Source organism: Myotis yumanensis, unplaced genomic scaffold (assembly GCF_028538775.1).
Source record: "Myotis yumanensis isolate MYYU_CA2020_CCGP unplaced genomic scaffold, mMyoYum1.0.hap1 SCAF_17, whole genome shotgun sequence".
Classification (NCBI taxonomy): Eukaryota; Metazoa; Chordata; class Mammalia; order Chiroptera; family Vespertilionidae; genus Myotis; species Myotis yumanensis.
The window spans coordinates 37,483,997-37,628,175 of NW_027223768.1; the positions used below are offsets into that span (position 1 = coordinate 37,483,997).

The window sequence follows — 144,179 nt, forward strand, 5'->3', positions numbered from 1 at the left end:
TAAAATACATTTTATTGATTTTTTACAGAGAGGAAGGGAGAGGGACAGAGAGTTAGAAACATCGATCAGCTGCCTCCTGCACACTCCCTACTGGGGATGTGCCCGCAACCAAGGTACATGCCCTTGACCGGAATCGAACCTGGGACCCTTCATTCCGCAGGCCGACGCTCTATCCACTGAGCCAAACCGGCCAGGGCATTCTCCTCTGACTCTTAAGAGTGCTTTATATTTTCCTCTTTCATGACTTCTAACACACCCTTCTTGCATGTTAGATATTTACATGTAAATAAGCATGATCTCTCTCAAGTAGAACAAAAGCTCCTCAGGAGGAATCATAAAGGATAAACAAAATAGTGTTATTGAATAGCTCCCATGTAATGGTCATGAGACTAGGCATTTTCATATGTTATTCCATCTATTTCTACCTATGGCAGAGAGATTATTATTACTGTTTTATAGGTAGAGAAATTGAGAACCAGAGGGGAAAGATAACTTGTCTAAATTCACACAGCGAGGATGCAAAACAAAAACTAGAAGTCTGGTCTGTGGGCCTTGGAAGCCCACTATTATTTTTTATATCCCAGTGGGAAATTTAGGTCACAATTTTTCAGTTATTCTGTCTGTTTCTTGCTCTAAACACCACTATATATTAGAACTATGCAGGGTATGAAATGAGAGAGCTGATATGTTTTTGTTTGTTTGGTTGTTTGTTTTTTAGGTAAAAAAATAGATGAAAATAAATGCATTGCAGACTAAGAAAATTAATTCATAGAGGATGCCCTTGGCCTTATGCCTTAAGCTTTGAGGAAGAAGGATAGGAATGATGGGCTTTGGAAGGGAATAAGCAATAATGCTTAGCAGAATGGTAGAGCCTGCATGGGGAAAGATGGGAACGATCTGAGGGTTCTCTGGCCTAAGCAGCCAGCCACTTCTTTTACTGTGTTGTCTTTCTCGGCTTAAAGTACCAGAGAATGACCATGCTAATTAGTCATTATTCAAAACAGGTCAACAAAGCAGGAGACTATGGGGGCTATGAGAAAATGCAGAAAATTTCAGTGCTAAGTGGCTCATAAAGGCCAAATAAAGTGGCTACTTTCTGGCTCTGGGTGAGGCCCTTCTTTCTCATTAGTAAGGCTGCATAATTATTCATCATTCATGTTTATTTAATTAATATTCATATGCTGATTGATCATCTGCTATGTGCCAATAACTGCCACAGGTTGAAGGGCTATATAAAATGGAATACAACATTATTCTTGCTTCTGAAAGGGCATTTTAAATTTCCTAGAAAGACAGATAATAAGCAGTGCCATGGCGCTCAGCCTACACATAGTCCTTGTATAGTAAACAGAAACTTGAATTAGATTTAGTCCTGGAACAAAAGCACTGAGTTTCCCTGTTACTCCCCAAGGAACCACAATTCTTTGAGATTCAACAAAATAGTAGTGTTGGGAAGACCTTAGATAATATCAGTATCTTTATCTGTTAGGTGAAGTATAACCTTCCTACTGTTCCTTCTTGATTTATTCATTCATATAATACAGTCCCAAAATTGTGAAGTTTGATCCCATATATTAAGAAAGTTTTACCTTGAAAGACTAGGGAAAATCTGGGCCCAGAGAGTTAGGATTTAAGGGAAGTATTGGGCAATCGTAAGGGTAAAAGGCCGGTTAGCACTCTGGATTGGATAATGCCCCTTCAATAGCCTTAGCACTTACCATGCCTGAGCCCACAAGAATCCTCCTCAGAATCTCTGCAGCAACATGCCCCCCTCTGCTAGTTGGTCAATGAGGATATAAATGCCTCTGAGGGATAGTCAGGGAATATGCAGAATGAAAGATTGTCTTTCCTGGGAGTTCCTCTTTAGATGATGCAAGATCAGAGGAAAATGGTTCATCTCTCCCCTCTAAGGGACAAATTAGGGGAAAAGTGTCTCATAGTAATTGGACATTCCCCAGGGTCCCATCTCAGAAGTTTCCAGGTAGCTCAACAACCTTGTCTCTCATAGAGAGTGTACCTGGGGGTGAAGAGGGTGGGTACCTGGCTGTAGGCATCAGAATAGACTTCAGCTGGGATCATGCTTCTCTGGAATCAGTACACATCACTTTCTTCTCAGCCTTTCACTCACTGCTTATATGCTATTCATTTCTTCTGCTGATATACTATTGTTACTACTACTAATCCTATATAATAAAGAGCTAATATGCAAATGGTCATCACACCCTCACACCATCACTCCTTAATGGCTCAACACTGGGGAGTGAGGAATGGGGACCAGCCAGGCTGCAGCCCAAGAGAGGGACAAGCCGCCCGCCCAGCGGTCTCAGGCATCAGCAGCTGTGCCTGCACCTGCGGCCCAGGAGAGGGACAAGCCACCCACCCTGCATTCCTGGGCTCCTGCAGCTGTGGCCCGGACAAAGCTGCCCACCCACAGTCCCCTGTGGCTGCGGCTGGCCCAGGCAAAGCCGGCCCGGATCCCCAGCCAGAGGGAAGGGAGCCCGGGTCCCAGGTACCTGCGACTGGCCAGAGGAGGGAATCCTGGGTCCTGGGTGCAGGGCGAGGCAGAGGCAGTTAGGGGCAATCAGGCCAGCAGGGGAGCAGTTAGGGGCGATCAGTCTGGTAAGAGAGCAGTTAGGGGTTATCAAGCAGGCAGGAAGAGGTGGTTAGGGGTGATCAGGCAGGCAGGTGAGCAGTTAGGAGCCAGTGGTCCTGGATTGCAAGAGGCAGTCGAACATCCTCTGAGGGGTCCCGGAATGGAAAGGGTGTAGGCCGGGCTGAGGAACCCCGCCCCCCCCCCCCCCCCCCCCCCCCGCCCAATGCATGAATTTCATGCACTGGGCCTCTAGTAATAATATATTTCAAAATTTAAAAATATACATGACCTCATTTGATTCTTTAAATGTCCTCTTATGACCTCTGTAAACACTGACTTTTTAGTCACTCAAATAATTTGTATGCTTAACATGGTTAAGATGCTAAATTTTATGTTACCTGCTTTATATATGTATGAAGTAGACAAGAAAAGTTATTTCTATTTTGCATATGGAGAGATCAGAGAAGCTAAAGGTTTGCCCCAGTTCACATAAGCAACACAAGACAGCGAAGAATTTGAATCTTGATCCTCTGAGCTCCAATTTAAGTAAACATTAACTTTATCTTTTAATTAAAACTCTACTGGTTACTCCCATATACATGTTCATCTTGATCTTTTACTTAACTTGCAGTACCATTTAACAGGACTTGGTTTGTCTAAGAGAGAGAAAACTGAAGATAAAGGACATTCTTGAACTTTTGCTTATATCTCTAGACCCATTTCCCACTCTACTCCTTGCCTTGCACTCTAAGTCTCAGCAACCAAACTGCTTGTAGCTGTATTCTCACAATGCTGGTTTGATCCATTGTTCTTGGTTTTGTTTTATCTCTCTTCCTGGAATTCCAACCCTGCCTGTCTTTTCCCCAAAATACATGCACATGCTTTTAAGGTTAAGCATAGTATCCCCTCTTTCAGGAAGTCTTTCCTGGTAACCAAACTGGTGTGTGAGTGTGTGTGTGTGTGTGTGTGTGTGTGCACTGCCAAAGCATCTAATGCATACATATGCTGTTGAATATATCTGTTTATATGTACAGATTATAAGAAATTTGATTATTATCATTATTTATTCATATTTGAACCAGGGGCTCACATGGAACTCAAGTAATGTATGTTTATTGAAAGAGGATAAACTAAGCTCTAGAACTAAAAATGTAAGACCATCAAGAAGTCCAGGCTGCCTGTCACTGCTTGAGCCAATTAGGCAGATACAGGGTTGAATCATATGAGAGTTTATTTCAATAATGCCAGCAGCATGGGAGAGCAGCAGGTCATCCACAAAAATCTGTTTTGTCCCCCACTATATGCCAGCTGCTTATATTGGATAGAAAGATGACGATTACGTGGGAAAGTAGATGCAAAATGGGCAGTTTATAGGTAATATGGGTTGGAGCATTGCAAAGGCCTGGGGGTATGCAGAGGGCTGGGGGTTTTCAAAGGGCTGGCACCTCTGGTTTCTGCAACAAGGTTGTACATTTTTCCATGATGATAGGCAGCTCCTGGATGTGGAGGATGGGCCGCATTTCCAGGCGAGCTCCCAGGTCCCTAGTGCAACTCCCAGCCAGGTTAGAATGTGCTTTCTTTAATCAGAACAAAACAATCACGAGTATCAGAGCATTACTAATATTTCTTACAATTATAGCTGGTCCCCAATATTCTATTTCTGACCCTAACAAAAATAAAAGAACTTTGTAGGATATTAAATATGTCTGGTTTGAATCAGAGGGCTTATAGCGTGAAGTATGGAGAAACAGCATTGAAGGGACAGGTTAGGTGAATGTGGAGGTCTTTGAATGTCAGGCATTGAGACTTTTAAAATATATTTTACAAGAAGGAAAACTTACCCTTTGTGACAACATGGATGGACCTGGAGACCATTATGCTAACTTAAATAAGCCATTCTGAGAAGGACAAGTACCATATGATTTCACTCATATGTGAAATCTAATAAACAAAATTAAATAGCAAGCAAAATAGAGACAGACTCATAGATAGAGAGCAGGCTGGCAGCTGCTGGGGAAGGAGTTGGGAGGCTAACTGGGGGTGGAGGGATTGAGCAAAAAAAGAGAGAGAATAAAACTAATGTACATGGGCAACAGTGTGGTGATTGTGGGGAGGAGGTGGGTGGGGGGAGGTGAAGAAGGGTGTAGGGGGATAAATGGTGATGGACTGAGACTTGACTTGGGGTGGTGAACATACAATACAGTGTTCAGATGATGTGTCGTGGAATTATGTACCTGAAACCAGTATAATTTCGTTAACCAGTGTCATCTCAATAATTCAATAAAAAGGAAAATATATGTATATATATGGTGCCCCCCAAAAATGTATACATGCTTTGAGTGTTAAAAAGTCAGTGTTTAAAGAGGACACAAGGAAGGCCAAGAGACATATGAAAACATGCTCAAAATCACTTAATTATCCAAGAGATGCAAATCAAAACGACAATGAGGTACCATCTCACACCTGTCAGAATAACTATCATCAACAAATCAACAAACAACAAGTGCTGGCGAGGATGCAGAAAAAAAGGAACCCTCGTGCACTGCTGGTGGGAATGCAGACTGGTGCAGCCAGTGTGGAGAACAGTATGGAATTTCCTCAAAAAACTAAAAATGGAACTCCCATTTGACCCAGTAATCCCACTTCTAGGAATATATCCCAAGAAACTAGAAACACCAATCAGAAAGGATATATGCACCCCTATGTTCATAGTAGCTTAATTTACCATAGCCAAAATTGGAAACAGCCTAAGTGCCCATCAGCAGATGAGTGGATTAGAAAACTGTGGTACATCTACACAGTGGAATACTATGCTGCTGTAAAAAGGAAGGAACTCCTACCATTTGCAACAGCATGGATGGAACTGGAGAGCATTATGCTAAGTGAAATAAGCCAGTCAGAGAAAGATAAATGTCACATGATCTCACTCATTTGTGGAATATAATGAACAACATAAACTGATGAACAAAAACAGATCCAGAGACAGAGAAGCATCAACCAGACCTTCAAACCTCAGAGAGGTAGGAGAGGGTGAGGGTAAGGGGGAGAGATCAACCAAAGGACTTGTATGCATGCATATAAGCCTAACCAATGGACACAGACACCAGGGGGATGAGGGCATGAGCAGGGCGGGGGCGGGGGGGGGGGGGTATGGGGGAATAAGGACACTTATGTAATACCTTAATCATTAAAGAAAAAAAAGTAAAAAAAAAGTCAGTGTTTATTAACATACAGTTCATTTTCAAAATTTAAAAGAATCTACAGAAATGAGTAATTTTTTTTGGTCAACACCTATTTTCAAACTGATGACTCTTCTGGTCCAGGGACTTCTGATAATGCGAAGTAATAGAATGGCAAACATCAAGAATCATTTTGTTCGGTATTTGTGTGCCCTCAATTTATCAACTATTGCTGGCTCTGTGCCGTATGCTTTATCTCTTATGTATCCTCATAGAAAAGCCTAGTGGATAAATGTTCTTTGTCCAAATCTTAATCTGGCTTCACCCATTATTTAAAATCAGTTAAACCCGGAAAGGAATGAAAAAAGCAAGTTATCAGCTGTTAAAATGTGTACACATGTATACACACTTTGAATAATTATAAAGGCAGTGTTTGTACTTCAACTGTGTTTTCAAACTTCCAGTATGTTTTAGGATGAATTTCCTTTTTTCAAAGCTTAGCCTGGCTGAAAAGAAAGAAACACCAACTGAGCTATCAGCTGTGAAAGTGTAGATACATGTTTTGGAGACACCCTGTATGTATATTGCAAGCAATCCAAAGCCATTAGATAATTTTGAGTGGGGATTAATGCACAAAATTGCACCTTAATAGTGTGTAGAAAGCATTTAAGCCAAGAAATGATGGGAATAGGAAGTATCATTAATTTATTTAACTGGCAGTTTTTGAACACTATTCAGGCATCAGACCTTTTTCTGCAATTGTCTTTTCTGTAATAATGGAGCTAAAGGATAAAGGGAATGAATGTATATATGAATAACCAAGAGGATTTGACAACTGACTACATGGAGGCCACGTTAGAAAGATCATTAAAGATGACATTTAGTTTGAGGTAGTTTGTGAGATACCACTATTGACAGATATTGGAACAACTAAATAAGAGATAGTAAAGGGGCAATTATAAAATGAGTTATAGATATGTTATTTTGAGTATGTAAGAAAACTTTTAAGTAGAAATTTCCAGTTGCCACTAAAAATGTAGAACTGGAGTTGGCCATAGATGTGTTATTTAAGTAGAAATTATAATTGAACTATAAGGAAGCACTAGGTACTTGAACAAAATGTAAAGAATAAGAAGAAACTGGAGTATCACAATTGTTGGATGGGAGAAAAAGAGGATTAATAATACATAATAACTGCCATTTACTAAGTATGTGCCAAAAATATTCTAAGGCATTAATATATTTCATCTCACTTTATCTTTTTAATATTCTCATAAGTTAGACATTGTTATATCCCACTTTAAAGATGAATAAACTAAAGTTTTAGTGACTTATGCATCTTTTTCATAGTCATGTAGCTAAGTAGGTGGCCGGGCAAAATGGAAAATGCTTTTTAATCAACCATCTAAATTGAGTCATATAACAATTCTCTGAAATAGGTCAATGATGATGAGGATTATTATTACTATTTTAAGACTCATCTGAGGAGTGAGGATATATTTTTTATTGATTTTTAGAGAGAGTGGGAAGGAAAGAGTAAGGGGAGAGAGAGAGGGAGGGAGAATAAGAGAGAGAAACATTGATGTGGAGAGAGATATCTATTGGTGGCCTCCCACGTGCAACCAGACAGGGGCCTGGGCTAACACTCCAACCACTGAGCACACCGGCCAGGGCTGGAATAGGTAGATTTGTTATTACTATTCCCAGTATATACTTAATAACATTTAAGCAAATTTCTAATGATCACTTGATTATTAAATGGTGGAATTAAGTCCTCAAATTACATGCTTTTTTTTCAAAAGCAGTATACTTTCCATTATCCCAAGCTTTCTTTATATTTTAACTAGAGGCCTAATGCACGAAATTTGTGCAAGAGGAGGTCTTCCTTCCCCCAGCTGCTGGCACTGGCTTCTCTCCGGTACCTGGGACCTGGGCTTCCCTCACAACTCTGGCTTCTTCTGATCTAATTAGCATATTATGCTTTTATTATTATAGATTACCTAATTCATTGTAAAAATATAATGGGTTTTCTTATTCATTGTAGTAATACCAAATAAATAAAACAGAAAATAATAAAATAAAAAAGGTAGAGTGAGAGAAGATAATAATATGGGGAAACAGGAGTTCTATTTTTATTATAGAATTGCAAAATTGAATAATATATGATTTTTCAAATAGAGTTAAGGGATAAATATCTTTAGAGGACCTGAAGCAATAAGAGTTGATGTGGAGACAATAAACTGCAAAAAATATTTTTATTTACTTTTCTGAATAATATTGTCTAATATTCTAATCCATTTAGGAGCCAAAAATTGGAGACATTTTTAAATGAGAACCAATTCTGAAGAAACAAAAATTATTTTAAAAACATAATAACATAATGATGACCTCTAAAAAAATAAAATTTTTTACATTAAAATTAACACATTTTTCCTGTTGATAAATAAGTTGAGAAAGTTGGCCTCCAAACAATCTACAGTAATCATATGAATTTTAGTGATGCAAGTTGAGAAGGCTTAGAAATTGTGTATATAAAGCATCTCTCGGTGTTACTGAGCCCAGGATCTGATAACTGAGCAGTGTTCAGGCAAGCTGGGCAGGGCAGATTAAACCAGTGTGTGAAGAATGTATCTGCTCAGGGCTGATAGCCATGACCAAATAAAACAGCCCTCCGAATCGCTCCCACTTTTCATTGAAGACGTCTCTTTAGGGAAACGTCCATGGTGAACTCAAGCTCCCTCTGTACCTCTCAGCACTCATGTATGCACAGTGCAACAACATGCAGTTTTAAAGATGGACATGAATCTAAACATCCACAGTATCTGTCCTGCATTCTTTACCTGAGTTTCTCTAACCAGGGTCTCTATGTCATCAGAGCCAATAGGCATTCTCAGAAAACCATAAAAGTGGCAAGAGGTCAGAGGTCCAAATGTTAAGCCACCAGGGTTGAAGATTTTCTCATTGTGTACTTCCATAAATCCCAAGGTTGCACCATGACATACTAACAATGGTGAACAATGCTCCGAGAATGGCAAAACGTTGTCAGCCTTTTGGAAGTTAGGGTGGGACTAAATTTAGAGTCAGCCGGGGCCAAACTAATAGCCAGAGGGCTGTCAGAGAAACTTTTACCATGAATTTTTAAAATTTTAATTTCACCTGTTTCTTTTTTTTATTTTTTATTTTACAGAGAGGAAGGGAGAGGGATAGAGAATTAGAAACATTGATGAGAGAGAAACATCAATCAGCTGCTTCCTGCACGCCCCCTTCTCTTGACCAGAATCGAACCTGGGACCCTTCAGTCCACAGGCCGAAGCTCTATCCACTGAGCCAAACTGGTTAGGGCCTCTTTTTTTTTTTTTTTTGTAGTGACTAAAAATTCAAAGAACAAACATTTCTTTATCAGTATGAAACCTCTTTCCTGAGTGTCTCCTGTGCATAACTACCTTGCTACACGCTTTAAAGACTATTGTTCTTATCCACATTTATTTTATTTCCTGATGGCCAAACCTGCTGATTGTTTCCCATGATTTGTTTGGTTATAGGTTATCGCATGGTTGTCATTCTTGGTGAGAAAGTCCTGGAATAGGACCTTCAACAATGTTCATGGCCTGGGAGAAGACAGACCAACACAGATGCGGAGCACCGTGGCATGATGGACATAGTCACATGGATTCGGCACTGTTTAAAAACATACAAACCAGATAACCAGGGGAGGAGCTTACCTCTCAGGGACTATCTCTGATTTCTCACATAAAAATGGGGTCTAGAATACCTGTTTTACAAAATCTTCTAAAGATGAGAAAATAATGTAAAGTAATCATATTGACATGTAAATTAAGATTTGATAAATTCTAATTGAAGGCGGTCCATCTTATCTCTTGAATAAAGATACAAAAATGTTACCTCTCCACCTCAACTGTAGTCAGAGTTTCTTTGGTGTATGTGATATAATGCATTTTTTATAAAAGATTTATGTCCCTGCCTTTAGTACTCAAATTTAATTTGAATATAATAAAAGTATATGGAAAAGTAAAGTAGTACTAGACTTTTAAGAAGAGAATTTAGGTTCGCTCTGTTTCTTTGGGTGACACGATCCAGGAACAGGGAAAACTGGAAATGTAGAACCTTGATTCAATCTAGTACAGTGGTTCTCAACCTTCCTAATACCTCGACCTCATGTTGTGGTGACCCCCAATTTCATTGTTACAAATTGAACATAATTAAAGCATAGTGATTAATCACAAAAACAATATGTAATTATATATGTGTTTTCCGATGGTCTTAGGAGACCCCTGAGAAAGGGTTGTTAGACCCCCAAAGGGGTCGCGACCCACAGGTTGAGAACCGCTGATCTAGTAGATCATGAAAGTTCGGTTATTCAAATTGGATTTATACTAGAATGAAGTTTGGCATGGATAATGCCATTGTTAACATAGGTAGCTAGATATCAATAAAGGAAAGGAGCAAAGAGAATCAGACATTATTCAGATAAGCAAACAGGAAGCATAAGCCTGCTTTCTAGGAAGTTGCAGCACTCAAAGGTACCCCAGGGGATCAGAGCATAACCCTGACAAGGGATGAGCATCCTTCAATGCTCCCACCCCTTAGGGAGGAGGGGCCTCTTTTCAATCTTCCCAGAGTAGGACCAGTCCATCCCTCCAGACTATGGGGGAAGAAATAAAAATAGCAGGAGAAATTCCTCTGCTAGGAGCATGCCCACTAGAAGCCACGATGGCCTTGGGGAAGGTGCTTCTACCATGAGGCATGCACAGTAGAAACCAAGACGGTGACTACATATGTCTGTCTGCATAGGCCGGGTGACGGATCAGATTGGACAAAGGACACAGAACTCTGGAAGATCTGGGAAATGGATTGGTTAGGGGTAGGAACCAGCAAAGCCCACAAAAGATGGGAAAGTTGATTACTTTGTTTGAAAAAGCAGCAGGCCCAGCCGGTGTGGCTCAGTTGGTTGAGCATCATCCCAGGCACCAAGAGGCTGCTGGTTCAGGCACATGCCTGGGCTGTGGGCTCGTACAGGAGGCGCCCGATCAATGTCTGTCCCATTTGTTTGCCTCAAGGTGACAGAAGTGGACTGAGCAAATGGCACAGACCCTCTGGACATCGGCCCTATTTCTGGGCTTAATAGAGACAAGGCTGGGCTTTTTCCACGGCCGAACGGATGGATGGAAACGAGACACCAGAGCTGCATCCAGGACAGTCCTTTGTGTTTGTCCCACCTTCTTCAATAAACCACATCCTCCCAGACCTGGTCTCCGAGAATGCTTTCCTTGTGACTCTGAAAGAACCCCGTTCCCACTGGCAACACCACTGCTTCATAGGAGGTTCTGAAACCATTCCACTGTCTTTCTTTTGTTTGCTTCATTTTTGTAAAGTTGCCGTAAAAAAAACAAAAACAAAAAAAACTATGCCTTTGAGAGAGAATTTCTGCTTCCTTTTCTCTCCATTAAAAATAATAAAGTAAAATGCATTTAAACTGAACATAGGATGACTTTATCTCACATTTTAGATCACTGACCCATTTTCAAATGCTTTGTGAGGCCATTCATTTGTCAAACGAGGTATCTTAAATTTTGCTTCATGAAGTACAAATAGACATACACATCTTACTTCCTTTGGAGCCAAATCAGATTTTTACAACCCAATCTGTGAGGCCAGCAATAAAATTTTCTTTCTATTTAGGCAACGGTTCTACAGCAAGAATTAGGATACCTTGCTGAATTAAAGGCTGTGAGAAGTCTGCAGTGGGCTCTGGACGAAGTCATTGAGTTGTATTTCCCAGGGACCGGTTGGAACAGGAACCTCTGTCTGCCCTGAGTTCTTGTAATTCTGCACGGAGTCTGAAGAATGGGCAACATGAAATTATTTCTTAATTTATGGTTCTCAGACCTAAACTCTGAAACTAATTAAAGAAACAAAACACAATCTTAACACAGCCTCTTTATCTTACATCTGTAACTGTGTGTTTTCCCCTAAATTTTCCTCTAAAAACCTTGCTTTTATTTTTTTATGAAGTCCTACTGAGAAACTTTAAGAGCCACTGTCCCCCCAAAAACTGCTGAGTCACTGGGCATATGTGAAAGTTTGCAGCTGCCTCAAGCTGCCTCTGTCTCCTGAGATAAGGAGGTGGTAGCTGGCGGGATTCTGAGCCTGAGTAAAAGGCTTTTTTTTTTCTTTCTCTGACACATATGTAACGTTTCTCTAGTCACTATCTGAATTAGACTAGACAATTCCATGTGAATTGTCTGTCTTTCTCTCCCTCTTTGCCTCTCCCTTTTGGATACATTTTATCTTCCCAGTTTCTAGACCTTTAGGAAAACTAGAACACCTTCCCAAGGAAACGGTGAGTAAAGAATGCTTTTCTTTTCTTTTTAAATATATTTTTATAGATTTCAGAGAAGGGAGAGGGAGAGAAAGATTGAAACATCAATGAGGAGAGAGAATGCCTCCTACACACCCCACACTGGGGATGAGCCCGCAACCCGGGCATGTGCCCTGACTGGGAATCGAACTGTGACCTCCTGGTTCATAGGTCCACGTGCAAGCACTGAGCCATGCTGACCGGGGCCAGAATTCTTCACAGTGCAGTTTGTCCCCAGTAGAATGAGAAAAACTATCTCCTTTGAACTTTCTGCGCTGTCCTTGACAGGAGGTTTAAAAATTGTCCTGACTCTTCCGAAGTAGAAAAGTTAAATTCTAATTCTCTTTTTTTTGTGTGAATGTCTCACTTTGAACAGTTACCTTGAACTTGTGGCTACAGGGCACTAAACTCCAGCATGACCTGCTTCCATGGGCTCCCAGAGAGAACGACTAAGTAACTTGGGACAAAATAACACACAATACTGATTTAGGTTTCCATAGAATGATTTGATTCTCTAGCCCGACTAGTAAAGGACGTCCACAGGGTAGTAATTATATTTAGAAAGAAAGAGACGGAAATTTGAACTTTAAATTGAATGTTCTGGCTCAGATAAACTAGGGGAGACTGTACCTTTATCCAGATGAATGAAGATGGACTCGGTGGAAACTTGTAAGATATCATCACAAATTAGTTAGATCCCACTGTAGAAAGGTAATATTTTATGTTGCTTGAGAGTACAATGTTTTATATTTTAAAAGCTAATTCCAAAGATACTAATAATTTGACATTTGTAAAAATTGGAGATAAGAAGGGCTGAACTTTTAATTTGTAGTGCTTATGAATTAAGCAAATAAAAAGAGTAAAGCATCTATGAGCTACATTTTTAAGGAAGAAGAAAACAACATTTTAAAATTTTTGTGTATATCATTAGTAAAGTTAATTGCAAGCCATTTTTAATCATTCATTACATTGAGTTCAGAATGATTGGGACTTGTCAACCTTATTAGCCTTTGAAAACAATAAAATTATATTTTTGTCCATCTGAAACAGTGATTTTGCTAGCTTAAACATAACATTTATTATTAGTCCAAATTAATTCTATTTATATAACTCAATAAATGGCACAGACTTGTGTGAAAAGTTGGCAAAGTGTTCTGGCTGATCAAGAGTTCTTAGCCTCGTCTTAGCCGTATATGGTTAAAATTATATAAAAGTACTAACAACAGGCTTTTTATAGGCTTAAAGATACATGAATGTAAGTAAATTTGAACATGAGCATATGCCTTGGGACACATAAGAGTGACAGCATACAAGGAACTTGAGAGCCAGCAATGGACAGAGCTTTCTAACTTGCAGGCTATGGAGAGCGGTGGGCCCAAGGTGCTGGAAACAGCCGAGGAGATCCAGGAGCGGCGCCAGGAGGTGTTGGCCCGGTACTCGAGGTTCAAGGACCTGGTTGCTGAGAGGGGCCAGAAGCTTGAAGAGTCCTATCACTACCAGGTTTTCAGACGGGATGCGGATGACCTGGAGAAGTGGATCTTGGAGAAACTCAAGATCGCAGAAGATAAGAGCTATGAAGACCCAACTAACATACAGGTCACTCAGTTCCATGAACTTCCCCAGAACAAACCACAAGATCTCTAGAAAAGGAGATATTCTTGTAATAAGTGTGTATTTGGTTAACTGCAGGACGAGGTTGTAATAGAAAGATTAGACTATCTATTAGGGGCAGTAATTTTGCCTGTAAGTAGCCCATGCCTTCAACTTTTTAAGCTTCAGTGCCTTCTTTACAAAGGAGTGTCATTCCAGATAACATTCTACAAATATAAACTATGGGCAAAATCGTAGATGAGAGTCTAAGCAATTTATTTGTGTGATTTTAATATTTTGTGTCGTTAAGGATGGAATTGAGTGAAGAGACGCCATTGCTTCTGAAACAACTGATTTCCACTCTCCTCAGGAAGAACAAGTTAACCAGAGTTTTCCTGGTTTTTCTACAAAATACTAGTCATGCCCCTTGTCAAGTCCAAATGAGAGGTCCCATTTCCTTTGCAGTGGTTCTCAACCTTCCTAATGCCGCGACCCTTTAATACAGATCCTCATGTTGTGCTGACCCCCAACCATAAAATTATTTTCGTTGCTACTTCAGAACTGTCATTTTGCTACTGTTATGAATCGTAATGTAAATATCTGATATGCAGGATGTATTTTCATTGTTACAAATTGAACATAATTAAAGCATAGTGATTAATCACACAAACAATATGTAATAATATATGTGTTTTCCAATGGTCTTAGGCGACCCCTGTGAAAGGGTCGTTCGACCCCAAAGGGGTCGCGACCCACAGGTTGAGAACCGCTGCTTTAGGGTGTGACTGCTCCAGCTATGGTCATAGGTTGTCACTTAATCTAGGTTGGACAACAAGTAGTTCTGACTAAAAGTAAGAAGAGGAACAGAGGGACCTCTTTGTGGTCCAGGGAGACGAGGCTTCCTTAACTATAAACTGTGATTTCTAAACTTCAGGGGAAATATCAGAAGCATGAATCCTTTGAAGCAGAGGTACAAGCAAAATCGAGGGTCATTCCTGAGCTGGAGGAAATCAGGAGAGTCCGATTTGCTGAGGGCCATTTTGCCCACGAGGACACCAAGGTAAAGATGTGGGAGGGCTCTGAAAGATAAGCTTCTAATTGTTGACTACTTTATCGGGGCTTTAATTGATTATGCCGAATATGATCTTTCATGCAGCTGGCTTGGAATTAAGGTGTCTGTTTCTTATCTTCTACTGGGGTTGGGGTAAGAAAAACGATGGTCTGTCCTTGTGTTCCCGGGGGTGGGGAGAAGAGCTATGATCCGAAAGCTGTTGTTGATGGCACCACATCCTCCTTATGCCACTGCAGAATAAATGGACTCAAGATCAAGCCACTTCAATCTGGTTCCACATTTCCCAGATGAAATGGCTTTCCCAAGTACCCCAATTATTTCTTCAGGTCTGAGAGTCCTTGTCCCTTAAACTTTTTGAACAACGGATGCTCTCCCTGAGAATCTTCTCTGAAATCTTTATCCCTTTGTCCATAATAAGTCATTCTCTTCACAGCCTACACAGTTTGATCACTACTGTAGACCTCCAAACCCTCCTGATCACTTTGAAAAAAATCCTACAAACCCCTTTTTTCAGGAAATTCTTGCACACTGAACACTGAAGATCACACCACTTTGGAACCCACTATTAATGTATTAGCTCTTTTCTAATTTAATCTATGTACTGTTCCAACGTAGATTATATAGTCCATTCAGGATCTTTTTTCTGTAAGTGGAGTTTGTACTGTTTATGTCCTTTTAAAATTGTTAATACATTTGTGTCACATATTTAAAAATTGGAGCTTGTCTTCCCATATTTAGCAAATTCGACCCCATTTTACTGTCAACAAAATATAGTCAGGTGTTACGGAATATAACTTTATTAGGAAAGAATCGGTAATAAGAATTTCAAAAGGTATTTATTGATATAAAATAGAAATCATTTTTTTATTAATCACAGTTTTGCTGCCAAGTTCCTACATTAATTAAAAAGTTTGAGAAATGTTTAAAACATCTTCGCTTCCATCAGAATCACTAGGGCTATGTCAGATTGTATCATGCTAGATTTAGAGAGAAATGTGGTCTACTACTACCTTGAACAATGGAGTAATTGTAAGATACAGGATTCTTTAAGACATGACAAAGATGATAACTTCAATTTCATAAGATATGTATTACATAATATCCAAGCTAACCTACCATCAAAGCCCTCAACCATATGTTCTCAAAATTCTATTGCTTTGGTGCCATTCATTTTATTTTTTGTAAGCTAGCAAAATTGTAGTTCTGATATTTTCTGGCAAACAGCTCATTCTAAGTTTCTTCTGTAACTTTGTCACTGCTTAGGACACCCTCTGCCTATTATCTATCTGTCAAAGTTCTGTTTCTTAAAGTCCAGTTCCGATGAGCACTCTTCCATGAATCCTTGACTCTTCCCATCTTAGTGTTTGTAATCATTTTATGATCTAAAACCCCAAAGCAAAGCATTTCTAAAAATTGTTGTCTTATGAAAGATAATACATGGCTTAGTTTAATAGCTGTTCCCACATATATCCTATCTTCCCTTTAAAATATTTGTTGAGCAATTAATGCACAAGTGAATGGGAGGAGACATTTCTATCCAGGCCCCTCTCTGCACAAGTCTCTGAGTCTGCACCTGATCCACAGCCTCTGTGCCTCAGTAGTTTTGTCTCTCTTCCCCAAAGGTCCATCTGGAGGAACTGCGCCGCCTGTGGGACCTGCTGATAGAGCTGACTCAGGAGAAGGGCGCCTTCCTTCGGCAGGCCCTGAGGCTCCAGCAGTACTTACAGGAGTGTGCCGACATCCTGGAGTGGATTGGAGACAAGGTATAAGGCTAAACAGTATGCCTGTAGGACTCACCACGCTCTATCCCCATCACCCAAAGCAGTTTCATATAGGCTCTTCATAAAAAAGGCAGGGTGTCTGTTCCTGGACTTGTTCCTTGAAAGAAGGAGACGTTTTGGCAAAGATTTAGAGATATTCTGGAGATTGTTAACACGGTAGGGGAGAGGGTAAGTCTAAATTATGACTGACTATGAAGAAGACATGACCTACACAAAAAATGTGCACTGGAAGATAATCTAGATTTGTCCCCTTCTACCTTCCATGATATTTCACTCTTTTTTCTAGAATTTCACTCTGACTCTAGGTCTAGGCTGAAAGTATTGCCAGATCTTTCCCTAGTCCCTTGTCTCTCAGTGTCTATAATTATGAAGGTCTCTTTTTTTAAATACTTAAAGATGAATGACTTTGTAGATATTAAGTATGTTCAGCTGAATAGAACAAGGATGAATTTATTTTTATGTTCCAAATTTATATTTTATGATTCAAAACATAAAGGGTGCTTCCACAGGCTCTGGCCAACAATACCCCTGATTGCTCTAAAGTATTAGCCCAAAGAGAACTGTCCCCTGGGCCAGAGTGCCACCTTAGGAAATATGCTTCTGCTTCTGGCTCTTTCTAGAAGTGGTTCTCCCAGGCTCCACCTGTATCTCCTGAGTTATCCTAGGAAGAAGGCAGAGATTTGAGGCATTTTACCTAAAGGAATTCCTAAAGATTGCTGGTGATTCAATAGACTTTTCTGTGTCTACAGGAGGCCATAGTGACATCCGTAGAGCTGGGTGAAGACTGGGAACGCACAGAGGTTCTACATAAGAAGTTTGAAGAGTTCCAAGTAGACCTGGCGGCTCGGAAGGGGAGAGTGGATGGAGTGAACGAATACGCTAATAAGTGTGCTGAGGTGAGGTAGAGAGCAAAAGGGTCAACTCAGAAATAGGGTCCTGACCTTCAAGAAGAACTTGTGGTCATTAGTAGGTGTGACATGGGGTACATAGGGCATTGTGGGAAAATAGAGATGCATGTCCCTGGAGTGAACATGCCCAAATCAGTTTCTTCCCTGTGGATCCATCCCTTGCCAGTCCATGGGAAAGGAGGTGTGAGTGAGTGAGTGAGTGCATATAGAGAAATGAAATATACAATGAGGTTGCTACTGCACTGTGCACTACACTAATTACTCATGTTTATACAGCACTCTTTCCTCATAAAGAAGAATCAATAAAATAGCAAAGAATATAAATAATGGTGGGTAATTATAATATACTAGAAGCCTGGTGCATGAAATTTGTGCATGGGAGGAGGGTCCCTCAGCCCAGCCTGCACCCTCTCCAATCTGGGAATCCTCGGGGGATGTCTGACTGCCTCTAACAAACAGGGACTGCTGGCTCCTAACCGCTCACCTACCTGCCTGACTGATCGCCCCTAATCCCTCTGCCTGCCTGCCTGATCACCCTTAACCCCTCTGCCTGCCTGCCTGATTGCCCCTAACCACCTCTTCCTACCTGCCTGATCGCCCCTACCCACCTCTTCCTACCTGCCTGATCACCCCTACTTGCTCCCCTGCTGGCCTGATTGCCCCTAACTGTCTCTGCCTCGCTCTGCACCCGGAACCTAGGATTCCCTTCTCCAGCCGGTTGCAGACACCCAAACCCAGGCTTCCCTCCCTGTGACTGGCTGCAGGCACCCAGGACCTGAGCCGGCTTCGCCCGGGCCAGCCTTGCCCAGGCCGGCCAAAGCCGCAGGGGATCATGGGTAGGCAACTTCACCTGGGCTGCAGCCGCAGGCACCCAGGACCATGGGGCAGGTGGCTTGTCCTTCTCCCGGGCCACAGCCTGGCTGGTCCCCATTCCTCTCTCGCAAGCTCATGTGTGCCTGGCTGGTACCCATTCCTCTCTCATGAGCTCATTTGTGCCTGGCTGGTCCCCAATCTTCTCTCCCCAGTGTTGAGTGTCTGAGCCATTAAGGCATGACGGCTTGAGGGCATGATGACCATTTGCATATTAGCTCTTTATTATATAGGATACTAGAGGCCCAGTGCACAAAATTTGTGCACTCAGAGTGGGGCCTCTCAGCCTGGCCCGTGCCCTCTTGCAGTCCAGGAGCCCTCAGGGGATGTCCGACTGCTGACTTAGCACTGCTGTGGAAGCAGGAGTGGCTCCCGCCACTGCCGCTGTGCTCGCCAGCCGTGAGCCCAGCTTTTGGCTACGTGGCACTCCCCCTGTGGGAGCACACTGACCACCAGGGGGCAGCTCCTGCATTGAGCGTCTCCCTCATGGTGGTCAGTGTGCATCATAGTGACTGGTTGTCCTGCTGTTTGGTTGATTTGCATATTAGCCTTTTATTATATAGGATGATATCATTCTAGATAACTTCTGTGCAGGGGCAGAGGGAAAGGAGCAGATTTAACTGTAGTTAAGAAAATGCTTAAATATGTTTTCAATATCTGAGCTAATAGAATAATATGCAAGAAAACTGGAAAGCCAGTCTGATTTTATATGTATATACAAAAGTAGAGACTCTAACAGTGGCTCTTATGCTTTTCCATTTATGGTTTTATTATCACTACAGGTTTATAATGGCAATAATTTTTTCTGAGTTAATAGAACCAAGATTTCAGGATGAATAAATAATGGAGTAGAAAAAATGAGCCACTACCTTTCCCACAGTCCCTAAATTTCCCACATTTCTCTTGTTTTAGAAACTTTTATCTGTTGCTATCACCAACTGCCACAAAATTTTAAAAAGCAAACATGATTTTGCTGAAAATTAAAATTATTTTTTCATGACATAATAAGTCAGATTCACTGATTCATGATTCAATTGTTGAACTGGGCAGTTCTGCACATCCCACCTGGCATTTCTAAGTTGCTGTAGTTATTTGGTGGTTCAGTTAAAGTGGAAGATCTAAGATGGCTTTGGCCCAGTGTCTTGGGTCTTGGCAGGATAATGAAAACTTTCTCTATATGGACTCATTTCAGTAGCCCTGTGTTTTTTTGTATCAGTCTTTCAATAGGTGAGAACAGATGCTGAAATACCTCTTGAGGCCTAAGTGCTGGAGCTCATGGAATATCATTTCTGTCACATACTGTTAGTAAGCAACTCACAGGCCAATCCATAGCCAATGAGAGAGGAAATAGAGCCTGTCTCTTGAAAGGAGGATCTCATGGCAAAATATCATGGCTACTTTTTCCAATCTACCACAATAAGGACTAATCCAATTCAGAGTTTATCCCCTGCTCTTTGGAAGTGGGGCTCACACAGCTGCAATAAAGAGGACCATACACTCAGAAAGAAGAATGTGGAAAATTCTGTCTGGAGAGCCTTTGGAATGGAAATGGAAATGGGAAGAGATAGGGACAAGAGGACTAGGGAGATGGCCATAAAGCAGCGGTTCTCAACCTGTGGGTCGCGACCCCTTTGGAGGTCGAACAACCCTTTCACAGGGGTCGCCTAAGACCATCCTGCATATCAGATATTTACATTATGATTCATGACAGTAGCAACATTACAGTTATGAAGTAGCAACAAAAATAATTTCATAGTTGTCACAACATGAGGAACTGTATTTAAAGGGCCAGAAGGTTGAGAACCACTGCCATAGAGGAACTACTCAAAATTTCCAAGTTGCTTGATTCATGTGGTATTCATAAATCTCATCACTTCAGATGATTTGCAAAAATGTATGTAAATAAATATAATAGTATGCAAGAAAACTGGGAAGCCAGTTTTAATTTTCAGCAAAATTAAATGTGTGTGAATTTGTATATAATTCTGGAGAGAGAAAGATTGTTCTCATTTGATTTTTGAAGGTGTTAGGACCCCAAAAGTTTTAAGAACTACAATGTTAAGTTTGGAAAATTAAGTCATGCTTCACAAAGGGAATTTTTTCTCCTTTTTCTTTGCATCAATGATGTTCAGGGGGTGTAGCTCTGAAAAGGTAGAGCTCTGAAATAACATCATGATTGGGCATCTGTGCTAGTAGGCTAGACCAGTGCTGTGAGAAAGATACATCTAGCATGTTAGTTTTCTAGATTTTGTAATGTAGTTCAGATTAGAGCTAGGGAGCCTGGCTCTGTAGTCGTTCTTCACTTCTGACAAAGTATGAGCCAGTGTGAAATGGAAAGTGTTTAAGTGATGGAATAATTTCCCCTTTGCATAACTCCAGCATTTGTTTCCTCTCAAAGGAGAACCACCCACAACTGCCTTTGATTAAGTCAAAGCAGGACGAGGTGAATGCTGCCTGGGAGCGTCTCCATGGTCTTGCTCTCCAGCGACGGAAAACACTGTCCAATGCTGCAGACCTCCAGCGATTCAAAAGGTATGAGTCCAGGCACTGCATTAGCACCATGTCCTGCTGTTACAATTAGTGGCCAATGCTGCAAAGAAAACCATGGATCGCCTTTAAGACATTTAGGCAGTTAAGAGAACTGTAATCCACTCTACAGCCAAGTTCGTGGTGGCTGGAGCCCAAAGCAATGAAAATAGCACCAGGAATTAGTGATGGGAGCTCTGGAAAGCAAGGAAAGCAGATTGAGAATTGGGTGGGGGAGGAAAATGGAGATTAGAAGAAGAAAGACATTCATGAAGTGATGACCATGACATGAGAATTTTCTGGAGGCTCAGTGGTCAGGTTGAGCAGGTCTCTACATCTCAAAGGAAACCATTAAAAGCAAGAACTCTTTACATTACTTTTTGCTGGAGCATAGGAAGATAGAGTAATTTATCTAGCTGGGTAAATTAGGTTGGACCTTGCTGTGGGCTCTGTTTGCTCTGGGATGCCTGCTATCTTCTTTTGTTGGAGCTCATATGGATGTCTGACAGGGATGTGACTGAAGCCATCCAGTGGATCAAGGAGAAGGAGCCCCAACTCACCTCGGAGGACTATGGCAAAGACCTCGTTAGCTCCGAGGCACTGTTTCACAGTCACAAGGGTCTTGAGCGGAACCTTGCAGTCATGGATGACAAGGTAAGCCATTATTGGAGGAGTGGCCGACCCCTGGAGCTAGAAGAGGTATTTATTGACCATCTTGCCTCCAGAGAACACAGTAAATGTACTATTTCAATAAAGTCAAAATTCTGTGCTTCCACATTTGAGTTCACAACTTGTATTTGAATATTGGATATCCTTCATTTTATATATTTTGTTTCAAGTAACTTTTAAAAAAGTTAGTTGCCTATATTTGTACATAAGGTTTTCTGGTACCAAGAATTAGCCAATGAGACACAACCCTTTTATGTGACATGACCAATAAGATACAACTCTGTTATATGACCTATATATTTATGGCTCAAGAGAGGGCAGTCACACCAGGTGGCTGTTGTTGTGTTGGCTATGGTCAATTTTCTATTTGACAATCTAAAGGAAAAGAGGTCAGGTATTTCATGTTTTAAAAATTCCTGCGATACATGGTTGAAGATCACTGCTCTAGACAATACCTGATTTTAGTTAGTTTTAATAAAGGACTAATGGTAACATGTGGAAAGTCACCCATATCCATAGTTTTGCCTGCTAACCCTGCTCCTCAGGAATTGTGCTCAAAATGAGCTGGCATTACTGGCATTTCTTGTCCTCTTAAGCAGAAATGTCTTTCTGATTCCCACACTCATATTTATGGAAACAGTATACAGGCTGGTGAAGAACAGACTTAAGTCTAAACCTTGCTTCTGTCAGTTACTAGCTGAGTGATCTTGAGCAAATAAAATACAGTATTTACCTCTCTGTTATCACATAAAGGGACTAGGAATAGTTTGTACTTTATAGTTTTATTAAATAAAAGACTATAAATCAAGAAAGCACATGTGAAGTGCTTAGCACGAGAGACAAAAATGCTTAGTAAATTATTATTGATATAGTTCATTAGCATATTAATATAAATATGTCAATAAATATGTATTAATAAACTATTATTATTTATACGATTGTTTAGTTGCATCACGCCAGTGTAAGTCTCCCAGGAGAACCCAGAGCGCTCGGGTTTCCCACTAGGTGTCTTTTTCATCCTAAAGGTGAAGGAGTTATGTGCCAAAGCAGACAAGCTGAAGCTTTCCCATCCTGCAGACGCACCTCAGATCCAGCAGATGAAAGAGGACTTGGTCTCCAACTGGGAGCACATCCGTGCCTTGGCTACCAGCAGATATGCAAAGCTGCAGGCTTCTTTTTGGTGCAGAGTTCTTCCTTTCTATTATTCTATTTGCCTCTACAGAATGCAGGCATAATACTCAAAACAGAAATAAAAGAGCGAAAGCAGTAAAACAACGAGGCACTCAAACTCCCTGCCCACTCAGTGGAGGCAGAATAAGTGTTAAGTTGCCAAGAGAAGTCTTTTGCAGGCCTATCGAATATTTAGCATGCCACCTCTGCTCACCTGCACACCTTTCCTCTGCCTCTGTTTGTTTAGTTGTAAGATGCTATGAAGTGGCCCATGAAGCTGGGAAAGCACCTAAAGAAATGTCAAAATCCTGGTTCTAACTAAGGAACTGAAAGAAATTTCCAATCTGATGAGCGCATTAATAATAAATCTAGAATTATTTCCTGAATGTGGGTTGGCTTGTCAAAAACATGGGTATCATTTCAGTAGGTAATTTTATGATGAGTCATTACATCACCAGAAAAGACTGCTTATCTTAATGTTATGATTTAAAATTAAATGGTGAGCATTTAATTTTTTTTGAACGGTATTAGTGACTGTTGTTTTTATTAATAGGGTTAAGGGTGAACTCAGATACATGAGGCTTCCTCACCCTAACTCTAGTCCCCCCTTCTCACAAGGTGCTTATTTTTGTTTCTATATTGTGTGCTGATTTATCGGCCTCATTGGGAATACTTTACTTCAAGTGCCTCTGGGGTAGGTGTGACCTTGTGATGTTCGAGATGTCATGCCTACGTGCCTCATCACATAATGACATGTCTACCCAAGAAATACACAACCTGGAGTCAAGGACTTACAACTTGAACAATTAAAGGAACAGAAAGTTCATCAGGGGAAGGGGAGGGGTAGAATTAGGGCAAGGAGTATATTGCACCTTTAGCTCAACTCAACCCTAACCCTTCGACAAAGCCCATTTACATCTGGTTTCTCCTTCTTGGCCTTGACCTTACCTCTCCCACAGGTACCAGCGCTTCTTATCTGACTATGATGAACTCTCAGGCTGGATGACAGAGAAGACTGCACTAATCAATGCTGACGAGCTGCCCACAGATGTGGCTGGTGGGGAAGCCCTCCTGGACAGGCATCAGCAGCATAAGGTAAAGAGAAAGATCCTCCTCAAGAGGAGGGAAGGAGAGGTGCTAAGACTGGCATAAAGTTCCCTGCTGCATTTTAAGCCATTGTGTCTTGTGGCCACAGCATGAGATTGACTCTTATGATGACCGATTCCAATCTGCTGATGAGACTGGTCATGCCCTGCTGGATGTCAACCATGAAGCCTCCAGTGAAATTTTAGAAAAGGTAATTTGTTTACCAGAATTTGTGAAATTTTGATGCATATTTAGCTCTCACTGAATCTCATAATAATATAATAATCTCTGAATGGGAAGAGGATAGACATCATATAAAGATATTAGTAATAATACGCCAACTTTCACACTGCTTCCTTGACATATTGCTATAGCTAAATTGGGCAATTAGAAATTCCCAGGACAAGATGTATGCTTACCACTGAATCCTTGTATCATCGACCTATTTAATTTCACCAACGTACATACAGCCTAATTTGAAGCCTCCATATCATTTTTCCTTGTCACATATAATCTGTTTTGTTACTTTCCCATGATCATCTCTAGATTATGAATTCTGTGAGGACTGCATCTTATTGATCTTTGGGTTCCCCAAGGTGCCTGGCACGTGTACTTTCTCTTTTCTCCTCAATACAATTTCAAATCAAACAGATTCTCCTTTTTCTGTGTTTTTCAAATTCATATTAACCAAAAAGCTTTGAACATTCAGAATTCCACAAAATAAAGAACTAGGTTTACCATCATCCTAACTTCCTGGATCGCAGGGGCTCATCTCAACTACCTGACCCCTCAGAGAGATTTTGTTCCAGTCACCAAGTCCCAGGAACTCTTTGGGGTAATAATTAAAATAATATCCCGTAGGTTTCTTTGCATTTCATTACATTCTAAGCACAGCCTCCAGTGCTGTGTGATGGATGATGTTGAGATAACCATAACTTGAATTTCCCCAGTAATCTATGGAAACATTATAATATGGCTTTTATTATTCACAATTTTCTATCAAAGGAATGATAGAACCGTAAGTTTTTAAAAACCCACCTATTATCCTTGGATTTTGAGAATTTGTGCTGCCCTTTTGGTGGAGTTCACAGCAGCTGTGGTTATAAACTGGAGTTTCCTGGGTAGATGCTTGGGCAAACGCGGGCTTTTTTATGGGTTTGGTAATGTCACTTTTTTCTCTTCTTGGTGGTTCTTATTTGCTTTCAGAATAGGATGCAAACGTCTCAATCTGATAACTTAAGTGCTCTATGAACTTGAAATTCATCAAATGTCCACTTTTAAAAGGCACAATATTTTCTCTGGAGCACTTTGTATCATCTAACAATTACTTGGAGTAATTACTTATTTGTGGCATTATATCCTCCCCACCCTTTAAATATCCATTTAGTAATATACTTCCCATATTTCTACTCCTTGGGTCTTCCAATCAGAATTAATCTTTTCTTGTTTATTTATGCATATTAAATGTGCTGTACCTCTTTTATGGTATTTATCCCATTTTTTTCTATGCTACATTTATTCACTTAGCTGTTGGAGCCTATAAGAAAACCTCATTTACTGTTCATTTTTGTATCCTTCAAAATATCTTGCATTTATTAGATGCTCAGTAAAGTAGACTTCCTGTTTAGTAGACTGAGATAAATTAACTAAAGACCTTCCTGATGCATTGTCTTTTCCTTTCCAAAGATGACAAAACTTGCCAACAACTGGGCTGCCCTGCTGGACCTATGGGACAAGCGTCAGCATCAGTATGAGCAGTGCTTGGACTTGCACCTATTCTACCGGGACAGTGAGCAAGTGGACAGCTGGATGAGTAGACAAGAGGTAACAGGAAGGATTCAGCAAGTATCCAGAACCAATTTTTCACCCCTTGCTTACCATGATGAGTATCTACAGTCTCACAACTATTTCCTTGGTCTTAAGCTTGTCCCGGGAACTGAAAAGTGAACCACAAAGGAAAGATTGACCACTCTCCATACAAGGCTTTTACTAGTCCCTCATGAACAAATGAATGGAAATAAATACCTAAATACATAGCAGAGAGTTTGATCTCAAATGAACATAAGGAAAAAATAATATCAAATTGTAAAGGGGTTATGATGAGTCGGGCAGGACTAACCAGAGATTTTCTGGGGGATGTGAGTGGTCCTCATGAGGCAGCTTTGAGAGCTCAGAACAGTGCCTACATTGGTTGGGAGACTTCTACGTGAACAGTCATAGAGACAAAGGTGATGAGTTCTATGAGAGGACTGGAAGAAAGTCTGAAGCTCCTGCTGTTTGAGGTTCATCTCTAACTACTAAACTTTTCGTGTTAATTCCCACCTTGCTCTCCAACTCCCTCACCTCCTTCCTTAGTCTTTGTCTCAGAGATATGCCAAAGGCATGTTTTTTACCAATGAGGTACAGCGCAGGTGTGTCTTTCTGTCTCCTATAGGCTTTCCTGGAGAATGAGGACCTGGGAAACTCTCTGGGTGCTGTAGAGACCCTTCTTCAGAAGCACGATGACTTTGAAGAAGCCTTCACTGCCCAGGAAGAAAAGATCACGGTAAGAAATGGGCCCTGGTTTGGTATTGGCTTTGTGCTTATATATATCATAACCTCCAGCACTTATCCTTAGGGAGAATCACTTTTATAACTATTAGATATAACATGGGAATTATTCTTAAGAGAAAACATCCAGAAAAATAATTATACCAATTCCTACCAATACAGTATTTGTTCCACAAAAAATAATTAGAATTTTAAAGTATTTATGACATTTATATTTTTGATCAAGTTAATGATTGTCTCTTTTTCTGCAATATAAATAAAACTATTATATCCATAGTTTGAAATGTATTATTTTACATTTTTTTCCTTTCTAGTAATAGAGAGGGGAAAAACCAATAACTAATAATGTTATTTTTCTTCATAAGTATATACTCATTTTTGTATTTCTCATTTAATGATACTACAATTTTCCTGTGAACTGTAAGTTACAATGTCTAGGAAAACTGGTCAATATATAAGCAGAGCCCAGAGAAATGTAAGAAAGTTTTTGTGGGTCCAATGTATTGTATCTTTGGCTGTCTCCTAGGATGATACTAGTTGAAAGTCACACATAGGCATACATGCCACCATCATTGCAATAACTAAAATAACAATAAAATTCTAAGTCTTCCCTGTTAATCATCAGACATATAATTCTTTGGTTTATTCTCATTGGTAAAGGCAAATGGTATAATAATTTTATTAGTTATAAAGTGTTTTGGATTATTTATTTTAGATTATTTTCCTATTATGATTTAATTAATTCATCTTTCACTCTAGTAGTTTGTGTTGTTGTTGTTTTTTGTGTTTTTTTTTTTGGGGGGGTGGTCTATGAATAAATATAAGTAAAAATTTACCTCTACAGACATATGGGCAACTGGCTGGTGGCAGCAGGCTTTGGTGCCCTGAACCTTTGGTTGACCTGCCTCAGGCTTGGTGGAAGCTGTCCTCACTTGGCAGTGTGCCCCCTCCCATAAACATTCAGGCCAAGCACAGGCAGCCTTCAACTGCAGATCACTTTGTTCTTAACAGGTAGCCCTGGGACCGTTACCGGCAGCATCTAACACTGATCTGCACTGCAGTTCCTTCAAAGAAATCACAGAAACAACACACTTGTGACCAGTTTAAAACCACCAATTAGCTCTACAAGTGGTACACTGACAGGAGGTCTTCATAGGCACCAAATTCCACAGGGGCAAATCCCGCTCCATGGGGTCAGCCCCTACACAGGAGCCATTCCTAACAGCTAGCCAGTCTAAGGGTCATTCTGAATCACTGATGTACCAATAGCAATTAAGGCTCAACTACAACAAAAGGGCACACACAACCCACACAAGGGACAACCTGGAGTACCTGGCTCAGGTGATTGAGGAGGATGTATCACTAGGCCCCAAAGAACACCAAATACACAGGCCACCCAGCAAGACTGAGGGACATAGCAGATCTACGTAATACATAGAAACAAACACACAGAGACAGATAAAATGGGGAGATAAAGAGACATATCCCAAATGAAAGAACAGAAAAAAAATCTCCAGAAAAGGAACCAAATGAAATGGATGCAAGCACTCTATCAGATACAGAATTCAAAATGCTGATTTTAAGGATGGTTAAAGAACTTAGAGGAAAAATAGGTCAATTCAGTGAGAACTTCAAAAAGAGATAGTTAGCATAAAAAAGGACATAGAAACCATAAAAAGAACTAGTCAGATACAAAGAATACAATAATTGAAATGGAGAACACACTAAAAGAAATCAACAGAAAATTAGACGAAGCAGAGCATTAAATCAATGATTTGGAAGACAAGGTAACAGAAAACACCCAATCAGAAGAACAAACAAACAAACAAAAAAATGAGGATTATTTAAGAGACCTAAAAAAAACATCAAGCACAACAGCATCCACATCACAGAGGCATTGTGAGAAAAGAAGAATCAGCAAGAGCTTAGAATCTGATTGAAAAAATAATGATTGAAAACTTTTCTAACTTGGTGAAGGAAAAAGATATTCATTTCCAGGAAGCATAGTCTGTTTCAAACAAGATAAACCTAAAGTGGCTCACACCAAAACACACCATAATTAAAATGGCAAAAGTTAAAAACTAAGAGAGAATCTTAAAAGCAGCAAGAAAAAAGCATTTAGGCCCTAACTGGTTTGGCTCAGTGGATAGAGCATTGGCCTGCAGACTGAAGGGTCCCAGGTTTGATTCCGGTCAAGGGCATGTGCCTTGGTTGCAGGCACATCCCCAGTAGTGGGTGTGCAGGAGGCAGCTGATCAATGTTTCTCTCTCATCGATGTTTCTAACTCTCTATCCCTCTCCCTTCCTCTCTGTAAAAAAATCAATAAAATATATTTTAAAAAAAGAAAAAGAAAAAAGCATTTAGTTACCTACAAGGAAGCTCCCATAAAACTTTTTGCTGATTTCTCAACGGAAACTTTTCAGGCCGGGAGGGATTATCATGAAATATATAAAATGATGAAAACCAAGAACCTACAACCAAGACTAGTCTATCTGGCAAGACTATTATTTAAAATTAAAAAAGAAATAAAGAGTTTCCCAGGAAAGAAAAGCTAAATAAGTTTATCACCACCAAACTAGTATTACAGGGAATGTTAAGGGACATCTAGAAGAGAAAAGAAGGAGAAGGAGAAGAAGAAAGAGAAAAGGAACATAAATATGAATAATAAAATGACAATAACTACATCTCTAGCAACATTCACTCCAAATGTAAATGAATTAAATGCTTGGATCAAGAAAAAATATTCATTCTCACCACTCATAATTCAAAATAATACTGAAAGTCCCAGTCAGAGCAATCAGGCAAGATAAAAAATGATAAGGCAACCAAATTGGAAATGAAGAAGTAAAATTGTCACTTTTACAGATGGCATGATTTTTTAATATAAAAACTCCAACAAAAATGCAGTAGAAACAATAAACAAATGCAGTAAAGTTGCAGGATACATAATCAATAAACAAAATGCTATTGCACTCTTATATTCTAAAAATGAAACTTCAGAAAAAGAAATTGGGAAAACAATCTCGCAATTGCAATGAAAAAAAAAAAAAAAGAAATGCTAAGAAGGAACTTACCAAAGGATATGAAGGATCTAAACACTGAAAACTACAAAGCATTGTTAAAAGAAATTGAAAAAGACTCAAAGAAATGGAAAGATATTCCATGTTCATGGATTGGAAAAATCAACATAGATAAAATGGCCATATTTCCCAAAGCCATATACATAGCTAATGCCATCCTCATCAAATCCCAATAGCACTTTTTAAAGAAATAGAGCAACAAATCAGATTTGTATGGAATCACAAAAAAACACACAAAACAAAACAAAACAAAAACACCACACACACACACACACAAAATTCAATTAAAAAATAGCAGAGGACCTGAATAGTCACTTTTCCAAGGACAATATAGAGATGTTCACCTCACTAATCATCAGAAATATGCAAATTAAAACCACATTGAGATATCACTTCACACCTATCAGATGGTTATCATCAATAAATCAACAAACAAGTGTTGGAGAGAATGTGGAGAAAAGGGAACTCTCTTGCACTGTTAGTGGGAATGCAGATTGTGTAGTCACTATGGAAAACAGCATGGAGGTTCTCAAAAAATTTTATAATAGAACTAAGGTCTACATTTTAAAATATAATTTATAACAGAAATTAGAGTTAGGACCTCTTTCCATATTACCATGATCCCTTCTTTAAATAGCTACCCAAACTGTGGCCACATACTCATGGATGGTCACTGAGTAAAAACAATCCTGTGTTCTTTTGTTTTGTTTTTCAGACATTAGACAAGACTGCAACCAAACTGATTGACAATGATCATTATGATTCAGAGAACATCGCTTCTATCCGGGATGGGGTATGTTCAAGGGCTCATATGTGCTTGTCTGTGCACCAGGTCAGGGAAAGTGTTGGGGGCATGGTGACCCATGTGAATGGTGAGTCTCCTGTGCCCACATTTGGTTGAGCTGACAATGAGTTTGCTCCTGGTTTTGCAGCTGCTGGCTCGCCGGGATGCCCTACGTGAAAGGGCTGCCACTCGGCGCAGATTGCTGGAGGACTCCCTGCTTCTGCAGCAACTGTATCAGGACTCAGATGACCTGAAGAACTGGATCAACAAGAAGAAAAAGCTGGCAGATGATGAAGATTACAAGGTAGGCAGGGTTTCCCAGCCCTGGACATATTCATCGGGATTTGTTAGTTTTGTGGAATTAGAGTCTTAAAGCTGAAAGGACTACAGGATTCAGTTAGTAAGCCTCACGTCACAGATGAGGAGACAGAGTCTCAGAGAAGGGCAATGGTTCCCCTGAGGCTATATGTATAGGGAAGAGCCAAGAATATAGTTTTTGGTTTTCATATACCCTGCTGCCCATCACCCTTTTTTTTCTGGCACAGAATTTCCAATGGGCCTTAACAGAATGGTGTAAAGGAGGGACTGCTCCTTACTGAGCTCTTTGTTGTCCCTTTATCACCTCTACTGCTCCCCTCTGCACCCTTAATGTAGAAAAACATTGTGTTTAATCCTAACGTACACTCACATTTCCTGGAAGCTACTTGGAGCTCAAAAGTAACCTAAGGGTTTGGTATAATATAGACATAGAGTTTTATAACTTGAAGGGAACAACCTCTAATTTTATAGACGAGAAAACCAATTGTGAAGTCAGTTGACCAAAGTTATCCAATTATTTAGAAGGCAATTTAAAATAAGGGGGTTAGCCCTAACCAGTTTGGCTCAGTGGATAGAGCATCGACCTGAGGACTGAAGGGTCCCAGGTTCGATTCTGGTCAAGGGCATGTACCTTGGCTGTGGGCACCTGCCCAGTAGGGGGCATGCAGTAGGCAGCTGATCGATGTTTCTCTCTCATCGATGTTTCTAACACTCTATCCCTCCCCCTTCCTCTCTGTAAAAAATCAATAAAATATATTTTTTAAATAAAAAAAATAAGGGGGTTAGAGGTATGAATTTTGGAGAAGGTGAACTTGGGCTTCTTTAGGAAATTCCTATATTATCATTTATTCTTAAACTAGAGGCCCGGTGCACAAAATTTTGTGCACTGGGTGGGGGGCGAGGAGGGGGGTCCCCCAGCCTGGCCTGTGCCCTCTCGCAGTCTGGGACCTCTCGGGAGATAACGACCTGCTGGCTTAAGCCTGCTCCCAGGTGGCAGGGGGCAGGTCCAATCCCTAAGTGCAGCCCCTGGTCAGGCTCAGAGCAGGGTCGATCAGGGGGTTGGGGAGCTACCCCCTGTCACACACAGAGTAGGGCCGATAGGGGAGTTGGGGCACCGCCCCCCTGTCACACACAGAGCAGGGCGGATCAAGGGGTTGGGGCGCCGCCACTGTCACACTCGGGGCAGGGCCAATGGAGAGGTTATGGCTCTACCCTGTCACACACAGAGCAGGGCCGATCAGGGGGTTGGTGCGCTGCACCCTGTCAAACACAGAGCCGCAGGGCAATCAGGGGATTGGGGAGCTCTCCCCTATCAGGCACAGAGCAGGGCAGATAGGGAGGTTGTGGCCCCGCCCCCTGTCACACACAGAGCTGCAGGGCGTTCAGGGGGTTTGGGTGCTGCCCCCTGTCACGCTGATCCCGGTGCCGGGAGCCTCGCTGCTCCACTGATCCCGGTGCCGGGAGGCATATTACCCTTTTACTATATAGAATAGAGGCCTGGTGCACGGGTAGGGGCCGGCTGGTTTGCCCTGAAGGGTGTCCTGGATCAGGGTGGGGGTCCCCACTGGGGTGCCTGGCCAGTCTGGGTGAGGGGCTGAGGGCTGTTTTCCGGCTGGCAGGTGACTAAAAGCTCCCAACTGCTCCTTGTTTTCTTTTTTTTTTTTTTTATTCTGGGCCAGCTTTAGCTCTGAGGTCTTGCTGCTGAAAACATCGATACAATGTTGTGGTCTGGGGCTGACTGAAAGCCGGTTTCTGGGGGTTTTGTTTAGCTTCTATATTTGCAACATAGTACATAGTTGCTTAGAGTTGCAGCTGAGAGGCCGGCAAGTTAGGTGGGGAACGTTGGAGTCCGCAGTCACTGGAGCAATCAAGCCTCCCTGCTCGCTTCAGTGCATGGCTGCTGGCCGCCATCTTGGCTGACAGTTAATTTGCATAAGGATATGCTGATTAGCCAATGGGAAGGGTGGTGGTCGTACGCTAATTACCATGTTTCTCTTTTATTAGTGTAGATGTATACCTCAGATCCTTTTGTTCATATATCTTTATAGAACTACTAGAGGCCTGGTGCATGGGATTCGTGCACTGGTGGGGGGGCATGATCTGTGGGGATCGACCTGCTGTGGGAGCACCGCTCATCCTGGTCAGCCAAGCAGCACTCCCACTGTGGGAGGGCATTGACCACCAGGGGGCAGCTCCTACATTGAGCATCTGCCTCCTGGTGGTCAGTGAGCGTCATAGTGACTGGTTGACCAGTTGTTTGTTCGTTCCACTGTTCGGTCGCTGGGCTTTTATTAAATAGGATTAGAATTACTACCTTATCTGAGCCTTTTATTCTTTCTGTAAAATTCAGCACCATCTGCTTGTGTTCTCTAGAGGAGTTATGGTTCCGGTGCATTTAGGGTAAACATCTCTTCTACATGGGGCAAAAGGATGGGTGGTAGATACACTAGGACAGAAATGGACCATAATTTTCATCCTTCATGACAGCTCTGATTGATTGTTATTTCTTGTGTGAGGTGTTGTGTTCAAAACAATTCCAGGCTCAGTAGAAATAATTTTAGGGATTGATTAGCTATGTCTGCCACATGTATAGAAGGAAAAATTAGTCACATGAGTTTCCTAAGCAGTCTCTGAGTCTGTGACTCTGTACTAGGACAAGGACAGTTCTGTCTTCTCTCTTCTCCCTAAGACATAGTGAGAAGTAACCCCTGTCCTCAAAATGTTTCCCCCTCATTTTTAAAGTAATGATTTAATTTAATTTAATTTATTATTTTATTTTATTTTATTATTTTATTTTATTTTATTTTATTTTATTTTATTTTATTTTATATTTTGTCTTGTCTCAGGATACACAGAACTTGAAGAGCCGGGTTCAAAAGCAGCAAGTCTTTGAAGAAGAATTGGCAGCTAATAAGATCCTACTCAGTAATCTAGAGAAGACTGGCCAGGAGATGATTGAGGGTGGCCACTACGCCGCTGACAGTGTGGCTGCTCGGCTGGCGGAAGTTGCCAGCCTGTGGGAGCAATTGCTGGAGTCGACAGCGCAGAAAGGTGAGAAGCAGAGGTTTCGTTGAAAGGCTAATTCTTAAATTCTGAAACCTATCACGTTCATCTTCGCCTCCTTGAATTTACGTGGTGACCTCTATGGGAAAGATGCTACCCATCTGCTTCCCTGTGTCTTCCTCCACTAGGCAAGAAGTTTTCAAAGTCCAACCGAAATTTATCACACTATACATTTACAAGTTTTATGTTTTCTTCATGCATGTAGTTTTTTACTGAAACTTGTTTTAGTCACTTTTTAAATTTTTTCTTTTCTTAAAATATATATTTTATTGATTTCAGAGAGGAAGGGAGAGGGAGAGATAGAAGCATTAATGATGAGAGAAAATCATTGATCATCTGCCTCCTGCACATTCCCATACTGGGGATGGAGCCCATAACCCGGGCATGTGCCCTTGACCGGAATCGAACCTGGACCCTTCAGTCTGCAGGCTGACAGACACTCTATCCCCTGAGCCACACCGGCTTGGGCTAAAATTGTTCTTGATAAATATTCAGCAACCATGAATTCTGTATTGTCTATGCACCTAACAGTAGTGTCCTTAAATTAAGGTTTTGGTTCCATAGACAAGATATTATAACCCAGGTAAATTAAACATTAACAGATTGTCGGTGCCAAATGTGGTATTTCTACAATATTTTATTTTTATAAAAAGGGCTTGATAACTTTGCTGTTTGTTTTTTACCTATCTTGAAGTGTCCAGGCTCCACAATGAGCTCTTTTAAAAACTCTCACATATCTACCTGAATGTTTCTACTAACATTGAATTTACCTGGTGACCTCTAGGCCAGTTTTCTCTAGGTTAATTATAATCAGTTATAATTAACACAAATAATGAGGTTCTTTTATTAATATTCTCCTTGTTCTGAACATGCTCTGTGGACACGGCTCTGTCCTGGTCAGAGAAGGGGTCACACTGATTTTGTGTGATGTCATTCTGAAAAGTAGGGGAAAAATCCAACCTGACTATGATAATAAGAAACCGCCACACAGTAGTTGCTACACAGAAATAACGTAAATAATGGCTGTCAGTTCATATAATGAAAAGTTTATCAGGGAGCAGTGCGCATAATCAAGACTATTTTTGGAAGAGAAAGTTGTGGGGCATGGTTTGTGATGAAGGACAGGCACTAAGAGGGGCCAACAAAGTTCTGAGAAAGGCATTTATTAAAAGACACTTCAAAATTGTAAACTGAGCCCTGACCGGTGTGGCTCAGTGGATAGAGCGTCGGCCTGCGGACTGAAGGGTCCCAGGTTCGATTCCGGTCAAGGGCGTGTACCTGGGTTGCAGGCACATCCCCAGTAAGGAGTGTGCAGGAGGCAGCTGGTCGATGTTTCTCTCTCATCGATGTTTCTAACTCTCTATCCCTCTCCCTTCCTCTCTATAAAAAATCAATAAAATAAAAAAAAATTGTAAACTGAGCCAACCCCAAGTGTTATACTTCTCTTGGAAAATGCAGTGTTTGGGTTTAAATCCCCTTGAAAAGGAGGTCTCAATGGAGAGCAAGAAATGACATAGGAAAACACCCCAGCTGTTTAAAATCGAACACAGCAGCCCTGTACCTCACTGGGGATTAATTTATTGTTTTTCTTTGTCTTGGGAACATTACTTTATTTGAAAACAAATACCAAGAAGTTCTACACATTTAAGGTGATTTCTTGTATAATGTTATATGAGAGGTTTTTTTTTCCATTGGATTATCAAAATATATTTCTGCTTAAGTGGGTGGAAGGTATATTATTTGTCATGAGAAGCAGGGACGGTACCTGTCTTATACTTGATGTCCTTTCCCAGGGACCCAGTTGTTTGAAGCAAACCAGCAGCTGCAATTTGAAAATAATGCCGAAGACCTGAAGCGCTGGCTGGAGGAGGTGGAATGGCAGGCCACCTCGGAGGATTATGGGAAAGGCCTGGCTGATGTACAAAATCTACTCAAGAAACACAACTTCTTGGAGTCTGGTGTGGCTGCTCGTCAGGTGTGTTGCTAGCTCTTTACCAAGTTGTAGGCCAAAGCACCTGTATATCCTCTGACCAAACTCATCACAAGTGATTATTATTAAGAGAAAGAGATCAAGAAATTAAAGGTAAAAATTCAAAGATTTTAGTTGGTAAACAGCCTCTTCCCAATATTTCCTTTTATACAGCCATTCTCCTGGTTGCCTGGTGTCTCTTGTCAGAACACCGTGGCTGATACAAGGCTTTATTGACTTTTCTTGATATAACACTGCACACTCAATCCAGAACCATGGATTATGTATATATATAGCCTGCCAATTGCTAGTTATATGATCTTTGGGGTGTCTTTTCAACTTTTCACACCTCTATGTGAAATAAGGGTTTCACCTATAAAATAAGGGTTTAGATAAAATTGCCTCTTCTTGTTTGAGCATTCTGCAATTCAAAGCTTGAACATATCTTTCATCCTACCAGTTTTGTTTGTTTGTTTGTTTTAGTTTAGAAAATGGAAACCTGTACAAGTAATGTGACTTCACAGAGAAAATTAACCCCAGGGCCAGGACTATGATACAGATGTCTAGGCTCTTAATTTCAAGTTACGCCCCCCTGGAGTTCCACCGGGCTGTTATTTAAAATACATTTACCTAGTAAGTTTCTAGACTATAGACACTGTACATATGAGTTTCCAGAAACCTTAATGGAAATTCAATTCCAGTCAACTCAATTTTTCAACCTTGGGAATCTTAGCTTGTGTTTTAAAATGACTCTGCTGTTTCCTAGAAGGTCTCACTAATCTGTCTTGTTAAAATACACTTTTATGGTATTTACTTTTTGGTCACTTTGGGTGAAATGGGAAAGAAAGAACAATCTACAGAAGACAGAGCAAACAAAACAAACGCAATCATTTATACGGCTCTAAGAATGGCTTGATGGAGCTTGAAATAAAAGGCTGGGGATAGAAAAACACAAACTGTGTGAAGATGGCTTGAAATCTAACATGGAGGGAGAGTTTGGAGCAGATTTACAAAGGATTTTATGAAAGATAAACAAAAACATACAAAGAGGAAGAACAACATGTGTAAATACATAATAAATATGTGACCCTTTGAGAAAATTTAGGGCATCTAATCACCAGGAATTGGTTCTCCTGGTTGGAAAAGAGGCTAGGATATATGCTTGCAAAAGAAATTTCAAATATGGAATATTATAGTTAGAAAGAATCTTAAATGCCCTCTAGCCCAAAGTCCTTATTATATAGAAGAGGACACTAAAATTAAAGTAGGTAAAAGAGCTTTTCCAAGATCAAATGGCAACTGACTGGCAGCCAAGAATAGAAGTCACGTCTTCTATCTTCTTAGTCTGGGCATCTTCCACAACATTAGAGGTTTTCAAATAATGCAGTAGATCCATAATGATGATGATAATTACGATGTTTCAAAATCACTCTAGTACACTATGATGTTTTCCAAAGTTAAAGTATCCTAAGAGATGAGAAGAGTTGGCTCGTGAGAGATATTAATTTTAATTCTTTAAGGAGCTTTTACTATTTTATGGATAAGTGTGTATATGTTTTAAGAAGCTATTGGTGGTTAATGGTTTGTTCCAAATTGAGACAAGATATATCAAAACCTTTATAGGTTGAGAATTGGATATCAAAATAGAATAACTAAAACCAGCACTTACTGTTCCTTTGCCTCTTGAAAAACTTTTTTGTGCACTTTTGTAATTTTTTATTTTTATGTATGTTTTAATGCATTCATTGGGATGACACTGGTTAACTAAATCATACAGATTTCAGGTGCACAATTCCACAACGCGTCATCTGTACACTGTACTGTGCATTCACCACCCCAAGCGAAGTCTCCATCAACCACCAGAAGAAGTTTCCTTTTTAAAAAAATATATATTTTATTGACTTTTTTATAGAGAGGAAGGGAGAGGGATAGAGAGTTAGAAACATCAGTGAGAGAGAAATATCCATCAGCGGCCTCCTGCACATCCACACTGGGGATGTGCCCGCAACCAAGGTACATGCCCTCGATCGTAATTAAACCCGGGACCCTTCAGTCCGCAAGCCAATGCTCTATCCACTGAGCCAAACTGGTTAGGCTAGAAGCTTCCTTATTTATCTCTTTCCCCTACTCCAGCAAAAAGGCAAAACAAGCAGACAAACAAAAATCCTATCTACTTGCTTCTGCCAGGCCATTTGTAATTGGCCTCACTAATAAGAAGGAACTAAAATTTTCTTTCCAGGGAGATCTTTTGAAACCCAGTTTCTGTATTTCTCCTTTCTTAGCTAATGGCTCAAATGAGGGCTGTGATTTCTTCCATTTCACACAACCTGGGTATTGACCAAGGTGTGCCTTTACATTTCTTTTTCTGGGGTTTTGACATTTATTTTGTGACATCACATGTAATCTCATAGGAATCATTCCTGCTATGCAACAGACTTCAGCCTTAGAAGTATCTATGTTATTTACAATTACAGCTTATTTTAAAGGGAGAAGACGAGGATGAAAGGGGAACTGAGATTGAAAAAGCCTGGCACCATTTTCCTTAGGATCAAACTTACCAATAGTCATAATGTTAACGTAAAAACCATTGAAACCTCTAAAGAATTTTTGTGAGTTTATTTGAGCCAAACTGTCGACATATGCCGGGAAGCAGAACCTCAACGAATTGAGATAGTGCTCCGGAGAATGGCGGGGTTACATTTGTATTTATACATTTGCAATCAAAGGAGGGACGTAGGTGGGTTACATGAAATTCATTGGTGATAGATTAAGGAGGAGGGATAAAGCAAAGTAGGGGAAACCCCTGGGATTGGATAAAAAGTAAAATGATGGACACATACTTAGGTGGGTGCAGGAACAATTAACATGATGATGAAGGAATTTGTGGTATCTGTTCTGGCTCCCAGCACATTTGGTTGTGCCCCAGGGGCTCCAGTAAAAAGGAAGTTACAAGTTACCCAGACATTTCAAGGGTATGTGATGATAGATGCAAAAAGACAAATGGGCTCCGTTAAGGTAAAGGTTGACCTTGTCAGTGAAGATACTGGCCTAGGACGTAACTGCCCACCATAACTGCTTTTAGTTAAAGTTTAATTTCAGACCATCCTTTGTGGTTACTTTAGGTCTCTGAGTTTGCAAGACCGCCATGCAGGCCTCCCCTGAGCTTGTCAGGTCAGCATGTGGCCCCTTTCGTCCACACCACCACACAGTTTAGGTTCTATAGCTCTGGTATCTCTGCTTTCCTTGGCACACACCACAAATATTTAGTCCTTTCTGACATGGGGTTTGAAAGCTACTTTCCCACAAATCGCTCTTTTAGATTGATGAAATGGTCCTCAAAGCAGCAACTCGAGTTCACTGATTTGATTAGAAGTCCTAACACAGTACATAATGGGGCTGATTCTCTCCATGGCCTCTCACCGAACCCTCATCCCTTTCTACTGAACGACAGGGTTTCCTGACACACATTCAATGTCTTCCTTAGGAACAAGTCGACACCATCACAGACCTGGCAACATATTTTGAAGAAACTGGCCATCCCGATGCTGGGGACATACGGGCAAGGCAGGAGTCCCTGGTGTCCCGGTTTGAAGCCCTGAAGGAACCGCTGGCTACCCGGAAGAAGAAGCTCATTGACATTCTTCGCCTGCAGCAGATTTGCAGAGACACCGAGGATGAGGAGGCCTGGATCCAAGAGACCGAACCCTCAGCAGCTTCCACCTTGCTTGGTTAGTGCAGACTGAGCAAGTGGAACCGTAAGCAGAGCCCCCAGGCCTGCAAATTGTTTGAAGGATCTGGGATACAATAGCAGGGTGGGGCAAAGCTTGCTCTCAGCTCCTTCCAATCTTCCATAAGGAATTGTTTTAAAAATTTAAACTTAAAAGTTTATGTCCTAAAATCCACACGAACAGGGGCATGAACTTAAGGTCTTTTGGAAGCTAAAGTGCTCTGCTCTTGGCTACTTGCTCTAACTTAGATTATTGCCAAGGTTCTTGGCTGAGCAGTCATGGTTATTGTTTGAGGTACCAAGAGTTTTTGTCTATAAAACTCTATATTGTTGATGAATCCCTTTTATAACCAAATGAGCTATTACAAACATAAAAGGGGTGAAGTAGCAGATAAAGGACACATTTCCTTTTTCTTTGGAAGCTATCAGTTTACCATTGTCAGTGCCAGGACACTTGCATTGAAATAGAGAAAAAAGTGGACATAAATATAATGTAAAATTAATATGCACATATTGGGAACATCTATAAGGGTCTAGAGAGACAATGGTGGCAATGGAAGGCTAGTCTGGGAAAACTCCCGAGAAGAGAAAGATCTCTTTGAAAGGTGGATGGGCATAGAAAGTTTCTAGAGAGGCATTTAGTGTGAAGTATAGGGAAGGAAATTTTGAAGGAAAAAGAGGTGAAGCATGGATGGGAGACAGGGAGGATTCACTAGGGATCTAGCAAGATGGAGGAAATTAATAAGACATAGTATTTATTATATGCTTTTTAATGATGAGCAATGAGCCCAGCCGGTGTGGTGCAGTGGTTGAGTCTAACCCATGAACCAGGAGGTCATGATTCAATTCCTGGTCAGGGCACATACCCGGTTTGCAGGCTCAATCTCAAGTAGGGGGCATGCAGAAGGCAGCCAATAGAGGATTCTTTCTCTTCATTGATGTTTCTATCTCTTTCTCCCTCTCCCTTCCTCTATCTGAATTCAATAAAAACATATTTTTAAAAAAAAACCTGATTAATGTTAAGTTATGAGTGAGGCACTTTTTATGTTATATCTAATCCTTACAAACAAAAATTTAAAACAGCTAACACTGTGCCAATTTTATGGTGAAAAAAACTAAATTTAGAGGACTTAATAACTCTTTGACACCCACAGAAATTAGAAGGAGAAGACCCTGATTTTTGTCCACAATATTTTGAAAGAAAATCGGTTGCATAATATTGGAAGTTGATCTGGAAAGTTATTTGCCTTTCTCCTATCTTCCAAAGAGAATAGTGATTTATTTATCGTTTTTTGTTAGGGAAAGAATTGAATTTTCTTAGTACAGAGAGGCAGAAATAACTCAGACAAATAATACAGATTTCAACAAGCCCACTCAGTGATTAGAACCTCAAAGGAGAGAAGTTGTAGATTCAAGCGTAGGGTAGCCTCTTCTTATTGCATCCACTACAACAATACCAGACCTTAAACTTATTTTTTCTCTGTAGGCAAGGACCTGATTACATCAAAGAATCTTCTGAATAGACACCAAGTCATCCAGGCTGACATTGCCAGCCATGAGCCACGCATCCGAGTGATAACAGACAGGGGAAACAAGATGGTGGAGGAAGGTATGTATGATTCAGATCGAGTTGAACCATCATCCCTATGCCAAACTCTAGGGATTTAAGGGAATGTAAAGACATCAGATCCACCTTACCATCTAATACCGAAATTCCCCCTGGGCATTTCTGACAGACATAATGTTTGTATATGCTAATAACAGGAAACACTCTACTTCATTTCTATTGTTCTGTATAGCCAAAATTATTAAAATAAAGTACATTACCCTAATAATCAATATAATTTTCTGTAAGAGTTATAAAATTCAAAATTTAAGGTCCAAACCCCATAAAACAAATCAAATACTTTTCCCCTATGGGGACTTCCAAGTCTGTAAAGACATGTCTGAGTTCCCACTGTCTTATAGTCATGATAGTAAGTAGCACCACTTCTTCACATTTTTTGCTTTAATTGTCTCAATGTCTTTTCTCTTCCTGGTCCCCCATCTTCACAAATGCCTACTGGTTAAATGTTCAGAACCAAATATCATACACCAGGTGTGGTATAACCAATGCAGACTAAATCAGGATTCTCCCTCTAATGACTCAAAAATAAATTGCTGCCAGTATCCAACTATCAAAAGTATAGTTTGAAAGAGTGTTGAACCAAATTTCAGAGCTCAATTGAGTGATTCAAACCTAAAAGTGTTTGTTTGGTATTCCTATTTTACTATAGCGACTTGTCTTATTATTTTTTTAATCTCTAGCTGTAATTGTGAATTTTATCTATTTCTCTTTCATTTCTTTTAATTTTGTGTATTTTGAAGCCCTGTTATTAGATTCATGTATAAAGGCTTGTTATGTCTTCTTGATGAATTTAAATTTTTCACATTATGGGATAGCCCTCATTATCCCTGGTGTTACCCTAAAGGCTACTTAGGACAACTTTAGCATAGCCACTCTAAGTGTCTTTGGCTCCTGTTTGCATAATATGCATTTCTCCATCCTTTTGCTTGTACTCTGTTTCTTTATATTACAGCGGAGTTTTTATCATGCTTGCTTCAGCAGCACATACACTAAAATTGGAACAATGCAGAGAAGATTAGCATGGCTCTCATGCAAGAATAAATCATATTTCTTATAGGCAGCATATACTTAGATTTTGCTTTTGTTTTATGCAATCTGGTCATCTTTCCTTTCAATTGGAACATTTAGACTACTTACATTTAAAGCAATTATCAATAAGGATAAATTTAAATATAACATTTTGATATTTTTCCTTTGTCCATCAGTTTCTGCTTTCTTTGGATTAGCAGTATACTTATTATAATTTTATATACTATCTCTATTTGTTTATTAGCTGTAGTTCCGTGGGGTGTGTGTGCGTGTGCATTCATGTGTTTTACTCTAGGGTAGTGATTCTCTAAGTTTGTCTTATGTTTTTCATCATGGTGCTAAGACATTTGCCTTTTTCACACTCTTCTTTCATAAGTGTACAGTGAAGATTTGTGGGGTCTAATGGTTAATGGAATATATATTTGTGTATACATTTAAATGTTTTCTGTTTTGATTTCTGATAGGGCAATTACCCATACATATAACCATATATGAAAAAGCTTTAAGTGGTCATCAATAATATTTAAAATAATAAAGGAATCCTAGAATTAAATTTCAAGACTAATCAACTTAATCTTCTGGGACAGGGGTGGGGAACATCTGGCCTGCAGGCCATATAAGGACCAAGAAATCATTTGGTCTGGCCCTGCCAAGGCATTAGGGGTGAGTTAACTAAATGTTTGGCCAAATACAGCAGGCTAATTTTTAAGTTGATAGTTTAGTATGGCCCTCGAATGATGTTAGAAATATCCACATGGCCCTTGGTAGAAAAAATGTTCCCACCCCTGCCCTAAGGGACCTCTCTGGGCAGCGCTTTTCTCTTCAGTTCAGTACTGGGTTCCACAGGCTCTACCTGTCTTGTCTTCCCATAACTCATTTCTGTCTCCTCCACTCAGTGTGATCACTAGTTCTGTCTGGGTTACCCCTCCCCCTTCCATCCCCTCCCACCCTCAATGCTACAGTCTAGAAACTGACCCAGGCATACACTTTGGCAGTCATAGGTCATGCCTCCTTTCTTCTCCTTCTCTCAGGAGTCACAATCCTCTGCCTATTGTCTGAATATCATTGCATTTTATAGTTTTCTGTCCTGTTTTCTAATTGTTTAGGTGCAGAACAATTCCTGTAGTAATATGTCCTTTATAGACAGAAATGGAAATATGTTGAATTTTCTGTTTAGTCTCGAGAATACATGTTTTTGCAACATTGAGTAGCCCCCACACATGGGTATTTTGTTTTCAGGTCCATATAACAGAACATAGCACCCAATTAACCACCATGTAAACACACTTACACCACCACACATACACATCTATCCCTCATTAGCATCCAGCATTCTAATCCAGAAATTTAGGTAAAATGGCAGATTGAGTACATCAAGCATCATCCTCACACCTCCCTTTCTCTCCCCAAGATCACCAAAAGGACTGAATTGTAGTGAATGGCAACGAAGGTCACACTAACCTTTTCTATTTGCTCCATAGGACACTTTGCTGCAGAAGATGTGGCCTCCCGGGTCAAGAGCTTGAATGAGAACATGGAGTCTCTCCAAGGTCGAGCTGCTAGACGGCAGAACGACCTTGAGGCCAATGTCCAGTTCCAGCAGTACCTGGCCGACCTGCACGAGGCAGAGGCATGGATTAGAGAGAAGGAGCCCATTGTAGACAACACTAACTATGGGGCTGATGAGGAAGCAGCTGGGGTAAGGCAGACATGGGATGGACATTATCTAGTGTTCACCAAGTGGATTTGTGGGACACTTACAGGTTTTGTTAGGTTATTGGGGTTTTCCAGAGTGATATGATAGCTTTTGGATTTCGCCTGATACCCTCAGAGCTGGCAGAGATCCTAAAAGATACTTTACATTTTCCTAATCCCACAGAAAGCTGTGGATTTCCTAGAGATAATTTAAAGTCAAAAAGGCATGACTAGAGATCCCTGCCTGTCTTCGTCGCACCTTCAATTTCCCAGAGTAACCTTCAGATTTCACAAATCAACCATAGTTTTAAGCATTAGTCACCTTAAATAGTTTTTTTGAAATACAATCAGACAGACATCTCGGGACAAGAAAAAAAAAATCAAAGATCATGTTAACTTTTATATCAATTTCTTTGTCTTGCTCATTGTCCTGTGGGAATACAATATAGTATTTCATAAACGTTTAGGGCAAGAAGTAATTAAAATGAGCATCTAAATTCATATGAATGTTTAATTCTACAAAGTAGCAGTATCAGCAGCATCCTCTTTTAGCTATGATGTGTGTTGATAAAATGCTTGTGCACTTTTGACTTCATGTTGATTGAAGCAAATACATTAAAATTGTTATTTACTTATTTATTTATTTATTTATCTATTTATTTATTTTTGACAGGATTACAGTTGTCCCCTGAATCCCCCCACTTTTACCCCCTCCTCCCAGGCCCTGCTCCACCCCAGACCTTCACCACACTACTATCTGTGTCCATTGGTTATGTATATATGTATATGAGTTCTTCGGTTAATCTCTTCCTGTCTCCCCTCTCCACTCTCTGGGACATGCCAGAGGTTGTCTGTTCCATGTCTTCATGTCTCTGGACCTCTTCTGTTCATCAGTTTGTTATGTTCACTAGATTCCACTTATAAGTGAGGTCATGTGATATTTGGCTTTTTTGATGGGTTATTTCACTCAGCTTAATACTCTCCAGGTCCCTCCATGCTGTTGCAAAGGGTAAGAAATCCTTCTTTTTTTTTTTTTTTTTTTTTTGCAGCTGCATAGTATTCCCTTGTGTAAATGCACCACAGCTTTTTTATCCACTCATCTACTGATTGGAACTTAGGCTATTTCCATATCTTAGCTATTATACATGGCGCTGCTATGAATATAGGGGTGCATATGTTCTTACTGATGTGATTGGTGCTTCAGGCTTCTTAGAATATATTCCTAGAAGCAGGATCCCTGGGTCAAACTGTAGTTCCATTTTTAACTTTTTTAGTAAATTCCATACTGTTTTCCATAGTGCCTGCACCAGTCTGCACTCCCACCAGCAGTGCACGAGGGTTCCCTTTTCTTCACATCCTCACCAACATTTGTTTGTTGTATTATTGGTGGTACAGGTGTGAGGTGATATCTCTTTGTCATTTTAATTTGCACCTCTCTGGTGATCAGTGACTGAACATCTTTCCATATGTCTCTTGGCCATCTGTGTGTCCTCTTTGGAATTATTTACTTTTAATTTCTATTTTCTTGTACTTGATAGTTTAGGGTTAAAACATTTATATTAAATAGAAAATGTCTTTTGCCAGGAATTAGGTCAATCAGGATAACCCAGAGTAATGCTTGAAACACCCCCAGGGGTGCTTACTGACCTTTGTGGGTTGCTTCTCATGATCTTCTCATCAACAAACCCAGGTCCTCCTGAAGAAGCACGAAGCCTTCCTAGTGGATCTCAATGCGTTTGGAAACAGTATGCAGGCTCTACGGGATCAGGCAGAAGCCTGCCAGGTAAGAAAAAGTTAGGGATGACAAGAGTCACAATGCCCACAACAAAGAAAGAGGAATTCTCTTAGTTACTGGGTTTTATTTTCCATAATCCAGGAAATTATTGCAAAGAAAATAGTAAGTTCTATGATCCTATGTACAAAAATTGTAGCATCTTCATAGCATCTACAAAGATTTAGCCCATAAGGATTTCTAGAAAAGTGTTATTTTTCACTTTCCTCTTTCCTTCTGTGTATATTTTCACTATTCTTTTTTTATTATCTCTTTTATTTGCATTTCTTCCTCATGTATTTCTTCTTGATTCCTTTCCTTCCTTTCTTAGTTTTTTCCTATACCAACACTTATTAAATGTCTACCATATGCAAACATGAATAAAAAATAATCCAAATTTGCAGGAAAATTATAGTCTTTGTTGTTGCTGTTAATTCTCACCCAAGGATATTTTCCCATTGACTTTTAGAGAGAGTGGAAGGGAGGGGGAGAGACACAGAGAGAGAAACATCGATGTGATAGAGACACATCAATTGGTTGTGTCAGACCAGGGATGGGGATCTAATGATTTGAAGGTCAAAGGGTTAGCGGATTGCTAGTGGAGGCCCAGGGAATGAACAAGGTGATGAGAGATAGGCAATGGGTCTTTACATTTCTCAAATAATATTCTGAAACATTATGCATATAATGATTTAATATCTGCTGTAAGAACTGATGGCTTAGAGCATTTAATATATTTCCAACACAATACATACTCGCTTGCTCACTATGTGTTCACATTGCCAGCTTCCCTGTCCCCTGAGAAGTGTTAGGATGGAGCAATATCTCTGAAAATGCCATGTTGAGATCTCTTTGTTACTGTCAGCCATGTAAGAGGCTCCAACCAGAGGTTCCTTTCTCTTGTCAGGCCCAGGGAGAGCCCCCCGCCCCCCGCCCCCTCTGTCAGGTTCTCCAGAGAGATGTTCCCAATGGGTAACTTACATGGACCTCTTCTGGTTTTGTTCAGCAGCAACAGGCTGCCCCCGTGGAGGGCACAGCTCGAGAAGAGAGGGTCGTGGCTTTATATGACTTCCAGGCCCGCAGCAACCGAGAAGTCACCATGAAGAAAGATGATGTCTTAACTCTGCTCAGTTCCATCAACAAGGTGCGTATTCCTTCTGACCTTCTTCCTATCATAGAGGGGTTCCTCCACAGCCCGGCCAGATCTCCATGTTTCAGTCAGTCAACATTTTCCCGGTGTTGTTTCCCTGGTTAAAAAAAGTTACAAAAATAAACCTTAAGGTTATTTATTTATTTATTTATTTGGTAACACAAGCTTAACTGTCAGCTTTGTTGCATCATCTGGTTTCAACCAGATTCACACAGTTGGAAGGTGTTGTCTATGGACTGGCCGCCCTCATTCTGAGGACCCTGGTCCAAAAGTAACAGCATTGGCCCTGCTCTGGGGTCCGAGAACAGGGGTGATGGGTGAAGGATCTGAACTGTGGCAAGTAGCCTGTGCTACAGCCGTAGAGCCTGATACGTCAGGCTCCTGGTGAAATCCACACACCTGTGTTTTCATCTCTGTTCCCTACTGCACTGCCCACCCCGTGCTCTTGTTCTGTGGTTCTGGTCTCTTATTTCATCACTCGCAAGTAGTAACTACTGGATAACCATAACCAGGTGCAAATGTGTTAAGAACTTTGCTGTGTTTAGTATGACAGGAAAATTCTGAAAGAACACGTATGAAAGGTTTACTGGCATAAAGAAGGTGCAGAATTGAGGTTGACTCCCAAGGGCTGATAGACTTGGCTTGTGGGAGGGGAAGCGTGTGGTAAGCTCCTCATCCCTGCAAGGATGCAGTGTTCCTAGCCCAGCGTGGCAGACAGACCTGCCAGGACACAGCTGTGTGGTGGTAGCTGTACTAAAGCATAGCTAGCTTTGTCTATCTATGTAAATGGGCTTAGCCATAGAGGGTAAAACTAGCTGGTTATCCCATATCTTAATACAAACTGTATCTTGGATACGCAGTTGTATTTAATGCTGAATGATTTTTTAAAAAAATTATTATTATTTTTATTTCTTTACTGATGTCAGAGAGGAAGGGAGAAGGAGAGAGAGAGAAATAAATATCCATGATGAGAGAGAATCATGGATCAGCTGCCTCCTGCACACCCCACACTGGGGATCGAGCCCGCAACCCGGGCATGTGCCCTTGGCTGGAATCGAACCTGGGACCCTTCAGTCCACAGGCCGATGCTCTATCCACGGAGCCAAGCCGGCCAGGGCCTGAATGATTTCTTATCCTCTCCAGTTCAGGCACCTTTGGGCAAACCTTTGTCCTCGTTTGAAGGGTTTTGTTTGGAGTCTTTGTGTTTATTTTTGCAGGTATTTGCCTCATTCTATCCCTGTGCTTTGCAGGTAGACAGATGTGATTCAGAACTGTGTTCTAAGGTGTTTCTTGTCATGGAGTCATTGGTTTGCAGCTATAAGTTTTGCTTTCCCACTAAATGGGGGAGGGGTTGGTAATCCACGAGACAAGCTAAACTGTTAGGAGGATTCCTTGACTGGAAAAGTTAGCTTGCGTTTTGTTGCTGGTTCCCGAAAATAACTTGGAGATGCTCCTGGGTTGTCCCATCTACTGCTTTGATTGCTTGGATCTCACCCATCCTTTCCCTTTAAGAAAAACCAAGTCCTGTATTTTACAGCTGACTTTTGTAAGAAGCACTTTTCCAAAATAAAAATTTGAAAAAAAAACCTCTCTTTGGTTTTTAAAAACCTTATCAAAGTTAACGATCTAATATCAAATGTCACATTTCTTGATTTCAGAAGCTTATTTCTTCAATTCCTAAAACTAATTGTTCTTTTTTTCTTAACTGTCATCTCAACGAAATTAATAGCTTTTGTTTTTATAATATATTTTTATTGTTGATAGTATTACAGGTATCTCCCATTCCCTCCTGCCCCCCTCCTCCCAGCCCCTACCTACCCATCTTGGTCTTCACTACCCTGTTGCCCATGTCCATGGCTATGCATATAACTATGTAAGTTCTTTGGTTATAAGTGAAAATTATAGTGCTCCTCCCTAAGTGATGGCTCTCTTCCCTTGACTATCAGCTTGTGTCTCTGCTTAGGGACTTAGTTGAACCGCCTCCTGTTTGTGGCCTTTTCAAGAACTAAAGCAGGGTGGGGATCTGCTCTCCCTCCAGGACTGGTGGAAGGTGGAGCATGAGGATCACCAGGGCTTCGTGCCAGCTGTCTACGTCAGGAAACTGGCCCACGATGAGTTTCCTACGCTCCCACAGCGGTGGCGAGAAGAACCAGGCAGCATCACCCAGCGCCAGCAGCAGATTGAGGACCAGTAAGTTCTGGAGGCTGCACAGGTGTTTGGCCAAACTTTTCCTACTGGCCAAAGGCACTTCTCACGACTGCATAAGAGCTAGATGTAAACTTAGGGTCTTTCAAACACTTCATTTATTTACTAGAGGCCTGGTGCATGAAAATTTGTGCAATCCAGGGGGTCCCTCAACCCTTCCTGTGCCCCCTCACAGTCTGGAACCCCTCGGGGGATGTCCACCTGCCAGTTTAGGCCCGCTCCCCAGGGGATTGGGCCTGAGCTGGCAGTCAGACATCCCTCTGGCAGCCCCAGAGCCCTTGGGGGATGTCCTACTGTGGCTTAGGCCCACTCCCAGTCAGACATCCTTAGTGCTGCCGAGGAGGTGGGAGAGTCTCCCACCACCACCACTGCACTAGCAGCTGTCAGCCTGGCTTGTGGCTGAGCAGAGCTCATCCTGTGGTAGTGCACTGACAACCAGGGGGCAGCTCCTGCGTTGAGCATCTGCTCCCTGGTGGTCAGTGTGCATCATAGCAATCAGCCGTTCCAGGTTGTTCAGCCATTAGGGTCAATTTGTGTATTACCTCTTTATTATATAGGATTTGTTTATTTGTTTGTTTATTTATTTATTTTTAAAATATATTTTTATTGATTTCAGAGAGGAAGGGAGAGGTAGAGAGAGATAGAACATCAATGGTGAGAGAGAATCATGGTGGGCTGCCTCCTGCATGCCCCCCTAATGGGGATCAAGCCCCCAACCCCAGGCATGTGTCCTTGACTGGAATTGAAATTGGGACTCTTCAGTCTGCAGGGCAACACTCTATCCAGGGAGGCAAACCAGCTAGGGCTCAAATACTTCCTTTTTACAATGAAGCCAGAGAACCCCAGTACCATTAAGCCAATTGCCCGAGGTTAGGCGCCTCTAATAGAGTCACATCTTCTGACTCCCTGCCTAGCATTCTTTCAAGATTATAAAAAGGTTTTCTGACTTCCATGTGAATTTTGTTCATTCTGCCAGGCTGCTTCATATCCAGTTGTCAGCAGGAATTTCAAAATTTCACTTCTATTAGATGTTGCCAGTCACCATTGGGACATTGACATTTTTATTATTTTTAAATGGAACACTGTGTGTTTGTTTCTCTGCTCTCAATGCTATTTCCTTCTATCTGTATTTCCTTCGCTTCTTTCCTGGCTTTCTTTTGATTTTCACTCTCTCTTTTTTGTCCCTCTCATCCTCTCCCTGTTTCACCCTGCCTCATCTCTTCTGTGTTTTCTCCATCTTATATTTCACCTTTTCCATTCTCTTCCTTTATACACTAGGTATCACTCTCTCCTCGACCGGGCGGAACAACGCAGACGTGGTCTGTTGCAACGTTACAACGAGTTTCTGCTGGCCTATGAGGCAGGCGACATGCTGGACTGGATCCGAGAGAAAAAGGCAGAAAACACTGGCATAGAACTAGATGACGTGTGGGAGCTGCAGAAAAAGTTTGATGAGTTCCAAACGGTGAGGAAGAAGAGCCATTTCTTCTAGAGTCCTAGACAATTTTTTGAGGGTTATTATTATTTATTTTTATCCCATACCTCCTCCTAAGCAACTCTTTAATTTCAAATTTGATAAATGTCTATCACAAACCTGCTGAGAGTTCCACATTTTAAATCTTTCTCTGGGTATTGTGGTTGCAAGGAAAATAGTCACCCCAACTTTGCAGCCTGCAGTTCCTGCTACTCCTAAGTCCTACAGGGAGTGGTGATCTCCCTGAATTCTTCAAAATTTGCCCTATACTGTGCTGTGTTCCTGATGCATAGATGCACGGCCAGAGATAGAGGTTTCATGGGTAGATAGGAAGTATAACCATACTTTAAAGTTAGACAATTTCTAATTTCCCACAGACTTAAACCCTTCCATTCTCCTTTATTCTTTCAGACTCATTTTATTATTTTAACTGGTAGTGAATATGAATCCCTTTCTTCCTTTCTTTTTTTAAATATATATTTTTATGATTTCAAAGAGGAAGCGAGAGGGAGAGAGAGATAGAAACATCAATGATGAGAGAGAATCATTGATCGGCTGCCTCCTGCATGCCCCACACTGGGGATTGAGCCTGCAACCCAGGCATGTGCCCTCACCAGGAATAGAACAGTGATCTCTGGTTCATAGGTTGACTCTCAACCACTGAGCTATGCTGGCCAGGCCTTTCTTTTTTATGATGGATTCCAGTGAAATTCAAAGTGATAGATGATTGATAGATGGATAGATAGCTACAGAGATTATATTTTATTTTTGGGGAATATGTAAAGAGAAAAGTGAAAGAAAGGAAAACAAAAATAAAATTATAAAATAACACCAAAAATGAGACTTCCATAGGAAAACTCCTTGAAAGGCTATTGTATAATGTAATGAACAATATTGCCACTGTAGACAGTGTAATGAGCTCCCTATGGCTATTACTTAGAACATACCTTAGTAGAAGCAGATTGCAACTCAGTTCATGAAATTCTATAGAAGGTGGAGGAGTTTGTGTTGGCAGAAAAGAATAGTACACGGCCAGGTATAGATCCCCCTGACGGTGCTATTTAACCCAGGGAGAGATTTCTAAGTTAGAAAAAAGAAATTCACCCAGTTTTCTCTTAATACTTATATGGATTCAGTTTACATTTAGATCCTGGTCATTTGGAGTTTATTATCGAATATAGTGTAAGGGATAGCTACATCTCGTTTTTTTTTTTTTTTTGCAAATGGTTAACCAAGTTTTGCAGCATCATTTATTGAAAAGTCCATTTTTACCTAGTGATTTGAGTTACTACCTTTATCATATAGCAAAGTTCCATATGTATTTGAAATTATTACTGTAAATTATTTGTTTTTTTCTATGATAGATTTGATAAACTATGGTAGCCTGTATGTTCATTCGTTAACACCACACTATTTTAATTACAGAATTTCTATATTATGTTTTAATACCTTGTAAGGAAAGACTTTCTAACTACGACTCAAAATTCAGGTTCACTGAATGCACTAAAAGAAATGATTGATAAACTTTAGCATAGCAACTATCACCATAAACCAAATCAGAATACAATCAACAAACTGGGAGGAAATATTTGCAAGATATCTTCTAGATAAAGGGCCAATATGCCTGTATGTAAGTATCTAAAAAATTGAAGGGAAAAAATAAAAGCTGTTAAACAATAAGAACAGGCAATTAAACAATTATATTGGAAAATGAAAAATAAAGAGAATTCTAGGAAAATGGGTGTGCTCCATACTTCAGATAAATAGCAACTCTCTTACCAAGTTTCTGATAGTCACGGGATTTCAGGGAGATTTAAGGTACTTTACTAAGTGCCAATTTGGAGAAGGACAGCTTGTTTTGTATTGAATGTAAGGTTAGCAATATGTTTTAATGTTTAGCCATGTCAGGGCAGAGATAAGCAGGCACGTATGAAAGCTTTGTCAGAAGGGATCTAACCTGCTTTGCATACATTTTCCCATCTAGGATTTGAAGACCAATGAGCCTCGACTGAGGGATATCAACAAGGTAGCTGACGATCTGCTATTTGAAGGGCTTCTAACACCAGAAGGAACTCATATACGGCAGGTAACTAAGGCTCCGTCCATTTCTCCTCTCGACCAGGCTGAGCTTGGGGAGTCCTCATTCCTTAAACATACTCAACTTCCTATTCCACAGTTCAGCTAGGACATGCAGAAGGTCATGGCAGTATGGAGCTGGCCACCGAAAAGGTTAAAGACAAGAGACCAAATTGTTCAGCCATTGGAACTGATCTGAAGTCCACACATTGCAACATATACTCACCTTTCCCCTACCTTCACAGACAGAAATTCAGTGCTCGAATAAGAATACAATGAAAATGCAGATAAAGGAGCTATGATAATGGAAGGGATATATCAAGAAAGATATATTGGAAGAGATAGGTCCTAATAAAATCTGATGAAAAAAGGAAAACAATATAGGTCAGTAGAGATGGGGAAGGGAGCATTCTAGAGCTGATTCAAATTTGGACCTATGGTTTCATAAAATACCTAATGAACATTAATGGGATGTCTCGTCCAGCTCTCTGGGTTGTAATAAACTAATGAGGATGAGTACTCTTCCACTTTTTGTGGTGGTGGATATGGAATAAAGGGAAAGGAATGTTCACAGGAACAATTTACTTGCCATCTACAAAAAATAGGACTCTAAGAGACTACTTTGTTTAAAGAATGCAGGAAGAAGAAAGGCATATATTTCTTCTAGAGAAATGCAATAGCTTCTAATCACTAAGGCAATGTTTCCACTCATTTTTCAGAGGACGTAACATAGTCTCTGTGGCAGCAAACACCGATTGCCACTCCGGGGTTGGTGGCTTCGCCCTAAAACATCAGTTTGGGAAGGAAAGTGATCCCCTTCTTAACTGCACTGGCATAAATCAGGCCCAAACTAGAAATATCCAACAAAGACATGAACCTATCCAATTTTTGAAGGCGATAACATGAAAACAAACATGATTTAAACCCTGTTTAGTGTTCACGCACCATGGAGCTGTCTGAGTCAGTTCCCTGGCTCAGGTCTGACATGTCCACCTCTTCTAGGAGTTGAACAACCGCTGGGGCTCCTTGCAGAGGCTTGCCGAAGAGCAGCGCCAGCTGCTGGGCAGTGCCCATGCTGTCCAAATGTTCCACAGGTGAGCACTTGAACCCTAAAAGGCAGCCTTGTTCTAGAAGCCACTCAAAAGCCCCCAGGTCTAATTATTATAGTAGAACCATAGCTATTAGTATAGCTCTTCTCCCTAAGATAGATGATAGATCAGGTGTTTCAGTAGTATATTCCTCACTTGGTACATAGCATACTCCCATACAACCAATGTCAGTTTTCTAGTGCCTAGGCTTGGGCCCTGGCATATAACAGCAGTCCATGTGTGTTGTCATGTCAGTGAATAAAACGTTAAGTAGAAGCAAGAGGTTTAAGTAACTATATTTCTGAACTAGATGTAGACAGTAGAGAACAACAGATATCACAGTGACATTAACTGTTGCTTCAACAACTTATTTATGATTTCCATTCTGTTTCTATACTAAGAAACACACATACACAACTAAGCAAGCAAGCAAACAAATGAACAAACAAATAGAAAACCAAACACCTTCTCTGTGCATAAATGTATTTTTGAATATCCAGAGAAGGGAACAGTGAAGTGCAGATGGCTGTGTTTGTTCAGAATGGCTTCAGGTGGAATGCTGTGAAGTATAACAGATAAGCATGCAGCTCCACAGGCGGGCCACCTGGTTCAAACTTAGGCTGGAATTTAGCGGTAGTGCAACTTTGAAAACATATACTTAACATCTTTAAAATTCAGTTTTCTCATAAATGAAGTAGGCGTGGTAGTAGTAACTATGCCTCAAGTAGTTGTGAAGATGAAATGAGCATATGTTCTAGCACATTAAAAAGGATGATGGTGGTGGTGGTAGTGATGATGATGATGATGATGATGGTGGTGGTGGTGAGGATGATGATGATGATGATGGTGGTGATGGTGAGGATGATGATGATGATGACGGTGATGATGATGATGATGGAGGTGATGATGATGATGGTGATGATGGTGGTGGTGATGGTGGTATGATGATGATGATGATGATGATGATGATGATGATGATGATGTGGTGGTAGGGAAGACTTCCTTATGAGGCCAGCTAGTCATCCTCTGGTGCACATTCTTACCCTAAACTCTTTCCTCTCGTGAAAAGAGAAGCAGATGATGTGAAGGAGCAGATTGAGAAGAAGTGCCATGCCCTCAGTGCTGCGGATCCTGGCTCCGACCTGTTCAGTGTTCAGGCCCTTCAGCGACAGCACGAGGGGTTTGAAAGAGACCTCGCACCCCTGGGAGAAAAGGTGAGACAGGAGCTTCTAAGCTTTTCGAACACTTTCTTCTTGACCTATCAATGCTCTCTCCTGTGGTTTTATTTTCCAGTTCATATTCTTACATTTATCTTTCTATTACTCCATACTTGTCCTTGTATCCTGTCCTTAAAGCAAGATCACTGAAAGGACATGCCCCAGGCCCATTAGCAGGGAAGGAAAATATATTGGAAATGAACCTCCTGCCCAAGTGCCTATTGAATGGGCTACAAGTGAGCAGAATGTACAGAAGCTATTTGGAAGCCAGTGGCCTAAAATAAGTAGGAAATGGTCACAGCCAAGATGGCCAGGCCTATGCCTGAGCATGGTGCTTCATTTCCTTCACAAGTAATTGAATGACTTTAATCCAATTCCAACCCAAAAGTGAACCCTGGAGCTTGCCAGATACACTCTGGGATAAATCAGAGTCATCATACAGCATGGCATTATCAAGCAGAGCAAAAAGATGCCCAGAAATCTTGATATTGGGAAGATCTTCACAATAAAAATCAGGATCCTTGGCTCCCTAATGATGCTGTCACTTACCAGCTTTTACTTAAGCACCCTCCCTGAACGCCTTCTTATCTTAAAAAACTATGGCCCAGCCACCATGGGTCGGTGGCTGAGCATCGACCTATGAACCAGGAGTTCACGGTTTAATTCCCAGTTAAGGCACATGCCCAGGTTGCTACCTGATCCTCAGTATTTCTCTCTCTCTCTCTCCCTTCCTCTCTGAAATCAATAAAAATATATATTTTGAAAAAGATGTATGGGCCCTAACTGGTTTGGCTCAATGGACAGAGCATCAGCCTGCGGACTCAAGGGTCCCAGGTTCGATTCTGGTCAAGGGCATGTACCTTGGTTGTGGGCACATCCCCAGTAGATAGTGTGCAGGAGGCAGCTGATCAATGTTTCTCTCTCATCAATGTTTCTAACTCTCTATCCCTCTCCCTTCCTCTCTGTAAAAAATCAATAAAATATATTTTGAAAAAAAAAAGATGTATGGTCATGTCAATGTGGCCTACTTCAGGGAGTCACCGATAGAGCTGCCATTTTAGTAGAGAAAGCAGCAAGATGTTCTTGTCCCTCATTGATGTCTGTTTGAGGAGCAAGGACACTCAGGACTGGGGCCTTTTCTTTTGCGAGGATCTAGGTGTGACTCTAGGATGGTGATCAGAGCTCTTGTACCTCCTCAGGTGATCATACTGGGAGAGACAGCAGAGCGGCTCAGCGAGTCCCACCCAGACGCCACTGACGACCTGCAGAAGCAGCGGACGGAGCTGAATGAGGCCTGGGATGACCTGCTTGGGCTTACAAAGGACCGGAAGGATAATCTCAGTGAGGCCCAGAAATTCTACCTGTTCCTCAGCAAGGCCAGGTAAAGATCAAACGGCCAGGTGGGTGGGCAATTTCCTGCTTGGACCCTGAGGAGCAGTCTGGGTATAGGTGCTCTTTACTGCGGGTCTGGAGGGTACCTCAATGTCCAGATAGTATTTCTGATCAGGTACAAAGAATCTGAAGTTCAATACGTTGAGCCATAAAATGTTGAAGTTTGAAGGAATGTGAGGCTATCTAAGCAAATTAGATAAACTTCAATGGAGTGTATGCTATACACATATAAGGTGCTATGTGAGGAGTTGTAGGATATGGATATTTTCATTGTACTGAGAAGGCACAGAGGAATATAGATAACCATGGTAGAACGCAATATAGCCCCAAACTCTCAACTTAACAGGTAAATGAAACTATACTAGTATACAAACAAAGGCACAAGGCTAAGAAAGGGGCAGCTTGTTCATGGAACAGGCAGGGATAGCTAGAGCACTGGCTTTGTAGCTCAGAGGGGTAGGGAGAAGCAGCAAGAAAGAAGCTTAGAAATGTTGAGATCAAATGCTAGAGAATTATCATTGCCTGACTAAAGAGTGTAGACATTATTACAATTTAGCAAATGTACACTTTGTTTGTGGAACAATTTCCACACTTTTTCTCAGCATATCAGTCTCCTGGGAGGAGCACTTAGATGAGGGTCCAGGTAGTACTAACTCACAATGTAATACATTTGAAGAAAAAAGGGTGGGACTTTGGGCAAATGATGCGGTTGCTGTTGGGGATACCCACCCCAGTTCAGCACCTCTGGAAAGCTATAGTTTTTTATATAGTAAAAATAAATAGTATCCATACTCATTTCTCCAAATAACTTTTTGCTCCTAGATGATGATGATGATAGATAGATAGATAGATAGATAGATAGATAGATTATATGATAGATGATAGATAGATTCTACCTGGATGTCAGATTTGAAGTTAAATATTACCCCTTTCCCTTTATAAAGTCTTACTTTTCAGTGCTGGGGAAGGGATATTCCCAGCCTTAGAGCAAGTCTAATGCCTTATTTTACCTCTTTCTGACACTTTTGCTTTTAAGGTTATTTCTTTTAATAGGTGAGTTCCTGGAATGCACAGATATTTCTTTTTCACAATATTTAGCACTTAGTAAGCACCCAACAAATTTTAATTGTTTGAATAATTGAATAAGTGAGTCTACAAAAGAAGAGACTGTTTTGTTTGATATATGCCTTCCTTAAGATTCCATAATAAGACATATTTTTAACTAAATCTAGCTTGGCTGGTATGGCTCAGTGATTGAGCATCAACCCATGAACCAAGAGGTCACTGGTTTGATTCCCTGTCAGGGTACTCGCCCAGCTTTTTGGCTTGATCCCCAGCAGAGGGCATGCAGGAGGCAGCCAACTGATGTTTCTCTCTCATTCATGTTTCCATCTCTCTTTCCCTCTTCCTTCCTTTCTCTCTAAAAATCAATAAACATTTAATTAAAAAATAAAAAGATTCACTCTTAGAAATTTTGAATATGCACTATAGTATTATTAATGATAAAAAAGAATCTACTGTAAAGAACATGAACCCTTCGAAGTGATGGAATATGTACTGTTTCAGGACTCCAGTGTCTGGATTCCGGTCTAGATGCTTTTTTTACTTATATAACATGGACAAATCACTTATTATCTCTAAGCTGACTTCCTCATCTCCAAAATGAAAACAAAAGAATTCCCAGAATTCTGTACAGGATTATTACAAGAATTGAAGAAAACAATATATGTGAAGAGATTTTCAAATGCGAGGGATTGCTATTGTTAGTCATGCAGTGAAAACAAAAACCCAAGATCTGTGAGGCAGATAAAGCCAGATCAAAGGTATTAATCTGGAAACATTTTCAAGAGAGGAAAAAGCCCAAAGACAGACAGCCCTGTAGCAAGTTGCAAGGCTTTCTTGTCAATCCCAATATGTCTTTTTCTCCAGGGACCTACAGAATTGGATCAGTGGCATGGATGGCATGGTATCATCACAGGAGATGGCTGAGGACTTAACTGGTACTGAGATATTGATAGAGCGACACCAGGTATGGCTACAAAAGCCATAGCTTCTGTTCACGTGACTTGGCTGTGATGGCATTGGCCTCACCAGTTTCTTCTCCTTCTTCCCCACAGGAACATCATGCTGACATGGAGGCTGAGGCCCCTACCTTCCAGGCCTTAGAAGACTTTGGTGCAGAACTTATAGGCAGCGGGCACCGAGACAGCCCTGACATTGAAAAAAAGCTTCAAGCTGTCAGACAAGAGAGAGATGATTTGGAGAAAGCTTGGGAGCAACGCGAGAAGATGCTAAATCAGTGTCTAGAGTATCAGGTACAGCAAACCTACATTGAGCATATTGGCTCTGTCTGTTCCTTCTGTGCAGGTTTACATGGTTAAGTGCGGGTGCTCATTTCACTGGTCTTCCCATGCTTCGGGCCTCTCTTGGTTACCTGACACTGTATCCTCTGCTTTGTAGACTGATCACTGTTGTATTCGTGGCCTTTATTCCTGTTGAAAGAGTCAAACAAAATGGGGGCCATTTCTCAGCATGAAGTGGGGTGATTTTAATTTATGTATTCATTGACCTTTTGATTTATTGATTTTTATTGAGAGCCTACTGTGTGCAGAGCCCTGGCAATATAAAGTTTAGTAAGATAGCATCCCTTTTCTTAAGGAGTGAAATTAGACATGTAGACAGATCATTCTAGTACTTGTTAATGAAACAAAACGTATGAATGTTTTGAGGTTAAAGAAGAGGAAGTGATTAACACTTTTGAGGGAAAAGAGTGAGTATTCCAGGCTACCCTGAAGGAGAATGTTCACCCACTTTAAATAAGCAGCCAGTATTCACTAGGGGTAGATGTGGGAAATAGCACCCCAAGAATGAAGGATAGCTTATGTAAAAACATAAATGTGTTACAGGGAAATGTAAGAGGTCCAGTACAGTGGTCCCCCATTTGTTTGTGGGAGATACGTTCCAAGACTCTTCTAGGAGAGAGTTTGGGATACCTAAAACTACAGATAGTACTAAACCATATATATATATATATATATATATATATATATATATATATATATATACAATATTTTTTTCTGTACATATATACCTATGGTAAAGTTTGCAAATTAATATATTAGGCACAGTAAGGGATTAACAACAATAACTAAATAATAAAATACAACCTTTATAACAATATACTATAATACAAGTTGTGTGAATGGTTTGGGGGCCATTATAAAGTAGAATTGGGGCTACTTGCACAAAGCCATATTGATACAGCAGGTTTAATAACTAAGACAGATAAGTGACTAACAGTTGGGGAGTATATAATAACGCAGATGCACGGAGCAAGGTGTATCAGAGCAAGATGGCTGGGGACTTCTCACTCTGCTCAGAAAGGCACATTATTTAAAACTTATGAATTGTTTACCTCTGGCATTTCCATGTAATATTTTCTGAACGTGGTTGACCTTGAAGAAAATGAAACTGTGGATAAGGGAGGATTGATGTCTCATGTACCTTTACCTTGACTTCCCATAGTTGTTCCAAGGCAACTGTGACCAGGCAGAGAGCTGGATGGTGGCTCGTGAGAATTTCCTGAGGTCAGATGATAAGGGTTCCTTAGACAGTCTGGAGGCCTTGATGAAGAAACGCGATGATTTGGACAAAGCAATCACTGCCCAGGTAATAATATAAGAATTCAAAAAATAACTATTAGTAATAACAGAAACTCTACATATGTTTGTGGTTTATGATTTAAAATTATTCCCATTTGCTTCTATAGGAAACTCCGAGGTAGTTTGACACTTTGGCTTATTCTAACTCAAGACACACATGGCATTGACTTTTCTTACTTTATGGCCAACCTTTCAAAACCTGAATTTTAGCCCTGGCCACTTTGGCTCAGTGGATAGAGCATCGGCCTGCAGATTGAAGAGTCCCGGGTTCAATTCCAGTCAAGGGCACATACTTCAGTGGCAGGCTCCTTGCAATCAATCGATGCATTTCTCTCACATCGATATTTCTCTCTCTTCCACCCTCTCTAAAAATCAGTGGAAAAATATCCTCTGTTGAGAATTTTTTAAAAATCAACCTGAATTTTGGAGTTGGAAGAGAGATTTTTTTTACTGTTTATTCCAGCATCCCACCCAGTGCAGAAATTACCCTCCACAATGGCCATGGGAAGTAACAAAGACAGGAATTCAGTGCCACACAAGTAGCCCATCTAAGTATTCTTAGTGACAGTTCTCATCTTGTTTATTTAAAATGCATCTCCCTGTAAGGCATCTACCCTTTGGTCCTGCTTTGGTTTCCCTTTCTGAAGTCACAAAGGATATCTCTGTTCTTTTCTAAGAGAGAGACTGGGATTGTACCAGGGCCTAATCAATCTCTCTGTCTCTCTCTCTCTCTCCCCCTGGTACTAGGAAAAGAAGATCACTGAACTAGAGCATTTTGCTGAGCGCCTCATAGCTGATGACCACTATGCCAAGGAAGAGATTGCTGCTCGCCTCCAGCGGGTGCTAGACAGGTCAGGCCTGAGCAACTGTTTTTGAGCAACAAGAGGATGTAGCAAAGCATCCCCTCTGCTAGCATTGAGCATGGGGGTAACACTGAGCTTTTCTCATCTCTACATGCTTAAAACTACCTTGACACTTTGGGAAACTTTATGATCTACACTCACAGAATAAAAGACATAGACGTTACCTTAGCAATTACTTGACTTAACCACTCTATTTTATATCTAAAAATTATGAGACTATGTTATATATAACATAGACATATGGAGTATAGATAATAATATGACATATAATAATATGATGTGAGACTAAATAATTTTTAACTCTGTTATATGTAGCTCATAAATATATAAATGATGAGAGGGAAGGGACAAGTTGGCAAATGGCAAGAGTCATGGCTATGCCATTTGGGGTTGAGGGGAGGGCAGAGGGCAAAAAATGATCCCACCCCTTCTTCCAGATGGAAGGCTCTCAAAGCACTGCTCATTGCTGAGCGGACAAAACTGGGAAACTATGCTGACCTAAAACAATTCTACCGCGACCTCGAGGACCTGGAAGAATGGATCAGTGAGATGCTGCCCACCGCCTGTGATGAGTCCTACAAAGACCCTAGCAACATTCAGGCAAGCTCAAAATAAAAACCGTGGGAAAAGTCAGCATCCAGAGATTGTCAGATGAATGGTCACCTCCCTACAGTGAACATTTGCTTACTGCTGTGATCACTCCTGCTGTCCTCAGAGACTTTGGAATCTAATGTGAAGTGGGTTCTTCAGAAGCCATCATCACGTTGGTTATGGTGGAAACGTGACCTCTTCCTTGTCAACAGAAGTTACCTTTTCTTGCTTCCCTAAGTGAGAAGGTGACTTAGTTTCTTCTTTTCCTGCAGAGGAAGTACCTGAAGCACCAGACCTTTGAAAATGAGGTGTACGGCCGAGCTGAGCAAGTAGAAGGAGTCATCAACTTGGGGAACTCTCTGATTGAGCAAAGGGCATGCGATGGCAATGAAGAGACCATGAAGGTAGGGGTGCTGCCCAGCATGGGTTTTGGGCTATAGTCACAGGAAGATAATTTTTTTTACTCTTTTATTGTTTCCATGTGTAGGGATATGGAATACGTTTTCTGATTAGTGGCCTTTTCTCTGATTGTTGCACAGGGAAAGAGGAAAACAGTGATGCTGGGACCTGAGTGCTCCTACCACACTTAGTACCTAAAACTCCAAGAAAGCTTTAGACTTAATTACTAAGCATCATCATACTTGTTTTACATTTTCTATCCCTACGGCCAAGAGCCATTGCCATTCAGGCATCAGCCCCTGTAAGGAGCCCAGCACCCTTTCTTCAAACTTTCTTCTCATACCTTCTGTTCTTTTTCCCAGATTAAACATACTGGTTTAACACATGATATTCATATCAGCCGGTATGACTCACTGGTTGACCTTCAACCCATGAACCAAGGAGGTTACAGTTCCATTCTTGGTCAGGCACATACCTGGGTTGCAGGCTTGGTCCCCAGTAGGAGGCAGCCAATCAAAGATTTTCTCTCATCATTGATGTTTCTGTCTCTCTCTCTCCTTTCCTTTCTCTGAAATCAATAAAAACCTATGATATTCAAGTATTAGAAAAATTTGGTTAGTCCCTAACCAAACAGAGATGTTGGCCCTTCATAGCCTTCCTATATTATCCATTCAAGTTGTTACAGGACCCAGGATTCTAAAGATCTAATGACCTCCTCAATTTCTCTGGGTTAGGGTCAACTGGAAGAGCTGGAGAAACACTGGGACTACCTGCTTGAGAGAACAATTGACAAAGGGCAGAAGCTCAATGAGGCTAGTCGCCAACAGAGGTTCAACACAGGCATCCGGGATTTTGAGTTCTGGCTCTCAGAGGTAATTGCACCTGGAAGTGGGGGTGCAGTTGGGGGGCTGAGGGTATAGGAGCTTAAGAAATGCTTATCAGATCACCAGATTTATGCGTGAATAACCTCCTTCACTCTTCTTGGGGAAAGTTTGGGGACACAGTTGCCAATCTTGTTCCTTCTAAAGATCGTTTTGACTGACAACTTTCTTGCTTATTCTTCTGTCCCAGGCGGAGACACTGCTGGCCATGAAAGACCAGGCCAGGGACTTGGCTTCCGCAGGAAACCTGCTCAAGAAGCACCAGCTGTTGGAAACGGAGATGTTGGCCCGAAATGTAAGTAGTGTTGGCATCCCACTCCTCTGGGGCTTGCATTCCAAGAACGGAAATGTTTCCCATCATAAGAGGTCATTCGAGAATACAGTCTTGCAAAACCGACCTTAATGTTCTCGACCACTAGTCATTATAACCAGGTCATATCCATGGGTTGCAGAGAGAGGTTGCAACAGTTTTTTAAAAAAAATTATCTTTTTTTCTTTACTGTTGACACTGTCATAAATGTCTTGTTTCCCTCTTTTTGTCTCCCTCCACCCAACCCTCGCTCCCCACCCCTAGACCTCTGCCACATTATTGTCAGTGTGCGTGGCCCATGCATATATGCTACATGGTTTCTGGTTAATCTCTTTCAGTCCTCGTCATCCCCCTCCCCTCTGAGATCTGTCAGTCTGTTTGTTCCATGTACCCATGTTTCTGGTCCTATTTTGTTTGTCAGTTTATTTTGCTCATTAGATTCCACATTATAAGTGAGATGCTATGATATTTGTCATTCTCTGACTGGCTTGTTTCGCTTAGAATAATAATCTCCAGGTCCATCCATGCTGACGTGATGGGCAAGAGTTCCATCTTTTTAACAGCTGTGTAGTATTCCACTGTGTAAATCTGCCACGTCTTTTTAAAATATATATATATTTCAGAGAGGAAGGGAGAAGGAGAGAAAGACAGAAACATCCATGATGAGAGAGAATCATTGATTGGCTGCCTCCTGCACGCCCCTTACTGGGGCTCAAGCCCGCTACCAGCTTAATGCCTGTACTGTAGTATTCACTGAACACACTTGGGTTTTCTAGGATGCACTGAAGGACCTGAATGAGTTGGCTGCTGATCTGCTCTCCAGCGGGACTTTCAATGCTGACCAGATTGTGGAGAAAAGAGATAATGTCAACAAGCGCTTCCTGGACGTCCAGAATCTAGCAGCTGCACACCATGAGAAACTGAAAGAGACCTATGCCCTGTTCCAGTTCTTCCAGGACCTGGACGATGAGGAGGCCTGGATAGAGTATGTACTGCCAGCTTACATTGCGTTGGTAATTCAAGAGAGTAGATAACCCGCACAACATATTTCTATTTGATGCTGAAATGAAATAGGTGATGTTTCTTGGCGTTGGTATTACTTCTTAATCATGTTGGCCTTAGCTTAAAGTTAACATTTATTTTATTTTTCCAAATTCCTTCACTGTATACACCCAGAGGGAGATAAGAAAAGAAGGAGTGGGGAATAGTTCACATGTAGTCTGGGAACAAAGTTAAGTGGCAGGGGGCGGGGGGGGGGGTAAGAGATCAACCGAAGGACTTGTATGCATGCATATAAGCACAACCAACAGACGCAAGACACTGGGGGCGAGGGGACGAGGGGAGGCCGGGGGGAGGTCAGTGGGGAAAAAAGAGACATATGTACTACTATTTGTAATACCGTAAACAATAAAAAAAAGAAACCATAGTTCTAGATAGTTCATAGAATGTGTAATGCTCCTTCGAAATGAGACAGCTGAGACAACTTACCCAACTGACGAGCTCATTGTGTTTCTTTTTTCTATATCCTCTGTATCTAATATGATACTAAACTGGAAACTGGACAGGGAATGTTACATATTACCTACTGTGGTTTTATTACTAATTAATTCTACCTTTGTTGCAAAAACATACAATTGGCAAGAACCATATGATTTCACTCATATGTGGGGTATAATATTGAAAGCAACAAATAAATAAAAATAACAAACACACAAAACTCACAGATAAATACAAGAGTATGTGGTTACCAGAGGGAAGTGGGGGGGGGGGGGGGAGTGGAATGGTAAAAGGGAGTCAATATATGGAGAGGGAAGAAGATTGGGTGGTGAAGACAGTGCAATATACGGATCATGCATCATAGAATTGTACACTTGAAACTTACATAATTTTATTCACCAATGTCACCTCAATAAATTTAACTAGATTTAAAAAATAAAACAAAAAATAAAATGTTTATATTTATTTGGAAAAATATGGTTAGGAATATACTAGCAAATCAAATTATTTGCTTTATTTTCTGTTTAACCTGCCTCATCATGTTTGTCTTCAACACATCTGATGATTCTTCATAGTAATCAATGAATTAGAGAAAAACATTGTGCACAGGGCAACAAGTAGGGCATTTTAGAAACACTTTTAGAAACAGTGAGGTAATATAATCTTGTCTTTGTCGTCTTTTACTGTGCTTCATAGTGATATTCAAATAGTTTACACTCAGAACCATTGCTGCCATTACTTCTATACTATCAGCTCTTTATAACTCATTCTAACTAAATGTATTAGTAGACAAAAATAACAAATGCCATGAAGTCATATATGTATATATGTTTGTGGGTATGTGTATGCATATAATTTTCACTTTTATTCAAAGAGGAACACAAGTTACATTCTTGAGCAAAGAAGTCATGAGACAGGCAAGGGAACTAAAGAGAAGGCTGGTGCTGCTGTCCACCTGGTAGAGATCAGTTGCTATTTTAACTGCGTTAGCCTAAGTCAGAAATTTAGCTGAAAGCCTTTGGTACTAATTATCTTTGTGATTACTGACTCCAGAGCGTTACCAGCACCTCACCCCCAGCCACACACACACTCAGAAAACTGCTGCTCTAGGATGACCTCAGATGCCTAAACTGTGTTCTCCCGTGTCTGCAGAGAGAAGTTGGTTCGAGTGCGCTCCCAGGACCAGGGGAGGGATCTACAGGGGGTTCAGAACTTACTGAAGAAGCACAGACGCCTGGAGGGGGAGCTGATGGCACATGAACCTGCCATCCAGGTAGGAACAGTAGAGTCTGAGGCCTGGGAGGGCAGAGCTAATCCAATAGTAGGCCCTCCTGTGTGGGATAAGGAGGATGATTCTGTAAAATGTGAAGGCGGCATGCCACGACCACTTAGTCAGTCACAGCATCCAAAAGCGTTCTTTTCTCCTCCACACGCTGTATCCTGTACTAGAAGAATCCTGCACAGGGACCCGTGCTCTTCCTTGGAAGGAGCACTTTAACACGCCAGGGCACAGTTATTGACAATTAGATGCAGGTTGGAACATTCGGAGAAGCTATGCTTGAGCCGAACCGTATGGTAAAAAAAGGCAACTCTGGTTCTGGCTTGGCAGCAGGGTCACCCTATGACTGTGACTAATCCATAAATCAGATCATGGAGTGCATGGCCTGGTACAGATGCTAATGTGTCCGCTCAAATACTTGGGTCAATTTAACATGGTCTATTGCTACAGCTTTCTTCTCCTCCCAGGATTTTTAAGCCCACCCCGAGCACCATAAAGTTAAGGAATTATCTGCCTAGATACTTTGCCAGGGAACTGCGCCTACATCGGGAGAGGGCATGAGGTGACGCAGCATGGAGGGGGTGTGTTTTTCAGAACGTGCTGGATATGGCAGAGGGGCTGGGAGACAAGGCCGCGGTGGGGCGAGAGGAGATCCAGGAGCGGCTGGCGCAGTTTGTCCAACACTGGGAGCAGCTCAAAGAGCTGACCAAGGCGCGGTGAGTGGGGGCGGAGGCCCAGTTCTCCGCCTGGGTGGCAGGGGTTGAACTGGGGTTGGGGAGGACACCCAGGTGCTTGCTTACCATTTCTTTGCCGCCACCCATCCTCTCTCTTCTAAGGCCCTCCTCAAGCGCAGTCTTCCATTCAACAGTCTCCCATTTGCCGCAGGCAGAAGTCATTGCTGCCTCTGTGCTTACAGACCTCTACTCCTGCACTTACCTGCAACTATCTTTTATCATTGCTGCTCTTTGTAACAGGTTATTTGCCACACATCTGTTTTATGTTGCCCCAATTTTAGCCTTGTATGCAACAGTTAGTAGTGAGAGAAATGTTTTTTTCTCCCTTATTGCCATATAGCCATTTAGAATCATATAGTCATAGAGCCAAATAAAGTAATTTCTGCTATAATTTCATGTCTGTTGGCATAGGAAGACATTTCTTCCCTGAGAAATAAAAGCACTTAAGATGAACGACAGTGTTCTGATTCACTGCCATTATTCTCCAACTCCAAAGTCAGCACTTTTGTTTGGACAAGATTTCCTTTCCCCAACAAACATTCCTGGAGAGTAGATGATGCCACAAAACGGAACTTGTGGGTCAAGAATCTCCTCTTATTCAGAGGAGATCACCACCGCTGACTAGTAAACACAGGCTCAATTCTTCTGTGGCCCAGTTCAACGGTGGCTGCCTCGTGAGGTTGTGCCTTTGGCTTCATTCCCACGCTTGCTGGTTTTCTCTTCTTCTTACCGGGGCTTCCTGGCCTGCTGCAGAGGGCTTCAGTTGGAAGAGTCCCTAGAATACTTGCAATTTATGGAGAATGCTGAGGAAGAAGAAGCTTGGATCAATGAAAAGGAAGCGATGGTTGCCCGAGGAGATTCTGGGGACACATTGGCTGCTACTCAGGTGAGCAATAGGCTGAATGAATCCATTGTCTTCTCTTTAAGAGGAATCTCTTCTTAGATTCTCAGTGATTTCACCTTAAAATTAGAATCTCCCTCCTGGTGGGGAAAAAAACAAATTTGAGAATAGTCCTTAATAGAGGATGTTCTTGATACTTAATATTTTTCTGGTAAATACAGTGTTGCTTTAGAAATGTTTAAATTTCAATATGGAGAAATCCTTGATCAACACTCTTATTCCAAAATCCAGAAAACTGTCAGGTCACGTGGTGAGATAGACTCAATATCACTTATATACCTGTGACCCTTTTTCTGGCAAGTTTGCCCTTTTTTGGGCAAGTGAATAATTTGGGGAGCAATGTGGGTGGGATATGTTTTCCAGATGTTTTGATTCTCACCGACTCATTTATGCAGAGTTTGCTAAAGAAGCATGAAGCCTTGGATAATGACTTTGCTGTCCACGAGGCCCGGGTGCAAGATGTGTGTGCTCAGGGGGAAGGCATCCTGAGTAAGGTGAGTGATTCCAGGAATTCCCGGTCAAACTTTCATTTTCAAAAGGGATTGGCCCAAATATAGACTCATGAGCAGTGCTAAAGTCATACACAGAATTTTAATCACCTATTTTTAACATCTAACAAATATGTATTTATTTTTATTATCTAGGGATGCAGTGTCCAATATGGCAGCTACTAGCCACAGTGGCTATTTAAAGGGGATGTGCTGGTAATTATTTAACAACCAGCTACTGCTCCCCAAAAATTAATGCCACAATTGATTATTTCTGTGGAATAAATTTTCCCATGGTGGCCCAATTGAATCCATCTCTTTAAGCTGCCATTTTTTTCTTCTTGTTGTTGTTAGCAAATAGTTATTTAATTTCTGTTTTCAGAAAACTCTTTTTTTAAGATCTTATAAATACACCTTTCAGATTCTATAAATTAATTGTTGACACAGTTACTCTTATCCTATGCACAATATGGCATTTATGAAGCTTTTATAAATGACTTGCTTTGATCATAGAATATTTGTAAGAATGGGAAAAAATTTTTGTAAGCCTCTAAGGAGGAGAACCCGTTGGAAACTTATTTGTAACTTGAGTATCATTCTTTAGTTTAAATGCTTGTTTTTACAACATCTCACTGATCTAAGTGCTACATGAAGAACCCTAAGCAGAGATGACGTCATACTTTCTAGATGCTTACACCCACTCAGACGATCACAGTTGTGTGAACAAGCATGAGAAGGTCATCCAAGTGCTGGGGTGGAAATAACCATCTGGGACATAGAGAAATCGCAGAATAAATTCACTAGACCTAGAGGAGAGTCGTTAAATATTTTAAAAGAGAGAGGAGAGATTTTTAATAGTCCCAAAGAATTCAGATGTTTGGCCTTGGTCTCTCTCTTCCTCCTTTCACCGTTGGCGTTGCAGGAGGAAATTCGGCACAAGGAGAAGATTTCCGCCAAGATAGAGGCTTTGAATGCAAAGACACCGTCTCTGGCCCAGGCCATAGCTTCCTGGAAGTTGCAGTTGGAAGATGATCGTGCCTTTCAGGAGTTCAACTGGAAGGCCGATGTGGCAGAGGCCTGGATAGGTATGACAGTGAAGGCCAGGGTGCTGGGCGTTGAGAAATGCTGATACATTTTTTAATGCAAGGTTCCTGGGGCTTTCTCACTTACCTTGTGAAGAGAGGTGCTCCCTCCATCACCCAGTCCTGTCCTTCTGGGACGCAATTACAATGACACTCACACACACACACACACACACACACACACACACACACACAATGAAGTATCAGCGAGCCTTTTTTTGAGAATTGGTGATTTCGCATGTGATATTCAGATAGGGCCGTAGCCAAAACTTCTAGGAAATAAATGTATGTTTGATTTAATTAAAATTCATGTCTAATATGAAATTTTTGTGTTCTATGAAACACTCAGACGTTCCTTGGTGCTAGCTTTGTTTCCGCCCGTTTATCCTGAATAAGTCTATAGAACAATCCATTCATCCCCAATTTAATGTTTACTCACAGCCCAAGGAATCGCCGACTTGTAGAGTTAGGAGGCTCTCTTGTGAACTATAGGACATATTCCTTTTCCCCTTATCAAGTCTGATCCAAGAGCAACTATCTTTCTCAACCTATTAATGATCTTTGCTCTTTAGCTGAGAAGGAAAGAAGCCTGAAGATCAATGGCAATGGTGCAGACCTCACTGCCTTCCTCACTCTCCTGGCAAAGCAGGTGAGAGCCGGGTTGCCTTTGTAATAGACGCCCGTGAGGGCCAAGACCCATGTCGCACAGAAGCTGAACACATAGGATTATCACTCCTAAGTTGTGTGGTTTTCTTGTCTGTAGAACCTGTAATATTGTTCCTTTTATTCTTCCTGATATTGATCATTTGCTAGTTTTTTCTCCCTCTTTGCCTCTCCCTGCTCACTCTCTCTAATTAAATTTGCAACTGATATTTATCATTTTTATTAGAGAATCAACTTTGGCTTTTTAATTTTTTTCTATTCTATCTTTATATTATATTCCATTAATAGCTTTTTACATCCTTATATCTTTACCATTTTCTTTAACTTTCTTCATGATTACTTGATTTAAAAAGTTTTTAAAATAGATTTCATATATTTAGCTATTGTTTTATAATATATTGATTTAAGGATATAAGTTTCTAAGTAAAGCTTAACTGCATCTCAGAAATTTTATGTTTTTGTTATCCAGTTACATATGTTCTATCTAACTTAATTTTTATTTGACCCACTAATTATTCTGTTTTGGTGAATAGTTTTTTTTACAATTGAAAGAATGTGTATTTTTTCAGTGGTTTATATTACCTGTTATATTTTGTTAATCGTGCTGTTTAAATACTTATTATTTTTATATATTTTGAGTCTAGGTTAAAAGTTGTGTTGATATTTAGAATAATGCAATCATCTTGATGAATTGATACTTTTAATTATGAATGGTCATCTTTCTAATAACATTTCTTAAAGTCTTTTTCGCATACTAAAATACTACACCAATTCTTTTTTGTTTGTTTATAGTATATATCTGTTTTCATCTTCTGTTGTTTTTTATGTTTCTGTGACTTTATATTTTATTTTTCTTGTTGATACATTTATAAACTGCAAAATGATTACCACCATAGAACTACATAATACTTTCATTCTGTCACATAATTATCATTTGTGTTTAGTAAGAACATTTAATATTTACTCTCGTAACAACTTTCAAGTATATAATACAGTATTATTTGCTAAAATAACCTTGCTGTATATTAGATCCCAAAACTTGTTAAAAGGAAGTTTATACCCTTTACACTCCTCCCCGGCCCGCAGTTCTTGGTAACCACTATTTGAGATTCCCATATAAGTGACATCATGCAGTGTTTGTCTCTCTCTGACTTAATTCAGTTAGCACAATGCCCTCAAATTTCATCCAAGTTGTTGCAAATGGCAGGGTATCCTTCTTTCTCATGACTGAATAATATTCCATTGTATGTATGTATGCATGTATGTATGTATGTATGCATCTATATATCTACCTCTCTATATTACATTTTCTTTTTCTTTTTTTAAATCCTCACCTGAGATATGTTTTATTGATTTAGAGAAAGGAAGGGAGAGAGAGAGAGCGAGAAACGTCAATGTGAAACATCAATTGGTTGACTATCCTACACGCCCTGACTGGGGATTGAACCACAACCCAAGTATGTGCCCTGACCAGAAATTGAACTCAAAACCTTACTGATGTATGGGACAGTCCTCCAACCACCTGTGCCACCTAGCCAGGGCTATATTGCATCTTCTTTGCCTGCTTATCTGTTGGTGTACACTTAGGTTGTTTCTGTATCTCAGCTATTATGAATAATGCTGCAGTGAAAAGAGAAATGCAGAGCACCTTTAAATTTTCTAAAATTTTATAGATTTATATAATGAGTATGGCTTTGTCTATCTAATTTTATCATTTTATTGGAATGGTGCAGTAATGGCGAACCTTTTGAGCTCGGCGTGTCAGCATTTTGAAAAACCCTAACTTAACTCTGGTGCCGTGTCACATATATAAATTTTTTGATATTTGCAACCATAGTAAAACAAAGATTTATATTTTTGATATTTATTTTATATATTTAAATGCCATTTAACAAAGAAAAATCAATCAAAAAAATGAGTGTCAGAGGTTTGCCATCACTGGAATAGTGTGTTCATTTACATTTAAACTAATTCATTGATAAGTTTTTACTTAAAATTGTAATCTAACACCTCCCATTCCCCATCCAACCCCTACTTTTTAGCTAGGGATTAAATTGCTTCAAAGCATACTTTAATTTTGTTTATTTATCTATCTATCTATCTATCTATCTATCTATCTATCTATCTCTCTACTTATCTGAGGACTAGTCCTTTTTCAGTTTGCTTTCATACCTGGGGCCTTTCAGGGTTTCAACTAACTCTCTTTCACTGGGGCTCCTCATGCTTACTGTGTCCTGAAATCAGCACGGTGTGACTCCAGAGAACTGCATGTAGCGTTTTAGATCAGCAGCTGCTGTTTTCTGCTTGGCTTCTAGGACTTGTGTCTTACACAGTTTAGGAATCTATAAATGTCTTGAGAGGAAAATGCAGTGGGAATAGTGAACCTACTTTTCTGCAGTTCCCTCTTCATGGCGCCTCAAACCCTGGCTGCCCCAGTTCCCCCGAACTCTAATTTTTGTCTTTTTAGCTCCATCTAAAGCTCTCATCAGCTGCTTTCCCCTCTTACCCTCCCTGTACAGTGTATACTTCAAAAGCAAAAGTAACAGAGAATATTACTCTTACTCTACTACCAATCCCTCCTCTCTATGATTTTAATCCTTGAGTTACAGCCACCTGAGCTGCATTCTGATCTTTTGCAAACAACTTTGTACTTTTTAACCAGTGGTTAAAGCTGTTCTCAAAGAGAGAATTGGTCCAATACAAGGTACTCTATTAAAGTTGGAAGTGGAACATCCCTTATTTTGTGATTCTGATACCAACATCTCCCAAAAATATCATTTGTGTAATATAGGATCTGTAGGTCTTTTTTTTAAATTTCCATACTTCCAAGATCTCCAGTAGAACACAAAATCTAATAAGTGATACAAAAGAATTTTAGAATGTGAGTTCAAATCTAATTTCAAAACATACGTCGGAATTTAGCCATAACCCCAATCCCAAATATTTACTTAAGTCTCTAAGTCATATTTCTTTTTCCTTGGTCATCATTCTAACTCTTTCCTAGTCCTTACCTTGTTCATGATAAAAATATGGTGGAACCCAGGTATAAATGACCCTTCGGAATCTGCATTCGTTCTCTGCTCACTGCTTCTCTCTGGTCTCTCTCAGGACACACTGGATGCCAGTGTGCAGAGCTTCCAACAAGAGAGACTGGGTAAGATAACTGACCTAAAGGACCAGCTGGTGGCTGCTCAGCACAGCCAATCCAAAGCCATCGAGGAGCGCCACGCTGCCCTGCTGAGGCGCTGGGAACAGCTGCTGGCAGCCTGTGCAGCCCACAGGCAGAAATTGCTAGAGAAACAGCTGCCCCTACAGAAGGTAAATGGTAAAAGATGATGAGGCACAATAAGACCTTGATTATATATTAGCCATGGAATCTAGCAACAAACAGTGGAAACCCTGTTTGGATATATTTGAGTGTGTACTTTGGAAAGGACCAGAAAGACATTCTTACTGAGCAAAACGACTTTAGATTGCTAGGGAGGTTTTTTTTAGACTTTTGTCAGTTATCCAGCTCACTTGAGACGAAAGCTCGGCACAGGTAATAGAAGAGGTAGGTGGCACAACAGGGTGAACGATCTTACTGTGTAGCAGACCTACAACTGGCAGGCAGGAGATAAGGTCATCCCTATGCTTTTCTCCCGTTCAAATGAAAGACCTAGACAAGTAAATATTGTGTTCTGACATGTCACTTAACATCTCTGAACCTTGATTCTCCCGTTTATGAAATAGGATAATATTACCACCCTGTTCTCTGTTATTACTATTAAAAAGGATAATGGATCTGAAAAATTCAGTATAAACCACTAAGTTCTATATGGATATAAGTGATTAAAATGTCCTTTCTAATGGTGGCTGCTAAGGTATTAGATGTTGATAATAAAAAAAACAATAATGAAAGGAAGTTGGATGGTCAGTAAATTACTGAGCACTCCTAGACCATAACAAGTATTATACCATATAAGGTAGGGAGTTAGGGAAATTGGAAAACACACACACAAATAAAAACCAGTCAGTGTGAAAAAAAATAGTCAGTCTGGACCCTTAGTTAATTTTTACTCTATTGAAAGACATGAGACCTAATTTTAGTGAAAAAAAATAAATCAATTAATGGAATATATATATACATATATATACATATACATATATATGGAGAGAGATATGAAAGATATTTCACAATCTGATTCTATTATTTTACTTTCTGATTGTAAAATATTCAGTTGATCCATACTATTTTGAAAATAATAAGAGGTACTTCATAGGTTTTTATATTCTTCATATGAGTTTTCTCTGTGTTGATCTATTTTAGCGCATAGATTGCAGAAATGAGTACAGGGAAAATATAATAGTACACAACCTCTTTAATGCCTATGTTTGGGGATGAAAACAAATTTGCATAACAAATCTCCCTGGAAGTACTATTTGCTGACCTCAAATTTATGATGATTTTAAATCTAAAAAAATTTTGATGACATACTGTTTGGAACAATCCATGTTATTGCTCTCATTCAGAAGTTCAATCATTGAGAACATACAGATAACTCCAGAGAGTATTGCAGGGAGAGGGATAAAGGTTAGAGTGTAGAAAATGGATTTAAACAGGAACTGCAAGCCCTGACCGGTTTGGCTCAGTGGATAGAGCGTCGGCCTGCAGATTGAAGGGTCCCAGGTTTGATTCTGATCAAGGGCATGTACCTTGGTTGTGGACACATCCCCAGTAGGAGGTGTGCAGGAGGCAGCTGATCAATGTTTCTCTCTCCTCGATGTTTCTAACTCTCTATCCCTCTCCCTTCCTCTCTTTAAGAAATCAATAAAATATATTAAAAAATAAAAGTAAACAGGAACTGCAAGCATGAGATGAGCTCTGAACAAGTTTTAGAAGGATGTTAGGAAAAGAACTCAGTCTTCAAAGAGACATTCGAGAGGTGTGGTCTATAGATGATCAGAAGAAAGAGGAAGTGGATAAAGGATAGGATAGATTTGCCTATTTCATGAATGATTCATTCATTTAATCACTCATCTAACATCTATTTTTGCATGTCTACTATGTGCCAAATAGAATTGAAACAGATTTCAGAATAAGAAATCATAAAATCTTCTCATTGAAAACAACCTTTGTCACTTTTGGATTCTTAGAGCTAAAATGTCTCTAGAAATCATTCAACTTTCCCATTTGTAGATGATAGAAAACTTGACCAAGTTTACAATGAGATGCCAGGATCAGGACTTATATTTCTAACTCACATGTCTGTCCATTGGTTTCCCATTGGTTTTAGTTCTATCCTTTTAAAGGGTTTGCCCTGAAAACATTGAAGACAATTACTTTTTTATTTTTTATTCTGAGTCTTCTCTTCTCTCCTCTTTTTCTCTTCTCTTTCTATTGGGAAAGATGAAGGTGTCCTTTTTTTTTTTTTTCTCTGTAGGCTGAGGAGCTATTCATGGAATTTGCACACAAGGCTTCAGCTTTCAACCACTGGTGTGAGAATGCTGAGGAGGACCTGTCAGAAAATGTGCACTGTGTCTCCCTGAATGAGATCCGCCAGCTGCAGAAGGACCACGAGGCTTTCTTGGCCTCCTTGGCCAAGGCCCAGGAAGATTTGAACTATTTGCGAGAGCTAGACCAGCAGATTAAGTCCTTAAATGTGCCCTCCAGCCCTTACACCTGGTTAACCATGGAGGTGCTAGAAAGGATGTGGAACCACCTACCTGACATCATCAAGGTAGACTGAGGCACAGCAGGGACCTCCTTCGGCTATAGTGACCATGACACTTTAGTGGAGTACCCAAGTTGGGGGACTTCTGAGAAAGAAAGGAACATTTTTAATTGGGAAAGCAGTCTTAAATTGGATAGTCTAAGAAATATCTGAAAATATGTTCACAATAAGTATAGCCCTATTTAACATAGTTTGAACAGTTTTATGCTTCAGGGTATTGAGCAGTGATTTAAGGCAGCAAACACAAGCTCCAGGACATGGCTCTGAAAATGAGTTATAGAAAGTTCACGAGGCTTGCAGATATCTTTAAAGTCTCTATATGCCTTCATCCAAAGCATTCTCTATTTTATACACACCTCCAAAAGTGCCTTTTAAAAGTGTTTGCATTTAACTTTTGTCTGTCTATAATGATGTTCATTATAGAAGCTATGGAAAATATTTAAAAGTTTAACAAAGAAAAAATTTACCATAAAATCACCAATTTTAGATGGCAACTTTTATAACTACCTTTCTCTTTAAGGCTGTTTTTATGCTCATTTAAATGAAATTTCACCTGGAAAAAAATAAGCAGAAAGATTTGCCTTCATTATTTTATTATTTTTACTGAGTTCTGCCTTTGAGACATCAGCAAATACTTATGGACAGTGACATAAATTTCCTCACCTTTTCAAGATGAGAAGAAGTGGGCTGGAAGCAATGTGAGCACATAGGCACATGCCTCCGGAATATAAATTTGGGAGAGTTAAGATGTATGGCTGAGCCTGGGAACCAATTACTTTACTGCAAATAAAGGTTTTCAACATGCAGTTGTCTGTGATTTGGGTTTCTAGGAACGGGAGCAAGAGCTGCAAAAGGAAGAGGAAAGACAGGTCAAGAACTTTGAGATGTGCCAGGAGTTTGAACAGAATGCCAGTGCCTTCCTTCAGTGGATCTTGGAAACCAGGTGTGCTCTGTTACCTCAAAATTCATGATCCTTATGCTACACACTCCATTTCCCACAAGGATAAAGTTCATAAAGGAGGGAGGAGGGGGGACTCCTACAGCGTTTATGCTGTCCCAAATTACCATGTGCTTTCTATTGGTAATTGGTTACTTTCTGAATCAATCTTTGCAAAACCAAGAAATGAGAGTTTCAGCCTTCTACCCATTGTGTACCCTTCAATATTCTCTTCTGGATATTCTCATTTGTTCCCTGTTGCCTATAATTACAGTTCAAAAATATTAGCAGCTCTTTCTTACTTAAACATTTTAATGTTGAAATTATCTTTGCATTTTACAAAGTACTTCTCTGTCCAGTAACTCACTTAACTTTTAGAGCACACTGGAAAAGTATACAGAGAAGACCTTATTACCTCTGTGTGGAAAGAGGTTTAGTAGATGCATTGATGGACTCACGGTCACATATGTATTTATTGACACAGCAGAAGTAGAGCACATTGTAAACATCTAGTATGAAGCTCTTATGTTGCTTGACTAAAGCTGTGATGAGGATCAAGTGAGATAGTATATGCTAATGGCTTTGATTGAATCCAAAGTGTCCTATATGTGAAAATAACATTTGTCACATCTTCTGGGGCAAATGACCTTGAAAAAGAGGAGACTGAGAAGGTGTAATATACATTAGAATAAATAGTCTAAGTTGGTAGACTGTACTCAGTAATTGGATCAGATCTGTGGAATTTTGAGAGTTAAAGAAGTGGTTTGGACAATCCATGATATAGGCTGTTTCTACACACCACTGACAAGAATAAATCACACATTTAACAAAAGGAAAGTCAGTCTCATGGCCAAAAACACCTGAGAAAAGGCATAAGCAACATAGCTCTTCCTTCTCTTCCTTTGGTTTTGGTCCCTCCTCCTCTGGCATCATGTGTCTGACACTGAGCATATCACCTGACCCCCTGAGCTCTCTCTACTACAGCAAGTAGCTGCATGGAAGGCTGTTAGCTTCTTGTGTGAAAGAGACTTTGGAAACAGTGGATGGAACATGTTCATATGTTTTTGGCTACAAAAGAATTTAGAATGTTTCATAAATCTGAAGTAAAAAAGATCGTTAAAGTAATCCATATTAACATATGATTTCCCTTTCTTTCTTCTGATTCCTGTTCCGGACCTTCATGTCCAGGGCTTATTTTCTGGATGGGTCAGTATTTTATGTCACCATGTTTGTCTTGTTATCACATTCGGGAATGATTAAACAAGGAGACCTTACTACTGGGGCATCTCATCTCAATCTGATGATGCCTCAATAAAAATGTGGGGTGAGAAGGAGAAGCATAGTACATATATTCTGGCTCAATACCCCATTAGATGGAGTCTTGCTGACATTAAGCTAAGAGTGTGTTTGAGAATAAGAACTAGGAGAAAGACCTGGAATCCTTCTCATAGGCAGAGAAGAGCTAGAAGGGTTCTGAGTGCCTTCTCATATGTCTGGCAAGGTGGCCAATGGGCAGAAGGGTGGGTTTCGTGAAAATTTTGGTGCTGTGTAAATTTATTTTAGAGAGGCCAAGTGACTTGGAAGAAGTTGCAGTAGAGAAATGTAGGAGCTCTGAGTTTGTCTGTCTTTGTGACATATGGACCTCTGATATTATAAGTAACTTTTTTTGTCTGGTTCTGAACTAGATCTTTGCTCAAAGAAACAGGAACTCTGGAATCCCAATTGGAAGCAAATAAAGTAAGTAATGTTTATTCATTAGGTCAAGATATTTCCAGAATTATAAGGAATACTTAAAGGAAACTCTTAAATAAACACTTTTATGTAAATTCCCTGGCCTGAAAGTCAAGAGCCTATGGCTCTGGTGCCAACTCTGCCAAAATGTTATTCTAACCATTGGCCACCACTTTATGGACATGTTTCCTGAACTCTCTAAACTGTAATTTCTGTATCTATGTAATAATGTTAATGATATTTCTATTATAGAGTTACTGTTATTGATTAAGAGGAAAAAGTGCAAGGCTGCTAGCTTACACCTAGAAACATTGACAATTTTGTAATTTGATAATGACAATTATTTGATAATGCAATTGAATCTAGATGATCTCTTAACAATTGGGTAAAGCATTGGGCTACCGCTGTGTTTCTTACCCTTATTTCATTGTTGACCCCTCTAGGAGAAAATTTTAACTAATTACATTGTATTTCTTCCTAATGAGAGGTTAAATACTAAAGAATAAGACATTGTCAGATAGGGAGTTCTTGTTCTGCTCAAGAAGGTAATTGGTGTGCTGGCCTCCTGCCATGACCACATCAAAACTACAATTAAATTGTAGCATAATCAACCTGCAGAACCATTTGAATACTAGTCGAACAGAGGTGTTATTACTAAGGATACAAAGAAGAAGCCACCATGCAGATGTTAGGAAGAGGGGAAGAATTAAAGCAGGCTGGATCCACAGCCATGTGTTCCAGTTGAGAATCTGGTGGGATATCTCAACTTCAGAAGTCCCCACTGAGGAGCAAAGGGAATCCCAGGATCTACCATGTTCATGGATTGGAAAAAATAACATCATTAAAACGTCCATACTACCCAAAGCAATCTACAGATTCAAAGCAATTCCTATCAAGATACCAGTAGTTTTTCTGAATAGTTTATTTATCATGGGGGACAGGAATATCCCTGAAAATAATTGAATGGAAGCAATTAGAGGAAACTCATCCATTTCTTATTTTCACTCCCCTCCCTAGGAGTGGTGCCCTGGGTGACTCTCTCTCTTCTCATTTTCCAGAGGAAGCAGAAGGAGATCCAGCTGATGAAGCGCCAGCTGACCAAGATTGAGGATCTGGGAGACAACCTAGAAGAGGCTCTGGTTCTGGACATCAAATACAGCACCATTGGGTTGGCGCAGCAGTGGGACCAGCTCTATCAGCTTGGGATGCGAATGCAACACAACCTGGAACAACAAATCCAAGCCAAGTACTGGGAACCTATGGGCAGGGCTAGGGAAGGGTGTGGATGATACTAGTTTTAGGTAGTTAACTCCAAGGGCTAGAATTTGGGGTACTGGTTAAAAGTACTCCTTAAGAGCTAGTACACTCACTGTATTCAGAAACAATATTCTCTTTACTGCCCCACAGAACGACGGTTTCTCTTTATTCTATCATGCAATAGGAGACAGTGTTCTCATTGTCCTAAAAATACCCATCGGCCACTTCTCGAATTCCTTCACCATCTTATGTAATCTCTTCAGAGAACATTCCCCTTTGTAAATTTTTCTCCAAAATGCAAGAGATAGTCAAGATATGGAGCAGAAAAGCAGAATTCATTTTTCCCCAAACAAATTAATTGTCTTAAAGAAACTTTAGGTTTCCATAGCTTTTTTGGCAGTGTTATTATCTAAATCAGAGATTTCTGTAAAGAGTTTGATAATAAACATTCTAAACTCTGTGAGCCAGGCCCTGGCTGGGTAGTTTATTTTGTTTGAGCACTGTCCTGATACAACATGTTTATGGGTTCAATCCCCAGCCAGGGCACTTACAAGCATCAACCAACCAATGTACAAATAAGTCTCTCTCTCTCTCTCTCTCTCTCTCTCTCTCTCTCATCAATTTTAAAAATTAAATTTTGTGACTCATATAGTCTCAGTTGTAACTACTCAACTCTGCTATTGTGGAGAGAAACCAGCTATTGATAATTCATAAATGGATGAGCATGGACCAATTCCAATAAAATATTATTTATGGACATTTAAAATTAATGTATGCTTAACAAAGCATTCTTCTTTTTTTATTATTTCAACCATGTAAAAATATAAAAACCATGAATAATGCTGCAATGAACATGGTTTCATACAATGCAATACACAGATGATGTATCATAGAATTGTACACTTGAAATCTATATAAACTTATTAACCAATTTCAATTTAAAAATATAAAAAACATTCTTAGCTCATTGACTGTAGAAAAGCAAGTGACAGACTGGATTTGGCCCTAAAGTAGATGACCCAAATAGTGAAACAGTCACTAAAATTTCTATTTCATGTGACATAGCTTCTGCTTTTCTCTGTTTTGTTTCATGAGGTAATTAAGTTTTTTTTCTTTCAGAGATACTATAGGTGTGAGTGAGGAGACACTGAAGGAGTTTAGCACAACCTATAAGTGAGTATCCTATATAATAAAAGCCTAATATGCTAAGTGTCCAGTCGTCCGGTTTGCCATTTAACCAATCAAAGTGTAATATGCTAATGATAAGCTAAGGCCACTCAACCACTCGCTATGATGTGCACTGACCACCAGGGGCAGACAGTTGACTGGTTGACCAGTCACTATGATGTGCACTGAGCACCTGGAGGAAGATGCTCAGACCAGTAGGTGAGCTTGCTGCTAGGGTCCAGATGATCAGGACTGAGCAAGACAGGCCAGACATGCCTTGGAGCCCTCCCATGGTCCCTCCCTGGCTGGCCATCCCCCTGCATCCCTCCCAGGCCCCGATCATGCACCGGTGGGGTCCCTTGGCCTGGCTTGCACCCTCTTGCAATCTGGGCTGAGGGACCCTTTCCCCTTCTGCCGAGTGCACTATTTTCTCTCACATCTGGGCTGAGGGACCTCCCTTTCCCCAAGTGCACGATTTCATGCACCAGGCCTCTAGTAACTTTATAATGATTGGTTCTTTGTTTTTCAGACCATTTAAAATAAACCTCAAATACATTTTTTCCCTTCAATGTGGCTTATTAGGATTTTAAATGAAGATCTAGATATGTTATTTAGCTTTAACTTGTAGTTTATAATATGTCTCTGAAATTCCTAGATTTTAGAAATGCCTTTTTTATGTTCAACATTTTATCCTTTTTCCTCCAAACATTAGGTTTTAAAAAAGTGTAGAAGCACAGGCAAGCTGTCCACTCATTTCTTTGATAAGATTATGCTATGCTGCCTGGCCAGCGTGGCACAGTGTTTGAGTGTCATGTGACCTATGAACCAGGAGGTCACAGTTTGATTCCTGGTCAGGACACATGCCCAGGTTGTAGGTTTGATACCCAATGTGTGGTGTGCAGGAGGCAGCCAATCGATGATTCTCTCTCATCACTGATATTTCTACCTCTTTCTCTCTCTCACCCTTCCTCTCTGAAATCAATAAAGATATATTTTTAAAAGCTTATGCCATGTTAATAAAGCCCCAGCTGATGCAACAAAACTGTTCTTTTCCGTTGTTAATATGCTTCTCTACTGAACTTGATAAAATGTTTTTATTCTATAGACACTTTGATGAGAATTTGACAGGGCGCTTGAGTCACAAAGATTTCCGGTCCTGCCTGAGAGGGCTCAATTACTACCTGCCCATGGTGGAGGAGGATGAACCTGAGCCCAAGTTCGAGAAATTCCTGGATGTCGTCGATCCAGGGAGGTAGGAGGAAGACCAAGGCCAGACCAAACCAGGGACTGGGGCTTTGCAGGACGAGCACCAAGAGTAAAATAATCCATAGGCATTAACTCATCTTGAGAATAGGAGTGACAGTGGCAGAGACAATAAGTGAACGGGGCAGCTTTTGGGGCCCTTTCTAGGATTAGCTCAGAAGTTCATGGCACTAACTGCAACTCAGGCACCAGTCCTGCAATTTGATTAATGCCTGCTTTATGTTTGACATGAATTTCCATTAGTTCTGAGAATGGAACTTGACAGAAGAGTCCCTTCATGTGTATAATGTCTTAGGAGAGGATCACTAACATGTAGGAGTGGGGGTGTTTACGCTTGTGAGGGTGGTGTAGAATCATAGAGGTACCACATTATGGTTAGGGACTAATTCTCTTTCATACCAAAACCAAAGAAGACCAGATATAGAGGTCCTCAAATCAACTTGAAGAGCTTGAGGTACAGATACAGGGTACTGGTGCTGATGGGAAATTCTGAAATTCTATATAGTGTGTCAGTCCCATATGGAAACAGAGGCTGGATCTTGGGAAACTGTTTATTTGGCTGTAAGGGGAGGAGAACGAGAGTCAAATAGGTCATGGTCTTAGAGAGCTGAGTTGGAAGAGGCGCTTGGAAAATCCAGCTTCCCTCTGTCTCTGTGACACCAAGTAGAATGAGAACGGGACCTGTTTCTTCTCTGTGTTGAGAGGGCATAGTTCCTGATCCTTTTATCTGACAGGAAGGGCTATGTCTCACTGGAAGAATATACCTCATTCCTGATTGACAAGGAATCAGAGAACATCAAGACCAGCGATGAAATAGAGAATGCATTCCAAGCCTTGGCGGAGGGCAAGAACTATATTACCAAAGAGGACATGAAGCAGGTACGCTTCCAATGGCACCTTCCCTCATTATGCTCTCACAACAATCTAGATTTTGCTCATCTCAGGCCTACTTGTCTACTAGCCCCCACCTCTTCATTTTTCTCTAGCTATCGTCTGCTTTGGTCACCATTTCATGTTGTGATCAACATGCAGAGTCAACCTCTAATGACTATTAGGGTTAAGCTCAAACCTGAAACTCATTTTCAAGAATGCTTTTTATCCCATTTATTTAATAAGCCAAACTAGGGAATGGGATAAGAAGCGTAGTCAAAGTGACATGGAACTCTTCAAGTAACAGCTGACGTGAAGAGATTGTTGGTTTTATTCATTAGGAATTATGAATTAATATGAAAGGTATGTGATATGAACAGTGCTGGCTTTTTCTTCTAAAGTTCCTCCACTCACTGAGTTTGGGGAATATTGGAATCCCAAGGAACCAGCTATTTTGAATTCTTATTACTGCATCTTTTTCCTCTTATGTTTCAGGCTCTAACACCAGAACAAGTGTCCTTCTGTGCCTCACATATGCAGCAATACGTGGACCCACGGGGCCGGAGCCACCCTGCTGGCTATGACTATGTTGGCTTCACCAATTCCTTCTTTGGCAACTGATAAGCAATTCTTACTAGATCATATAAAATCTTAGTTATGGAATTATTGGGGAATGAAAGAGGCAAATGTACAGGGAAGAAAGATAGTAGTGTGTGTATTACATTTATTGCAGGACCTGAAAGAGTAACAACCTTGGGAGATATAAGGCATTAGTAGAGTTGGAGAAGAGGAGGCCAGGGGCTTATTTTGCATGAAACTAATAAAACCAACTGATGGGTGCCAAGTTTTCCCTTTTCTAAAAGAAAAAAAATTAAATTTATTAGGGTGACGTTGGTTAATAAAATCATATAAATTTCAAGTATACAATTCTATGACACATCATTTGTATATTGCATTGTAAGCCCACTACCCAAAGTAAAATCTTCTTGCATCACCAAACATTGACCCCTTTTACCTTTTACAAATTCCCTCCCACTTCCTTCTGGTAACCTTCTGTTGTCTATATCTATGAGTTTCATTTTCATGTTTGTTCATTTCTTTTTTTCTGTAGCTCTTTTAAATGCATCTTTATTGTTGAAAGTATTACAGATGTGCCCTTTTTTCTCCCATTGACACCCTCCACCCTGCACTCGCCCCTCCCAGGCCTTCACCACACTATTGTCTGTGTCCATGGGCTAAGCATATATTCACATAAGTTCCCAGGTTAATCTCTCTCCACCTACCCTCCTATTCCTGTCTTCCTTCTGAGACTCTTCAGTTTGTTCCATGTTTCTATATGTCTGGATCTATTTTGTTGATCAGTTTATTTTGCTCATTAGATTCCACCTATAAGTGAGATCATGTGGCACTTATCTTTTCTCTGACTGACTTATTTCACTTAGCGTGATACTCTCCAGGTCCCTCCATGCAGTCTCAAAGGGTAAGAGATCCTTCTTTTTTACAGCTGTGTAGTATTCCTGGTGTAAATGTACCACAGCTTTTTTATCCACTCATCTACTGATGGGCACTTGGGCTGTTTCCAAGTCTTAGCTATTTAAAATGTGCCACTATAAACATAGGGGGCATATATTCTTTCTGATTGGTGTTTCTGATTTCTTAGTAAATATTCCCAGAAATGGGATCACTGGGTCAGAAGGCAGTTCCATTTTTTATTTTTGGAGGAAATTCCATAATGTTTTCCATGGTGGCTGCACCCACCAGTTTGCATTCCTGCCAGCAGTGTACTAGGGCTCCCTTTCTCCACATCTTTGTCAACACTTGTCATTTGTTTATTTGTTGATGGTAGCCATTCTGACAAGTGTGAGGTGATACTTCATTGTCATTTTAATTTGCATCTCTCGGATGATTAGTGACTTTGAACATCATTTCATATGTCTCTTGGCCATCTGTATGTCCCCTTTGGACAAGTGTCTATTTATATCCTTTGCCCATTTTTATTTTATTTTTTTATTTTATTTTATTTTTTGCATTTTTTTTTTATTGCTTAAAGCATTACAAAGGGTATTTCATATGTGGCCTTTTTTTTCCCCCGCCCTTGACAATACCCCGGCTTCCCCTACCCCCCAGTGTCTTATGTCCATTGGTTATGCTCATATGCATGCATACAAGTCCTTCGGTTGATCTCTTACCCCACTCCTTCCTGCCCCCCAACCCTCCCCGGCCTTCCCGCTGCAGTTTGACAATCTGTGTGAGGCAGCTCTGCCTCTGTATCTATTATTGTTCAAAAGTTTATAATGGTCTCTATTATCCATGAATGAGTGAGATCATGTGGTATTTTTCCTTCACTTTGCCCATTTTTAAATTGGATTGTTTGTCTTCCTTTTGTTAAATTGTATGAGTTCCTTATATATTTTGGAATATTAACCCCTTATCAGATGTCTCATTGGCAAATATGTTCTCCCATGCAGTGGACTTTCTTTTCATTTTGTTGATGGTTTCTTTTGCTGTGCAGAAGCTTTTTATTTTGATGTAGTCCCATTTGTTTATTTCCTCCTCAGTTTCCCTTGCCCTAGGAGAAGTACAGGGATCCTGGTGGCTATCTCTTCAGCTTTTCCCCCAGAGCCACCAACCCTAGTCTCTCCTCACATGATTCTAGTCCACTCTGCCCTCCCTCCTCCAGAGCCTAGGGTGAGTGCTATGAATGAGATTTTGTGTGTGGCCCTTTAAGGGGGCAGCTGTGTCTCTGGCAGATCTTCTCTCTCTGGTGGACAGAATCTGTGCTGATCTTCAAAGCCAGATGGTATACAGGTGTCTCTCGCTGGCCTGTTGCTCTGGGTGTGGGTATATGTACCACCTCTTCTTTATTCAGTCATCTAGCGAAGGATACTGCAGTGGTCTCTGTGTCTTGGCCACCATGAATCATGCTGCAATGAACATAGGGGTGCATATATCTTTGTGAATAAATGTTTTCAAATTTTTTGGGTAGATTCCCAGAAGCGAGATTGCTGGATCATATGGTAACTTTATTCTTAATTTTTTGAGGAGCCTCCATACTGTTTTCCATAATGGCTGTACCAATTTACATTCCCATCTGTAGTTTATGAGTGTATTTTTCTTTTCTTCACAACTTCTCCAACATTTGTTATTTGCTTTGTTGATAACAGGTGTGAGATGGTATCTAATTGCCATTTTCATTTGCATTCTCCTAATAGGTAGTGAAGTTGAGCATCTTTTCATATTTATGTTGGTCATTAGTACACCTTTTTAGGAGAAGTGTTACTGACTTTTGTTTAAACATTTGGATACTATCCTATCTAATAAAGAGGGAATATACAAATTGACCATCAAAAAGATGGTGGCCCCATAGCCGCAAGATGACAGTGCCCAGTCCCCTCAGCTCTGCCGAAGTCCCCCAGTCTTTCAGCCCCGCCCAGGGGGATGTCAGGCGCATGGTGTGGCCGGACTCCTGCTCAGCCCCCAGCCACCTAGGACTGGCCCGAGGCACAAGCAAACCTCGGATGGTGGCTGCTCAACCGACAACTGAGGTGCAGGCAAGCCTTGGATGGCGGCTGCCCAGCCAACGCCTGAGGCGCAGGCAAGCCTCGGATGACAGCTCTCCAGCCACCCAGGGCCTCCCAAGGCTCAGGTAACCAGGGCCAGGTGAAGCTTGCACTGTCGGCAGTGGCAGCAGCAGAAGTGTGAATGTGGGCATCACCTTCCCCTGATCACCAAGTTGCCTCTTGCCCCTGAGGGCTCCCGGACTATGAGAGGGGGCAGGCCAGGCTGAAGGACCACCCCCCCTCCAATGCATGAATTTTCATGCACCAGACCTCTAGTAGAATATAACAATAAAAAAGTATAGTATATGGAAAAACTGTTCTTAAATGTCTAAATTGCCTGATTATTAGTTACCAAAAATAGTTAGAGTTAAAAAGAAGCAGAACCCAACGCGCCATCAAAATCAGTATTATTTAATGTCACTCTTACCAAGTATGGGGAATATTTTTTAAAAGGTGTGCTTGTAATAACCAAAGTCAAAGGTGAGCAGGTTCCATTCCCCTCCCAACACCTGCCAAGGCCCAGTAAGATTATTAGACAAATGATGGGTCATGAAATGTTTTTTTAGACAAGGGACCATTAGCACCATCTTATAAAAGAGAGTGGATAAGATAAAGGCTAGAGAAGTTAATATTTATCTGAAGAATCATCAAAATTCTCTAAGAAGATGACACTGTCAGAGTTAATACAGCTTCTTCTGAAATCAATTTTGGCCACCTGTGCACCCAAGCAAAAAATGGTAATATTGGAATCAGCACACATAATTTATAAATATCCAACTTATAGTATTATAACAATTGGAACTTGGATCAAATTTACCTCTTTACTTCAGTGTTAAGTTCCTTATAATTTATACTCATCTTTTCTTGACCTTCTATTTACTTACCATAAAATGGAATCCCTGACTATTCTTACTAATTATCTTCTATGCAACTCATAGTTTGGAGCCAGCCTCTGAGCCCCAGCCATATGGTTATATCTGTAACTTTCTTTCATGATTCCTATTGTTTGGTTGGGACTTCAAAATTTTCCCACTCTTAACAGAACAATGCCTTTTGCTTGGTATGAACCTGTTTGATGTAAAACATTTGCCTGGGAACCATCTTATTTTTGTTTCCTGGACCTTGACCATTTCCCAGTACTTAATCTTCTCAAGTCACTGACTCTAGGTCCATATTGCTATCTTCTGCAGCCAGACACTGTGCCAGGTAACCACACTTCACTCTTCTTGTCTGGTTATATTATCCTATATAATAAACAGGGAATATGCTAATTGACCATCACACCCTCACAAGATGGTGGCACCCACAGCCACAAGATGGCAGTGCCCAGTCCCCTCAGCCCTGCCAGGGGCCTCGGGTCCTCCTGCACCCCCCACTGACTGAGGCTCAGGCAAGCAGGGCCGGCCAAGGCGCAGGCAAGCCTCAGATGGCAGCTGCCCAGCCACCCTGGGCCAACCCAAGGCACAGGCAAGCCTCGGATGGTGGCTGCCCAGCATCCCAGGGCCAGCCCAAGGCTCAGGTAACCAGGCTTGTACTGCCAGCAGTGGCAGCAGCAGAGGTGTGATGGGGGCATCACCTTCCCCTGATCACCGGGTCGCCTCCCACCCCTGAGGGCTCCGGGACTGTGAGAGGGGGCAGGCCGAGCTGAGGGACCCCCCCATCCAATGCATGAATTTTCATGCACTGGGCCTCTAGTAACAAATAAGAGGCTGGACACCGCTGGCTCTGGCTTCTGCCAACATCAGCTAGGCAACAAACACGGCAGCCCACAGTGATGGTGTCTAGAAACTCTAAATAACAATAGGTGGTTAGATTGAGTGCCTCACGTACAGCAGGCTCGCATCTAAAGACTTTATATTAATCTTCACTAAAAAAGCCCTATAAATAGCTGCTGCTATCATTTTTCAGTTGAGAAAATGGAGGCACAGAAATGTTAAGAAACTTGTTCTAGGTCACACATCTCAAAGTGGCAAAATTAGACTCTAATCACAGAAATCTGACTACAGAGACTCTGGTCTTAATTGGCTCTTTAAAGAGCCATGAGAGGGGTATATGTGGTCATGTTCACAACAAAGGAACTTCTCTTTCGCTGTGTATGCATGTGTGTACGTGTGAGCCTGAAAGGAGAATTTGTCTTTTTTAAGCACATTGTCACATTATTTTTTAAAAATATATTTTTATTGATTTCAGAGAGGGAGGGAGAGGGAGAGAGAGAGAAACATCAATGATGAGAGAGAATCATTGATCGGCTGCCTCCTGCACGTCCCACACTGGGGATTGGGCCCGCACCAGGGCATGTGTCCTGATCAAGGCATGTGCCCTGATCTATGACCTTCTGGTTCATAGGTTGACGCTCAACCACTGAGCCACACTGGCCAGGCCACATTGTCGCATTCTTAATCAAGGGAAGGAGTTTTAATCACCTATGGAAATTTTGTAAACTATTTTTGCCTGTCCCCACCCTGATCAACAGTGACAATGTCTATAGAGAGAACTACTAGAAACATCTTTTCTGAAAAATACCCCCAAGTGATTTTTATACCCTTTCATACTTAAGACCATTGCTTTTGAAAGTTAGATGGACCTTTGAGTATTACTTAGCAATCCTGGAATATCTTTACTCACCCTGCTTAGTGTGCATTTAGTGAATGTTATGCCAGAATCTAGCAGCTAGATAACTGAATAGATTTCGGAAATAAACTTGCTCAGGTAGCCTCAGGGCAATTGGGGTTTCTTCCAGCTTATAGCAGAAAAGACCCTAGAGGGCATGACCTTTCTCCCCTGACCACGGCCCTTTGTGCCATCTGCCTAGCTTTCCTACTTCTCTGCAGACTGTTCTCTTCTCTGGGACCTAGCTTCTTTCTTTCTTTCTAAACTTGGTTTACACCAAATCTCACCTGGGGAAGCATTTCTTTCTTGAGAGCAAGGAAAATTATGAATTTCTATCTGAAAAAATGTCTTCCCAATATGTCCTTCCCTATCTCTCAAGTATTACTCTGTTTCCAACATGAGTCAAGTTAATATCATTTTCAAAATCTCTTACGTCCATAATTTTCTTCAGTTTCCAACACACCCTCAGTGTTCAGGTCTTTTTGCCTTTCTTTAGGATGACATCAATAAGTTTCTCACTGATCTCCAGCATTTTCTCCCTACTGACATCCGTGATCTACTCTGCTGCTGAATTAAACATCCTATGTCACTCCCAGAGGCTGCTCTGCCCTTTGCTCACAGTGTTACTGTGTCCTGTCACCCACTGCCAAGAGGATCAAGTCTGAAACAACATATTCAAACTGCTGTCTGCAAAGGAATCTTAACCCAAGCCAACTTCTCAGCACCATCTGTGAGACATTTTTAGTTCCTGGACTCTCTGAGACAGGCCTATATTATCTTGCCACTGACACTGTAGTTACTCTGTTCTCTCTTCGTAGCATATACTTTTTTTCTCACTCACTGCATTCAACACGCACCCATCCTTTAGGAGTGCGTTTAAGCACTACCTCAGTCATAAAGTCTCTGGTTCTCCGCTGAGAATAACCTCTCCCTAAACTAAAAGCCACTATTACCTTCGCTTAGCACATTATCAGTTGCAGCAGCTGACATTTGTTGGGGAATTATTATTATCCAGGTTTTCTGCTAAATTCTTTACATGTGTGATCCTCTTTAGTCAGCAAAGCAAGACTATTAAGTTGTAACCATTTTACATATGAGGAGACGGAAGCTGAGAAAAGTTAAGTGATTTATCCAGGGTCACACAGTAAGTTGCAGAACCTGTATGCAAACTCTTACCTGATAGCAGCGTGAATTAATTACACCTCTACTTACCCCTAAGAATGCCTGGCACTACGCATGACATGTGGTGGGTGGAAGGGGAACAGACACAATACAGGGTTACACCACAGATTCTAAAAGATGGTATAAGTGCCAGAGAGTGACCCAAATGAGGGGGTCTTTGACACCCACGATTATGAGGTCATTACAGAACAACAGCAGTTATCAAGAGAACTAGAAGATAAATATATTTTCCTAAAATAGAATCAACCCAAGTAGAAGAGCCAGTTAAAAGAAAGAAGGTAGCCCTAACCGGTTTGGCTCAGTGGATAGAGCGTCAGCCTGCAGACTGAAGGGTCCCAGGTTCAATTCCGGTCAAGAGCATGTACCTTGGTTGCCGCCACATCCCCAGTAGGGGGTGTGCAGGAGGCAGCTGGTCAATGTTTCTAACTCTCTATCCCTCTCCCTTCCTCTCTGTAAAAAAAATCAATAAAATATATTTTTCTAAAAAAGAAAGAAAGAAGGTAAATTAATCATGAGCCAGGGACAGAGAGGGTACACTCTACAGAGGAAGGACACCCAATGACAGAAAGAGAAAACAACCTCCCTTTTTATTTAGCCAAGCATTCACATGGATATTCACTGAGTATCAGATCTTGGAAGACCATTAGAGATCTAATAGATGAATCATGTAATTATGTTAGGAAACAGCATCACTGACAGGGCTCCGGCCAGCTCTGCTTTGAACTTGAGCACTCCAAACTCCCCTCATCTTGCTCAGGCCAGTTATAAAATGCTTTTGTGTGTGTGGTTTTATTTTCACATCTCTATCTTTTAAAATTTTTATTTTCAGTTTACACTGAATAATATTTTGAACTAGTTTCAGGTGTACAGCACTGGGTTTCAGTAACTAAAGGTGGTGTCTCTGAGGCTGAAAGTGAAAGTTCAGATTCTGAGCTCATCCTCCTGCAGCCCTGGGGCAAGTTCGAGAGGCAGGGGGAGCTCTCCCGTAGGGCAGGTCTGGCGTGAGGTCCTGAATACCTGGCCCATAGGCCTCCGGTCCCGGTGTATGCCAGCCTATGCAGAGGAGACGGTCCCCTTGCTGCAGCCTTCATCCTTTCCCCAGCAGTCTACGTTGGAAAACATTTTTCAGAGCTGTCTGCACAGCCCGGTTCCTCAGACTATAAACAATGGGGTTGAGGAGAGGAGTCACCACAGTATAGGTGACAGCAATAAGCTGATCCCGCTCAAGGGAGTAACTGGCTTTGGGCCTCAAGTACATGAAGGAGGCGCAGCCATAGTGAACTATGACCACTGTGAGGTGGGAGGCACAGGTGGAGAAGGCCTTCTTTCGCCCCTGAGCCGAGGGGATCCTTAGTATTGCGGCCAGGATGAAGACGTAGGAGATGGTGATGAAGAGGAAGGATACCAGGAGGACCAGCAAGCTGAGGATGAGGATCCCCAGCTCACTGAGGCCTGTATCCCCGCAGGCCAGGCTTAGCACTGGTGGTGTGTCACAGAAGAAGTGCTGGATCTCATGGGAGCCGCAAAATGGGAGGTGGAAAATGACCAGTGTCATTCCCAGCCCGAAGAGGTAACCATTCAGGAAGGAAATGCCAATCAGCTGGGCACAGAGGATGGGGTGCATGCGACTGTCATAGTGCAGTGGGGCACAGATGGCCACATATCTGTCAAAGCCCATGACAGCCAGAAGGAAGCAATTGGTGCAAGCCCACGAGGCGGAGAAGAACATCTGGGCAGCACAGCCCACATAAGAGATGTGTTGGTCTCCCATGACCAGGCCGGAGAGCATTCTGGGGACGATGCCCAAGGTGTAGCAGGTCTCAGAAAAAGAGAGAAAAGAAAGGAATAGGTACATGGGGGTGTGGAGATGGCTGTCCAGCCTGATGACTATGATAATGAAGACATTGCTGGTTAGGGTGACAAGATACAGGCAGAGGAATAGCACAAAGAGCAGGAGTTGCAGGTCCCCGAAGCTGGAGAAGCCCAGGAAGACAAAGCCCGTCCAGGAGGTGGCATTGGGCTGCCCCACGCTGAGTGACATCCTGGATAGCTGTGCTGATCCGCTCCACCTTGCCAGCCGATGCCCAGTGTCTTTTGAAGGCAGGATGACGAGGATTGTCATTTTCCTCTGCCTGTTGTAACTCGAAAATGAAGTTCTGATTTAGACAGCAGCTAACTTCAGAAAGGTATTTGTTACGTTAGATACACACATTTATGGGTCCATTCTCACAGGCACATCTATGCATACAGACATACAAAGATGCACAATATGCACACACATGCATGCAGACACATCACTACACATATGCTGGCACATATATACATGCATACCACATACAAAACACTCACACATTATTATGCACATGCCACACATTCAAAACTATGCATTGCACATGTACCATTCATAACAATATCCACAAATATGTCAGTCATGCAAATGCATATATACTCAGATAGCACATACATATATATACAGATGCACCACACATTTATTCAGACCAACATCAGGCATAAGCTGCCACATAAGAATACGCATATGGACACTTACACATTGCCTGCTAGAATTTAAGGTGGGGTGGCTTGATAAATGTAATTGGAGAGATCAGGCAACAAAGCCAATACAGTGAAGTGACTTTCTCAAATTCACACAGAGGCAAGACTAGAGAAAAAGTGTCTTGTTCTAATCTAACATTATTTTCCCCAAACCTGATGACTCTTCTCAGACACTAGGGGATGCTCACTAACATGAATACAGAATAAGAAACATCTTGCTTAACAATAATCTCTTGTGTCTATACCTTCCCTACCCCAAGCACTTTCACATGTGAGTCTGTGCCAATCACTGAAGGAAGAATCAGGGCTCAGGGCAAGTTGTGTCATTTCAGCCCAAAGATCAGCCACAAGGCTCTACTGTCTCAGAAAAACCTCCTATGAACCAAGGCATGGGAAAGATTGAGCAAGGCAAGATCTCCACTCACCTGAAGAGGCTCACAGCGAGACAAGTCCTGCTTCTCGGCTGCCATGCACTAGCTGCTGCCCGTTAGGCCTGCCTGCAGCACAGAGAACCTGAACTCCATCTCAGAAACGCTTATTCTGAACAAAGAGTGATGTTCCCAAATGATACTAGGAAATCTCCTTTTACACCCCTACCCCCAGGTGGGGAATCATACCTATTTCTGTCAAAACAACTTCTCTCTCTGAGGGTTCCCCAGTCCCAATGGGTGCTGTTTCAGGAAGCACATCTAATTGTGTTTGTCATTAGCTGGGAATGCTTTGGGGGGAAATCAGAAAAGAAAATGAACAAAAACATGCTAGGATCATGATTCAAACCATATATATGTATGTGTATATATATATATATATATATATATACATATATATATATATATATATGTGTGTGTGTGTGTGTGTATACATTATATATGTATGTATATATGTATATATAATGCTGAATATTATATTAATAATTTTACATGTTAAATCTCTTTTAAAACTTATAATTATTTTAGTAATAAATTAATAATTGCATTTTATATTGGGGGAAACTGAGGCTGATAGAGTATAAGTGACCAGTCCAAAGTAACAGAATTCAAGATTCATCCTTCTAAATTGACACTATAAGATGCATAGAATTCGCTTTTTCCGTACTGTTGTTTTAAGAGCTTGAGGTAACCAATTCTGATTTGTTTCCAGTTTCAAAATCACATACACATTCATATTCACATATTGAAAAGTATGCTGATTTCTCATAGATTCAATTTCTTCCTGTAGCCTTGTCTATCTGCTCCACTTCTCTCAAACACATCTTACTTTAAAAGAAACTTTACTTATTTTTATCTTTTTTCTTCTTCCTACAATACGATAATGTCTGCACCCACATTTCCAATCTACTTTTGATCACTCAGATTGTCCTGAAACCTGAAAATGTCCGGAAGGTTCATCAAGGTTAATCATTTTATCTCTTTACTCTCAACATGTATTTTTCTCTAATACACAAGTGGTGTGAATATTTGCACCTCCAATATACATTTTTGCCCATTCACTGATTCAATGGAAATAATGATAATTATTAACATGTGTTCAATACCTGACATTTTGGTGGTATTATTATATGAATTTAAAATTACAATATTGAAGGATTGCAGAATCCAACTAAAATGGAATCACTTATGTCAGGAATCAAATAAGATAGTTCAATGCATGTGCATTAAAGAAAACTTAATCTAACCTTACAGGAATTTACAGCTCTTCTCAGGAATCAGCAGGAGACATCAGCCAATATATTTTTTACACCATCGCTAAACTTCTTTGCTCCCTTGACTCAGGTACCCTGATTCAAATAAGAAAGAAGAACACTAGGCAACCAATAAGCTAAGATATATAAACTTCTGTGTTTGTCCCATAAGAAACCCTTAGTCTGTAAGCAACTCAGCACCCACTCCTTCTGTAGCCTTGAGTTTTCCCAGCTTGCAAGTAAAAACCCTTGTAATTAACTTGCTGATTTTATTCAGTATACAGAGTTTGGTTTTTGACAGGATTATTAGTATTGCCCTCATGTTTTTAGATGGGAAAACTGAGGCATGGAAAAATTAAATAACTTATTCAAGATACAGTCAACTTAATCAAAATACACACAGTGGCAAATGGGATCAAGAACCCATTCTCTTAACTACCATATTATTCCTGGTATTCTGCACCAATTAGGAGATCCAAAAGATGAGTAAGATGTGGAGACTAGCATAACTATTGACTTTATAGCTATTTTCCTTGTAGCATTGTTTAATTTGTTGGTCTAGAGTGAAGCATGTGTTTTAATATAATGTACTTAAACTTAATATTAAATTACTTCCAGTAAAATATAGAAAATTTACAATGGCATAGTTCCATTAACTGAAATCCAATAATTATTGTTATAACTTTCAGACAGGCATACACTTTTTAAAAGAAATTAATAGGGAATTATATGTGTGTATAGAATCTTTTATATTTAATACAGTTTTCATTTTCAGTGTTCTTCATTCTTTAAAACCATGGATTTCATTTTTTATTAGCCTGAAAAACTTCCTGTAGTATTTCTAATAGTGAACTTTTGCTAGCAACAAACTATCTTAATTTTTGTTTATCTGAAAATGTGATTTTATGTAGGGTGTACTTTTTTCTGGACATAAAATTCTTGATTGACAGGGTATTTTTTCAGTTTTTACTATGCCATTTTTAATGTCTTTATTCTTTATAGTTTGTGATGAGAATGCTGCCATTAATTGCTTCACCACTCTACTGTATGCAGTGTGTCAAATTTCATTTGCTGTTTCAATATTATCTTTTTAACTTCAGCTATCAACAATTTGATTACAATGTGCTTACATGTGCTTTTTTTCCCCTTACTTTTGGTTTTGTTGAACATCTCGAATTTGTAAGTCTTCCACCACTTTGGAAAGTTTTAGCTATTATTTCTTTAAATATTTTCTTCTTCTTTATCTTTTAATTTCCTTTGGATATTCCAATTACACATATGTTGGACCACTTGATATTGTCTCAAAATCTCAAAGAATTTGTTCATTTCTCTCTATCTTTTCCTATTCATAGCAGATAATTTCTATTTATTTATCTTCAAATTTACTGATTCTTTCTTTGATCATCTCCAAAATACGACTAGGTTTCCAATTGCTTCCTTTTATAACTTCCATTTGCCTGCTAATATTTCTCATCTGTTCACTTTTTAATACTTCTTTTTAACCTTTTGAACACAATTATAATACCTAACATGAATGCTGAAAAATCCAAATTGTGGATTCACTTGGAATCAATTTCTATTAGCTGGGTTATTTTCTGTGTATGGGTTACACTTTACTAATTTTTTTGTTAAAATAATCATTTTCTGTTTAACAAAACACATTGTAGATAAGACATAGTAGTGACTCTGTAAATTTTGTTTTTGTTTTATTGTGGGGTTGGGTTCTTTTGTATTTTGAAGTATGTGCTTTTATTTCTAGTAGGCAGTTAACTTCTCTGAACTAAAAGTCAAAATATTTCTCACCTACTTTTTTGTAGCAGTTGATGTTTCTGCTTAGAATGTGTTTGGCTTCCACATGCTGCTGTTTTTAAAAGTTGGCTTCCTAAACACTGTGCATACATAGCTTAGCTGTCAGCAAATATTTGTGCAGCATTTACTTTTGGATCTTGAGACTCTTCTCTAAAATTCTGCTTGCTATGCTACTCCCGATTACTACTATCTGACAACTCAGGGCAATAAAGAGTCCAACTTCAGCTCACAAATCACTGCAGTAGTCAGGGAGAATATAGTCATTGAAAAGCACATGAAACTTACAAATCTTACCATGAGCCATTGATTCTTCCAAGAGTAAGTTTTGCTTTCATTTGTGCATGTTTTTTCTTTCGCTGAACACCCTGTAATCAGTCAGGGCTTTGGGCAGAGATAATACCCTGATTCAGTACTTCTCTCTTCTGTAGCAGTCTCATTTACAAAATTCATTTCTTAAATTTCTAATTTTTGTTCTCCTCTAAACTTTAGAATATGCCCTCTTGAAAGAATTGGAAAAGGGGTGTACTGGGATCTGCTCCTAAGCAAAAATGTTTCAAAGTCACAATTCTTACCTAGTCTGCTAAAATAGCCATATTTTAAGATCACCATATTTTAAGATTAAAATAGCCATATCTTAAGCTTCCCAGACAAGACAAGAAAAGCTAAAGGAGAAAAAAGAACAAAAATATGAATAATGAAATGGTAATAACTACATACTGATCAATAATGACTTTCAATGTTAATGGATTAAATACTCCAAACAAAGGATAAAATGTGGTAAACTGGATAAGAAAACAAGACACATATGCTGCCTATAAGAGATGCACTTCTGATAAAAAAAACAACAACAACAACACACAGAGATTGAAAGGAAAGAGATGGACAGTTTTTTCATGCAAATGTAAACAAAACAAAGAAAAGCTGGGGTAAAAATACTATAGCAAGAGAAAAAAAAGGTCGTTTCATAATAATAAAAAGATCAATCCAATAAGAGAATATATCACTTGTAAAAATTTATGCACCCAACATAGGAGAACCTAAGTATATAAAACCAATATTGATGCACATAAAGGGAGATATTTGCAGTAGTAGAGTAATTATAAGACACTTTAATAACCTATTGACCTCAATGTGTAGTTCATTCAGACAGAAAATCAATAAGCAAATAGCAGCCTTAAAAATATATTAGAACACATGAAAGTAATTGGTATTTTTAGAATATTTCACCCAAAAGCAGCAGAATATTTCTTTTATTCAAGAGCACATGGATCATTTTCCAGGCTAGACAACATATTGGGCCACAAAACAAGTCTCAATAAATTTATGAAGTTTGAGATCATATCAATCATATTTTTCTAATCACAATGTGAAACTACAAATCCATTAAAAACAGAAAACTGAAAAACACACAAATATGTGGGGCTAAATAACCTTCTGCTAAACAATGAATAGATTAGCAATGAGATAAAAAAAATCAAAAGATACCTTGAAACAAGTAAAAATGAAAACATAATAATCCACATTCTGCTTAACACATCCAAAGCAGTGCTAAGAGGAAAATTCATAGAAATACAGGCCTACCTCAAGAAACAAGAAAAATCTCACATCAACAATCTAAACTTACACCTACAGAACCTAAAAAATAAGAACACATAATATGTGAAGTGAGTACAATTAAATAAATGTTAAATATTAGAGCAAAAACAAACAAAATAATCTAAAAAACGCAAAAGATTAATGCAACCAAGAGTTGGTTCTTTGCAAAGATCCCCCACATTGATAAACATTTAACTAGACACATCAAGAGAGTGAGAGAGAAGACCTAAGTAAATAAAATCAGAAATGAAAGAGTAGAAGTGACAACTGACACTACAGAAACACAAATGATTATAAGAAAATACTATGAGCAATATATGCCAACAAATTGGTAAACCTAAAAGAAAAAAGATACACTTTTATAAATATACAGTCTTCTAAGAATGAATCAAGAAGAAACAGAAAATATTAACAAATCAATAACTGATAATAATAATATTGAATCAGTAATGAAATCACCCTCAACAAACAAAAGTCCTCTACCAGATGGCTCCACAGGTACATTTTACTAAACATTCAGAAAGAATTAACACTATCCTTTTTAAACTATTCCAAAAATCTGAAGAGAAAGGGAGGCTCCTGAGCTTATTGTATGAAACCTGCATGTCCCTGATTCCAAACTCAGACAAAGACATGACACAAAAAGAAAATTATAGGCAAACATTCCTGATGAACATAGATACGAAAATCCTCAGCAAAATATTAACAAACTGAATTCACCACTACGTTAAAAAAAGATAATCCATCATGACAAAATGTAATTTATTCCTGGGTGCAAGATTGCATCAGTATTTGGAAATCAATTAATGTGATACACCATGTACACAAAGATAAAATTTATATGAGTATATCACTACATTCAGAAAAAGCATTTGACATAATCTATTTATAATAAAAACTCTTAGCAAAGTGGTAATAGAAGGAACATACCTAAACATAATAAAGACCATATATGACAAACCCACAGCTAAAATGCTCAATGATGGAAAACTAACAATATTTTCTTTAACATCAGGAACAAGACAAGGATGTCCACCTTCTTCACTTTTGTTCAACATGGTATTGGTAGCTCTAGCCATAGCAATCAGACAAGAAAAAACAATTAAAAGACATCCAAATTGGAAAGGAAGAAATAAAACTATCATTATTTTCAAATGACATAATACTACATATAGAGAATCCTAAAGATTCCATCAAAAACTATTATAACAGATAAATTCAGTAAAGAAACAAGATACAAAAATAATCAGAAACTGGTTACATTTTTATACATGAACAACAAACTATCAGTAAGAGAAATTAAGAAAACAATCCCATTTACAATTGCATCAAAAAATAAACACTTTGAAATCAGTGAAACCATCCAAAATGGTCAGTGGACCTTAGTAGACATTTCTCCAAAGAGGACATAGAGTTGACCAATAAACATATTGAAATATGCTCAGTGTCATCACCAATCATCAGAGAAGTCCAAATTAAAACCACAATGAGAGAATGGCTGTCATCAATAAATTAACAAACACAGTGTTGGTAAGGATATGGCAATGGGAACCCTCGTGCATTGTCAGTAGTATGGCAACTTGGCACAGCCACTGTAGAAAACAGTATAAACCCTACTCACAAATCCAAAGTAGAGCTATCATACGACCCAGCAATTCCACTTCTGGGTATTTATTCAAAAAATTCAAAATATGAATTTAAAAAGACATGTACTAGTACTTCCCTACGTTCATTGCAGTATTATTTAAAACTAGAGGCCTGGTGCACAGATTCGTGCACATTAAAAAGAAATTAATTAGAAGGTGGTTGGCAGAGCAGGACTGGGTGAGAGGAGCCAGGCACACCCTGGAGCCAACCTCCCATGGTCCCTCCCCAGCTGGCTGCACCTGGGGCAGTGCTGAGGCTCAAAGGGCATCTGCAGAGTGAGCAGGGTCCCTCTGGCATGTGGGGTCCCTCTGCCTGGCCTGCAGGGATCCAGCTGAAACCTGAAGTCCAACATCCCCCGAGGGGTCCTGGATTGCAACAGGGTACTCTGCAAAGTTGCTGTTGCTCAGCAGCTCCTGCATTGAGCATCTGCTCCTTGCATGTGACAGCTTCTGGCCGGCCGGTCAGCCAGTCTCTTAGGCTTTTATATATATAGATAGCCAAGATATGGAAGCACCCTAAGTGTTCATTGATAGGCAAATGGATAAAAGAGTTGTTGTACATAAATACAATGAGAGATTTCTCAGCCATAAAAAAGATTAAATTCTTGCCACGTGTGACTCCAGGAATGGGTCTGAAGGGTACTAGGCTTAGTGAAACAAGTCAGACAAAGAAAGACAAATACCATATGAGTGTACTTATTTGTGGAATCTAAAACACAAAACAAACAAACCAAACAGAAAAAGACACATAAATACAGAGAACAAATGTATGGTTGCTAGGTGGGCAGGGGGCCGGGGGCTTGGGTGAAAAGGTGAACAGTTCAGAAGTACAAACTGGAAGTTCGAAAATAATCATGAGGATGTAAAATGCAGCATAGGGAATAAAGTCAATGATATTGTAATAAATATGTATGGTACCAGGGGGTACTAGACTACTGGGGGATTACTTCATAATTTATGTAACTGTCTAACCACTATGTTGCACACCTGAAACTAGTATAATATTAAATACACTGAAATTAAACATTTTTTTTAAAAAATGACTTTGGAATAAAAGAAAAACGTTACTTCTTGATATGTGGCTTAAGCACTGGCCGCAATTTGATGTGAGTGTTTGACATAGGTGAGACTAGAATAGGCAAAGATTTAAAAAGGAAGCGAGATTGTGTTTTAGCCATGCTGGGTTTATGATAACCATTAGAAATCCATAGAGCATGTTAGATAAATGGGTTTGGAGCTTGCTGGAGAGGTCAAATACAGAGATAAAACGTAAGGTGGCATTGACATGCAGATGGTGCTTAAGGGCATGGGGCATGGTGAGGCATACATTCTAGGGAGAAAATAGAGCTGGTGAAGAGATGAGGACTTGGGTCTGACTTGAGTGCTCCAACGTGAATGTCATCCAGGAAAGAAAAGAGAACAGTAATAAGGACTGAAGTAGAGTGACTGTGAGGCCGGGAAAGCTAGACAAGTGAGGTGGGGACTGTATAACACAGAGGGTACCAGTCTGCTGATAGTCGAGTAAGATGCTTGGTGACCATCAGATTTGCAGCAAGGAGGGTCTAATGCACTTGACAAGATTAGTCAGCGGGGAGAATGGGAGATAAATTGAAATTGGTTTGGGAGCCAATGAAAATGAAGAAATAGAAGCAGGAAAAAAAAAACACAGTTAATTTGAAAAATGTCACGAAAGGAAGCAGAGAGAAATGGAGCAATAGCTGAGAAAAAAAACAGAGATGAGAGCAATATGTTATTCTGCTGGCTGGTTGGTTTTTTAAAAAGTAGAGGACAGAGTATGCTTTCATAAGAAAGCTATTTTAAGGGGGTATTTTATTATTACTATTGATAGAAACTCATATCTGACTTATACAGCTAAAGATATTCAGGCATAAAGCACTAAATAAATGTAAATGGTTTATTTGCAGAAAAGTGATCTCTGGGGAATTTTCTAACATTCTTACTTACCATTTAAATGCATATTTCTACATCAGCCCTGAGATTTGAGTAACTGAAGTTTAAAAATTTTTAGTAAAATTAGCATATGTTCTGATTATGTACCTCATTAAACTAAATTTCTTGTAGGGTAACAAATGTATGACAACGGAATGGTGACTGAGGAACACTGATTGTACACCAGCCAAAGTTAAGTTCAGAGGACAAAAGAATACATTTTTAATCATTTTTCTAATATATCTCATGAAGTTAGGAATTAAGTTGTTATAAAAAATAAAACTGTTTTGGTGTGTACATCTGGGTAAATTACATAATATTTACACACTACATCTGTTGTCACAAAATCAGACATATCCCATGTCTTTTCTGCTCCTACACAAATGACAAATGACCTTCCCATGTGTGACGCAGCCCCTCAGGCCTACCAAGCGTCATGTGCCGTTTCTAAGACCAGGAAACCGAGACCCCATATGTGAAAACCACTAACCTGGATACTTGCTAAAAGAAAGAGCTTGGGTTAGTATGGAATTTGGTGTAACCTTGAAATATGGGAATTTGTTCCCAGCGTTCCCTGAGGAACAAATTTTCTGTTAGGGAACCCAGCTGACAGTGTATTGGAATGGAGGCTGTGATCGGCAAACACAGTTTCCTAGGCACATAAACACTGAGACACAGAAAGCACCTAAGATAATTGGTTTAAACACTATATATGCAGCAGATATAGGATTTAAAATAACATTCTCAAGTTAAACTGAAGACATTACTATGTAAATGCCACAACTAACTCACATGAAAGAGTCAATACCAGCCTTGCAAGTTGGTTTTTCTAAAGGGCACTCAAAGGCATAAAACTACATGTTGCTTTCTAAAGAAATAGCTTCCTCTCTATCAATCTTTTCTGTGTTGATAGAAAACCATGGATCAGCATATGTTTTGGAATTTCTGAATGATTGACTTTTAAAAAAATTATTGAATCTATTGGGTGACATTGGTTAGTAGAATTCTATACACATCATCTGTGGATTGTATCATGTGTTCACCATCCCCAGTTCAAGTCTCCTTCCATCACCATTTACACCCCCATAACCTCTTCTACTTCCCCCCACCTCTCCCTTCCTCTGGTAATTACCATACTGTTGTCTGTATCTATGAGGTGCAACTTGTTTGTTTGTTTTTTGCTTAATCACTTCACCTCTGCAACAGCATGAATGGACCTGGGGAGTATTGTGCTAAATAAAATAAGCCAGTCAGAGAAAGACAAGTACCACATGATTTCACTCAAGTGTGGAATCTAATGAACAAATGAAACTAACAAAATAGAAACAGACTCATAGAGAACAGACTGACTGCTGTCCGAGGGGAGGGGGTTGTAGGGCTGGTGAAAAAGATGGATGATTGATTTTTAAAGCCTCAAAACCACTTGTTCTCCACCTACTTAGAAACATCATAGGAGCCATTGTTGCCAATAAACACAACGTGACTCTAACCACAAAAGTGCACCACTTCAAAAAGAGGATGTATGCACCATTTACCACACTGTCAGTACACATCTGTGTTGGTCCTCCCACTGGCATATAGCAGGTGTCATAATCAGCAGGTGTCACCGAGAACAAGTACAGAATGGCTTAATCAAAAAAATAAAGCATTTTCTTGGACAACCTACTGAATAGAAGATATTTACCAATGAAATATCTGATAAGGGTTTAATATCCAAAATATATAAGGATTTCATACAACTTACCCCCAAAACAAACAGTCTGGTTTAAAAAAAAAAAAAACAGGCAGAAAAAACTGAATAGACACTTCTCCAAAGAGGAAATGGTCAATAGACATATGAAAAGATGCTCATCACTAATTGTCAAAAAAATGCAATTAAAATCACACATCTACTAGCACATTCCCTGTTTCTCCCCAGCGAAGTCTCTCTTTCTTTCTTTTTTCTTTCTTTCTTTCTTTCTTTCTTTCTTTCTTTCTTTCTTTCTTTCTTTCTTTCTTACTCTTTTTAAATAATATTTGTACTTACTTCAGAGAGGAAGGAGAGAGAGAGAGAGAGAGAGAGAGAGAGAGAGAGAGAGAGAGAAACATCAATGATGAGAGAGAATCATTGATCAACTGCCTTCAGCACATGCTCCAGTGGGGATGGAGCCTACGACCTGGGCATGTGCCCTGACCAGGAATCAAACCATGACCTCCTGGTTCATAGGTAGATGCTCAATCACTGAGCCACACCAGTCAAGCTTAATTGATATTTTTTAAGCATTTTTTCCCAAAACAGCAGCATATACATTTTTTTCAAGAGCACATGGAACATTCTCTAGACTAGACCACAGTTTAAGACATGACACACGTCTCAATAAACTCAAGAAGATTGAAATTACATCAAGCATCTTCTTCAAACACAATAATATGAAACTAGAAATCAATTTCAATAAAATAATTGAAACTCAGACCAACACATGGAGGCTAAGTAACATGTCCCTTCCCAGAGCACTCATATTAAATAAAAAATGAATTCTTGAGACAATGGAATGATGCATTTTAACTGATCTAACTGAAGTTGATCTTGATTCTCGAATTCCCTTAAACCACCTGTGTTTGTTGAAGAAGATGCCACCACCCCCCCTGCATATATACATCTAAGGAAATCAACCGTCTTCTGTATAAAAGGCTCAGTGGTTACACCTGGGGCAATTTTTCCATCACTTGACTTTATTTCTAGGTCTATAATAGGAAATAGATGGCAATGTACACTGGGTAAAGAGGTACAAGGGGTGTTCTGAGATAGCTTAAACACACACACACACACACACACACACACACACACACAAACACGCAAAACACTAAAAAGCCTGCCAATTTTTATCATTGGGAGTTGGGGGCCATATATGTGAGAGAATTATAAAGATCTTAGGCCAAGGATGAAGACACATATATCTCAATCTTGTAAAATTCATTGATATAGGAGTATTCCCCTGAGATTCAGAATTTAATACATTGGCTCATGTATCCAGAAATGGGATTGATAGTCTGCTAGAGTGAGTAATTAAAGACTAAACTTAAATTAACATTGACTCATGGTCAATAATTTGGAAATGCCACAGTTTTTGAAACACACCATAAAGGAATTAACCCAAAGACTCTGGGAAATAAATGTGTTGGAATGAAAAAAACAAAAACTATAGACAACTTCCTCAGCCCCTAGCCATCAATGCCCAGGGGACCTGATGCATTTGTAAAATGTATTGGTGATAGGAATATAAACACCCTTAAAGAGTTCTGTAATAATCGCCATCAGTAGACCAGAGATGAGAGCATGAACACTACAGAGGAATTTAGTTCACTGATATAAATTAGAGTAATAGTATAATGTAGGATAGAAGCCAGGAGTTCACACAAAATGATCAGAGATAAGATGGGGCAATAATTAATATAAATTGAAGTTTAGGGTAAGGATTAGTGTTTTAATCTGCAGAGATCTGTGGAAATGGCTAATTGATCAAGGTGTTTCTAGCAATGGAAGAGATGAGAAGCCAACTAATGTATTCTATGTCTGATGAATAGCTATGTAAGTTACCGGTGTGGCAATATATGGCCTCTTACCCAATTTTCAGATCTGGACCAGTTCGCAAACCTGAAATTCCTTTATTGTGGAAGAAGATGCATAATTTTGAAGAAAGACATTGCAACATGGCCAATATTGTATCCTGAGAATCTTGATTCAATATTTCCCCAGAAGGGCCATTGGCATTTATCAAAGTCCCTGTGCACTGCAAAAACAAAAATATCTAAACTTCTTGGGAAGTATTAGGTACTGTCTATAAACTTATGCAGACCTAATGAGATCCAAAATGACTTACTGATCAAAGTAGGGACTTATAGAGGTCAGATATTAGATGGAGTCTTCTCTCAAGTCTGCCAGGGTTGGAGGTTATTTGAAACTGAACTCAGTCCCTGTATAGTCTGGTTGGTCAATGTCTTCTTTAGCCTTATTTGTATTATATTTCTTTGTGAGGTCTTAACTCAAAGTTCACTAGCCCATTAGTCTTTGGTGGTCCAAGAACTGTACTTTTGCCCTCTAGTTGCATGTGGCTCAACCTTTTGACTTTTCAGTAGTCTCTTCCAGATTGCCAGATTTGCCTAGGGAGGTAAGTGCTCTTCAAATACCAGATCGACCTCTCCATGATTTTTGTTATTCCTGGACCCTAATCCTTTGTTAGGATCCTGATATCTTCCAACCATTTTTCCCCCAATATTGTAATGTAGCTTTGCCAGTTGTACCTGGTGAGTGAGTTGATCCAAATTTTCTAATCCACCATTCCCAAAAGATAAAAGTAGATGTTTCAATTTATGCATAATATACATAATGAAAAGTAGACAAAAGCGTATAGCATAATAAATTTTTACAAATTGAACATACCAGATAAATTGAATATTATGAGAATACCATAAGATTCCATTTTGTCACTTCCCAGGTATTATGTTCCAAAACATAACCTCTACTCCGACTTCTATCACCTTAGGTTTTTGTTATTTTTTATTTCAATTTTCATTCGATGTTTCCAAATATTTAAAAAGTAAAGATTCTTACACCAATGATCTCCAATGAGACCATGCAAAGCAATTCAAAGTGTATGCAACCATCAACCCCTGCTTCAGTTTTGCTGCTTGATACAACTGTGGGATCATCACCAGAAAACTGAATGGAATGTGCCTGCATAGGAAATTCCTCCCATTTACAAAAAAGAAAAACAAAAATCATGCAGGATACTTGCTACTTTGTGTCTGTAAGTCAATTTCAAACTTGCCATTGTTATTTAGGAGGCTCATGGGACTGAAAATTTTAGCTGTCCAATTTTGTCCAACTGGGCAGGGGGCCTAGCCCTGAGGGGGTCTGCCTAGGGCCAGCCAGTAGTGTGTGGGTTCTTGACTACATTCAGGAAATAGTTCACAACGTGAGTCCAGCTGAGTGTGAGGGTGTGTTTATGAAAGCTGGGGGCAGAGAAACGAGGAATTGTTTAGCATAGAAGAAGCAACAGAAGAGCCTAGGCTCACCGAAAAGTCAAAGGAAGGGGAGCCTTGGGGGCAAGTTTGGGGGCTTTATCCCTCTTAATAGAAATAAATCTCCCTTATTCTGATTTTGCTATACTGGGTTCCAGAATAGTAGTTAATAACCCTTGATTTGCCATTTAAAGTGTGACAACTGTATTCTGTTGCATTATACCCATTTTTGCTAATTGCAAAGACTAAAGACAGTTGGTTTGCTAAGTGGCACCGAGAAAAATTCTGACCCAAGTCAGAATTTGGACTACTTTGTCCAAATGTTTCTGACTAAAGAATGTTATACACTATTTGTAAGCTCACTTTTAAGAAATGGCTAACATTAATACTGTACATATTTTACAGGTCAGATACATAGTCTAAAAGTTTATACAATAAGTTTAAGGACTAGTAACTCTAAGAATGTCAGGTACAAAAATACCTCTCCCCACCCAAGTACTTGTGGCAGCATTTCAGGTTCTATATACAAAACAATTCTGTTTCTCTGCTGGGTTAAGTATGTAATATTAAGAATGTCAGAGATTATTGAGAAAACAGTCTTAATTCATTAAAGTTCTATTACCATAATTCTGACCTTTTTACTTTTGGTCATTATACAAATAAAATCATGTTGTCCTGTCTTATTTCTTCACATATCATGATTGTGAGAATTGGATGGTGTTTTTTAATTCATCATTTAGAACTTTTGTATTTTAGGACATTTTTTGGTTTATGGAAAAAATTTCACAGAAAATACAGTGTTCCCATATATACCCCCACACAGTATCCCTATTATTAACATCTTAAATTGCTATGCTACAATTAAACCAATATTGATACATTAATATTAACCAAAGTCCATCATTTACATAGGGCTTCACTCTCTGTATTATACAGTTCTATAGTTTTTCACAAATGTATAATGTCATATATCCACTATTATATCACACAGAAAAATTTCAGCATCCTAAAAATGTCCTCAGATTTACCTATTCGTCTCTTTCTTCCTCCTGCAAACCACTGACAACCACTGTCTCTATAGTTTTGCTTTCTCCAGAATGTCATGTAGTCGGAATCATATAATATATGGCCCTTTTCAACTGGCTTCTTTCGCTTGGCAATATGCATATAAGATTTCTCAATGTCCTTTTACGTCAGGATAGCTTTTTTCCTCTATATTTTTATTGTTTTACCAATACTATGCTATCTTGATACTATACCATTATAGTGTCTTGAAGTCAGGTGGTACATTCCTTCAACTTTATTCCTTTCTTCCAATATGTTTTAAAATCTAAATTTTATTTTTATTCAGATAAAGTGAGGCCAACAGATCAGTATTGTCATTTTAAAAATACTTTATTACACACAGCTTCCGGGAGGGGGTATTCCATGCCACTCGGGGCTACGACAGGGAATGCCAAGTTTAGTCACAGACAGCCAGAGCAAGGGGAACTGAGAGACAGCCTTTTTGTGTTTTGTGTTTTGAGGTTTTTAAAAAATATATATTTTTATTGATTTCAGAGAGGAAGGAAGAGGGAGAGAGAGATAGACACATCAATGATGAGAGGGAATTATCAATCGGCTGTCTCTTGCATGTCCCCTACTGGGGATCAAGCCCGCAACCCATGCATAGGCCCTTGACTGGAATCGAACCTGGGACCCTTCAATCTGCTGGCCAATGCTCTATCCACTGAGCCAAACCAGCTAGGACTTTTTTGTGGTTTTTATGTGAATGACAAAGGCAGGGCAAACAGGCTAACAGATTTAGAATTCGCTGGTTTGAATAGTTTTAGTGAACTTCCGTGTGTAGAGCTTGTCCCCAGAGGTCTGAGTCCAGCTGGACAGGGAAATAGTGTAAGAACTGGAAAAAGCCGAATGTTGAGGGTTTGGGCTCTGGATTGGTTGGTTTTCATATTAAAGACACGCTCTAAAGCAAGAGAGAGGGAGAGGAATCTCCATCCGGAGTCTAAATATATAAGACTCAAAAGCATAGAAGAAAAATGTCCTTTTCTTACCACAGAATCTAACTTCTCTGTTGCTGGTGGGAGCCGGGCTCTGGGGACTTGGCTGACACGAGCACTTTCAGAAGCCCCCACGGGAGAAGGGGATATGGTAAAAGACTTTATTTGCGCTGAGTTACATTCCTCAGGCTCCAAAGCCCCTTGCCCCTTAGCCCAGGCCTGAGAAAGGTACAGCTGGGGCTCCAGCAGAGCCAGAAGCGAGGCCAGAGTCCAGAGCTTCCATTCCACGGTGAAGCTGGTCCCGTCCATTCAGTCAGATGGAGTCCATTAATCCACTGCGTGGTCCCAAACAATGGATTAATGCATTTGTCTTGAGATTTCAATTGAACAATCCTGGGACGCTTCCATGAGAAACAGGCATAAGAATTCGAGTTTGAAGGATCAATAAACATGTGGCCAAAGCAGAAAAGAGGTTATCACCAGATGGGGGTTGGCGGGAGGACAGATTTCCAAGGAGTCAGGCTTTCTATCAGGATACAGTGTTTTGAACAAATCTTGCTTTGTTTAAGCAGAGAAATTTACAATAGCTCAGATTTGAAAATTGCCCAAGTGTCTATCAGTAGACGAGTGGATAAAAAAGCTGTGGTACATTTACACCATGGGATACGACATGACTGTAAAGAAGAAAGCACTCTTACCATTTGCAACAGCATGGAGGGACCTGGAGAGCATTACGCTAAGGGAAATACGCCAGTCAGAGAAAGACAAGTATCACATGATCTCACTCATATGTGGAATCTAATGAACAAAATAAACTGATGAACAAAATAGATTCAGAGATATAGAAGCATGGAATAGACTGATGAATTTTAGGTGGAAGGTGTGGGTGAGAGAATGGGGGGTGGTGATTAATGGGGGAATATGCACAGCCCATAGACACAGACAATAGTGTGGTGAAGGCTTGGGAGAGGCAGGTGCAGGTTGGAGGGGTCAATGGTAAAAAAAAGGGAGGACATCTGTAATACTTTCTACAATAAAAAAGAATTTTATGCATCAGGTAAAACATATGCCATCAGAGTTTGCTTAGGCTTATTTTTACTTTCTTCAAGAATCTGTTTTTCATCCATGATTTCTGTGCCAGGCACAACTGATTTCCTAAACTCCTGGGTTCTTGGCTGTTGGGTCCTGTGGGAAAGGCAAGGCTGGGTGCCTGGGGAGAGCAGACGCTCCAGTTTGAGCTGCGGGAGAAGAAGAGAATCTTGATCTCAAAGAAAGGAAATCAAGAAAGGGGGGAGTCTGACAAGGCCAACCTGTACCTTAACGGAGCCCATCTGTCTTTTTGCATCTGTGATAACACGTCCTTGAAAAGTCTGGGTAACTTGTAACTTCCCTTTTTCCAGACCCCTTGGGGCACACCCTAATGTGCCTGGGCGCCAGGACAGATACTACCAATTCCTTCATTGTTATTGGTATCATATTAATTGTGGACTGCTAACTATCCTGCACCCACCTAAGTAAGTGTCTATCTTTTTACTTTTTATCTAATCCAGAGGTTCCCCCTCCCCTGTTTGCTTTCTCCCGCCTCTCTAATTTATCAGTGGATTTCAAGTAACCCACCTACATCCCCTTCCTTTGATTGCAAGGTATAAAGTAGATGAAAACCCACCATTCTCTGGAGCACTATCCCAATCCGTTGAGATACTGCTTCCCAGCAATTGTCGACAGTTTGGCTCAAATAAACTCACAAAAATTCTTTTTAAAAAAAGAAAAAGAAAGAACGGGGGAAGAAAGAAAACAATAGAGGAAGTAGTTGAAGGAACAGAACAAGAAAATCTCACCTCTGCTTTTGAAACCACGGGCCAACCACAATCAACATAACCAGGGTAACCATTATAGCCAAGCAGATCAATATCAGGAGGACGGGGTATCCGTCTGGTTGGGGATAAAATAAGAATGCCAACTTATGAAGTGTCTCTATTCTACCTCAGTTAATGCTTCTCGTTTCCCAGGGTGGGGCCTTCCACAAGTTTTCCTCTGTATTTTCTAGAGCCCTCCTCTCAGTTCTTCCTGGTCTATGTCCCTGATTTCACCCCCCTCTCTCTTTTTTACTAAATCATTAGATCCCTCTTTTTTTTCTCTTTACTACCTCTAATCCTCTCCTGTTTTCTTTGCTTTCCTTCTTCACCCTTCTTTACTTGGATTTTCCCACTTTCTCCTCAGTGCTTAGCATTCCTATTCATTTCCCCAGATGTTCATTCACTAGCCCTGGAACTATGGGAAGACTCTCATTTACCCCAGCAGCCCTGGTTCTTCCTCACCCCAGTGGATGACTAGATCATGGCCTCTGAGGCTGCTGTGTTTCACTCGACAAGTCAGGCCAGTCGCCTCTTGAGCTGCCACGTCCAGGGTCACTCGCAGATACCATGTTCTGTCAGCGTTAGGCAGCACTTCCCCTTGCTGAGTGCCCGGGTACACCTGCTCACCGCGCATCCACCGCACCCACACAGGTTTGGGGTGAAAGCCAGACACATGGCACACCAGCAGCAGACGCCCAGGACCAGAGCTAGTGCCTTTGGACACCCAAGCCTCTGGCTTCACTGGAAAGAAGAGAAGTGGACTTAGTGACTCAGCTACCTCAGCAGTTTGAGTAACCACTTCTTTCTCTTGTCTTGGAAACAACACTCATCCCCTAGCCTCTTATTGTGTGTTTCAAAGAGATGATGAGTTAAAAACTCAGATACAAGAACTAAAGCACGAAGGATGTGAGAGGAGAGGAAGTTGGGCTGACCTTGCCTTTCCAGTTCTGACTTCCCTGCTGCAGCGATGCCAGCCAGTAAGCGAGGGCAGGTGTCACCCAGAAGGTTCTTCGCAACTTCTTTGATAACGCGGTAGCGATTGAGCAGTTTGCAGACATTCTGAGCCCGACTTCCTGCGCCTGGAGATGGCTTCCAGGAATATCCTTGCAAACTCAGGAAATCTGATCCTTGATATGCCCCATTTAAGAAGGCTTCTGGGGCCTTCCCAGGATGCATTGTACAGCCAGATGATATCTGGATCACAAAGGGATCTGAGGGGGACAAACTAGAGAGCGTCAGTATGGAAAGCATTGTTGGGAGGGAAAGTAAACAATCTGTAAAGTAAAGAGAATCAAGGGAAGAAAAATATTCTGGCGAATCACATGGGATACTCCTGCTGGGATGAAAAGGGGAGGGGGAGATTGTGGGAAGAAAATGTGAAGAGAATAAAGGTATGTAAAAATAATGAATCTGACAAGTATCACAGGATCTCACTCATCTGTGGAATCTAAGTAACAAAACCAACTGAAGAACGGAGTGGATCCAGAGACAGGGAAGCGTGGAACAGAGTTCAGAATCTTGGAGGGAAGGCGGGGGAGGGTGGCTGGGTGGGAAATAATCAACCAAGAGCCTTGTACGCATATATGCATGGCCCATGGCCACGGACAATGGGGCTGTGGGGGCCTGCGGGGGAGGGGGTGCAGGCAGGCCGGAGGGGTCAATGGAGGAAATGGGTACATATGTAATACTTTCAACAATAAAGAATTGTTATTTTAAAAAATAATAATTAATTTGAAAAGGCTAGATGGGAAGACTTAGAAATATAGCTGACTTGTCAGAAAGAGCTTACTTGGGAGGCTTGGGTTAGGGTTAGGCCACGTGAACACTCAGGCCAGGAAGAAAGGAGAGCAGATCCTGGCTGGGAAAAGCTGAGTCTGAGGCTGAGGGTGAGGAAAGAACATCAGAAGGAGACAGCTATTCCAAGGAGGCAGAATATGAGGTACATTCAGGTCCTTCTGTGTTTGTGGTGGGGTGAGGTAGAGTGGGAGTGACGGTGAAAGGTGAAGCAAAGAGGAGAGAGTGAGTGAAGGGAGTCAGAAAACAAGGTCAGGAAGGTTGAATGAAGGTCAGAACCCATATACCATCTTCACCTGGTCGGGCCCCTCAGGCAAAAACCAGCTTGGAATAGCAAACTCACATTCCAACTGAAACTGACTGGAATACGCCTGCACTTCCCGGGGAAATCCATCGAAGTACAGCTGCAATAGCACATTGATGTTCTCCAACTCCTCCTTGCTAAAATTACCCCGGGACCAGGGCAACTGATAGACGATGGTGCCCGAGACACTGTCCCAGCGATGAGTCTGCACTTCGCCCAGCCAGCCTGAGCCCTGGGTGTTCACCCAGCTGTGGTTGGCAAAGGAGAAGATCTGGATCATGTGAAAGGAGAGGGGTTCTCCTGCTGCTAGATGATGGGGTCCGAGGACGTGGCCAGCTGAGAGACAGAGAAATGACAATGGAGAGAGGGTGAAAGGAGGGGAGAAGAAGGGCCCATCTAGGAAAAGTTTGCACATATTCTCACCTCCCCTTCCCCCTGATCCAGTTTCTTCTCCCCAAAATCAGAGAGAGAAACTGAGACTGGGGGCAAGGATATGTTGCCCAGAACTAGCCTGGCATGCAGATTACAAGGGCACCCAGGGAGAGCGTTACTCCCTGCCCCCAGATCCTGCCCAGAACCTTTCTCCACCCTGCTATGCCCGACCTCAGGTATCTTTCCACCTGGGTTCCCCTTACCCTCTGGGCTTGGCCCAGGGCAGAGAATTCCCTTGAAGAGCAAGGGCAGCAGCAGCAGCAGCAGCAGCATTGAAGCTTGTTGGGTAAAGGATGCCTCAGCAGGACAAGCGTTCCTCAGAACTCAGAGACCAGCTTCCCTTCCCTTCCCTTTTGTGCTCTTATGTAACTTGCCCTGCCACGCAGACAAACACACCTCTCCCTCTGCTCACTTCTCTGTCAGAGAAACCCTGCTGCCTCCCTCGCCACAGCCTCCCACAACGTCTCTCATTTCCCCCCCATCTCTACCACTATGGGGCCTCCACATTTTCTTCCTGCTCCTGTCTGTGTCCTAACCTCCCTGTGGTGCCAACAACCATAAAATGAGACTGGCTTCCAACAAGGTCTGCAGTCTGTGGTCTGGCTGGAAAATTATGTCCCTCTTGGCCTTGGAGAAATCAAGTCCATACTTGGGTTCTCATATCCTTTTCTACAGAAAGAGGTGATAGAAGGTCATTGGTAGTTCCCAGTGGCCTTGCCAGAAGTGCTCCCACTCCTCATCTCTCTGTGGTCTCCTCCTCCTCCTATCAGCTTCCCAGCCTTCCTTTCTTCTTTATCTTCTCTGTATTATTTTACCTACCCATCAGTCTACTGTCATTCTTCTCATGCCCTTGCCTGTTCTCCTTATCCCCTCAGGTCTCTCTATCTTTTTATTCTGCTCTTTACAAAAACATTATTAGAAGACACTAGGCACTTTGAACGTACCTTTATCATCATGGGCAACTCTCCATATTCCATAGTGGAAAGGGACAGCAGTAGCAATACAGATGATGGGCTAATCTAAGGAAGGTGCACTTCTTCTCAGTTTCCCCAGTTACACAAACTGTCGCTGTTAAAGGGACCCATGAGTGAGATTGACCTGGAGGTAGTGAGCTGATACACAGACATTTTCACTCATGTTGTGTGGATGGGTCTGTAGGGAATACACAGGGAGAGGCCTCGGATCCCCATTCTACCCTAAATGACTTGAGTGTGTCCACTGGTGCTCTGAGTTTGAAGAGCAGCCATGCAGCTTTCTGTTCACAGTTCATGACCCGGGAGCACTGGTGTCCCCTGGGTGGTATTTGATTAGAGAGGAGTTTTATGTGAGGCACAGAAGTGACTCAGGGGACTAGAGTGTTTATGGGAGAATTAATTACTGTGTTGAGTCTTTATTTTTTTTTTACCCTTTCATTAATGCTTGCTGTGACAGCCTGAAGACAGTTTAACTATTATTCCTTTGTTTGGTTTTTATATAAGCATTCAACTGACATTTAGTCAGGGCCCACTTGCAAAGATATGCCAGCCACTAATATTTCAGATTGATATCCTTAGGAGGAAACAACAACCCAGTCTAAAACCTCTACTTTTCTACTATCGAGGACTCACAGAATTGTGCTCCGAGGTATTGAGAAAAGTTTACACTCAGTCTCACCCATTGTCTGAATTTTAAGACCTTAGCATTAGAATCCTCAAGTTCAATGCTGTGGAGAAATATTGGAGAATTCTGAGGTAATGTGATAATCTTAAATTTTTTGTTCAAATAAATCATCATTATTTTATATGGCCAAAATTAATCCATATTTGAACACTCAAAAACTCAAAGAATATGCCACATAACTCTTCCTATGAAATTAATGATCTAAGTCAAACAGAAAATTAACCTGAATAATGCAAGGAATACTGATATAAATTTTTTTAGAGAGAGTGAAAGGGAGAGAAGGAGGGAGGAGAGAGAGAGAGAGAGAAAAAAAAACATCAATGTGATAAAGACACATTGATTGGTTGCCTCTCACACATGCCCCAACGGAGACCAGGGATTGAACCTGCAACCCAGGTACTGACCCTTGACTGGGAGTTGAATTGCAATGGGCTGATGCTCCAACCACTGAGCCATGCCAGCCAGGCCAATTTTTATAAGTGAATGAGAGTACATCAACCCAAAAGACTTCTGCACAGCAAAAGAAAACATCAACAAAATAAAAGGCAACCAACTAAAGGTTAGAAGATATGGGCAAACCAAATCTCTGGTAAGGAGCTAAGTATATAAAGAACTCTTACAACTCAAAAACAACAAAGCAATCCAACTTTTAAAAATTGACAGAGGACTTGAAAAGATGTTTTTCCCAAGAAGACATACAAATGGCCAACAGATATAGGAAAAGATGCTCAACTTCACTAGTTAAAAGGAAATGCAAATTAAAATCACAATGGGTTACCACCTCACATTTGTTAGAATAGCTATTATCAACAAGACAAGAAATAACTTGAGCTGGAGAGGGTGTAGAGGAGAAGAAACCCTCATACACTGCTGGCAAAAATGTGAGTTTGTACAGCCACTCTGGAAACAGCATGAAGTTTCCTCAAAAAAATAATAATAGAGGTCAGAGAAATGGTGGAGTGAGAGGCCCCCTTGGCTTCTCCCCTTGAAGTTTCAGCTACTTAAACAGCTGTAATTCAACAAAGAATTCCCTTCTCGACACACAAACACACCTGAGAGATCTGCACAAAGAAGCATGTGAAGGTGGGCAAGGGGAGCAAACCAGGAGGTGGGAGAGAGAAGAGCTAAGATGGTGCCGGGGATGAATCCCTGAGCTTGCAACCTGGAGCTCACTGTGAGTCTCAGCGCAGGGAGGGGAGGTGTTACTAGTAGGTTGTCACTGGCACTCCCTTCAGACAGGAACAGAGAAATACAGTGAGCATTCCTAGGGCAGTGGTCAGTGTAAGCTGCAGCTGAACCCAGGGACCTGGGCAAGCACAAAGAAGAGAGGTATGGCCATGGTTGTCTGGCAACTGGCATTTCAGACAGAAAAACAGAAAGTCACCAAGCCTGACCACCTCCCATCACCCTGCCAGAGCTAGCAGCAGGGCCCAGAAGAAGCTGTAGCAGTGAGTGTGGGATTGCAGAGTGCATTCTCTGCAAACCTGGCAGCTAATACTACAGAAACATTTTTCCCTCAGCAAGGGCTGCACTCTGCACCCATTTCCAGGGTCAGTGGAGATACAAAGGGGAGGCCACTGAGGTCTGCCAGTCACCATTATAGGATATACAGCAACAAAGGTAGCAGCCTGCTTCTCCCAGCTAAGGCCACACCCACCCATTGTGGCTGAACTGCCTGCAGTGCCTAGCTTCAGGAAACAGCACAGGGATTTTTCAGATTGGGAAACCTAGAGTCCACCCCATTGCTTTGCAGAGTTTGTCCCCTGAGACTGAAGCGACCTAGACACAGAAAAGATGTCCAACTTCCCAGGAAACACAGGATATTTTCCACCAACTCACAGAGATCTGAAAAGCCAAAGAAGTTCAAGAGAACTTAAAAACCTGTGACTCCTACTAGAAATCATTAGAAAGACTTTTCTTGAATAAATCTACTAGGGTAATGCCATGCATACATCGATACCTAGACAGAAAAGAAATCCATCAAACACCATGAATAATTAAGGTAATGAGGCAGCTCAGAAAGAAAATTTTTTAAATCTCCAGAAAATGAACTTAAAGACATAAAACATGTGATTTAAGTGAAAAATAATTCAATATTGCAGTTACAAAAAACTCAACAAGATACAAGAAAACACAGATGGACAATTTCATGAATCCAGAAATAAAATCAATGAACAAAACTAATACTTTACCAACAAGATTAAAACTTTAAAAAAAGAACCACATAGATATTCTGGAGATGAACAACTCAATAAAATAGATAAAGGATAAACCAGCAATCTTAAGAAATGGATTTGACCAGATGAAGGAAAGAATTAGTGCTATTAAGACAGAAATATAGAAATGATGCAGGACAAAGAAGAGAGATACTGGAAAAAAATTTTTATAGAAAGAATTCTATAAGAACTATCTGACTCCATCAGCAAGAGCAATATAAGAATAATGGGTTGCCGAAACTGGTTTGGCTCAGTGGATAGAGCGTCGGCCAACAGACGGAAAGGTCCCAGGTTCTATTCTGGTCAAGGACATGTACCTGGGTTGCGGGCACATCCCCAGTAGGAGATGTGCAGGAGTAAGCTGATCGATGTTTCTCTCTCATCGATGTTTCTAACACTCTATCTCTCTCCCTTCCTCTCTAAAAAATCAATAAAATATATATTTTTTAAAAAAGAATAATGGGCATATCAGAAAAAAGAAGGAAGGGAAAAGGAAACAGAGAGCCTACTCCAAAAAGTAGAGTTGGTGAGAAATTCCCAAACCTATGGAAAGAACTAAATCCTTAAATCTCACAAGCAAATAGAACACCTAATTACCTCCATTCGAAAATGCCTTACTTAAGGCACATTATATTAAAACTGTCAAAAATTAATGACAATGAAAGAATTACCAAGGTAGCCGAGAAAAGAAGACAGTAACTACAAAGGAAACCTCATTAGATTATCATCAGATTTCTCAGAAGAAACCCTACAGGGGAGGAGAGCTGGGAATAAAATATTCAAACTACTTAAAGAGAGAAATTACCAGCCAAGAATAATATACCCAGCAAAGTTATCCATTAGATATGAAGGAGAAAGAAAAAATTTTCTAGACAGACAGCAGCTGAGGGAATTTGCTACAGAAGACTTCCATTGCAAGAAATACCCAAGGGGGTTAATATAACTGAAACAAAGAACAAAAGGTCACAAAACTACATGGAGGTTACCCACAGGCAGACGGAAGCATGATATTACAACCCTTTTTTAGAACAGGGTACTGTACACTTAAATATCACACGAAGGCAAAAGCAGGGAATAGCATTTTAAAAAAGGAAGAAGACAAAAGCTACTTGAATTCAGAAATGAACACACAACAGTAGTAGGGATAATCTGTGACAACAAATCAAACATAAAAAAAGAGAAGTAAAAAAATGACTTTGCAAAGCGGATGGTCATAAGATGCATTCAGAAGAAAAAAAAATACTGTTTACATGTTTATGTAAAATTTTCTTTTACATAAACCTAGTGGTAACCAGTCATACACACACAAAAAACACCCAGAACTAAATATAATTGGACTAAACTCACCAATAAAAAGGCATAGATTTGATAAAAAACAAAACCAACCTAAACATATGCTGCCTTCAGGAGACACATCTCATCTGCAAAAACAAACATAGACTAACTGAAAGAGCAAAAAGAAATAACTCTCCAAGCAAATGACATCCATAGGAAAGAAGGAATAGCATTACCTATATCTGACAAAAGACATTTCAAGATAAAAAAGGTACCAAAAGACAAAGATTTACATTTTATAATGATAAAGAGAACAATATATTAAGAAGACACAACACTTCTCAATATCTATGCACTCAATCAAGGAGGACCAATACATAAAGCAACTACTAACAGCACTAAAAAAAACACTAACAAAAACCCAATTAACATAGAGGACTTCAATATCCCATTGACAGCTATGATAGATCAGAAAAACAGAAAATGGCCTTAAATGAAACGCAAGACCAAATGAACATAATTCACATATACTGAGCCTTTCACCCCAAAGCATGAGAATATACGTTCTTCTCTAGTGCACATGAAACATTATCAAGGATACACCACATATCAGAGTATAAACTAGTCTTAATAAATTTAAGAAGACTGAAATTATGTCAAGCATTTTCTCTGACAACAATGTTTCACATTGGAAATCAACTATAAAAAGGCAGAAAACACACACACAAATATATGGACATTAAACAACATGCTACTAGAAATGACTGGGTCAAGAAAGAAATAAGAGGAGAGATCATAAATTATATATAGAAAAACAACATGTCAAAACTTTTAGAATGAAGCAGAAGTAGTAATGAGAAATGTTTATTTCACTACAAGCCTATCTTTAAGAAAACACAATAAAATTCTCAAATTAAAAACCTAGCGTTATATCTTTAAAAATTAGAAAAAGACAAACAAATGTAGCCCAAAATCAGCAGAAAAAAAAATAACTAGGCAGAATTAAATAAAATATAGAACAAAAAGACAATACCAATTTAAATCAACAAATAGCTGGTTCTTTGAAAGAAATAAAGAATTGACAAACCCCTGGCTAGACTCACTAAGGAAAATAGAGAACATTCAAATATTCAAAATCAGAATTGAAGGAAAAGTTATCACAGACACTACAGAAATACAAAGGATCATACAAAAAATCCTATAAATGGCTACATACTGCCTAGAAGCAATGAATAGCTTCCCATAAATATATATCTTCCCTAGACTGAATCATAAAGAACTGCAAAATCTAAATAGACAGATCAAGAGTGGGGACATTAAAAGAACCATCAAAAAATTCCCAAAAAGTAAAAGTTCAGGACCAGATGGCCTTACTAGTGAATTCTACCAAATATTCAAAGAAGATTGAATACCTATCTTTCTCAATGTTTCCCAAAAAATTAGAGAAAAGGTAATACTTCCAAGCACATTTTATGAGGCCAATATTACTCTGATACTAAAACTTGGCAAGGATAACTCCCCCACAAAAACAAACAAAGAAACAAACAAAAACTATTGACCAACATATCTGATGAATATAGATCCAAAAATCCTAAGCAAAATACTAGCAAATCAAATACAATACATTAAAAAGATAATACATCTCGATCAAATGGACTTCATTCCAGAAGCACAAGGATAGTTAAACATATCAATCAATGTAAACAAATCAATCAATGTTATGCACCACACTAACAAAATAAAGGATAAAAATTATGTGATCATATCAATAAATGCAGAAAAACATTTGATAAGATACAACATTCATTTATAATTAAAACACCCAATTAGCCCTGGCTGGTTTTGCTCAGCGGATAGAGTGTTGGCCTGCGGACTAAAGGGTTCCAGGTTCAGTTCTGGTCAAGGGCACATGCCTGGGTTGCGGCCTCAATCCCCGGTGTGGGGCATGTAGGAGGCAGTCGATCTATGATTCTCTCTCATCATTGATGTTTCTATCTCTCTCTCCCTCTCCCTTCCTCTCTGAAATCAATATATATGTTGATTTTTTATTTATATGTAAATATATATATAAATAAAAACCCCCAATTAATTGGTTATAGAAGAAAATTACTTCAACATAATAAGGTAATTACCACTAAACCTCAGCTAACATCATATGATTTCATTCATGTGTGGGATATAAAACTGAAAACAACAAATGAACAAACAAGAAAAACAAACAAAAAATCATAGACACAGATAACAGTACGGCCATTACCAGAGGAAAGGGGGTGAGAGTTTAGTAAAGTGTAAAGGAGGTCAAATACATGGTGACAAAAGAAGATTTGACTTTGGATGGTAGGCACACAATAAATTTAATTTTTTTAATTAAAAAAGAATAGAGTTCCCACAGGGCCCACCAATCCCTCTGTGGGTATCTACTCTAAAATTTTGAAAACACCTATTCATAAAGATATATGTATTCCTATGTTCATCGCTGCATTATTCACAGTAGCCAAGACATAAAAATTACTTGTGTCATTGGATTTATGAATAGATTAAAAAAAGATGTGGTATATGGGCTAAAAGGAGTCATTCTCGAGAAAGAAGAGCAAAGTTAGAGGAATCACAATACCAGATATCAAGTTATACTATAAAGTCACTGTAATCAAAACAGGCTGGTACTGGCACAGGAACAGGCATATAGATCAATGAAACAGAACACAGACCCCCCCAAATTGACCCAAGCCATTATGTTCAATTAATATTTGACAAAGGGGGCAAGAGCATACATACAATGGAGTCAAGATAGCCTCTTCAGTAAATGATGTTAGGAAAATTGGACAGATACATACAAAAAAATGAAACTGGACCAACTTACACCACACACAACAATAAACTCAACATGGATAAAAGACCTAAATGTAAGTCGTGAAACCACAAAAATCCTAGAAGAAACCATAGGCAGCAAAATCTCAGATATCTCTCGTAGCAATATGTTTACAGATACATCTCCTAGGCCCTAATGGACCTAGCAGGGGTGGGCAAACTTTTTGACTCTAGGGCCACAATGGGTTCTTAAACTGGACCGGAGGGCCGGAACAAAAGCATGGATGGAGTGTTTGTGTGAACTAATATAAATTCAACGTAAACATCATTACATAAAAGGGTACGGTCTTTTTTTTTTTTTTTTTAGTTTTATTCATTTCAAAAGGGCCGGATCCGGCCCGAGGGCCGTAGTTTGCCCACGGCTGAGTCCTAGGGCAAGGAAAACGAAGGAGAAAATAAACAAATGTGACTACATCAAAATAAAAAGCTTCTGCACAGCAAAAGAAACCACCAACAAAATGAAAAGGTAGCCCACTGCATGGAAGAGCATATTTGGCAATGATAGATCCGATAAAGGGATAATATCCAAAATATATAAGGAACTCAGACAACTTAACCAAAGGAAGATAAACAGTCCAATTAAAAAATGGGCAAAGAACATAAATAGACACTTCTCCAAAGTGGACATACAGATGGCCAAGAGACAGATGAAAAAAATGCTCAAAGTCACTGATCAACAGAGAGATGCAAATGAAAACTACAGTGAACTATCACCTCACACCTGCTAGAATGGCTACCATCAACAAATGACAAGTGCTGGCGAGGACGTGGAGAAAAAGGAACCCTCATGCACTGCTGGTGGGAATGCAGACTGGTGCAGCCATTATGGAAAACAGTATGGAGTTTCCTCAAAAAATTAAATACGGAACTGCCATTTGACCTAGTGATTCCACTTCCAGGAATATAATCTAAGAAACCCGAAACACCAATCAGAAGGAATGCATGCACCCTATGTTCATAGCAGTACTTTTTACAATAGCCAAGATCTGAAAACAGCCCAAGTGCCCATCAGCAGATGAGTGAATCAAAAAGCTGTGGTACATTTATACCATGGAATACTATGCAACAGTAAAAAAGAAGGATCTCTTACCCTTTGAGACAGCATGGAAGGACCTGGAGAGTATTTTTTTTTTTTTTAAATTAAATCTTTATTGTTCAGATTATTACATTTGTTCCTCTTTTTTCCCCCCATAACTCCCCTCCTTCCAGCTCCCACCCCACCCTTCACCCTCACTCCCCACCCACTGTGTTCATCCATAGGTGCATGATTTTTGTCCAGTCACTTCCCGCATCTCTCACACCCCTTTTTCCCCCAAGAATAGTCAGTCTATTCCCTTTCTATGTCCCTGATTCTATTATAATCACCAGTTCATTCTGTACATCAGGTTATTTATTCACTTGATTCTTAGATTCATTTGTTGATAGATGCATGTTTGTTGTTCATAATTTGTATCTTTACCTTTTTCTTCTTCTTCCTCTTCTTAAAGGATACCTTTCAGCATTTCATATAATACTGGTTTGGCGGTGATGAACTCCTTTAGCTTTTCCTTATCTGTGAAGCTCTTTATCTGACCTTCAATTCTGAATGATAGCTTTGCTGGATAAAGTAATCTTGGTTGTAGGTTCTTGGTATTCAGCACTTTGAATATTTCTTGCCATTCCCTTCTGGCCTGCAAAGTTTCTGTTGAGAAATCAGCTGACAGTCGTATGGGTATTCCCTTGTAGGTAATTGAGCCTCTTTCTCTTGCTGCTTTTAAGATTCTCTCTTTGTCTTTTGCTCTTGGCATTTTAATGATGATGTGTCTTGGTGTGGTCCTCTTTGGATTCCTTTTGTTTGGGGTTCTCTGCGCTTCTTGGACCTGTAAGTCCATTTCTTTCACCAGGTGGGGGAAGTTTTCTGCCATTATTTCTTGAAATAGGTTTTCAATATCTTGCTGTCTCTCATCTTCTGGCACTCCAATGACTCTGATATTAGACCGCTTAAAGCTGTCCCAGAGGCTCCTTACACTATCTTCACACTTTCGGATTCTTTTTTCATTTTGCTTTTCCAATTGGGTGTTTTTTGTCGAATCTTTGGTTTGATTATTGTACTCCTCTGGTCTGCTATTGGGTATAATATTCTTTATTTCAGTCCGTGTATGCTTACTTTCTAATTTCTTTATCGTAGCATCGAGGGTCTCATTAGTTTTCGTGAGGCTCTGCACAAATTTATGGCAAGCCCTCAAAATTGCGATTCTTAGCTCCATATCCTCCATTTCTGTCATGTTTTTTTGTCTCCGCATCTTTTATGCTTTCTTGGTGCACCCCCTTGTGGTCTCTGTGCGCAGTCTTGTTCTAGCCAAGCCTTAATTGTTGTAGTTAACACTAGAGGGGTTTGACCACCAGGCCGGCTGGCTGTGGAAATCAGCTGTGTGGAAAACGTCTGCCTTCTGGGGAGGTGCTAATCCAACCTTTGCCTGAGGCAATCGGCAAATGGCTGTGCGCAGGTTTTGGGCGGGGCGGGATCAACAGGGCGGGCGGAGGGAGCAGTTATGGCCACGCTCAGTCCCGTTCCCAGAGGCTCTGCTTCTCAGAACCCCGGCAGCCGCTGCAAACCTCGGAGAGAAAGCTGCCCTCAGGTCCCAACTGATGCCGGATAATCCCGCTTCTCCCGTTTGAGTCTGGGTCCCTAGAGACTCGCCCGGATCTGGAGCCCAGAGTCTGAGACTCACTCCCGACAGAAAACGACAACCGCGCCCTCAGGCACCAGCCCGCTTTGCGCGCGCACCTCGGTACCTTTGTATTTTCCACACTGCGCCGCCTCTGAGCCTCGATTTGCTGTTCTCTTTCCTTCTAGTTGTAGAGTCTCTCTTCAGCCAGCCTTCCTGTGGTTCTGGGTGATGTCCGTTCAGTCTTTTAGTTGTATTTTTGAAATGGTTGTTTGCGGCAGCGGTCTCCGGTGTTTACCTACGCCGCCATCTTCTGAGCATGGGGCGACCTGGAGAGTATTATGCTAAGAAAAATAAGCCCGTCAGAGAAAGGCAAGTATCACATGATCTCATTCATATGTGGAATCTAATGAACAAAATAAACTGATGAACAAAATAGATCCAAAGACATGGAAGCATGAAACAGATTGCAAAATCTCAGAGGGAAGGTCAGGGAAGGTAGGTGGGTGGGTGGGAAGAGACCAAAGAACTTGTATGCATATATGCATAACCCTTGGACACAGACAGTGGGGTGGTGAAGGCCTGAGGCAGGTGGCAGGGATGGGCTAGAAGAGGTCAATAGGGGAAAAAGGAGACATATGTAATACTTTGAACAATAAAGATTTTTTAAAAATTTAGCCTGGCCAGCATGGCTCAGTGTTGACCTATGAACCAGGAGGTCACAGTTCAATTCCTGGTCAGGGCACATGCCTGGGTTTCAGACTCCATCCCCAGTGTGAGGTATGCAGAAGGCAGGCAATCAATGATTCTCTCTTATCACTGATGTTTCTATCTCTCCCTCCCTCTCTCTTCCTCTCTGAAATCAATCAATCAATATATATATATTTTAAGAGAGAAAAGCGTCCTGGCTGGTTTAGTTCAGTGGATAGAGCATTGGCCTGCGGACTAAAGGGTCCCAGTTTCGATTCTGGTCAAGGGCACATGCCCAGGTTGCGAGCTCAATCCCCAGTAGGGGGCATGCAGGAGGCAGCCGATCAATAATTCTCTGTCATCATTGATGTTTCTATCTATCTCTCCCTCTCCCTTCCTCTCTGAAATCAATAAAAATATATTTTAAACAAAAAAGAGAGAGAGAGAAAGTAAAACAAAAAGGAAAGCAGATAAAATGCTTCTAAATCCACAGCCCAAAATACATGCAAAAGAAAAATAATACAAATATGAGAATGCAAATATGTTAAGTATAAATAAAAGCATACAAATTATAATAATTAAAGATTTAATTTTTGTATTTCAAATGATTGGTTAATAGGATTACAGAGGTTCCAATTGTACAATTCTATAATACGTCCTCTGTATTTTGTAATGTGTGTTCACCACCTAAAATTAAGTCTTCTTCCGCCACCATGTACTTGACCCCTTTACCCTTTTCTACCTCGCCCCAACCCCCTTTCCCTCGAGTGACCACCATACTGTTTGTTGTCTCTGTGTATAAGTTTTCTTGTTTGTCTTGTTTGTTCACTTGTTGCTTTCAGTTTTATATCCCACATATGAGTGAAATCATAGTTTTTTATTTTTGTACATCTAACTGATTTCACTTAGCATAATATTCTCAAGATCCATCTATGTTGCTGCAAATGAAAGTATTTCATTTTTTCTTATGGTTGAGTAGTATTTCCTTGTATTTATGTACCACACCTTCTTTGTTCTATCGTCTATGGAGAGACATTTCTGTTGTGTCCATGTCTTGGCCACCATGAATAATGCTACAATGAACATAAGGAAACCTATATTTTTACAAATAAGTGCTTTCAAATTTTTCAGGTAGTAACCAACTAAGAGATTGCTGGGTCATGTGGTAACTCTACTTTTAATTTGTGTGGCACCTCTATACTGTTTTTTCATAGCGACTATAGCAATTTACATTTCCTCCAGCAGTGTGTGAGGGTTTCTTTTTCTCCACAACCTCTCCAACACTTATTATTACTTATATTGCTAATAATTGCCAGAAAATTATTTATTAACACTGGTTTATTGAGTTTCAAGTTGTAAGAGCAGTTGGTCATATGGCAGTAACCCAAGAATGTCTCTCTTAGCGGAGTTGTAAGTTTGCCTGAAAATTCATTCCATCCTGAAAACAGGTACTGTACCTGCAAGAAATCAAAGCAGGGACTAAGGCACCTGGACCCCTACAGCACCTCCTTTGCTTTTACTAGAAACTAAAGGATCCATTGCATCGTGTGCATGAAATATAAAGGGGAGCGGGGGTGTTTGGGGTAGCAGCCCTTTAGTTCTACAGAAAGTTCAAGTAGATTTTACTTCTTTTTTATTATTATTTTACGTGAGGAGAGAGGTAAGGCTAAGATCCTACATATTTTGCTAAAATGTAATGAAAGGAATGTCTGCCTTATCACACAGTAAAACATACTAGAAAGTTAATGATAATATACACGGGACATGTAAAGAAACTTAAATGAGAGAAGTGGATATTGAAGCTTAGGGACCAGAGGTAAAGAAAAGAGATATGGCAAGAGTAGGCCCTGATGACAGGCGCCATATTGAAAAATTATTCTGTTTTGCAAGGAAGTGAAGGATTTTGAGCATGAGACTGAAGTGGTTAAAACAGCATTTAGAAAAGTTCCCTAATTCACAATGAGATTTGCAATCAGAGAGTGACCTGAACAAGGCAGTGGCAGTGAGAACGGAGAGTGGAATGATACAGCATGGTGGTAATTCAGATTAATCAAACAAAGAGTGACCAGGAAGAGGTAACGTGGTATCATTGACGAAGATTGACAATACCACTTGGAAAGGATGGCATTGAGATGCACAGGCAGGTCCATTTGGGTCATGTTAAAACTGAGACTCCAGCTGGAGGTACTAGTATTTGGGTGGTTCGAGGCATATGGGCTGTTGCATGGAGATGCTATGGGCTACACAAGCACACGGTGCCATAGGAAGAAGTGTAGATATCTGTATATCTGTTCCTCTCTTTCAAATTATATTTTTAAGTTACATTTAATAAATAGTATTATCTGTATCTTGGAAAATGTTAAGTCTCTAAAATTTGTTTTTTTAAAATAAATAATTATTGAGCATTTACTATATGCCAGGCATTTTACTAAGAGCTGAGAATATCATGGTAAAGCAAATTCACTGTAGATAATGAGGTATTAATTCCTTGTTCTGATGGAGTTTAGTGTGAATGAAAAGATTTATACAAATGAATACATAACTACAGCTGTCATAAACAGTAAATTTATAAGTATATGGTACCATGGTAACAAATGATAGGAGGCATAGACCAAGTGAAGGAGATCAGGAAGGATTCCCATAAAGCGATGACAGACTTGCATTCTGAGAGAAGATGAGGAGTTAACCTGAAAAAGAGAACACAGTCTACGCTAAGACCCAGTAAAGAGAGAAGCACATCCTATTTGAGGAACTGAAAAAAAGGCAACAATTCACATGTATTTCATGACACAAAACTTCTCAAATATCATAACAATCAGCTTCTCTGTTTTAAGTATATATATATATATATTATATATATATAAGAAATATAAGATATATATTATATCTATAATAATAAAAGCGTAACATGCTAATTAGACCAGACGTCCTTCCGGTCGACCTTCCAGATGAAGTCATGTCTGCAAGGGAAGCCTGGGTCCCGGGTGCCTGCCAGTGGCCAGAGGGAAGCCTGGGTCCCAGGTGCTGGAGAGAAGCCTGGGTCCCGGGTGCCAGAGGGAAGCCAGTGCTGGCAGCCTGGAGAAGGAAGGCCTACTCTTGCAGGAATTTTGTGCATTGGGCCTCTAGTATATATATATAATTTTAGAGGCCTGGTGCACAAAATCTGTGAACTGGTGGGGGACGCGGCCTGCGGGGATAGGCCCACGGGGGAGCGCCGCTCATCCTGGTCAGCCAAGTGGCTGTGGACCCGCTCTCTGAGTGGCTGCTCCCTGGTCCAGCATCTTACGTGGAGCTGGAGCACTCACCTCTCCAGGGGACCCGTCAGGGCCAGGTCCAGGGACAATAGCACTGAGAGGCGGCAGAGTGGCTTCAGTCCTGCAGTGGCCACGAACCCGCCTCCCAGCCTCCAGGGTCAACTCTGCAAATCCGATGGTGGTGGCACTGCGCAGCCTGCGGGCATCCAGAGGAGGTGGCAGGGAGCGAGAAGGAGGAGCCTGGGGCAAGGAGAAGGAGCCTGGGGCAAGGAGGCAATGATCACAGCCCAGGTTCCTGCCTGTCAGCCTGGGGTTTGCAGCGGGAGCAGCCGCTCATCCTGGTCAGCCAAGTGGTGCTCCCACTATGGTAGCACACTGACCACCAGGGGCCAGCTTCTGTGTTGACCATCTGCCCCCTGGTGGTCAGTGTGTGTCATAGTGACTGGTCGACCGGTTGTTCTGCCATTTGGTCACTGGGCTTTTATTATATAGGATATTTTGAAAAAAATGGACAAAAGGTATTTTGGGATAGAATTATGCACTGGGTTCCATATTATACTCTTATAAAAATTATGTCATGTCTCCCTGACCAGTTTGGCTCAGTGGGTAGAGCATCATCCTGAGGACTGAAGGGTCCCAGGTTCGATTCCAATCAAGGGCATGTACCTTGGTTGCAGGCACATCCCCAGTGGAGGGTGGGCAGGAGGCAGCTGATTGATGTTTCTCTCTCATCAATGTTTCTAACTCTCTATCCCTCTCCCTTCCTCTCTGTAAAAAACAATAAAATATATATATTTTTAAAAATCCTTTCCCAACTTAAAAAAAAATTATGTCATGTCTATGTCTAGTAACATATTTGGAGGCTGAGAATCTGGTAATGACGTAGTTTACTCACGCCTGTAGCTTCTGCAAATCTCCAACTCAGTCATGGATGTGTCAGAACTTATTATTCATTGAAACACCAGGTTCCTATGTGCTGGTGCCAGCCGGCATTTTCAGAATAACAGCCTCTTTGAGAACTTCTGGGAAACCTGGGATCTTTCTTCCCCTCCCACCATGTTACACAGATGTGCGCTCAAGCAAGCTCCACTACTTCGCTCTGCTACACCACCACCTAATAGGCCTCCAAGGCCCGTTTAAGCGGTTGTTGAGGTTTTGTAGTTCTGTGCATGACACCATGGCCTTCTGTAAGTGGAATGTTCACCACGCACCTGAGTACCATGCAGACAAAAGGTGCTGCAGCCAACTTGACCCCCTAATTTCTCTCGTTTGGGGAAGTTCCAGAACATTGAAGTGAGGAGGCTACCTAATCCTCTCTCCCAAAACAGTGATCACACTGGACAATTTTTAAATGTTTTTAACGATTTATAGAGAGAGAGGAAGGGAGAGGGATAGAGAGATAGAAACATCGATGAGAGAAGCATCATCGATCGGCTACCTCCTGCACGCCCCCCACTGGGGATTGAGCTTGCAACCCAGGCATGTGCCCTGACCTCTTGGTTCCTGGGTCAATGCTCACCCGTTGAGGCACACCGGCTGGGCTGGACAATTATTTTTTTTTAAAGACAACCATGTGAAGATTCTGGAAATGGATCCAAGGCATGTAACAAATTAAGAAGTGTTTCTTCTAGAAAAAACCACCAAACCTGGAAGAAGCACAGCTGTGATTCTAACCAGCCAGCCAGTACTCTGAGTGCAGGGAAGCAGGGCAGCGAGAGCCATGGAATCAGAAGCTATTCTGCTGGAGGTGGACAACTTGATTTAGAGAGGATTAGAGGCAAAACACAAACTCAAGGGCCATATCGCCAGAAACAATAGCAAATCCAAAGGCAAACACATGGAAAGCCTAACTTCCCAGCTGGCCTCAGGTGTCACGCTGGATGGGGGAAGCAGCATACCTTCAGACCAGCAACCACACTTAGAGGGAGATCCTGTGAATAAGATGACCACAGTGAACCATCAGAATATTCCACATCTCCCTGACCATTTGGAAAGATGCACACAGGTGCAAGGCTGCACACATGCTCAAAAGAGACCAGAAATGACCAGCTCCAGGTTTCTGCAGGTCCCTGGATGAATACGATGCCTGTGCACATGCTGTGAAAAGACACAAGATAGTGGAGAGGAAAGGAAAGTTCAGGGAAAACTTCCTGGACCTTCAGTGCACACTCAACACAAACAAAGATCCATTGGCAAAGGCTAGAAGCCTTCCAGGCTCAGTGTTTAAACACAATTTACTAAGCTATGCTGGCATACAAATATTCCCTTTAAAAATAACCTTAAAAAGAAAAATAAGAATAAAAAAAATCTAGCAAACAAACTGATTGTCAAACTGCAGTGGGAAGGCCAGGGAGGGTTGGGGGGGAGGAAAGGGGGGATTAAGAGATCAACCGAAGGACTTGTATGCACCCATATAACCATAACTAATGGACATAAGACACTGGAGGGTAAGGGAGGGCAGGGGCTTGTCAAGGGCGGGGGGGGGGGGGGGAAGGACACTTATGTAATACCCTTTGTAATACTTTAAGCGAAAAAAAAAAAATCTAGCAAAGATATCTGTGGCCACATACTGTGCGGGAGCCATACTATACAGAATTCTTCCAGGCAAGTCACTGAACAAGCATACAAAGAAATAAAGAGCAGCAAATGTGCCTGTTGGGAGATCAGACTCAATATATCATCATGCATTTTTCAACAACATAAGAGGAGGCATAAAAAGAATAAGGGAAGTGTGACTACACACGGGGGAAGAAAGAAGTCCACGTAAACTGCTTTTGACGTGGCTCAAGTGTCAAACATTGCAGAAAAGCGTCAAAGCTGGAAACAATGAACATCAAATATGTCAAAGAATAAGCCTCACATTTACGAATTAAAGGAGAGTATGAAAACAATAATGACTCAGATAGACTATCAATGAAGAAATATAACATATATTTAACAAGAAAAATTCTGGATTGAAATGTACAATGCATTACTAACAGGATGCAAGACAAATATACCAAGCACATTACATTTTTATATATCAACAATAAATAACGTTAAAATAAGAAAATCAATTTCATTTACAAAAGCCTCAAAAAGAATAAAATACATTTTTAAATTAAATCTTTATTGTTGAAAGTATTACATGTGCCTCCTTTTTTCCCCATTGACCCCTTCTAGCCCACCCCCTCCCCCCCACATAATCTATTAATTTTAATAAATTAAAATTATTTTATTAAAAGTAATACAAGACATGTACAGTGAAAACTAAAAAAGATTGCTGAGCCCTAACCGGTTTGGCTCAGTGGATAGAGCATCAGCCTGTGGACTGAAGGGTCCTGGGTTCGATTCTGATCAAGGCTATGTACCTTGGGTGCTGGCTCACTCCCCAGTAGGGGGCATGCAGGAGGCAGCTGATTGTTGTTTCTCGCTCATCAATGTTTCTAACTCTCTATCCCTCTCCCTTCCTCTCTGTAAAAATCAATAAAATACACTTAAAAAAAAGATTGCTGAGAGAAATTAAAGATCTAAACAAATGGATCTTCATGCAATCACAAAAACACCAAAAATAATAAATAGAAGGAATAAAATCAACAAAAATGTAACATATATTCATTTTCCATCTTCATATGTCATAAATAACTCCTCTTGGTTTTCTGCCAATAAAGGTTTTCTACCTTTTATTTTGTTTTGTTTTTGCTTGACATCATTTTGGTAAGTGGGATCCAATAGATAATTTAGTGATTTAGTATTATTATATTTATTTAATATGCTGATTTGTTACCTAAATAGCTGGATTATTTTTTTAATCTTTAAATCTTTATTGTTGAAGGTATTACATATGTTCCCCTTTGTGCCCCATTGACCCCTTCTGGCCCGCCCCTACCCCTCTCCACAGGCCTCCACCACCCTATTGTCTGTGTCCATGGACTATTCATATATGCATACAAGTTCTTTGGTTCATCTCTTCCCACCCACCCACTCACCTCCACCTTCCCTCTGGGATTCGACAGTCTGTTCCATGGTTCTATGTCTCTAGATCTATTTTGTTCATCAGTTTATTTTGTTCATTAGATTCCACATATGAGTGAGATCACGTGATACTTGTATTTCTCTGACTGGCTTGTTTTGCTTAGCATAATACTCTCCACTTTACAATAGCTGAGATCTGGAAACAGCCCAAGTGCCCATCAGTAGATGAGTAGATAAAAAGGCTGTGGTACATTTACACCAGGGAATACTATGCAGCAGTAAAAGGAAGGGTCTCTTACTCTTTGAGACAGCGTGAATTCTTTTTTATATTAATCCTTATTATTTAATCTGTTTTATAGGGAAGTAGATCCAATTATATTATATAAAATATGCATATTATATCATATTCAAAATAATGGAGACTGTGGCAAAGAAATCACAAGAAGGCTGAGCAATAAAAGGGCAGCAACAGAAGAATTAGGAAAGATCACCAAGAGTAAAAATGTGCCATTAGAGATCATCTTCTTATTCCCAATTACTATGTATTCTGTGAGTGGGAATGAGGCTCATCCATGGGATCCAGAGAAAAGCAATTCAAGGACCCATGCATGGGAGATTGTGATGTGGCAAGGTGGCTTATTCATGATATAAAACCAAAGGAGTTTCCCTCCTGGTTTCCCAGTTTCTCATCTCCCTCCTTCCCGCCATAGAAAAAGCCCCACCATGTCTTCAGGGCAAAATAAAAACCAGTGCCCAGAGTTTCTGCTTCACATTAAAGCTTAGTCTTCCACTTCCCCACAACATGTTGACTTTACAGTAAACCCTCGACTTTTTGGACCTCGATTTAAAGGACTTCAGATTTAATGGATAAGATTTCCAGTCCATATATCACATGTGAAAATGAACACCCTGTTAATTTTAAAATACTTTTAACCAAGATTTGCTTATAATTGAATTAACAGGTTATTTCTGTGTTAATTCACTGTTATTTTTAACAAATTTTAGTGAATAGGCCATATGTTGGAAAACACACTAGTAATTTCGCTGACATAAATAAATATTACATATCAACAACTAGAGTCTACATATTTAAATCCAAGAGTCAGGGCTCATAAACAAGGCTCACACATTATTAGCATGTGATCACCCCACACCAGGAGCAGTGATTGGCTCTGTTGTCTCGTGGTGTGACTCTCTGCAGCAGTTTATCACATGCTGGCTCATGTGCAGACATGTGCTAAGCCAGGCCCCAGCCATGGGCATGTTTTTCCTCAAGGTGACTTGTAAATAAATGCATTTACTAGACCTACTCAGTATAAATTTAAAATTACAGTAATACTGTCCTAGCCAGTTTGGCTTAGTGGATAGAGCATTGGCCTGTGGACTGAAGGGTCCTGGTTTCAATTCCTGTCACATACCTTAGTTGCAGGTTCCCCAGCTCTGCTCAGAGTGAATGCAGGAGAAAACCAATTGATGTGTCTCTCTCACATTAATGTTTCTTCCTGTATCTCCCTCTCCTTTCCATTCTCTCTAAAAATCAATGGAAAAATATCCTCAGGTGAGGATTAACAACAGCAACAACAAAAGGGAAAAGAAAAATTGCAGTAATACATATAGAACACCTTTCTGTGAAATTAAACTTTTCATACATACTTAATTTTAATTACACAATGGTGTATACATAAGTAAAAACAGGTAAACTACTTTGTCAATTTTTTAACATGTGCACTGGAAAACCTACTCTATTATATAATGGTCTTTCAGCTTGAATGGGCACCCCAGGCCTGAACAGTCCGTGATGTGGAGGTTTTACTGTGCTGTGCATGTGTTTGCTCCTCCCTCTGCTCCATCCCTGGCCCAGGGACCTGTGGGGAGTGGACTAGCGGCTCTCTGGGGGACAGTGTGAAGCTGTAGCTTCCCGGTGAATCAAACAGGCCTCTGCTTCCCAGCTGACCACCCTCAGCAGTGTCTCCCCCTGTGTTTCCTTTCTCATCAAGAATTGGCTCTTACAGTAACATGCACAGACGCCAAAGTTATGTAGTGAAGAAGGCCACGGGGGGGATGTGATTCACTGGCAATGTGGTGTTGGAGGAGACCTCTATGAGCACCTGGACTGCCAGAAAGACAAACATCCCGGCCCGAGAGCAAATGAAGCCTGAAACATCGCTGGGGGCAAAAATGACAAAACTGAAGCTGTTCTGTTTGGGGTACATCGTGAGAGGGCAGGGTTCTATGGGAAAGACAGTGATACAGAGAAAAGAGAAAGCAGTGGGGAAAAGGAAGACCAGGTATGAGATAGGTTGGCTCCATAAAAGAAACCATAGATAAGAGTCCACAGGGGCTGAGCAGGATGCTGAGGACAGAGCACTGTGGATGGCGTTCATTCAGAGGGTCTCCAGGAGTCAGAGCAACTCAACAGCACGTAACACACACACACATGCAAATAATGACCATTTTATCTTCCTTTATACCCTTTATTTTTATGTACTCACTAAGCCAGTGATGGCGAACCTATGACACACGTGTCAGAGGTGACACGCGAACTCATTTTTTTGGTTGATTTTTCTTTGTTAAATGGCATTTAAATATATAAAATAAATATCAAAAATATAAGTCTTTGTTTTACTATGGTTGCAAAGATAAAATAATTTCTATATGTGACACGGCACCAGAGTTAAGTTAGGATTTTTCAAAATGCTGACACGCTGAGCTCTAAAGGTTCGCCATCACTGCACTAGGCCAAAAAGTACCACTTAAGTACCACTTTGAACAGTAATGGCAATTGCAGACACCCTTGTTCTGGTGCCTAATTTTAATGTTACAACTTCTAACTTTTTGTTATCAAGTGTATTTCCTATACCTTGGTTATAGCTAAACTAAACCAAAATTGGTAAGATGTTTTCTTCATCAATGTATGCTTAATTTTATTGAGGATTTTGCCCAGCAAAAAAAGAGATGGTCAGATTGTTCACTTCACTCCCCCTTCCCCTTTAATCTGTTGATTTAGACAACTACATTAATGATTTTTTTAATGTCAATTATTCTTAAACTCCTGGTAAAAACTCTACATGTACATCTAAATTTACTTCTTTCCATAAGTAAAATTGGATAACAGTTATTGGATATTTGGTTTATCTGCAACTATTTAATTTGTTTCAAGTTTTTTATTTTGTTTTGTTTTTTGTTTTTTGTCAGGCTGTGGTATTTTTCTGTTGTGATATCCTAGCCTCATAAAAGGACTTTGTTTTCTGTCTTTTTTATATCCTGAAATTAACCATCACATAAGCACTTGGGACTTTTCAGGTTAGTTATAACTTTGCCATTAGGTTTCATTTTCATGGTAACTGGCATATTTAGGGTTTTTTCTTCCTTTGGCTCTTACTAATGTAATCATTTATAATTTTCAATAAAAATGTTCTTCACATTTTGACTTCAAACCACTTGAAATAAAGGTTACCTTCTTTTATTATCTTTTACTCTTTACTAAATCCATTAACACCCACTTTTAAAACCCCAATGTTGTTTCATCTATTCTGCTAGAATTTACTTTTATATTTTACTAATATTTCCAAAGACCAGTTTGTGGATAATTTGATAATTCTATTATATGGTTTGTCTTACTTTCTATTTTAATAATACAGCCTTCATATTGATTTTCTTCCTTCTACACTTTTGGATTTATTTTATGGTGGTGGTGTTTTTTACTTGCTTTCAGAGTGAATTCTAGATCATTTATTTTCAACATTTATTCTTCACAAATAAATTTTAAGCTATAAATTGTTCTATAAATCTATCTTGGTTTTATAATACCATTATGGACTATAGACAAGGATAGATATTGAAGAGAATATATACCAATTTAAAAAAAAATTAATAGTCAAGAGATTAAAATGACATATGCCAAACATCAATGTTACAAATAATTGTACTAATTTGAGAAAGTTTTGGATCATTTACAAAATAAAACAAACAAAAAAATTAGTGAATAAAATAATTTTATTACTCCACCAAAAATTGCTCTATTATGTGGATAAAAATAACCAAGCACCATTTCTCAATTTTGATGCAATCAAATTCACAAGTCACAGAAATGAACTGGGTAAAGCAGAAATAAATTTCTGATGACAACCAACAACACTCAACAAAATCATTAGTGAAATTCCCTCTAAATGAAAATCATGCAGAAGACAAATTCCAAAGGAAAAAATATATAACATTACTTATTTCTAGCTTTACAAAATTGTATTAGTTATTAATCACCATTTTTTACTATAAATGCTCATTCTTTGTGGCCAGGTCTCTTTTAAGAAGAAATTCCCCTTTTTATGTGTTTCTTTGGGGGTGTCCCATAGTCATACTCACAGATCCCCTTTGTTAAACTTCTTGCCAACAGTGAAAGATTCCCTGGAAACATATTACAAGATGTGCTTTAGACAAATTAAATTCCCTAAGAAAATGATGAGGGGATACCATCTAGGATTGATTTAAAATAATATTTTTATTTAGTTTGTATAAATGTAAGAAAATGTTCCATCGCTATTATTGAAACCTTTGTAATCATCTGATGACCTTCCTGTATTTCCTTCAAAGAAGTCTGATTTACAACATTAATGATATTAAAATAAACAATGCTAATTTAATAAAATGTTAACAGAAGTTGTAAAATAACATTAGATCTATAACAATTATATCTATAAACATTCAATTGCCAACTAAAGTTTCATGTAGTATAAAATTTCATCTTTCAATTTGAACAGGTTGCTTTTTCATCATATGTCTTAAGGAAGGTCAGTGCCCACGCTGTCTTATAAAATCACGCAATTGGGCCTTTTCTCAGTCTCATTCATTTACTCAGAATTATTTAATCTTTCAACTCTGACCACACAGCCAACTCCTTCCTATGGATAATTTTTAGAAGGTTTTTATACTCCAGCTTTTCCCCCTCCTAATCAAATTTTAAATGTAATAATTTCTCTCTGAAGTTTCATTCTTTTCCGAAGTGATTTCCCTTTAGAGAACTTTATTCATGTGAACTTATGAAGTCAATGCTGACTCAAATAACTACAATAAGGATACAAAAATGTCTCTTTGGTAGCATCAATCCACATTTCTCTAATCATTGCTCATCCCTCTTAATTGCATTACCTCCAAATTCCTCAAATAATTGTATTTCTTTTATAGACTCACCAATGAGTCTATTTAGCTTCCACTTTTGAAAACCTGTGTGAAAGTTCTTAGTCCTATCTCCCATCCCCTCAGCCACCACCTGTAATGTATCATCATAATCATAGCTATTGCCATAAACTGGGCCTACATGCTCAAAAGTATTACATAAGCTCTAATGCCCTTGAAGTGCTAAATTCAAATGGAAATCCTGTCTTTCTCCTCAGTTTTAGTTACATTTTTGGTATTTACCTTAAAGAATTTTAAGTTATGCCTGGCTGGCGTGGCTCAGTGGTTGAATGTGGACCTATGAACCAGGACGTCACGGTTTGATTCCAGTCAGGATACATGCCTGGGTTGTGGGCTCGATCCCCAGTTAGGGGCATTCAGGAGGCAGCCGATCAGTGATTCTCTCTCATCATTATGGTTTCTCTCCCTCCCTCTCCCTTCCTCTCTGAAATCAATAAAAATATATTTTTAAAAAAAATAATTTTAAGTTATGCTAACCATACCTTATAGCAGTGCTGTCTGATAGAACTACTATGGGAATGTTCTATTATGTGCTGTCCAGTGCAGTATTTAATTGAATTGATTAATTATTTAATTAAATTTGGAAAGAGGAGTCAAGAATAACTTTCAGTTTTTATCTCCATCCCTATTGCTTTCTATGACTCAACTGTCCAGCCCACAAAGCAAGCTGAGCTACCCCTCATATCTGAATCCTGAAGACAGACACTGCTTATCCCAAGCCAGAACCCCTGACACTCTTGAAGGGTGACTGCAGTGCTTCATTTAGAAAGTCTGGAGAACTTATCACCACAGCATCTACCCTTCTTCATCCAGCTACCCAGTCCATGATATCTTATATTCTATGGCTAAAGGTTACTGTTTCTTTATTCCCTGCACTATTAGGAAAGTACAACAGAAGATGGAGTGGCCATGGCATAAGGCTGTTTTTATTAACCCAAATGTCACTTTCCTGATGATCTCCAGCCAGAATACTTGCCATTTCCTACCTTATGAAGGTTTTCAATTACAAAAACTTCAGTGGATTTATGAAGTTTTCCAATGGCAAAATATTTGAATAGTAGATTTAATACTAAATTTCAGGCTTTATATTTTTCATTTCAATTAAGTCAACATGTTTCCATCTATTTCGAATTAAATTTTTATTCCAAAAGGTCATACTCGAAATTTTTTCAGTTATTCTTAGTTTACAAAGAATAACAACCAACCTTTATCTGTTAGCAGATAAGCTAACATCATGGTGTTAATTTTAAATAGTGTTTTTAATTTTCAGTCCAGAAGCCATCAGTTCTGTAGTCCTAATATCTGCTTTCTTCTTGTTCCTGCAAAAAGTTCTTTTTAAAACAATATTGCTTCAGGCTTGGCCCCAGAGTAATTTTGCCATGTTTTAACATTACAAGGTTTGAGCCATAAGATATGCAAAGCAGTTCCTTTGGGATGGCAGGTCTAGCCCCACTTTAAAATAACTACATTTACATTATTTTTTTACAAAGTCTTACTAGGACTTTTTAAAAATAAATACTTTATTTTAAAATAATTTTAGATTTAATGAAAAGGTTTGATGATAGTATAGTTTCCATATGCCTTTACCTGGTTTTCCCTAACGTTAACATTTTATGTAACTGTGGCAAATTTGCCAAAATTAAGAAATGAACATTGGTGCATGATCATTAACTAAAGTACAGATTTTTTCCAGATTTCACCAGGTTTTTCACTAATTTTTATTTCCTGTTCAAAGTTTCAATTCAGGTTATTACATTGCATTTAGTTATCATTACTTCTTAGTCTTTTCTGATCTGAACAGCTTCTCAGTCTGTTCTTGCTTTCATGACCTTGATCATTTCAAAGAGTACTGGTCAGATATTACATAGAATTTTTCACATTGGGTTTGTCTGATGCTTTTTTCATGATGAGTTTGGGGTTGTGGGTTTGAGGGGGGAAATGCCACAGAGGTGACATGCACTTCTCATTGTGTCATGGCATCTCTCATGCATACTTGGGGCACATGATAGTGACAGGACTTATGAATGGCAATTCTATCCTTGATCTTTTGGTTAAGGTTGTGTCTGCCAGTTGATTTTTTTTAAACAGTAAAGTTACTATTTTACCTCTCCACACTCTTTTCAGTGGAAGTGAGACACTAAGTCCATCCCAACTCAAAGGGAGTGAGTCAAGTTTCACCTCCTGGAAAGAGAGCATCTACATAGATTAGTTGCAATTCTTATGTAGGGAAGGTGGGTCCTTTTTTCCCACACTTGTTAATTTATTCATCATTTTCTTATATTTGTGTAAACTTAGATATACCTGTCTTACATTCTGGGTTTTACTAAGATTTCAAAGATCGGCTATCACCTCTTCTCCTACCCGTGTTGGTGACTACTTGTGTCTCTGCTTATTCACTTCCCTAACTTTTCTTTATAAATCAGTTCTCCACGTTGAGTCACAGCTTCAAGCTCTAAAGCCATCTCTTCTCCTGTCCTAATACTGTATAAAAATATTCTAAGTTCTTTTCCTTGGAAGGCACTAAAAAATATTAAATAAAACAAGAGTATGATTAAGCTATCTGACTCTTTGTAGATATAACTTGAATAAATTTTATGATTCTGTCTGTCATCCACATCTGTGAAATGAGAATAATTATACCACTTTTCTCGTGGAGTTATTATGAGAACTGAATGAGGAGTATGAAAACACACACACACACACGAAACATTAAAAAATTATTATCTCCTAGTACTAGAATCATTACAACCACAACCACCACCACCATTATCAACAGCATTATCATCACGTATGATCTCTGTGACTTAAGAAAATAAATGTCTCCCTTGTAATGATGCCTAAATGCACTAATGTCACAGGTTAATGTTTCCACCACTAATTACTGAATAAACTTTTGAACTTGCAAGGTCATGATCTTAACCAATTTTATTGAATTTTTTAAATTACACTAAAACTTTAATTCTAATGGTGATAGATTAGATTGTTTAGGGGGAAAGTAGCTGGCTGTGAACAACTAGTAAAAACAGATTTTGAAAATTTTCATCTGTGTGAGGACATCTGAGAACTGCCAAGATGCTAAGGAATTCGAGTGCCTTAATCCAGTAAAGGGAAGAAGTTCTGAGAGATGGAAGCACGCCTGCATTTGGAACCACATTTTCTTCACCTACAGGCATCTGCTCATTCCAAAAATGGTGCCTGAGGAGACGAGAGGGTGAGCAGAACCATCCACAGAATCATTAGACCGAAACAAATGTTGGAATCCAGGGCCTACATAGAAAGAAAAGCCCTGGTAAACCCACAGACTTTAGGTTAAAACCCTAAACCCTTACATTCTAAAGCCCTATACTGTGAGAGGGAAAGTGAATTAGAAATAGAGAAAAATCGAGTAGCCATCATAGGGATTGAAATCCAAACTTGAATAATTGTAATTTCTGATTTGATTAAAGTCAACTGACATTGCTAGCACCCAACCCTAACAGCAAAGTTGAGCAATAGAAAGAGTAAATAAATAGAAATAAATATTTACTGTATTAGATAAATTTACCTTTACATTTATTTAAAATGTTTTATTTACTATATAAAATAAAATATATGGCAACTGCAGCAAATAAGTCAGGAAAGGTATAAATGGAGTTAAAGTTTCAACCTAAAATTAAAAGGCCTTTCAAAGTGAGCGACAATAAGCATTTCTTTGATGCAGATTCGAAAAGAACAGCTACTAGGAAATCACTGATTCTAATAGAAGCCCAAATAGCGTTTTGACTAAGAGACAAAGGAAAGGGGTATTTATGAGAAAGGGAGAGGGGCAATTATATCAATAGAAGGAAAGCATTTTGATTGGTGCAGATAAGCTAACATATTGGTGTTAATTTTAAATAGTGTTTTTAATTTTCAGTCCAGAAGCCATCAGTTCTTTAGTCATAATGTCTGCTTTCTTCTCGTTCCTGCAAAAAGTTCTTTTTAAAACAATATTGCTTCATTGCCATCTTTTAATATTCCAAGGTTTGAGCCATTAGATATGCAAGGCAGGTCTAGCTCCACTTTAAAATAACTACAGTTACATTATTTTTTACAAAGTCTTCTAGAATCATTGCACTAGCATGAAGTGGTAAGTACTAATTAGTATTACAATTTAAAAAGCTTAAGATGAATGTAAATGTTTCCAGGATAACCAATAAAAAAGTAATAAAAGGCCAAGAAACCATTGCACTAAAAATGGTCAAATGATATAATTAAAAATACTTAATCTAACAAGCAGACAGAAAGTCAGAGAGAAAACACAATATAAAAGATATATAACAAGAGGAAAGCAATAATAATATTATCGATTTAAACTCAAATACAGCAGTAACAGCACTGGAATTAAATAGACTAATTAAAAGAGAATCATGATTAAAAGGAATTCTATTAAAAAGTGGGCAGCCTGCCTGGCATGTCTCAGTGGTTGAGCGTTGACCTATGAACTAGAAGGTCACAGTTTGATTCCTGGTCAGGGCATATGCCTGGGTTGCAGGCTCGATCCTCAGTAGAGGGCGTGCAAAAATTTTCTCATCATTGTTGCTTCTTTTTTTAAAAATTGTTTTATTTTTTTATTGATTTCAGAGAGGAAGAGAGAGGGTGAGGGAGATAGATACATCATTGATGAAAGAATCATTGATCCGCTGCCTCCTGCACGACCCCTACTGGGGATCGAGCCTACAACCAGGCATGTGTCCTAAGCAGGAATCCAACTGTGACTTCCTTCCTAGTTCATAGGTCTACACTCAACCACTGAGCCACACCAGCTGGGCCAAATGGTATTTTTTTTTTTAAAGAAATAGAACAAAAAATCACCACCTTTGTAAGAAATCACAGCCTGACCGTTGTGACTCAGTGGTTGAGCTTCTGCCTATGAACCAGGAGATCATGGTTCGATTCCTGGTCAGGGCACATGCCCAGGTTGTGGGCCTAATTCCCAGTGTGAGGTGTGCAGGAGGAAGCTGATCAATGATATTCTCTCATCATTGATGTTTCTATCTCTCTCTCCCTCTCCCTTCCTCTCTGAAATCAATAAGAATATATTTTTTAAAAAGAAAAAAATTCAAAAGACTTCAAAGCAGGAGAATCAAAGATGGCGGCATAGGTAAACACCGGAGAGTGCTGCCGCAAACAACCACTTCAAAAATACAACTAAAAGACGGAACGGACATCAACCAGAACCACAGGAAGGCTGGCTGAGGAGAGACTCTTCAACTAGAAGGAAAAACAACAGCATTACGAGGCTCAAAAGAGGCGTAGTGTGAAAAATTTAAAGGTATGGTGGTGCGCGCGCAAAGCGGGCTGGTGGCTGAGGGCGCGGTTGTCGTTTTCAATCAGGAGGGAGTCTCAGACTCTGGGCTACAGATCCGGGCGAGTCTCTAGGGACCCAGACTCAAACGGGAGAAGTGGGACTGTCTGGCTACGGTCCCTCTGAGGTTTGCAGCGGTTGCTGGGACAGAGAGGTGGAGCCCCTGGGGACGGACTGAGAGCAGCCATAGCTGCTCCCTCCACCCGCCCAGTTGAGCCCGCCCCGCCCAAGCCCTGCGCAGAGCCATTTGCCGGATCGCCTCAGGCAAAGGCTAGATTAGCACCTCCCCAGAGGACTGAAGTTTTCCCACAGCTGATTCTCACAGCCAGTCGGCCTGGTGGTCAAATCTCTAGTATTAACTACAACAATTAAGGCTTAACTAGAACAAGACTGTGCACAAAGACCACAAGGGGGTGCACCAAGAAAGCATAAAAGATGCGGAGACAAAAAAACATGACAGAAATGGAGGATATGGAGCTAAAAATCGCAATTTTGAGGGCTTGCTATAAACTTGTGCAGAGCCTCACGAAAACTAATGAGACCCTCGATGCTACGATAAAGAAATTAGAAAGTAAGCATACACGGACTGAAATAAAGAATATTATACCCAATAGCAGACCAGAGGAGCACAAGAATCAAACCAAAGATTTGAAAGCAAAAAACACCCAACTGGAAAAGCAAAATGAAAAAAGAATCCGAAAGTGTGAAGATAGTGTAAGGAGCCTCTGGGACAGCTTCAAGCGGACTAATAGGAGTGCCAGAAGATGAGAGACAGCAAGATATTGAAAACCTATTTGAAGAAATAATGGCAGAAAACTTCCCCCACCTGGTGAAAGAAATGGACTTACAGGTCCAAGAAGCGCAGAGAACCCCAAACAAAAGGAATCCAAAGAGGACCACACCAAGACACATCATCATTAAAATGCCAAGAGCAAAAGACAAAGAGAGAATCTTAAAAGCAGCAAGAGAAAGAGGCTCAATTACCTACAAGGGAATACCCATACGACTGTCAGCTGATTTCTCAACAGAAACTTTGCAGGCCAGAAGGGAATGGCAAGAAATATTCAAAGTGCTGAATACCAAGAACCTACAACCAAGAGTACTTTATCCAGCAAAGCTATCATTCAGAATTGAAGGTCAGATAAAGAGCTTCACAGATAAGGAAAAGCTAAAGGAGTTCATCACAACTAAACCAGTATTATACGAAATGCTGAAAGGTATCCTTTAAGAAGAGGAAGAAGAAAAAGGTAAAGATACAAATTGTGAACAACAAACATGCATCTATCAACAAGTGAATCTAAGAATCAAGTGAATAAATAATCTGATGTACAGAATGAACTAGTGATTATAATGAATCAGGGACATAGAAAGGGAATGGACAGACTATTCTTGGGGGGGAATGGGAGATGCGGGAAGAGACTGGACAAAAATCGTGCACCTATGGATGAGGACAGTGGGTGGGGAGTGAGGGCGGAGGGTGGGGCGGGAACTGGAAGGAGGGGAGTTATGGGGGGGGGGGGGAAGAGGAACAAATGTAATCTGAACAATAAAGATTTAATTTAAAAAAAAAAGACTTCAAAGCAATCCTGAGGAAATAAAGAACAAAACCAGAGGTATCACAGTCTCTAAGTTCAAATTATACTACAAAATAACAATAATCAGAACAGCATGGTATTGGCAGAAAAACAAACACACAGATCAATGGAATAAAAATAAGAGCCCTAAAATAAACCCATATGTATATGGGCAAATACTTTTTGAAAAGGGAGCCAAAATGTACTATAAAGAAAAAAAAAGGCCTCTTCAACAAATGGTGCTGGGAAAATTGGAAAGCCACATGTAGAAATGAAACTAGATTACTGTTAGTCCTCATATATACAAAAACAGATAAAAATAGATAAAAAACCAAAGACCTAAATATAAGACCAGAAACAATAAATTATATAGAAAAAAACATAGTTACTACACTTAGAGTGGATTTTATGCATTTGACCCCAAAAGGTAAGGGAAGTAAAGGCAAAATTATATGAATGGGACTACATCAAACTAAAAAGCTTCTGTACAACAAAAGAAACTGGCAGTAAAACAAAAGGAAACCAACCGAATGGGAGAATATATTTGCAAACAACTCCAACAAGGGGTTAAAATCCAAAATATATAAAGAACTCATTTGAAAGCAACAAATAAACAAACAAGAAAAACAAGCAAAGAAAAACTCATAAATACAGACTATAGTATGGTGGTCACCAGGGGGAAAGGGGGAAAGGTTAGTAAAGGGTAAAGGGATTGAAATATCTGGTGATGGAAGAAGATTTAATTTTGAGTGGTGAACACACAATGCAATATATAGATAATGCATTATAGCATTGTACACTTGAAACTTATATAATTTTATTAACCAATGTAAATTAAAACAAATTTAATTTAAATAAACAACTGGCAATGATAATAATAATACCATTACAGAAGAAACTATCAAAGTCAAGAGTTAATTTTTAAAAATTTTATAAAATTATTAAATGCCACCCTGGCCAGTGTAGCTCAATTGATTGGAGAATGATCCTGTGCACCAAAGGGTCATGGGTTCGATTCCCAGTCAGGGCACAAATCTGGGTTGCAGGTTCAATCCCCATTTGGGGCACATACAGGAGGAAACCAATCAATGTCTCTGTCTCACATGGATGTTTCTATCTCTCTCTTTCTCTTTCTCTCTCCCTCTCCTTTTCTCTCTCTCTCTCTCTCTCTTTCTCTCTCCCTCTCTCTCTCTCTCTCTTTGTCTCTCTCTCCCTCCAACA

The 144,179-nt window shown here is 40.1% G+C and overlaps 3 protein-coding genes and 1 non-coding gene across 5 annotated transcripts; 2 read left to right on the forward strand and 2 right to left on the reverse strand.

Annotated features, from left to right (window-relative positions):
- The first annotated feature begins 12,032 nt into the window (after positions 1-12,032).
- SPTA1 (spectrin alpha, erythrocytic 1) lies at positions 12,033-83,259 on the forward strand. 2 transcript variants are annotated; one of them, XM_070396259.1, is made up of 52 exons: positions 12,033-12,133; positions 13,508-13,747; positions 14,676-14,801; positions 16,436-16,576; positions 17,344-17,490; positions 20,771-20,904; positions 21,408-21,552; positions 22,593-22,747; positions 23,697-23,832; positions 23,933-24,034; positions 25,510-25,647; positions 26,258-26,368; positions 30,169-30,246; positions 30,386-30,541; positions 33,402-33,606; positions 35,412-35,593; positions 39,072-39,315; positions 40,801-40,923; positions 43,452-43,669; positions 45,356-45,448; positions 46,443-46,580; positions 48,625-48,776; positions 50,070-50,256; positions 52,250-52,351; positions 53,344-53,435; positions 54,499-54,643; positions 55,846-56,027; positions 57,968-58,067; positions 58,156-58,353; positions 59,564-59,707; positions 60,448-60,551; positions 61,001-61,163; positions 61,427-61,558; positions 62,288-62,425; positions 62,625-62,729; positions 63,521-63,729; positions 65,394-65,514; positions 66,115-66,236; positions 67,008-67,140; positions 67,551-67,649; positions 68,566-68,728; positions 69,298-69,374; positions 72,497-72,706; positions 74,812-75,108; positions 75,933-76,045; positions 77,228-77,245; positions 77,725-77,776; positions 78,829-79,016; positions 80,147-80,200; positions 81,300-81,446; positions 82,192-82,336; positions 82,823-83,259. In XM_070396259.1, exons 2-52 carry the CDS (start codon positions 13,511-13,513, stop codon positions 82,946-82,948), a joined length of 7,227 nt encoding a protein of 2,408 aa, XP_070252360.1. In that variant the 5' UTR covers positions 12,033-12,133; positions 13,508-13,510; the 3' UTR covers positions 82,949-83,259. The 2 variants fall into 2 exon arrangements, with proteins under 2 accessions (XP_070252360.1, XP_070252361.1); XM_070396260.1 differs by having other exon boundaries at positions 46,446-46,580.
- On the forward strand, positions 41,911-42,013 carry LOC138996560 (U6 spliceosomal RNA). Its single transcript, XR_011468835.1, has one exon. It is a non-coding gene; the product is annotated as a U6 spliceosomal RNA (small nuclear RNA).
- A 7,507-nt stretch (positions 83,260-90,766) lies between the features above and the next one.
- Positions 90,767-91,720, reverse strand: LOC138996186 (olfactory receptor 10Z1). Its single transcript, XM_070397134.1, has one exon. It carries the CDS (start codon positions 91,718-91,720, stop codon positions 90,767-90,769), a length of 954 nt encoding a protein of 317 aa, XP_070253235.1.
- A 17,267-nt stretch (positions 91,721-108,987) lies between these two features.
- LOC138995661 (T-cell surface glycoprotein CD1e, membrane-associated-like) lies at positions 108,988-112,574 on the reverse strand. The gene is made up of 6 exons (XM_070396272.1): positions 112,505-112,574; positions 111,909-112,205; positions 110,704-110,982; positions 110,234-110,512; positions 109,754-109,847; positions 108,988-109,153 (listed from the first exon to the last, which is right to left on the reverse strand). Exons 1-6 carry the CDS (start codon positions 112,572-112,574, stop codon positions 108,988-108,990), a joined length of 1,185 nt encoding a protein of 394 aa, XP_070252373.1.
- Positions 112,575-144,179: the final 31,605 nt, after the last annotated feature.

Excerpts from the sequence above, each read along its gene's own strand:
- LOC138995661 (XM_070396272.1), bottom strand. The coding sequence starts at position 112,574 with ATGCTGCTGCTGCTGCTGCTGCTGCCCTTGCTCTTCAAGGGAATTCTC. Across the intron at positions 110,983-111,908 it reads CAGTCAGTTTCAGTTGGAAT|ATCCCTTTGTGATCCAGATA; the intron begins GTGAGTTTGCTA and ends TGTCCCCCTCAG. Across the intron at positions 109,154-109,753 it reads CCGTGGTTTCAAAAGCAGAG|CTCAAACTGGAGCGTCTGCT; the intron begins GTGAGATTTTCT and ends CTTCTCCCGCAG.
- SPTA1 (XM_070396259.1), top strand. The coding sequence starts at position 13,511 with ATGGAGAGCGGTGGGCCCAAGGTGCTGGAAACAGCCGAGGAGATCCAG. Across the intron at positions 33,607-35,411 it reads GGAGTCGACAGCGCAGAAAG|GGACCCAGTTGTTTGAAGCA; the intron begins GTGAGAAGCAGA and ends GTCCTTTCCCAG. Across the intron at positions 80,201-81,299 it reads GAGTTTAGCACAACCTATAA|ACACTTTGATGAGAATTTGA; the intron begins GTGAGTATCCTA and ends TTTATTCTATAG.
- LOC138996186 (XM_070397134.1), bottom strand. The coding sequence starts at position 91,720 with ATGTCACTCAGCGTGGGGCAGCCCAATGCCACCTCCTGGACGGGCTTT.